We start from the raw sequence: 144179 nt of genomic DNA on the forward strand, positions 1-144179 counted from the left end.
TGAGGTACCAAAAGAAATAATTCTTTTGATTTTTGTTTTCATTAACGTCCCTGTAGTCAGCTACACATTCAATAATAGTTGTATAAAAGAAACCCAGCTTTTTTATCACGGCTTCTGCGCTGTCGAGTTTTACACTGCTCGCGTATTAATTCTTAATAACCAATCAGACAACACATAGATCTACTCCCATCAGCGTGCGAACGCGCGGACTGCCACATTAAAAATAATAGGACTTCGATCTCTATATAATTAATTATCTGTGAAGGTTTTACAGGTTTATCAAATCAACATTAAAGTTTCTATCAAACTGTTGAGATTAATACTAAATATTTGTCTGTGTGCCCTCACGCACTCTGTCTAAATAATGATTAGACTATCACGTTCTTTTCTTCCAAGGTACACCGATGACGTCACTACATGACCCCGTATTTGCTTTCTTTGGATACAGGAAATCAAACACAAAATGCTTTACTCCAATCGGAAGTGGAAAAGTCCGCTGTTTTAGTGCCCGAAATTATCTATGGCTGGTTTGAAATGAAAATTTGCCAAAGTACATGCTGCTTACGAATAAAAAAGAACACGATTGTGTCAAGAAATGAAGTTGTTGTCTTGAAGCTCTTCGGGTCCGGAAATTCCCTGTCAAGAAATATAAACTCCCCTGCGTTTTACATTGATACATATTAATTTTTTGATAAAAGGACTATTTCTGCGTAATGTATTTGAAAGTCCGAAAAATGGTCCAAGGGGTGATGAAGAAAACGAAGTGTGAAAGTGACAAAACCGTTTCTGAAATGTGTCATAACTGTTTTCGGTCTCATAATCAGAAAAAATTATTTGTAGTCTGGTTTTACGAATAACAAATAACAATGAACATAGGTTCCGTAGAGCTTTTGCATGACATAATTGCTTGTTTGATAACAGATTCAGCATTCTTCTGGGCATAGTCATATTACTACAATTCTGACATAAGAGGATACATTATGAAATGAAATATTATAATTATTATATAGATATTCATAGACCTTATATAATCTATACCAACGCAAACGGCTCATACACTACATATTCACTAGATTTGAAGGGTCAGTGTGAGTGCAGCGGCGATCAAGACGTCACAAACGTTGCAACGCCGAAGCCAACTGTGTGTCTGAATAAGGAAAACGTTAGGCAAACGTATCGCCGGCTTTTATCCAAATTTTCGACGGGAAATGATATCTTACATACTACAAAAGAAAAACATGGGCATTATAACTTTAAACCTGGACAATTTTAAATCTTTTTGAGATAGAATTTCGTCTATGAAAATAGTGTCGTCGTGTAGTCTTCAATGTTTTATTTATTCGATACGTATCGATATTATTTGTCTGTATAATTAAACAATTAAAGACTCTTTTGGTGGTAAACATGGCTCGATATGCTTCGCCTCGGTCAATATTGATATTTTTCTGGTGAATATAAGACCACATTCACTACCCAAGTCCATAATTGTATAATATCCAATGTCATACGTTATGAAAGACTTGGGTCAAAGTTGAATTTTTAGATAGGTCGGAAATTAATTCAAGGACCCACTTTTACATTCTGAAAGGTCTACCAGTAACAAAACATATGCTTATAATTGAAAAAATAAACAAATTTAAAAAAAAAAAAAAAGGAAAAAACTGTCAATCGGACAGCAGATTTTCTTTTGTGAGAACAGAACTGGTATTTCTGACATAAATAAACTTTCAATTCTAAAAACTACAGAAGGTGACTTTCTGACAATATTACTCTGTTATATGAATGAATTTTGCATAGAAGTGCCTAAAGTCAATTATAGGTATTTTCTGCATAAATAATAAAAAATTAAATTTTAGTATTATGCCTATCTTTGAAAAATGCATAATTGAACCTAAAAATAAAAACTTCCGTCCTAAAAATTGTAGGTTATCCGGACAAATAACGAATTCTTTAAACAATTTTTATCATAAAAATGACTAAGTTCAACAACTGGGATTTTTTTCATATATTATCAAAAATCAAAATCCAGGTACCATGCAAATCTCTGATATATGTATAATAGATTTGTATAATAAAAACTTTCTACATGTATCTTGAAAACTATAAGAGGAAAAATGTAATGTGAAGATAACGAATACTGATCATTCTCAAAAGTCCATTTAAACAAAACAAATACACAAATTATTAGCAGAGCTAACATGGGTCTCTGAAAACAGAGGTGGGATTAGGTGCCATGGAGAAGAAAGCATCCGCGTGCTCATTGTCATGATCGGGTAAAAGGAAAATCCGTAGTCAATGCAGTATGAAAATAACTTTATATGAAAGACTTCAGTCAATTTTCAATTAACCACGAATTATATTTGCAAAGATGGTAAATGCATCGACCATAGAATGTGCAAATTGTTGACGACTTTGAATAAAATTGTTGATATCCTTGTATCATCAACTTGCCTGGCAAAAGCCTGCTTCATTTTAGAAATGGTTCGTTGAAGTAATCACGTTTATCATAAAGTTAGATTAAATTCTAGTAAAACATCCATAGCTGAAAGAGACGTGCCATACTGTGAAGTGTCTTTTATTTCCATTCCAGTGGAATTCATCGAATTAACGTAGGATTGAAACTGAATATTGTTAATTAGTAAAACGTCTTCGATTTATCTGAATGTTGAATTGAAGGCCACAGGGAGAAACTTTATCTTTTCGTATAAACATATTTGAAGAAATTCTGCTTTCCAAGAATATAAAAGCAGGTCTACTAATAACGGGGCACAATTAGAACCTGTGGAAATTCCATCAGAAAGTTGGAAGACCTGTGGTCTCCGAAAACTACATAGATAATGTCAATGAGAAACTCAAGCTTCTTTGGTATATCAAATCTCAGAATACTTGTGTGTACAATCAGAATGTTTTCTAACAAAATAAGTTTGCAGGTGACCAATGATATGGTATGCAAGTTCCATTTCTTGAAGAAGCAGTTGTCTATGATATGAAAAAAGGCTGGTCTTTAATTTTTCGTGGGTAATGGTTATACAAGGTTTTTCACAATATATGATACACATCTAAAGGACAGAAAGAAAAATTACAGCAAAAGCTACATACGCATTTTATGTATCATTTTAATCAGCAGATATTCAACATTATTATTTTATGTCAGAAGTATCCAACGAATCAACTGAAATATAAACCCAGAATGCAGGAGATAAGGGTGTATTGCTGCATAAGTAAGGGATGTTGACGATTGAAAAGTATATATAAAACTTTCAACGGAACAGAGTAAAATTTGATGTGGATGTGATGCAGACCTTACTGTCTATTGATCTAAGAAGAAACGATTCAAAAGAGACATGTGTATATTAGTTTATGTAAGACAGATGTCCATGACTATGTATATTAGTTTATGTAAGACAGATGTCCATGACTACACTTACGTGAGTTTTGTTAAAAATCCCCATCACACTCACGATGCAACACAAATAGAAAAGCATTGCTTTTTTCCTAATTTTGAAGTTTTCCGAATTTTCCTAGTTTTGAAGTTCAGCCACTATAAGATAGTTGAGTCTTCGACACTATAAGATAGTTTAAGTTTTGACACTATAAGAGTTGAGTCTTAAACAATATAAGAGAATTGAGGCTTAGACTCTAAGATAGTTGAGGTTCGATTATTTCAGGATAGTTGAGTCTTATACACTATAAAATCTGAGTTTACACACTTAAAGATATTTAAGGTCTAGTCATTATAAGATAAGTTAGTTGAGGTCTAGTCACTTTAAGTGGTTGCGGTTTACGCTCAGAGATAGTTGTAGTTGTGTCTTAGTCATTAAAAAAGTTGTTGAGGGGAAAAAGTTGAAGTGATCAATCTCATAAATCCTATAAACAATAGAAATCGAAAAACGTGCAAAAACATTAGAGGCGGGATCCGGTGCCCAGGAGTAGTAAGCATCCCTTGTCAACCAGTCACCATTGCCGTGAGTCCTCCGTATTGATCAGGTAAACGGAGAATCTGAAGTCAGAATTGAAAAAAATGACAATTGATATAATACATGTCAGTCAAAGTTCGACCTGAAGCAAATACACATAATTATACATAGTCTTTTGAAAGACAATATTTTGAAAAAACAAGAACATATATTTAGAACTAATTATTGCTAAAACTCGGCTTTAGAACACTTAAATATTCATATAATACATTAAAAAAAATAAATGTTTGTATGTTATAGCGACATATACATGTAACGACCTCATGAGTGGTTGTTAATTATTAACAGCGATGACTGCTACAAGAGCGGATTCAGAAAGGGCGCACCCACATCTGAGAGAGAGAGAGTCGATGTTCCTCAGTTGGGGACAGAAAAATTAATCTTTCGAAATACAATTTTTCTCGAAATTGTTCGTAAATAGTTAAATCACACAAAGCCAATGTTATTTGCTTGCTGACATTCACTGATCTATCGGGGAAAAAACAAGTTTTATCTTTTGTTTTGTATTTCTTAAATACATGTACGAGCTTTAATTTCAAAAGAAGCGAGAGTTCAGTTTTCGTGCCATGTGGAATATAAAGATAAAGAATAGTAATCAAGCTCAAAAGTCAATGACAATGACAAAGCCAGTGAACATTTGTCAAAACAAAAAAGTACAACAATATGTAAACTGAAAACATTGGAGTGGTCAATGGCCTCGAGTGATAAACAAAAATCAAATATATATTTACAGCGAACCCTTGTCACTATTCGTGTCTGCTATATATTTTTTTTTTCAATATTAAGATAAAAATGTTTGAAGAGCATTATAGTAAAGTACCTATAATCGGAAAGGAAGTCGACTTTAATTTAATATTTTTAAACATAATTAACAGTGATTTATTGGTATTTTTCTCCAAAAACAAATACATTTATAAGTATATGTAAATATATTGAAATATTATTGCAATCTAATATAGGTTTTGTGAACATAAGTTTGATTAAGTAAGACCTCGCTTAGTTCGTTTTGTTACGACATAAGACATACTTCATACTTACGTGGTACTTAAGCAGGTCCTAAGACTGCACCTAAATCATACTTATAACTCTACTTAAATCAGGCAGAACTTAGGAGGCTTTCTGTTACGAGCCCCAGTTGTTTATGATTCAAAAAACCTGATTATTATCGCAAGGAATCGTTGTATAAAGGGTTGAAAAGGCATACGTTTCGATGCTGTCGATTTTGGAAAAAAAAAATGTTATTATTATTTTTGTTTAAAGTTCTTTGGGTTTTTTTTTTTAGAATTTATATCTGATTAATACCTTTTCTTTGCTGTAATCAGGTAATATAGTAAGTTTTAAATTTCGCCTTAACAGTGACTGCAGCCCGGAGGACCGGGCTGCTCTATACATGTAAGCTTAAGTTTTGGTGTATGGGATTGAGGCGGGAGAAGTTATTCAGAATTAAAGGTTAACTATACATTAAAAAGATTATAGACCAGAATGTTCTTTCCTTTTATAAATTATGAGATACACAATATATTTACTTCCATGAAGTACATCTTTAAAAATATACAAAGTTGCTTATCATTTACTATCGACAAAATGACAGGTCCCTTTTTTTAGAACAGTAAATTTTACTTGTCGCATAAAAACGTACGTCACACTGTTTTTTGTTTTATATTAATTAAGTCAAATATATTTCTGATTATAGGTGATACATGTGTCTGATTCTAATTTATATTTTATGCAGCCAACAGTAACTTGACGAAATGATAAAGTTTAAAACAGTATCTTTTTTGTTCGATTTTCATCCGATTAGAAGCTTTCCGTAAATCTTCTCGACTATAGTCTCGATCATTCAGACGTATGCCTTTATCACACAAATCGAAGCGGTTTGATGATCAAGATTTTAATTCATTTATTTCCCGGGCGACAATTGATGGCAACATCACTGTTTTCTTGTCAATATATTGTGATAACAAATAGGGCTTAATAGAACGTTTACTGGATCCCAGTGCTATTATTCAATATAATAGTGCTAAGGCTTAAGCACAATGTGATAGTTGAAGATTGGTAAATATCAGTTAATTAAGGCTTGAACGTCATATGATATTAAAGGATTAGTCGCCATAAGATAAGCAAAGGCTAACACACTTAAGATAGATAAAAATCACTATAAAACACATGTGGTTCAGTCTTCGACCCTGTAAGATACTTAGACCCAATAAAAAGGTTCAGGTTGAGGAGACATTATACAATAGTTGAGGACAAATCATCATAATACAGTTGAGGCTAGGTCAATATAGGATAACTAAGGCTTGGTCACTATGAGGAATTTTGAATTAAATCATTTTTCGATGTAGGTGATAGTCACTATAGAGAATTTGTCGCTATAAGGTAGTTTATAGGTTAAGTCACTGTATAGACTTAGTCACCATGGGATTGCTGAGACTTAGTCAATGTAAGATATTTAGTTTGACACTATAGAGACTTAGTCATTTCTGGATAACTGAGGCTTAGAGTAGTTTAAGTTACTAGAGGGACATAAATATGTCACTATAAGATAGTTTAGGTTCAGTCACTATAGAGATTTGGTCACTATGAGATAGCTTGGGCTTAGTCACTATAAGAGAGTTAAGGTTAAGTTACTATAGAGATTTGGTCACTATGGAATAGCTGAGACATAGTCACTATAAGAGAGTTAAGGTTAAGTTACTATAGAGATTTGGTCACTATGGAATAGCTGAGACCTAGTCATAAGAGAGTTAAGGTTAAGTTACTATAGAGAGTTGGTCACTATAGGATAGCTGAGACTTAGTCACTATAAGATTAGGTTAAGATACTATAATGACTTAATAGTGGCTAGCTAAGGCTTTTTTGCGTAGTTATCTATGTCAGACAACACCCCTTACTATGATAATTGACAATTTAGATTTTAATCAAACATCATCTTATGGTATATCCCTTACTAATTATAATGTGTTTATAGGATTGTTTACTTGAGGACTGTATTTATAGATCAAAAACATTTGCGATGGTTATAAATATCAAAGCACTTTTTTTATTCATCATGCAACATACAAAAATGGAAAAAAAAAATAAAAAGGAATTAAAAATTGACATAGGAAACAACGAAGAATAACAGTCTAGTATCGTAGCCAGGGTAACCATTGAGAGCAGTATTCTCCGGGACTCAGTCACGCTTTTTCTGATAAGTGACGTGGAAAGCAAGGTGTTCCTCTATGACGCGAGGATCTACGGCGGAACTGAACGCAATACCACACGTCTCGCACTTTCTCTCTGGTTTCCGCGATTTCCGGGACGTGATATCTTGATTAGGTGGGGAGCGCATCAAGGAAGTTAAGACGCGGTTCTTTGGTTCCTTTTCTTGAAGTGGACCTGTCTGTAATAGGAATTAAAGATTCTGTCAAAACAATTATGATGTAAAAAAAATATGTAGAGTTTCCAGGGATCATCACAAGTATTATTTAAGAAATGAATTTCATTTTTGAAAATTCATGAGGACATGAACTACGACGCTTCACGCCGGCATATTTCATGAAACGCGTTAGCGCTTCATGATAAATATGCTGGCGTGAAGCGTTGTAGTTCATGTACCTCATGAATTTTCAGAAATTAAATTCATTTCTTATATTTACATTATTTTTCTGATGATTTGCCACAAATAACACCATTCAACTCATTTTTAAAGCAAAACAGTTTGCACTATAGTTTTGAGGTCAAGCAAGGTATTATGACGTAACAATGGAGATATTCATGCTCATTCATGGTAGTTCATGAGAAAATGAACTGTATTCCATTTTGTAAAGAATCATAGGGGAAATTTATTGGAAATGTAAATAAATATAAATATATATATATATATATATATATATATATATATATATATATATATATATATATATATATATATATATATATATGTCACATCACATCAAGACGTACATTTTATCTGAGAAGAATACAAACATACAAACAACCCAGCACTGCCAAGATCAGTAAGGAATACTATTTGATTCCCTACTACAGGGTCACGGTACTGATAGAAATAGAAAGTCTTGTGGACCTTTTGGCATAAAAATTATCTAGTTCTGGTTCATAAACGTGTACTGGTAAAACATGTATAACGAGCAATTAAATTCTGATCCCCTCAGTGCAATATAAAAAACCAATAACGACCTCATAAACAATGGATTATATTAAATGCCACTCACTGTCAGTTTGCGTGCAAATTGGCGCCATTCATTAGTGAAACATTTGGCGCGGTCCTTCAGCAATGAGCGAATTCTCTGGGTGACCTCCACTAATTTTGTGTCCGTTTCCTCTTTCATCTGTGTAACCACCTATGACGGAGGAGAAAGCTCATTACTGACTTTGTCACACGCAAGGTATGTATATATGAAAGTAATTACTCACACAAAAGAAACTCTATATTGTGTTTGATCAAAAGCTAACTCCTTTACGGAGCCTACAAACGGACCTTTGTAAATGAACTTTTATTGAGAAAAAAATGTCTTTTAATGACAATTTGGGGTGAATATACAGGGAAACGTTCGCGAGGAATTTCACACCAGTAATTAAGCCTACTTGAAATTATTACACGCTTTAATTTCCCACCATTAGTTAAGAACTACTGGAAAGTATCGTACACGCTTTAATTTCATAGCAGTAATTAAGACCTACTGGAAAGTATCGTACATGCTTTAATTTCATCCCTTTGAATATTTCTGACCTAGTTTAAAGTATCATACACCCAGTTTAGACATACTTGAAATTATCTTCCCACTAGTAGTTGGGACCTTCTTGGAAGAATCACATATGCTTTAATTTTAAACCAGTTATTTAGAACAACTAGAAATTTTTAAATTCTAAATCAGTAATTAAGAACTTATGCAAAGTATCATACACGCTTTAACATTTTTTACCTTCAGATTTTTCTTGATATCGAGCATGCGCTGTGACTGGTTGGACATTCGATCCCTTTGTCTTATCACGGTGTTTGTCAGGGAGGTGATTGTGATGCTTTGCTTGTTGATTGTTTTGCGCATGCGCTCTTTAACAGACAGATGAAAGGTGACAAGAAGTTATGATTATTCTTTTCTTACACTTTTGTGGAAAAAGCACACATAATCAAAATATGACGTTAGTATATAGACAAGTTCTTACCCATTCGCTTGGGTATATACATTTTCCATTCCTCGTGGGAGCTGACGTCTTTGGTATCCTCGACCTTGATTTTCAATGTACGACCTATATAAAGTCAAAAATAAGATACTTTGATCTTGATAAAGTAGAAAAAAAAAATCAATTACAGATGATCATTTTCCAGTAATTCAAGATATGTTTTAACTTTTATGAAATGCCATTGTACATGTAGATTTAACATTTATTATTTTGCAATAGTTAATTAACTATCCAAATCTTTGTGGAAAGAATTCCAGCAGCGTCTGATAAATATATCATATTAAAAAAATATCATAACCTTAGGTAGAGACATTTTAAAAACATGTCAATAGAGAAATGATCTATGAATTTAATATATAGTAGAACAAAACCATTAATCTCCAACACCCCCTGGAATCCCTCTTTCAGGAGCTTTAGAACTTCCTGATCACGAGAGTTCTCCTCATCACGGCTAACCTGTAAGAGAAATAATTTTGGATGATTGAAATATATATATATAAATTATATATATATTAGGGATGTCAACGAGTACAACGGGTACTCGATCGAACGTCCGAGTATCGAATACTAAAAATGGTACTCGGTTACTCGGAGTGTATTTTTTTCTTATTTCAAAGTACATATTTTTATCAAAAACTTTTCAAAAAATAACTTAAATATGCACACGGTAATTAGCGTGTCGACATCTACACCCGTAAAACACCCGTTATCGCCTGTGGCTGTGTATATATAGTAATTAGTGATCAATCATTTGGTACACAGCTGTTCTCACCTATTGTGATCCTTAATTTTTCAGGTCTAGGCGGCCTCTGTTTTTGGAGGAAAGACTTTATCCTCTGAAAACAGAGGATAGCGGTCTTGCCACCTACCGGAATTTTCAAAACTAAGGGCAGATAACTCTTAACCAAACAAATAACAGCAACTCTTGCATTTATGAACCGTACGCTGATTTCGAAATCAGAACAAATAAAAGGTACAATTTCCTATGATGATGGATAAATCCAGATATTAAATCAATATATCTATATTTTTGTAATTGCCGTCAATCAGTTATTCGGTATACAGCTTGGAAAAAAAAGTATTGCTTTTACCTGCCTGCAACTCGGGTTAATTATAACCTCGCTGATTTTCCAGTACCGTAATTATGTGATAAGCAGTTTAGAAATTTTGATGAACAATTTTTTTTTGAAAAATTAAGTTTAATCATGTATTATTTTTTTCATTTGATAATTCTTTAGCACATCACTTTTAATATTTTATTTGTTTATGTATAAACATGGCTGTATGAATATATGTTAATTTCTTAGTAAACATGTCAAATTATTTATTTTATTTACTTATGCTATTCAAATTATTCATTTATTTTTATAATTATTCATTCAATCCATTTATACTTTTATTTACTTAAATTATAAGGCAGAGTATATTTTGCGTTTTAAATACACTTAAAAATGCGTTTCATTTTGTGTTTCCTTTTTCTGAATTAAAAGAAAATATAAAAGAAATATTAAAGTCCTCTTTTATTTGTATAAATAGAGAAAAATCATAAAAAATAAAACAAAATAACAAGAAATATTCAGTAATAATGGAGCGCAAAAAGTGCTAACTTTGAAAATAAATTGCAAAATATCTAGACATAGAATCTCAAATCGCCACATACAATCGATAGTTCAATGTTTGAACTTTTATTTGTATGTACTCTGGTGCTTGCACTTTTTGATTAAAGGTAGGCACGAGGTGTTTGAAAATTACCTGTGTTATCCTCTGAAATCGGAGGATAAACTATCCCACAATGCAACGGGGTTTCCATATATGGTAAAAATTTTGGCTGCCATATTGAATTTAGCTATCCTCCAAAAACGGAGGCCGCCCAGACCTGTTTTTAGATGGCTTCAATGATTGTTTTCAGTGAACATCGTTTAAGTATGGTCTATTACCTTCAAATCATTTAGTTAATATACGACAGTGAAATCGGACATTAATAACCCACTTCACAAGTGAAGAAATATTTAGAAATAATTAAAGATTTTAAAAAATGCTCAAAGTCAGTTTGCGTAGTAAGTTAGGTGTATACGGAGGAAACAACCAGCAGATGAAATAATATTAGACTAGCTATCCCAGCAATGTCCGTTCCTTCTCTTTCCCTAGTCTAATCATCACAAACCTGCGTAACAGCTTGTCCTCCTTTTGCGTTCATGAAATAGATCCTAAACAAGAACTGTAAACCATTTGTAATTTTTGATGCATTAATTGTCTTTTGTGTTTATTTGATAAATAAATTAAGTACCAAAAAATCATTTCCGTTGGACTCGATGTTTATATACATTTACAAACGTGATAAAAACAGCTTTGGGGTTTAGCAGAGCTTAACGGGGCTCAAGAAAATTAACACATTTCTATTTACATTTTTGTTACCGAGTACCCGGGTACTCGATAGGAAAAACGTCCGAGTAACCGATTACCAAAAATTGACAGATTTGACATCCTTTATATATATATATATATATATATATATATATATATATATATATATATATATATATATATATATATATATATAAAATAATAAAAAAAAATCGGTGGGATCATTGCATGGTCATTGTGGGTTTCAGATAAACATCATCTATCTGAATTTGATTGGTTAAAGAAGCCACAACTCTGTTGAATCTGACTGATGTCGCATTTAACATCTTTTACATGAGATTAATGGCGGCTTTAACGTAGAAATACCGAACACAATGCAATAATTTAAGATACATTCAAATAAGAGAGCTATCAATAAGAGAAAAAAAAAAGCCGTTGACTTTTACAAATCTGCGCCCAAATATTCCATTAAAACTCGTACAAAGAGGTAATTACTTTGTGTGTGTCATTAATCTGAAACTACAGTACCACTAAGAACATTTATTATGGTACGTTTTATTGACCTTTTCTTGAACACAAACAAGAAGTCTGAGGGAAAAAAATAATCAAAATTCTATATAGCACTCTGATACAGCATTATCTATTTAATTGTAGTAAGTACAGGTATCATGGTCAAAGATTTCACATTAATGGAGGATTTATTACTCTATGTACTTGTGTTGTACAGTATATGCAATTTATATTCAGCCACCACAGCTATGAAAGAAACTAAGGAACGGAAACTTAATAACACTAGGCCCATGGGCCAATCGCTCACCTGAGTACTTTGGCTAGGAAAAAGCACAAATCAGTTCAGTATTGAAAAATTTAAATGGGGGGGGGCAATCTTGAATTTACAGTACCTGAGGATGCTTCCATATCAATATTAATAATGGCCTTGCTGTTCTTGCGCAGAATTTTTTTTATATCTATTTCTATGTAAAACTTTGATCCCCCATTGTGGCCTCATCCTACCCAAGGGGGTCATGATTTGAACAAACTTGAATCTAAACTACCTGAGGATGCCTCAAATTCAATATGACTAATTATGGCTTTTTATTCTTGAGACAAAGATTTTTAAAGATTTTCCCTATATTTCTATGTAAAACTTTGTTTCCCCATTGTGGCCCCACCCTACTCCCGAGGTCATAATTTTAACAAACTTGAATCTACACTACCTGAGGATGTTTCCATATTAATATGACTAATCATGGTTTTGCTATTATTGAGAAGAAGATTTTTAAAGATTTTTTTTCCTACATATTCCTATATGAAACTTTGATCCCCTATTGTGGCCCCACCCTACCCCCGGAGGTTATGACTTAAACAAATTAAGATTTACACTATGTAAAGAACCTTTTCTTAAAGTTTCAACTTTTTGGCCCAATTGTTCTTGAGAAGATTTTTAAAAGAAGCCACCAATTTTTTACTTTTTCTAAATTATCTCCCCTTGAAAGAGGGTGTGGCCCTTCATTTGAACAAATTTGAATCCCGTTTATCCAAGGATGTTTTGTGGCAAGTTTAGTTGAAATTGGCTTAGTGGTTCTGGAGAATAGTCGAAAATGTGAAAAGCTTACAGACGGACGGACGGTCGGACAGACGAACTGCAGACAAAATGTGATTAGAAAAGCTCACTTGAGTTTTCAGCTCAGGTGAGCTAAAAAGATAAAGGTTAGATACTTGGCACATTAGGACTGGATTATAGGTCAAAACTGTCATACCTGTAAACGAAAATAACTTTTTTTAAAGAAGCCAATAGAGGAAAAAAATGACGTAGTTACTTCTAAGAATAAAAACCAAATTCAGACAACAACAAAAATCTTAGACACATTTTTGGGTCATAAGCTTCCATGTTACAATGAAAGTTATACAGTGCCCGCTACGTCTTTTATCCTTAAATTGTGCTTTTGTTGGCAAACATAAACATAAACAGAGTGAAAATGATTTCTAAATTATAGAAAGAGATCAAAGAGTAACGCGTAATGTTTATTTGTTTGTTGTTGAACGTCCCTCTCGAGAATTTTTCACTCATATGGAGACACCACCAATTGCAGATGGAGGGCTGCAATTTTTTTTATTGCCCCAGCAATATATAAGATTTTTTATTGCCCCAGCAATATATAAGATTCGATGGATGGCGCCAAGGTTGGGGAGCCCTGGATTCACCAAACATTCTGATCAAATGATTGTTCACTATATCATGAATACGTACATGTAACACATGGCACTATAATAAATAAACTACTACTACTAATATAAACACTGTATATTGGGCTGCAAATTTATACCTATACTCGGCACTTAGGACCATTGAGCAGTGAGGGGTCTTTTTCGTGCCAACACCTACTGCGACACGGGGCCTCGTTTTATACGGTCTCATCCGAAGGACCGGTCTCCACGTCCCGAAGTGGATTCGAACCCGCGACGTAAGGATCAGCTCCTTACTCCGTGACTCTAGAGCACAATCGAAACTTCTCGGGCCTTTCCAACAAGCGGAAAAACAACCTCGAATGTGCTACGTAGGCTTCCATGACAACCCCCCTTTTCATAAACTTTGAAATAAATGTAGGTAGACCTTTTATCTGTAGAGTATGGAGCTCAACTTTATTGAATGTAAAGATATTACCTAAAATATACTACAGGCGTGACTTCTAACTCTGTCTTTCCAATGCTTTAATAAATAGGAAGCGACTCCATCTTGTATAAATTTCTAACATCCGGTTATGTTAATACATTCGAGGTTGTTTTTCCGACCTCCGACGGAATGACCCGAGATGATGCGATTGGCTCTAACCACTGCGCCAAGCTGGCGCATCATGTAGAGCAATTCAAATACACAAAAGAAACTGGCAAAAAATAAATAAAACATAAAACCCAATGTACTTACAGGAGTAATAGTTCTGAAAATGACACAGTTGTAACAGTATATTAGTACTGAACAAAAGTTCTCTCAAAGATCAGCATTAAATTTAAGTGTTTTGTTACTAGCCCATTCCTATCCTCGGGAGAATTCCTTGCCGATATTTTCTACATGCAGTTACATACATGTACGTACATGTATACTTTTAATGGTGTCTCAATACGCCCCCCCCCCCCCTTTTCAGCCAAGTGTTTCTTGTCACCTTCTGAGTTATCTAATTAATTTAAGGTCATAGTCGCTGAAACCTTTGACCTTTATGTTTCCTACTTATTTACCTGATGATCTTTGACCTCTGCATTCTCCGCTCTCAGGCTCTCCATCTGAAACTCCATAGTCCTGATTTTTTCCTCCAGTTCCTGATTCTGGACAAACAGTTCCTCCAGGTGATACATGTTCTGACGGCCTGCCTCATACTCTGCCAGGGTCTTCTGAAGCCTTTGACGTAACTGTAGGTCCTACAGGCAGACAGACAGGTAAAGAGAGGGAAGGAGGGGGTATACTTCATACTATAGTTGTTAATCAAATCGTCATTTCTCTTTTGAAATGACCTGAATTGCTACAGAGAGAATTTCAGTACGAATTTACATCAACTGAATAGTTTCTCCTTTACTTCTTTCAGAAACACACTTCCTTTAACCAATTCATTAACTCAAAGTAGTTGGACCCGGTTTTTAAAGCCAACTGAGTATTGGGCTTTATAAGTTTTGCAGTGGCTGCAACCATTAATTCCCACATTTACAAACAAAAGAATCACTTTATTTTTTAAATAAAACAAACCTCTACCTCCTCTTTCAAGACTTTAATCTGCTCAGACATTTTTCTAATGCTTTTTTCACTTTTAGTGTGTTGCACTATTAAGTCCTGAATGAGAGATTTCCCCATGGCGCATGCGGCACACGACATGGAGTTCCGGCTTAGAACACTGAAGACGCTACGAGGACTTGGCAGAATGGCTAGCTTATGTTCATATGTTAACGGCAGACTTGGGTGCCAGGTGATGGAAAGGGGCTGAAAAACAAAATTTCATGGAATCAAGACTTAGATTCTCACTGAACATCTAAGTTTATTCAACAGAAAATATGTTTGGCAGTCTCGAACATTTTAGAGTTGAAAGCCGCATCTCTTTGCAAACCTTTTTGCTGATATCAAAAATGGGTTCTACTTCCGGGGATTGGGAAACTATCAAATCACCGTTCACCTTCTTAACGATGGATTTCTCCGACACAATTCGAAAGATATTCTGCCATTGGTCAGTGGAGAGCGAGACCAGCGTATCCGGGTCAGAAGTTCGAATCATGACTCGTTCCTTGGTTGACCGCCTCTTTTGAGGAGGTGGATCATTGTTTAACATTTCAAATGAATCCTCTAAACCTTAAAAAGTAAGGAAAATATACAGACATTTATAGATATTCTAGATCTTAATACAAAGGCATTATACTGAAATAAATGAAAAAGGAACCTAACAGATACCGGTATAACTAACATAAAAATCTTAAATTTTTATCGAGAACTTGACAATAAACATTTTCTTATTACAGCAAAAGGACCTTAAAGAAAACTCTTTTACGGAAAAGTGGTGAGACCTGTAATCTTGATTATGTTTCTTATAGGATTTTCTGAACCTGTACAATATATACATTGGGTGAGACTGATACAATGATACACAATCTTCTAACTGGAAAGTAGTCATAATTTGATAGGGAGGATGTCCCTCCTCGGATCCTGTCCACAAAAGGCCATAATAACTTTGTAACAAATATACAGAGTCCGATAAAAAAATGTCTAATTCTATATACATATAAATTCAACATTGCTCCGATTTTCAGTGAAATTTAAGCAAGTTTAAGATGTTTCGAAAATCAGATAGTTAGTCAAATTTTAGACATATAAGGACAAAATTTAGTTAAAGGTTCTGAACACTTGAAAACACAAAACTTCAGCTGCGTGAAATCTTTGTCAAAATAATAACTGAATTCCATGAATAGAGAACTTGGGTCATCAACATTGTAATATGGAATGTAGCTATCTAACTCCATTTCTCTGATTAACTTCATTACTCTAATTAGCTTCATTAACTACTAATAATTCATTACTCTGACCAAACATTTGTCCTCTGTTCTGTAATGTATCAAATACATGGCTCCTCAAGTTTAAAAAATCACTTTAAAACAAATTTAAATGATTTACAAAGAAACAGATAAACAGACAGACACTGACAAAACCTAAAGTTTAATATATCAACATTTGTTAAAAGATCATTCTTCTGATTAAAAAAAATTAAATCCTTTATAATTTATAATCAATAAGTTTTGAGTGATTTTTTCAATTCATTTGTTCAAAAAACATCCTATAGATGAATATTAGAATATAATTTGTCACCATAAAAATGATCATTGTGGACAGTTAACATGCATAAAAGGATTTTAGTATTAGTTTTAAAATTGGGTGGCGTTTTTCTACCTCTTTTTCTGTTTGGAATGAAATAGAACTGGTCATCACACTGATTATCACATTCAAATCCCGGCTCCATGGTTAGAAAGGTAAAGGATGAGTCTTCCTGTGCCCTCTTCTCAAGGCCGTCAAAGTGAAGGTCATCCTCATACCCAGGCAATGATTGAAACCGGAAGTTGTTGCTTACTCCGACAACGTGATTGTCCCTGGTGATGTACAGGAAACAAAAGTCGGTGTCTTCCTCCCGTACGTCCTGTCAAAACAAAGTTTTGTTGACCATTCAAACTTCATTGTAATTTAACTTTTTTAAGGTTTTAAATAAAATTATACAACTAGATTGAATATACAGTACAAAGCAGAATTATACAACTAGATTGTATATACACCACACAGCAGAAATACATGTATGTTACTTAATGCAACAAGGCAATGCCAGTGTTTTCGAGAGCATTATACATGAATTAATTCTTTGAACACTGAAAATTTTATATGATCGGTTCAAAAGCTCCCTACAGCCCATAGGACTTTAATTAATAGTTTTTGATAAAAAGTGAATCTACTTATTTAGAAAAAAAGATGTGTTTGTCAAACACGGATGCCCCTGTACGGCAGATCATGGCGAAGGATAAAGTTTCTTAAATGCAGGTCAATCTCCAAGGTCAAAGTCAAGAGATCAGAAATGGAGGTCTTGTCACAAGGAATACACCTGTGAAATACGAAAGCCCCAGCACAAACCGTTCAAAAGTTATGTCCAAGGATAAAGGTTTTTGAAAGTGGGTCAAACTTCAAAGTCAAGAGGTCAAATTTGTTGGTACCCAAAGAAAGGTCTTGTCACAAGGAAAACACATGTGAAATATGAGAACCATAGCTCAAACCAATCAGAAGCTATGGGCAAGGTTAAAGTTTTTACGGACAAACAGACAGACAGACATAGCAAAAACTATATGGCCCCGAATCTTCGATTACGGGGGCATAAAAAACAACAATTAAATTATGATAGCTAACAGAATGACGAAAGCTAGAAAGTGCTAATAATACATATTACAATGCTTGATGTGGAGCTTTTCATCTTGGACTCGTCATATACTACGAATGTTTGAGGAGTGAAATCAAAACTTTATTTTTTATAAATGAACAGTACGCCACACACAATACTGATTAATTAGGAATGTGTGTTCATCGGTAACCATATCAACACCCATTATGTCTGTCTCTAATGAAGTCTTATTAAATAGGATTATGACGATATTTTGTCGTAAATGAGATCCAAAAGATCCAAGAGAATAGATGGAAACCTAAACACTGACTTTTCTCTAATTAAGTTTTTTTATGATCAGCCTTCACTTCTGACGAAATCTAAATATCATATCCTTATTTTCCTCATCAGTGACAGAAAATATACCAACATTTTTAATTAATGAAAGTTGACCGTCGAAGTAAATATGCTTACTTTTAAGGTGAGATATCCCTCTGGTCTAAATTTCACCATTTTTTTTTTAAATTTCCAACATTGATTTCATCAACAACAATAGCATTAGATTCAATGGAAAATAGTTTGAAGTATGAAGCGTTGCTTACTTTTTCCGAAATGAATATTGTGTCTAGTCATGAAGAAAATTTGAGACGGTGAATAAAGAGATCAATATTTTTTTTATCACAACATAAAATTAAAAATTTGAGGTATACATGTATATGAAAATAATATTTACTGTCATACCTATTTAATTCATATTAGAAAACATAATGAAGCGTTGCTTTTTAAAGCAGAATATCACATCGTTTTCTGTGCTTGTAAAATAAAAATCCAACCATCTACAAGAGTTATCTATCCATCTACAGGAGTTATCTTTCTTCAAATTATTTTTAAAGAGAAAATATTTAATTATGAACATTCTGCATCTGATACATGATAAATTCCTGTAACAACTAAAAGAATTATATGATAAGAGATAGAAATATCTCGAATTTAACAGTTTAAAGGAACTGAGCACAAATGTTTTAGGTAAACTATTATAAGTATAAATAACAAAAATATTGGCAGTAGAAAATAGAAATCAATATTAGTAACATATTTCGGTTCTGATTGAATTGACTATAAAATGGTCCTCATTATTAAACTCTGGTAGGGCAAAACAGTGGCTAACCCGGAGCAATTTCCTTGGAAAGTTATCTCTCTTATCTCTCTTATCATTACATCTACAATTACATGTGTATTTGAATAAGACATAAATATGAATAGAGAGAGAGAGAAGAATCAATGACTATCAAAATAATCATATATATGCATTAATATATTATTAGATTGTAAAACACATTTTGTTCAAAGATCTTCTTTTTTTTTTTTTTTGGAGGGGGGGGGGTGGATCAATGAGGAACATCATGACTGAAGTTTGAGTTGTACCATACTTACGGCAAAACTGTGAAGTTTGAGTTGTACCATACTTACGGCAAAACTGGAAACCTGAAAAATGACAGATCTGCGCCTTCTGTGAACAGTGTTTAGGTTGTGAGGCAACATCGGGGCCCATCGATACTCCAAATAGTCCTTCACAGAACTCCATCCCGAATAAAACAAGCCCACCCAATCATTTGTGTGGGGGTGGAAATCCAAACCCAGATCATATGTAACCGGGAGAGTCTCAAGACCAGAGGTGATATCCTTGATGGAGCGGAAGACAACCAGGTCAAAAATAGGGTTGATGGTGTCCATCTCTTCAAAATCGGCCATTACTGATATGCATGTAGAAAGATTGTAGAGAAAAAATTAAGATATTCTTTAAAAAATCTTAACATTGTTGCGACATATAAAAATATTTTAAAATAAAAAGGCTAAGACAGAACATTTTACATGAAGGTTAAACGAATTATTTGCATGTAATCAGATACATGTATCGCGCCATCACCCCATCCCCTTCATCCCATAAAATACATGTAATTCCTTTGAAATTTTTGTCTAAAACCAGAGGCCTGTTCAACAGCGCGAACGTTCGCGAGCGCTCGCCAACATTTCTGTTGAAAGGATAAGGAATTTAGACGAGCGCTCGCGGACGTTCGCTCTGTTGAACAGGCCTCTGGTTCTATTCTACATGGCTTTTATTTTACATATACATGTACTCGACTCATCTTCAGAAAATAAGAAAGTATTTATGAATATATTGATTTATAGAAACGGTAGTTTAATTCAATAATCAGTAGATAATAAAGAAATGCATTTCAAATACATGTATACCTTTATCTGTAAAACAGCGAATCCCGACAATAACTAAGGTATGAATATCTAAAATGAAAGAAAAAAACTACATGTTTTAAGGTACATGTATCAAATCAACTGTTTACTGGTTAATATTCAAAACACTTCCATAAATGTATGATGTATAGTAGGGATTCACCAAACATGTGAAATTTCAGAAATTTACAATTTCAGAAATCCCAAATACGATAAATAAATCGCCAATAACAAAATTTTACATTTTTCAGTGACCCTTTTAGAGGCAAATTAAAAACAACGGAACATAAAAATTAATAAACGAGTAAATAATGCAATGTGAAAAATACAATGCTTTCAATCTAAATCTAGATTAACTATTTCTATGAAATGTAAACCAACTTACATGTATCGAATAATGTATGATTGTGACGTCATAATTGGAATGTACATGTATGTAACTGCTTCATATTAGATCCATTATGACGTCATAATTATCAAAACTTTTAAACATTTTCCCGTGCTACGTAGAAATGGGGGCATTTTCAAGGCATTTCTTGTTTGTCCAAGCTATCGTTATAAACCATCATTAAATAAATTCATTTCTCAAATTTAGAAACCTATAAAACTCTTTCATTTAGAAGATCCATACAGCAACAGTGTAATTTAATCACATTGTAAGAATTTCGAGTTATCATCACAATTTCGTGATTACACACACACACACACACACACACACACACACACACACATATATATATATATATATATATATATATATATATATATATATATATATATATATATATATATATATATATATATATATATATATATATATATATATATATTTCTAACAAAATTAAGCATCTATATATTTTTTTTAAATGTTCTTTTGTAAATGTACAGGAAAAAGTTTTTAAAGTAGCATATAAATTGATTACAAATGGATATAATGCCTTGTCCTTCATGGTTATTTACGAAGGTTTTCCTTAGTGCCTTGTGATGAGGTATCTGTGTTTTTTACTATCATTGTTTTTTTTCTTGATATCTAGGACTGAGTACAGACATCTGTGTTTTTTACTATCATTGGTTTTTTTTCTTGATATCTAGGACTGAGTATACAGAACTGTAAGTCGGACAGTAGAAAAACTTCTATCTGTCTTTAATATCAGTACAAAGTACCTTATCACATAACTTAGTAGACAATTATATATTCGTCACAGTTCAACAAATTTCATCATGTAGCTTAATTATGGTTAGTTTATTTTGCATTGATAAATCCTTTATTACATATAATGGAGTTTCTTTATATATTTGCTAACAAGTTCGCAGCACTTTTAAGGCGAACTATAAAGAAATCAACGGAATATAGACATGCACAAATACTCAGTAAATACCTTTTTAAACTGAATTTATTTGTATAGCAAGTATATTATCACATGAGTTTAATATTAATTGAAATAACATAGTGTATCCAACTCTGTATTGAATCTTATTTGGTAGTCACACGATGTGTACTGCATGGAGATCGTATACGTAAAACATTTCAATATCGGAAGGGCATACCCTAGTGCAAATTAAAAAGTTAAGTGATAAATTGCTTCTACATATCTTGAAGTTTCTGGAAAGTGTTGTTACTTTAAATAGAATTTGCAATTTATTAGTTCAGATTTCAAATAATTGGGCTAAAATTGAAATATGTGTAACCTTTGCCAAGTATTTTATGTATTTATTAACTAATGCTCATGATTTCAGGAAAGCAGCAGCACTTTTCAAGTTAAGGAATATTTCCTTTATTTACATTCAAAATATGGTCAAGATATATTTAGTGCATGCAAAAAAGTCGATTTAATGAGGTACCTCGCTGTTAAACATGCCAACCCTGTACACAAAAACACAGTGAAATTAAATCTATTACATTCTCTCGATATGTATTGAATAATGGCGTTAAACTAGGCTTCGCATATACAATATAGACAGCTGTAAATTGTTGTTTTTTCCCAAAGGAACTAGAAAATATACTTACCGTGTTATTGCTCATTTGCAAAATTATAAATTACATGTATTTTGTTGAAATACATTCTGATTGTACATTAAAGTACTCTGAAGTTGATAGTAAACAGATGCTTGAGATTCTGATTGAAATATCTAGTATGTAGTGATTGGAGACCAGGTCTTCCAACAATCCGTTGGAATTACCATAGGTACCAACTGCGCCCCGTTATTAGCAGACCTATTTTTATATTCATTTGAAGCAGGATTTTAATATTCAAAACTTCTACACGAGAAGAAAACGCTTGCGACATTTAGATATAATGACGACATATTATCAATTAACAATAGTTGCATCCATTCATATGTCGATTCGATATATCCCAGTGAGCTTGAAATAAAAGATACCGCAGAGTCTGACACATCTGTTTCATACTTGTATATTTTACTAGAAAAAGACGTGAATGGTAACCTAAGTTAACTAATAACAAAACTTTATGATAAACGTGATCACTTCAACTTGCAATTGTCTATCGTCAACTTCCCTTATCACCTGCATATGGAACTTATGTATCCCAGTTGAGGATGCTTCATGTACAATGCGAGACAATTTAGTATTTTTTTAATATTCCCGAAAAGCCAAATGAAAAACCCGAGGACACAGAACAAATTTTTGTATGAATTTATGGAGAATGACATGAAGGTAGACAATGAATTGACCAAAACAATCAGCTTTGAGAGGGTTCATAGATCAGGACCCGTTGATAAGAAAAATTATAGGAAAATTGTAGCAAAGTTTAGTTTTCATAAGGAGAAAGAAATTGTTCGATCCCATTCAAAAACTCTGAAGGGTACAAACTTCTTTGTCCAGGAACAGTTTCCTACGGAGATTCTTGAAACAAGAAAAAACTATATCCTTTATATAAAGAACCAGAAAAAATAATCAACGAGCAAATCTGGTGGTGAAAAAAATTTATGTAGACGGAAAAGAGACAAATCGCTAAACGACACAGCTTAGTACAGCAGAGAGGGTTCATGTCAACGTCATTTAAAGATATGTAGCTGGATTCAAAGGCAGATAAGTCACCAGGTTTTGATTTTATATTAAATACAGATTGTTATCCATCTGTTTGGTTTTGTTGAGATTTTATCAAAGTTAAATAACTTAGAAATTAGATTTTCACATATGGAACAAACCTGTCAACTTGCAGAGAAAGTAGATAAGTTTAAATCAAGCTCTGGTGCTTTGGAAGGCACTACAAACGCAATCAAAAGTGATTTAGCTAAAACAAAAGACGAAACTCTGGATCTGAAAATTAGAACAATGTAGACAAGAAATATAATGTTTAAAAAAAAAAAGTACAACACCTATATACATACCCCCCCCCCCCACTTCCACCCAATGCTAAATCCATGCATGTTTGCTATACGCGAGAAAAAAATTAAAATAATATAAGCGAAACTTTCGTGTTATAACGCAAAACTAATATAGATGTGGAACGTTTTTTTTAACAATGTATTTTTTGTTTGAAAGTGTCAGAATCTTTATTGTAACAACTTTTAAGTGTATTCAAAGTACACTCAAAATTTTATTAATTTATTTTACATTTAACAATCCGAAGTGAAGCCCCTATAATTGAGCTGTTCAGATGTCATATATAGCTTTGCAATTGTGAAATTGAAAACATTGTCGTAGCTTCAGTATGCCGACTGCGTCAGTAAATAAGTCTTACGCTCAAAGTTATTTCAAAGTAATTGTATAAATGAGATATAAATATCTTGACATCACTATAGCTGTAAGCAAGCAAATGCTATGGCATCTCTTTGCCAAAGTGTATTTTTTCTTTAAAGGATTTACGATTTTGTTTAAGCTTTAGAAAAAAAAATTCTAAATAGCCTGTGTTTGTTAGAATGACTGTGCATGTGTGCTGACGTCAATAATCAATAATAATTAACAAAAATGTAAAAAGCTTACCTTTCTTATTAGCTTTGTACTTGACGATATTAGGCAGATGATTATGACGTCATAGAAACAGGAGTGATAACTCTTATATTTCGGCCTCATTCTCCCTCACAGAGTTGACGTTCGTTCCTCTTTCAGACTCGTGAATGTATGAGCCGAAGGTTGATCTAGCCCACTACCCAAGGTCATCCTAGTGGAGGAACAAAAATTATCGACACATCTTCCCATATTGTCATTCATTGTATTTTAAGTAAAGTAAATGCGAATTTTTTATGGATTTTGATCGATGTACAACTTTGTATTTCTTAATGTTTTAATTGTTTTTAACTTCTATCCAACCTGATTTTTTTTTAAAATAATATGTTATTGATTATATCGATAAAACAATATTCTCTGCTTGATTCTACATTTTATATGAGGAGAAAACTTATACCAGCTAGTGGAAGACCAGTTTTTTTTTGTTTTTTTTTTGTTTTTTTTTTTTTAAGTGAAATATGCAATGAATGTTCATTCTGAACCTACAGTTTATACATATGGTGTTTTACGACATATCCAAACATATTTCTTTCTTTTTAGAATTTTTATTTGTGGAAAAAAAGCTGAATTTCATTTTCACAAGTTTTAATTAAGTAATAAAGTAAATTCATACCACAACTTTTGTTGTTTCACGTGTGTGTGTGTGTGTGTGAGGGGGGAGGGCGTTTACAGAGAAAATGTTAAATTCTTGATTTAATGATATTCTAATGTAAGAATTATAAGAATCAAGCTAGTGTTACATATGGTAAACATATAGTTGCTATTTAGGTACGATGACTGATCAATGATAAAGTATATGAAATGAAAAGTAATCCATATATATATATATATATATATATATATATATATATATATATATATATATATATATATATATATATATATATATATATATATATATAAAAGATACACTGCCAGTCCTTTTCTAAGAATACATACAAATATTAAAAATGTAGATAAATCATTTTTACTCAATAATACATCGTAAATTGACAAAGCTATTACTTCTTTAAATCAATCGGTACTTTAAAATTTTATGTCATTTAAAGGTTGATCTTAATGAATTTTATGACCCCCCCCCCCCCATCAAATTTAAATCTGTAGTAATTAATTAACTGACACTGTATTTGATTAAATTACTAACGAATTCTACTATTAAAATTAAAATATCAATAGCCAAAGTACTAAATATCTTGAAATATGCACGTTAAATAAAGGCGGTAATCGAGAGTTAGTTCATTATATAATTCTTCCAATTTTTTTTAACCTTTTCCAGGTCTCTGGGTCTCAAGAGTCCGAGTGAGAGTATGCAGTAAGGGAGACAACGCTTACTTTCATAACTTAGAAAAAATGTGAGAGAGAGATTTTTATCAGATTGCCTACTAGAGTATATATATTTAAAAATGATATTGATCTAAAAATATTCTAATGGATAATCATAAAAATATATCACTGTCTTAGAAAATATCACGCTTACGCACACGCCAACGTGTTATTTTTGATAAAGCCATCGTAGTCAATAGATTGCTATGACGGAAAATATACAGACATGGTGTTAAGAAACACTATTTTTTTTTTACCTTTGCGTCACGCAGTTCATAAAAACTACTTATTTCTAGCGTTTGGTTATCGAAACCCCCAAATTTTAAAGAATTTTTCACTGAAAGATTATAAGAATTCTCGACAAAGAGAGGACTAAGAGTTCATTGAAAAAAATCTCAAATTTCCTCCATTTTCATTGAAGAACTAATATAGAATATGTATATTATATTGTTTATTCACCAATCAATGACCCCAGGGGGCATTTACAATTATACCATGATTTAACAAAGTAAGTCTGATTTTGGCCGAGGAGACTTTGTTACATGAATGAAGAGAAATATCAGAAATCTTGACATGAAATAAACAATTCTATTGTTGTTACCATTTCATTATCACTGTAACATTGGTGTCTGCTCACCTGAAGAATGGTCCTAAAGACACTAATAGATCTAGATAAACAGGGCTATGATGCATGACCCTATAGACACAAACAAATTAACAGAGCTATGATGCATGACCCTATATCCACTCACAGATTAACAGGGCTATGATGCATGACCCTACAGACACTGATTAACAGAGCTATGTTGCATGACCCTATAGACCAAACAGATGAACAGGGCTATGATGCAGGATCCTAGAAGCACAAACAAACAGATGATCTTGGCTTTGATGCAGGATCCTAGACACACAAACAAACAGATGAACAGGGTTATGATGCAGGATCCTAGAGACACAAACACACAGATGAACAGGGCTATGATGCAGGATCCTAGAGACACAAACAAACAGATGAACAGGGTTATGATGCAGGATCCTAGAGACACAAACAAACAGATGATCTTGGCTTTGATGCAGGATCCTAGAGACATAAAAAAACAAACAGATGATCTTGGCTTTGATGCAGGATCCTAGAGACACAAACAAACAGATGAACAGGGCTATGATGCATGACCCTATAGCCACTCACAGATGAACAGGGCTATGATGCATGACCCTATAGACACAAACAGATTAACAGGGCTATGATGCGTGGTCCTACAGACACAAATAAACAAATGAACAGGGCGATGATGCATGGTCCTATAGACACAAACAAAGAGATGAACAGGGTTATGATGCAGGATCCTAGAGACACAAACAAATTGATGATCTTGGCTTTGATGCAGGATCCTAGAGACACAAACAAACAGATGAACAGGGCTATGATGCAGGATCCTAGAGACACAAACAAACAGATTAACAGAGCTATGATGCATGACCCTATAGACACAAACAGATTAACAGGGCTATGATGCATGACCCTATAGCCACTCACAGATGAACTGGGCTATGATGCATGACCCTATGGACACAAACAGATTAACAGGGCTATGATGCATGGTTCTACAGACACAAATAAATAAATGAACAGGGCGATGATGCATGGTCCTATAGACACAAACAAACAGATGAACAGGGCTATGATGTAGGATCCTAGAGACACAAACAAACAGATGAACAGGGTTATGATGTAGGATCCTAGAGACACAAACAAACAGATGAACAGGGTTATGATGCAGGATCCTAGAGACACAAACACACAGATGAACAGGGTTATGATGCAGGATCCTAGAGACACTCACAAACAGATGATCTTGGCTATGATGCAGGATCCTAGAGACACAAACAAACAGATGAACAGGGTTATGATGCATGACCCTATAGACACAAACAGATGAATAGGGCTATGATGCATGACCCTATAGCTACTCACAGATAGACGGGCTTTGATACATGAACTGCTTTTGAAAAGGAATTACATGTAGCTTTCAATATTCTAAAAATCCAATGGAACAATGGACTTTATATTCGGGTTCATCATTAATTATCCCCGATTAATGGAAAATATATATTTATTCATCTCTTTACAATTGATAAAAAACAATCTTTAAGTTTTTGACAAAATAACTCATCGCGTATTTTATTTCTATTTTGTTAACGAAGACAGATTTTCTCTTCAGTTAGAGAGTCAGTAAAGGGGGTCTAGTATCGCGTTCCTCCGCTGTCGCGATAAGTGGCACAAAATGAACGATAAACAAACGTGTATCTCTTATATTGATCACGGTGAATATACAGCATACATAGATTCACCTTCACCAGATTCATCAATCCCTATCATAGCGAGGTTATCAATGATCGTCCGTCCCCCGCCATTCAAAGGGAGGTGATAAGATAAGGCCGCACAAGCTACTGAGGAGGAATTAGATTTATCGAAATAACAAAGCAGGCTTTCTATTCAGAAAAATCATATTTTGCAAAAATTTCAATCAATTAGACCAGCTTTTGTGAAATGTGGATTTTTTTAACTGATGAACACATTTTCTGTACTTCTAGTACTTGAACATTTAATAATTGTTTTTTTTTTCCCATTTTTTTCACCTGAATTCTGTATGTGTTGGAAATGTAAGAGATTTCGAAGTATAGATCGATGTTACATATTTATAAAATCATATTGAAATTAATTTTGGGGGCGGGGGGGGGTATTTTTAAGAGGGTGCATAGTCATGACATTTTTCTACTATGTAAGCCTTCTGGAATAAAAAAGCGCTGTATAAAAATAGCATTAACTATTATAGCTGGAAGACGTGTTTTTGTTCACTAAATATTAGTTGCTAGAAAAATCATAATTCATATTTAGCTGGATCTGTTGGGCATATTGGTGACCACCCAACTTCCTTAAGGTAAATTAAAAAAAAAAGCATAGGGGGTCACATTTACATATAACATTTAATGTCAAATAATACAAGACAATATCTAGTTCAGTCATTTACTAGCATTTTGACAAAAGAACTTTTTCCTTCTTTTGCGTTGACCAGTTACATGCATATATATATATATATATATATATATATATATATATATATATATATATATATATATATATATATATATATATATATATATATATATATATATAATCAAACTAATTATTTAACAAGCAAATATTTTATAGAGTATTGTGTGTAATCATTCTCCGGAATGATGACGTAAATTTGTGCTTAGTCTCCATTAATTCCATATTTTAGTGTTTAATGGTGTCATGCCGATAGGTTTACCCTGCTGAGGCAGACTCAAGATGTGGTTTGGATTGCAACTAATAGCAAAACACAAAGATACACGCTTAGGGGTCTTTGTTAAGGCCTTAATAAAACGACGCTACTTTGAAATGTTCTGAAAACTGAGTGCTTGACAGACATTGGAATTTAAACGTAGCCTGGTAACTGTTTCATCTTATCTGTACAACGTATATACATACAGAATTAAAATTAAACATACTATCACAATCATCAGAGAGGCGGAGAAACCGACATCCCATGGGACGTTCATAGCTTTAGAGCGCGATAATTCTAAGGTTTACAAATAAAAGTCGAAGTAGATCGCCTTATCTAATTGCATGAAAATACGTACCGAAAACAAACAAACAAGCAAACAAATTCTGATGTGATCTCATTTTACTGCAAAAGCTGAGACCCTCAGAAAATTAGGGATTCCGTGGTTGTGTGTCAGTGTGATCAAATCGCTGTTTATTTCGGAAGTTTGGCCTTAAAAATCCCCGGACAGATATAGCGTATCATTGCACGTGTAGAAAATGCGTGTTTTATTTGCCGCAAGTTTTTATGTATACTTGTTGTGTGCATTAAATGTGCTTTTGGAGGCAAATTTAATTACAAAAGAGTCTGATGGAATTGCGTTTTTGGACTGGTACGAGACAGAGTTCTCAGAGGTGGAATACCGGTATTGGTCAACACAGTGGGAGTATTACACAAACATTACAGATTTCAATCAAAACAAAGCGGTAAGTTTTATTTGAACAATTTCTGTTAGGCTCATTTCATATAGAAATGATTTTCCTGATTAAATCCGCATATTTTCCAGTTCTCCAAAATTTTAAAACATATAACATTTTAAAAATGCATATAATGCAACAGGGACAGATATTCGGTGAAGTAAATTTCAAAGTACAACTAAAGAGCAAAGAAAAAAAAATTATCTTTGTGTAAATTATTCAGTACTTAGAGCAAAGACTTTCAAAGAATTCGGCTCTACTTTTCAAATGTTCACATTTTTTAATAATCGCGTTTATTTTTGAACAACGAATAGGAACTTTTTGGAGATAACGTCAAGAAAATTCAATCAATTCAGAGCTTTCAGTGACCTTATTACGTCAACCTATCTGGAGTTTCAGTGGAGGTGTTGATTTTTTCCAAATTTCTTTGCATTCCCCTTTGATTTTCAATTTCATTTAAAAATATATATATAGATCGGGTATAAACCTGACAATAGAAGCAGGCCCGTAGGAAGCAATTTTGGTTTGGGTAGGGAGCAGAACTAAAAAAATATTCCTTGACAGGGAAATAAAATCGATCAACAATAAATTTAGCACAGGTTTTTGATAAAACTTGCTCCACGATACAAATGTGAAATCAAAGATAGATCAAAGAATCATATAATATTCATATATAACAAATAATACGAGTACGGAATATATTAACAAATTACAGAAAGCAAGTTGAAAATAATTTTATTGTAAACAATTGAATTACAAAATATACTTAAGAAGAGAAAAATGCCATAAAAAATGATAAACATGTCACGATATTCTATGTTTATATTGTTTCAACATTGCATAAAAAGTGTGGAAACAATTCAAACAATATCTAATTTTCTATTTTGGTTTTTGTTTGTTTAGTTTTTATTTATTTATTGGGGGGGGGGGGTATTTGTTCTGTTTCGCATAGTTTTTGTAATGGTCAAGTCATTTGGCTAGCTATAGAGATGTTGCTTCTCCAATATCTCACCCATTTTATACGTCTAGACATTCGGCATAACCTTAAAATTCAACAATCATGCCGAATTGGGAAATTAAATATCGCATAAAATCGAGTAAATCATTTAATCTAGCTAAGGCATATATTTGACTTTTAAGAAAAAATTATTCTCCACCCAGAGTTCATGTATAAATGAAAATAATGCAGGTGGAGGCAGATGTCTGGAGATCAAAGTTCATTCAAGAAGCAGTAAAGAATGTCTCCCACTTTGACTGGAAAAACTTTCAAAACGAGACTGTCAAACGGATGTTCTGGAAGATAACTATAAATGTAGGACCGACAGCTCTTAGCGATCCGGAAAAAGTGAAGAAGGTATATAAAAAGACAATGTAGCTGATATCTAATAAATGAACAAAAGAAAATTCCTTGTCATTGCTGCAAAACACTATATATTTATATATATATATATATATATGTTCCAGTTAGGCAACGTTATAGCCGAGATGAAGAAGATATACAGCGAGGCAGATGTATGCAATGTCACTCAGGGCGACTGTTTAGACATGGAATTTGGTCAGTTTTAGAACATGGCTTACGAAAATACAAATTTGCAAAATTGAATCTTACTTTTAGCTCACATGAGCTTAAAGCTAAAGAGAGCTTTTTTGATCGAAAGTTTCCGGCTTCCGTCTGCTGTCTGTCAGTTTTCGTCTGTAAACTTTTCACATTTTCGACTTCTTCTAGGACTATACGGAGCCAATTTCAACCAAATTTGCCACAAACCATCCTTGGTTGAAGGGGATTCAAGTATGTTCAAATAAAGAGCCAGGGTCTCTTTCAAGGGAGGATAATTAGGAATTTGTAAAATTTCGGTGCAATCTTTTAATCTTCTCCCCAAGAACTAATTGTCCAGAAAGAAAATATAGATTTTCTGATAAAACTTATTGACAATTGTGTAGATTCAAGTTTGTTCAAATCATGACCTCTTTGGGTATATACGTAGGGTAGGGCCAAAATGGGAGAGCAAAATTTTACATTGGAATGTATATTTTTAAAAAAAAATCTTCTTTTCAAGGACAGCAGAGCCTTGATTAGTCATATAAATATGAAAGTATCCTTAGGTTGCACATTTAAGTTTGTTTAAGCATAGTCCCAGGGGGTGGTTTGGTCCACAATATGGGAAAAATAAAAGAACAGGGTCATGATAAGTGATATTAATATGTAATTTTGCAAGCCTCCTTAGAATGTGCTGATTCAAGTTTTATCATATCGACAGTATGGGAAACCCCGTCAACAGAAAGTATTCTAATGCATAGTATAAATAAACAGAGTAGCAAACTATAAAAAGTAATGTGTCGATATCGAAAGTACATCGTGTCTTGGACGTAACTTGGACATGTCCAAGACCGAATTTGATGTCGATATCGATAATATCGACAATGTCATATCGATCATGATCAGCATAATGAAATTGGAAATGCAGGTTATTATATGCAAGACTGAGTGCTATGTGGATATCATCGACGATATCGATAAAAGGGCAAACTAAGAAAACAGTAAGTATATACCCACAATATATCATAAAGAAATACAGGCACAAGGTCAAAAAAGACCATTTACTGACGAACATGATTCGATATTGATATGATATCATCGATATGACGATATCGACGGCAAAGCAACCATTTAAATATTATGTAAAGTATTTAAACATACACATAGGTACAAAATGGCATGGTAGGAAAAACGGTACTGACCAATGCCCGAGCAAACCTGATTCGATATCGGAGCGATATCGACGATATCCACAATCAGGGAAATGTCCTAATTATAAAGTAGGCGTATTCAATTACCTCACATACGAAAAAAAAGCAATGTTAAAGGTGATAACAATCAGTCATTGAACAATCATAATGCTATATATCAATACGATATGGGAAACCCCGTCCACAAAAAGTTTTCTAATGGATGGTATGAAGAAAGAGTAGCAAAAGCGTCAAAATACTGAAGTGTGTATACATAATATTACAGGACTGACTCCAATCATGGCGGATAACAGAAATTACGATACTTTACTGCGGGCCTGGAAGGGGTGGAGAGACGCCAGCGGGAAACGGATCAGGGACCTATACACGCAATACGTCAATCTGGCAAACGAGGGGGTCCGGGAAGCACCCGGGGGTAAGGTAGAACAAAGCTATTACAAAGCAAGATAACTCATTCTGATGAATTGATATAAAGAGCATTTATTTCTCTTTTAAAAAAAATAAATGCCTAATGATAACTTTGACGCTAATAAAAATCATTTCATTTAATAATGACAGTGATTTTAGGCAGACAAAATAATTATTACAAAGGCATATTACAAACCTTAAATTAGCTAACATTCTGATAACATAAATAGCTTCCAATCTTAGAAAAGTCAAGCATACATTCCAGATCTCTATATATTATTATGACACAGCTGCAGATTCACAAAATAAATCGGCATTTCCAAGTAGTAGTTACCGTATAAGTTTTTATTGGTTTTCTCTTGATACCCTATAGAGAGGTTAAAAGGTCACGAGAAGGCGCAGCCTTCGAGTGACCTTTTAACCTCTCTATAGGCTATCTAGAGAAAACCAATAAAAAAACTTATACGGTAAGTCACATGTACCATAGCACTCTCAGATTTCCTAATATGGCAGAGAGATGATGTATAAGTTACAAATAAATTTCCTAATATGGTTTGTCACCTGACATAATTATAATTTCACGCGCTATACACTGTGCATATATATTACATTTTATTGCACATTTTGTGCACTTGCAATCAAAAAGCGAAAATGGACAAACACAGAGCAATGAGCATTGATCTGGATTTTCTTGAACTTCCGCAAAATTTTGAATGGGACAATTTTATCGATGATCAAGCTCTCTCACAGATAGGCCAGATGATAGAGGACGAAGTAAACGTGTTTGATGGTATTGGGGATTTATCTCTTACTCAAACGGATTTTAATTTGACCCAGGAGATGGTTACACCTGAAAATGTTATACAGCAGTTGGACCATTCTGACGATCGATTTGGAAAGTTTAACGATGACGACGATATGGAAAAACATTGTAAAGTCTACCGAGAATAAATTAAAGATTTTGAATAAAATTTAATTGATTTTGTATGCAATTTAAGACATGCACCGCCTATAGGTTATGAAGGCTCCGCCCACGGGTTATGGTGTAGATAACCCATAGTTAAAACAAAAGAAAACATGGCGGCCTATGGTACATCTTTTAATGAATTATTGCAAATCTATATGATTCATTCAAAGCGCATTTTTATCGAAATTGTATGTTGATTACTTTTGGAGATTTATTGCGAACATGGTTGAAAGCAGCAAAAATCAGTATTCGTGTTTTTAGTCAGGTCAGCGTTGTTACACAGTATCAAAACTGGACAAATTCTTCTTCTAAATTTATTATTTTTTTCTTATCGTTAAAATCTGAAAACAATATTCAGAGATGTCTTGCGGATAGACAGACAGCCTCTTAGTAACTCTGAGGTCAGGGGTACGTTTTTCTGTTATAGATTACGCAGACATGGGGGAGTATTTGCGGGATTGGTACGAATCCTCCACGTTCCAGAGGGATGTGACGGAACTACTGAGACAGCTACAGCCCTTGTACTCCCAGCTCCACGCATACGTGAGGGCTCGTCTACAGGAGCAATATCCTCAGCACCGCTTTCCCAAGTCTGGCCATATACCAGCACATATCCTTGGTAAGGTTGTATGACATATTGAAGCGCGGTATAAACATAGCCTATGTAAGGTCATCTGACATACTGAGGCGTAGTATAAACATACCCTGTGTAAGGTCTTCTCACATACTGAGGCGTTGTATAAACATATCCTGTGTAAGGTCGTCTCACATACTGAGGCGTTGTATAAACATATCCTGTGTAAGGTCGCCTGACATACTGAGGCGTTGTATAAACATATCCTGTGTAAGATTGTCTGACATACTGAGTTGTAGAAACATATCCTGTGTAAGGTCATCTGACATATGAAGCGTTATATAAACATATCCCGTGTAAGGTCGTCTGATATACTGAAGCATTGTATAAACATATCCTGTGTAAGATTGTCTGACATACTGAGTTGTAGAAACATATCCTGTGTAAGGTCGTCTGACATATGAAGCGTTGTATAAACATATCCTGTGTAAGGTCGTCTGATATATGAAGCGTTGTATAAACATATCCTGTGTAAGGTCTTCTGACATATGAAGCGTTGTATAAACATATCCTGTGTAAGGTCTTCTGACATATGAAGCGTTGTATAAACATATCCTGTGTAAGGTCTTCTGACATATGAAGCGTTGTATAAACATATCCTGTGTAAGGTCGTCTGATATATGAAGCGTTGTATAAACATATCCTGTGTTAGGTCGTCTGACATATGAAGCGTTGTATAAACATATCCTGTCTAAGGTCGTCTCACATACTGAGGCGTTGTATAAACATATCCTGTCTAAGGTCGTCTGATATACTGAAGCATTGTATAAACATATCCTGTGTAAGATTGTCTGACATACTGAGTTGTAGAAACATATCCTGTGTAAGGTCGTCTGACATATGAAGCGTTGTATAAACATATCTTGTGTAAGGTCGTCTGATATATGAAGCGTTGTATAAACATATCCTGTGTAAGGTCTTCTGACATATGAAGCGTTGTATAAACATATCCTGTGTAAGGTCTTCTGACATATGAAGCGTTGTATAAACATATCCTGTGTAAGGTCTTCTGACATATGAAGCGTTGTATAAACATATCCTGTGTAAGGTCGTCTGATATATGAAGCGTTGTATAAACATATCCTGTGTTAGGTCGTCTGACATATGAAGCGTTGTATAAACATATCCTGTCTAAGGTCGTCTGACATATGAAGCGTTGTATAAACATATCCTTTGTAAGGTCGTCTGATATACTGAAGCGTTGTATAAACATATCCTTTGTAAGGTCGTCTGACATATGAAGTGTTGTATAAACATATCTTGTGTAAGGTCGTCTGATATACTGAAGAATCGTAGTGTAAAATAAACAGAGAGACCCAAAGCACAAAGGCACTAATTGTAGTCAATTTGTTATCGCTCAGTAGCTGCAAAAGTTGTTTTGCAAGAAAATTTAACATTTAATTTTGTGTTTTCAGGAAATATGTGGGCTCAAAACTGGGAGAATGTGTACCACATAGTTCAGCCTTACAAAGACAGACCGGAAATAGAGGTTACATCTTCACTCAAAAAACAGGTAATATATTCAGACCTGCTAGAGGAGATTAATAAAATCAGTACTGAACACGCATGCTAATAAGTAACGGAAGGTTAAATTGACGGATATATTGAAATAAACATTGCTTATAACCCAGGCCCTAAGGAAGCAATATCAGTTGGGGGGGGGGGGGCACAGCTATACATTTTCGGTTTTAAAAAAATGTCATTAGACGTTTGTATTGAGGGGGCACAAGCATATAGTAGCTATGTTTTCTATAGTAGTCTATATATCGGCAAAATTATTGGGGCATGGCCCCCTCGTGCCCCCCCCCCCCAAATTTTCAAGGTGCAAAAATATGAAATATTTCATAGTATATTGATATTGATATAATGCTAGTACTTAGTATAAGTCTGCTGTAACAAGCCCTGGCATAATCATTAATCTTTTTAAGACTGTTTGAACTTAACATTGTCTACTACTTCCGTTTTTCTGTTACAGCACTACAACGTGACGGACATATTTAGGACGGCAGAATATTTTTACACCAGTCTGGGGTTACCTTCTCTGCCAGAGAGCTTTTGGGAAAAGTCTATGTTGTCAAAACCAACAGACGGTCGCAAAGTCGTATGTCATCCATCTGCATGGGATTTCGGCAACGGCAAAGACTTTAGGTATCAATCAGTTACAAATCCCTCGCAGAATTCAATGTATATTTAAAGAGTTTGATCCGAGGAACAGGGTCTGTTTGATAGACGTGTGAAAACGTGACTGGAATCGTGCAAATACTAACACAGATCTCAGAGGTGTGAATAATTTGATATATATTGCAATATATTTGAAACGCCATTCATCTTAGTTTTAGTTGCTGTACAAGATAATTACATGATACAACACTTCAGAATCAGCTCTGATACTAAATTGACCTCATTATTGGTCGTATTAATAATTGATTGATTTTGTCTCCTCTTCGACAAAGGGACGAGTTTTTTATTCTAAATGTTTGTTCCTGGTTTTCTAACTAATGTGGTCGTGTTAAATTCATTTTTTAAATTAAAAAAATCTGGTGTATTTGTCATAACGATAAATCATTATAAGACGATATGTTGAGGAATCATGGCCCAGGTGCATGCCTTGACCTTTAGTTTTGTTCTTGGTCGTATTAAGTCTTATTAAATCTGTCCCGAAAAGATTCTTTCATATCCCAAATTTATGACATTTTAGATAAGACGTCATAACCTACGAATGTAATGGACCTCAGATTTAATATGTTTGGCAATAAATAGCTACTCAAGATCAGAACTATGTCTTATGTATCTTTAAATGAAAGCATATAATTTTTCTCTATGTCGCGAATTGTTTCAGACAGTAAAGGATGCATTTAATTGAATATTTCCTTTTATTGGCCTTACAAATTTCTATCGATGGTCCATTTTAGTGTGAAAGTAACATATTTTATATATGATTGTAGGATAAAGATGTGTACCGCCATCACGATGCCGGAGCTGATTGTTGTTCACCATGAGATGGGACACATTATGTATGACATGTTATATAAAAACCAGCACATTGTATTCAGGGAAGGCGCAAACCCGGGTAAACGGATGAATATAGTTTTCTTTCATTTTTTCATAACCCCTCCCCCTCCTCAGATTTGATTAAGGATTTATTCATTTAATTTCCTTTATCTTGTTCACAGTCAGATGTTCCTTTTTTCATTTTGGATGCAGTTGTATTTAGCATGTTTATTTACTTTTTTTAAGTTTCAAAGAAAACAATAAGATGTGATCAAGCTAATCCCTCCCTCCGCATGTAAAAACAAGAGGCCCATGGGCCACATCGCTCACCTGAGCACACTGGCTAGACTAAGGCACAAATCAGTTCAGTAATGAACGGGGGGGGGGGGGGGGGCTTGAATTTTAAACTACCTGATGATGCTTTCATGTCAATATAACAAATGAATTTGTTGTACTTGAGAAGATTTTAAAAAAATTTTCCCATTTATTCCTTTGTAAAAATTTGATCCCCCATTGTAGCTCCTCCCCATCTCAGGGGTCATCATTTGAACAAACTTGAATCTACATTACCCGAGGATGCTTCAATATCAATAAGACTAACATAGCTTTTCTGTTCTTGAGAAGAAATTTTTTTTTCTATATGTTCTTATGTAAAACTTTCGATCCCCCTTTGGGCCCCACCCTACCCCCGGGGGTCATCATTTGAACAAAATTGAATCTACACTACCTGAGGATGCTTCCATATAAATTTGACTCATCATGGCTTTGCTGTTCTTGAGAAGAAGATTTTTCCTATATATTTCTATGTAAAACTTTGATCCTTCATTGTGGCCCCGCCCTACCCCCGGGGGTCATCATTTGAACAAACATGAATCTACACTACCTGAGGATGCTTCCATATAAATATGACTCTTCATGGCTTCACTGTTCTTGAAAAGAAGATTTTTAAAGATTTTTCCTATATAATTCTAAGTAAAATTTGGATCCTCCATTGTGGCCCCGCCCTACCCCCAGGGGTCATCATTTGAACAAACTTGAATCTACACTACCTGAGGATGCTTCCGTATAAATATGACTCTTCATGGCTTTACTGTTCTTGAGAAGAAGATTTTTAAAGATTTTTCCTATATATTTCTATGTAAAATTTGGATCCTCCATTGTGGCCCCGCCCTACCCCCAGGGGTCATGATTTGAACAAAATTGAATCTACACTTCCTGAGGATGCTTCCATATAAATATGACTCTTCATGGCTTTACTGTTCTTGAGAAGAAGATTTTTAAAGATTTTTCCTATATATTTCTATGTAAAACTTTGATCCTCCATTGTGGCCCCGCCCTACCCCCGGGGGTCATCATTTGAACAAATTTGAATCTACACTTCCTGAGGATGCTTCCATATAAATATGACTCTTCATGGCTTTACTGTTCTTGAGAAGAAGATTTTTAAAGATTTTTCCTATATATTTCTATGTAAAACTTTGATCCTCCATTGTGGCCCCGCCCTACCCCCGGGGGTCATCATTTGAACAAATTTGAATCTACACTTCCTGAGGATGCTTCCATATAAATATGACTCTTCATGGCTTTACTGTTCTTGAGAAGAAGATTTTTAAAGATTTTTCCTATATATTTCTATGTAAAACTTTGATCCTCCATTGTGGCCCCGCCCTACCCCCGGGGGTCATGATTTGAACAAACTTGAATCTACACTACCTGAGGATGCTTCCATATAAATATGACTCTTCATGGCTTTACTGTTCTTGAGAAGAAGATTTTTAAAGATTTTTCCTATATATTTCTATGTAAAACTTTGATCCTCCATTGTGGCCCCGCCCTACCCCCGGGGGTCATGATTTGAACAAACTTGAATCTACACTACCTGGGGATGCTTCCATATAAATATGACTCTTCATGGCTTTACTGTTCTTGAGAAGAAGATTTTTAAAGATTTTTCCTATATATTTCTATGTAAAACTTTGATCCTCCATTGTGGCCCCGCCCTACCCCCGGGGGTCATGATTTGAACAAACTTGAATCTACACTACCTGGGGATGCTTCCATATGAGTTTCATCTTTCCTGGCCCTGTGGTTCTGGAGAAGAAGATTTTTTAAAGATGCTATTAATTTTTCACTAATTCTTAATTATCTCCCCTTGAAAGAAGGCGTGGCCCTTCATTTGAACAAACTTGAATCCCCTTCACCCAAGGATGCTTTGTGGCAAGTTTGGTTGAAATTGGCCCAGTGGTTCTGGAGAAGAAGTCGAAAATGTGAAAAGTTTACAGACAGACGGACAGACGGACAGACGGACTACAGACAAAATGTGATCAGAAAAGCTCACTTGAGCTTTCAGCTCAGGTGAGCTAAAAATGAAAAATAAAATAAGTCATTTATATATATAAAAAAAAAATCCTTGATATTGCTTGATCCCATTCACTTTGCAAATCTGCAGGCGTAAAAAAGAGTAGGTCTTCTTTTTTTTAAAAAAAAAAAATATTGCAGTTAAAGTGTGTCACTGGAATTTCGTTCAATGACAGTGATAGATAACATGAAACGAGGAAACGCAAAAATTCTGCAGATGTTACACTCCGATTTGCCTGATAAGTACACCTATGTAAACTTAATATGTTTAAACATTTAAAAAAAAAAAACGTGAACTTTAATGCTCAGTAATTTAAAAGTTTGAAGTAAATATTGTTGTCCTAAAAATCAACATCACCACACATACTTCTATAGCTGTTTCCCATTGATTTTATCGATATACATAAATAGTAACAGTGTATTTTAAAAAGTAATAGAAAATGAGAATGATAAAGTATTAGAAACATCAGGTTTTACCCTAACTAAACACAGCAGTGTTCCTTTAGATTCAAATTTCAATTTGACTATTTGCAATATACAATCGAAGGGGAGTTGTCAAATGTTCACAGTATTGGATCTGATAACCAAAACACAAATGATATTACTCCTTAATTTCAAAGTAATTTGAAACTTTAGATACATTTTTATAACGAAATCTTGTGTAACAGAGAATTGAGCATGGACACAATTACAAATCAGATATAAATCATTATAACCAATTAAGAGGGGGTATACATTATTATAAACAACCCAATGACTATATAGTGTATAAACAGAGCATGAAAATTGTTTTAGACTTATGGAGTATTTTACAGTTTGCCGAGGTCGTTGAGTTCATTTCAGAACTCAGATGTATTGCTCACTTTCTCTTCCAGTTATTAGAGAAGATTTATAAAATAATTTTTATTTATACCTTAAGGTTTTCATGAAGCCATTGGAGATTTGATGGCTCTGTCCGTGTCAACACCTTCTCATTTGAAGAAAATTGGACTGCTGGACCGTGTACAGAACGACACAGGTGACAAACACTAATTATACAATCCAGGAATCAAATATCTTCTGAATAAATATGCATAAATAAACAGGGGTTATACTAGAAGATATAAGGAAACCTTTGTTTGAATCAGTAGAAGTTTTTTTTTTGTATCAGTCAATCACATATTTTCTCATTCCATCCGTGGAAAGAAAATGCAAATTCTTCAACGTTACGTTTAACTATGAAAGAAAAAAGAATACATGTATGTAAAAATCTAAATCAAGATCAATGTTTTACAGAGAGTGAGCTAAACTTTCTGATGGCACAAGCTCTCCGGAAGATTACCTTCCTTCCATTTGGTTATCTGATTGACCAATGGCGATGGAGCGTATTTAGCGGGAATACTACGGATTCTAATTACAACAAACACTGGTGGGATCTAAGGTTAGAGTAACATAGCAAACTCATACATTACGGAAGAGTATATATGTCTCTTTAATAGGCTATGAACAATCGCATTCTAACCGAGCCATCTTGCAAATGTACCAATTAACGTGCGGTTTTCCTGCGACTTTTTTCATATTATTTAAAAAAAATGTGAGCAAACAGTTTAAACAAATTCTGCATTGTTCTGCAATGTTGAAACCTCTAAATCCCGTTTAACACAAGAAAGACTATTTTATTGTTAAAGCAACTTTTGTGATCGGTCTCGGCCGATCATGGTTGATGCAATGTGAAGCATACCATTAGCGCGCACATGACCCAACGGACTACTCTGTTAACTGTCCACTGCCAGATACATGTAAATCTGTCATAACATATGAAGTATTAAAGAGCTTTTTCAATGCATTTACTTTGAGGTTCAAACATTTTTACAGTTACATGTTGAATAAATTTACGTTTTCTTTATATGCGCAATAATTTCATTAACTTCTGAAACGGAAGTACACCCTTTTCCTTCAGAATAAAGTTAATTCGTTCATTGGTGGTTCGAGTAAATCTAACTCGTACGTTAGTTTATTAGTTAATTGACTGTTCTGTACATTATGTGCTATTGGCCGCTAATACTCATGTCGCAAGTCTGACATCTCAATATTAAACTTCCCGATCACTTCCCTTAAAAAAGGAAAACCTGTTTTACTCTTTCGTAAGTCTTACACGTATTGGCAAAAAGTCAACTTGTTAGAAAGTGTTTCGGGAAAAAATAAATCCTACACAAATCTAAGTTAATAAAAAGATCATTAAAAATGCCTGAAGATGTTAATGCACATGCCTGTTTATATATTCCGATCGTGTCTTCAACAAACTTGTTTTTCTTCAGTTGTTGAAAATGTTGATGGCTGGTTAAAATGAAGAATGTTGTCGATTGATATAAAATTGAAAAGGTAATTAGAATGAATTTTCGACGATAATGTTTAATTGTTTTAATCCGTACAGATATGCAATTAAAAACATTCTGTAAATAAAAACTTATCAGTTTTGTGGACTGGTATAACTCCCTTTTTTTTCTTATAATTTACAAAAATATCATTTTTTTGGGTCACCTGAGTCGCTCAGGTGACCAACTGCTATCTGTTTTTTTATCTGGTTATAAAAATAACAAGGGTGTCTCTTCCAAAATTGTGAAATATATGGCCTCAGGGGTCAGGGGTTCTGGTGGTGGTGGAGGGGGCTGTATTGATTGTATAGTGAAAATGCATTATTGCTTTGAAAATCTTCTTCTCTGTTCCTGGGTATTTGGCAGATAAACTGCAGTGCATAGTTGTGATGAGCAAGAGTGCTTCTTCCAAACTTGTGAAATCTGTGACCCAAGGGTCAGGGGTTCAGGTGTTGTGGGGGAGGGGGGGGGGGGCTCAATGATCATATAGCGAAACTGCATTATTTATTTGAAATGTGTTTTTCTTTGCTTCTGGGAATTAAGCAGGTAAATGTATGGTTATGATAAGCATGTGTGCCTCTTTCCAAAGTTTTGAATTTTGTGGCCCCTACATGTAGGTCAGGGGTTCTAGTTTAAGGGTGGGGATGTGTTGAATCCATTGTAAAAATGCATTACACTTTTTTTTTTTAATTTCTTCTCTGTTCCGGGGCATCTAGGGGGCAAACAGAGAACAAAGTTGTAGTGAGCAAAAGATATTTTTACCAGATTTCTTAAATTCTGGACGACTTGGTCAAGCGTTGGTGCTGGACATGGCTCTATTTTGTATTCTACAGAGAGAAGTTATTTCTCTCTGCTATTCACCTATGATAATTAAGCACTATAAATAATTTGATAGAAAAGGTCAATTGAATAAGAAAATTATTCAAGAATTTTTATTATATGTAATACAAAAAGTACTTTCATAGTTTTTAATGGTCAAGTAGACCTGTAAATGATAGATAAATAAAAATGATATAAAAATACCTTATCTTTGTACATTAAATGTTTTTCAAAGACCGAGAGAGGCCAATGAAAGAGAATGGGATGGGCTAACTAAAAGGGCTTATGCACTCTTTTTTTTTGTTGTTTAATTAGGCAAGTAAGTAGATCTATTTCAAGATTTGTTACTGAGTATTAAACTCATTATTTTGTTGATCCCTGATCATCCTATTCCTCTTACTTTTTGGCAACATTAGCTTCATTTATCAGTTTATTTTATTTCATACTTCTATGGATCTTTTACAGTATTGTATTATGGTCAGGTGACCGTTAAGACCTTAAGGCCTCTTGTTTTATTAATAGTGATACAATACAGACTCATTGTTTTAAGGTTTCTTATATGTTTCTTTTTATTTTTGTCAAATTTCTTTAATTAAGCTCTTCGACATTTAAAATTAACACTAAACTTTCTAGTTTTTTCTTCAGATGCCGGTATCAAGGAATTAACCCTCCTGTTGAGAGAAGCGAGGAGGATTTTGATCCTGGTGCTAAATATCATATCCCATCTGGTACCCCATATATCAGGTAATAATCACATCCCGTCTGGTACCCCGTATATCAGGTAATAATCATTTCCCATCTGATACCCCGTATATCGGGTAATAATCATATTCCATCTGGTACCCCGTATATCAGGTAATTATCCCATCTGGTACCCCGTATATCAGGTAATTATCCCATCTGGTACCCCGTATATCAGGTAATAATTATATCCCATCTGGTACCCCGTACATCAGGTAATAATCATATCCCATCTGGTACCCCGTATATCAGGTAGTAATATTTCGCAGGTTACCTCTTACAAGGGTAGTTAGAATAGATATTGTCTGCTACCGGTTATTCATCTATCCTTCCGTTTTCAGTAGATTGGAAGTGATGAAAGAATTAGAAAGAAAACATGAATAATATGATTTGGTTCCAGCTGACAAAGCTTGTAACAATAAAGTCTTTGTTTATAAGGCTCATTATTACCTGGTAATCCAATACAGTACTCAGAGTTTCATTTTAAAAAAAAAGAAATTCTTCATAGTCATCTTTCAGTTTAAGGAGGCTGGGGGGTCAACAAATTAACCACAAATTAACCACCAGATTTAACTTAATTTTTTAGATATGATATCTTAAGCTGTCAACTATCATTTGGCAAAGAAAAATTTCGGAAATTTTAGTTCTAAAATTTGATAATTTTCTATATCTTCATATGGAGCTCTTCTTCTAAAGGAGATCAATATAGTCTAAAAATGGCCACAACCCCCCAGCCTCTTTAAATACTTTTAACATTTCAGTCAATGGAAGCGTTTTATTTAGTGTACATATACTGGATTCCAAAACCTCATAAAAATCCTTACAAAGTTATACAGTGGGGTCCACTAAATGGTCAACCAAGCCCCTATCCTTACTCCTCACCAAAGTATCAACTGCCGTGAAGGAGAAACTCTAGATCTAGACGTATTGTGCAAATTTATATGCAAGAAGTGATGTAAATCAAATGTGTATTCTTAAAAAAAAAACTCCAAAGAAGTTTTGGAAAATTTAAGCTTTCAGAACTTTTTAAACGGCAGATCCTAGAAGAATCAAACCAGATTACTTTTCTACGCTTTATACAACCATTCCTCGAGAAAAATTAAACATAAGGGGTTTTTTGACATCATAGACAACTGTTTCTACAATAAAAAAAAAAATGGAACTTTGCAATATTCATATCTTGTGATATTAACAAAATTACTTTGTTAAAAATTATTCTTATTCTACATTTAAGTACTTAGAAGTAGATCATATTGAAAAGATGCTGGAGTTCCTCATTGACAATATCTATGTAGTCTTTGGAGACCAGTTTTTCCCAAAAGCTGTTCTAATTCCAGAGGGCACTATTTGTGCTTCTTTATTAGCCAAACTGTTTTTTTTATTCCTATGACTATGAAACTACATGAGGAAAAAAAACATTTGCTATATATGGCATTCAACTCGATATTTAGATAAATCGATGACTTATTATCAATAAACAATAGTTACTTTCATTCATATGTCGACGCGATATATCCCAGTGAACTAAATAAAAGACTACTGTGTCTGTCACATCTGTTTCATATTTGGATTTATTACTTACTAGAGACGATATGACGATATGACCAACTAATTTTTTGACAAACGGGATGACTTTAGCTTCTCCGTCGTCAACTTCCCTTATTAATGTAGCAGTATTCCAATATCATCTGCGTACTGTGTTTATGTCTCCCGACTGATTCGATACACAAGAGCATGCTTTGAGTACTATGAAATATGAAGATAACGTACAGTATTCAATCTCGAAAGTCCAATGAAACGATACAAATTTGGAGCAGAGCAAACACGGACCTCATAATTTAGAAATAGGATCAGATGCCATGGTGACATCCCCTGCCGACCCGTCACATCCGCCGTGTGCTCCTTGTCATGATCGGGAAAAAACCGCGAAAATCCGTAGACAGTTCAGTGTATAAATAGTGGCCTAACAATAGTATGAAAATCGTCAGTCAGCATTTCATTCAATGATAGGTTGTATTTGCTGACAAGGTCATTGTTTCGACCGTAAAACTTGCGAAAAGATGACTTCAAACGAAACTAGCTGTTGATATCCTTGTTTCATCAACTTGTTTGTGAATAGCTTGCCTCGTTTTAGAAATTGTTCATACGTAGAGCATTTCTTGCGTATTGAATCAACTGAGAGACATAAACCCCATATGCAGGTGATAAGGGTATATTGCTACACAAGTAAGGGAAGATGACGATTGAAAAGTTGAAGTCATCACGTTTATCATAAAGCTTTGTTGTTAGTTTACAATTAACGTCTTTTTCTAGTAAAATATCTAAACAGATTTGTCTGTGGTGTCTTTTATTTCAAGCTCACTAGGATATATCGATTCGACATATGAATGAAAGTAACTATTGTTCATTGATAATATGTCATCGGTATATCGAAATGCATCTTCGCTAGCCAAGGGTTTCCGATCCGAAATCTACTCTACAACCCTTGGCAGATTTGGCTGAAAATTTTAGAATTCGCGCAAACGAATTTGATTGGCTGCGAAGTCCCAGTCTACGCAAGGTTTTTACTAATCGACGATTTTCGGCTGAATTAAAGTCTGTTCGTGTTTTATGCAAAAGAAGAGTATTATTTACAAGGGATGAAAGTTAGGACGTGATATATGCTAAAAAAAACAAGGGAGTAATTAATTTGAATTTTTTTCTTTTGATTATATACGCTTTCAAGAATTATTGAAAGGACCACATAAGTCCGTGTTCCGCATTTTAGGTGCATCAATTTAAGCCAATCAAATGTCACGACTTATTGATAATAATTGATACGGAAACATGTAGAAAGTGTTGTCAAACTCTTGACAAAAAATCACGACGAACGATATTTTCTACCACTTTTGGGGTGTGCCAACAGCTGTATGAGGTTGCTGGGTTATATTCCACATCAAATTGCATGTAGGTCGCCATATTGTTTCAAACGTCATATTGATTTACGTATGTTACAGCTATTTTCATTGGACAAATATTAAAGAGCTTCAAGGGACTTAACTCAATTACGGCGATAGGTGGCGCAATTAAAGTTCCCGTTTGACAGGACTAAATCTGCCAAGGGTTGTAGAGTAGATTTCGGATCGGAAACCCTTGGCTAGCGAAGATGATCGAAATGTCGAATTGATCACAGCAAGTGTTTTCTTCTTCTCATGTAAAAGTTTTTGAATAAATTCTGCTTCGTATGAATTCAAAAACAGGTCTGATAATAAGGGGGCGCAATTGATACCCACGCAGCTATGTTAAGGCTTCCCGAAGCTTTAAAATGCGCTCAAAACACAATATGCCATTGCGAGGTCGGTTTTGGTTTTAATTTATAAGTATTGAACTTTAGTACTTCCAATTTATATAAAGGGTTTCCTCGGCTATATATTAGCATATCTGTTATGGTATCACATGACTTTGTTGATCACGTGACGGTCATTTATAATTTTTTGAAGTGTTTCATATAAATCGCTTCGGCGCAGCTGATTAACACAATTATTATTAACATTTTGTTATATAGATAAACTCATCGTATCCTTGTGTATCCGAAATGTGCTTGGGAAAACTCAAAGTGTTACTTGGGTACAAAATATTTCCTGAGAAATTCAACTTACCTACAAATTTTAGGGTATTTTCCACACAATATCGTAATCTGTATTAAAACAAAGCCAACATACATTTTTCCCAAGCAAGATTCAGTTAGAGAACAACCTCTTCTTACAGATTTCCACAAAAATTCTCAGATTAATCCTCATTAATCACCTGCCTGCGCCAGACTCTTTTATACACACAAAATAAATTTTACCTCCAACCACGGGTATAAAACAGAGTACGTTTCAAAAGTATATTTTTCATAAGCATTTTGAACATGATGAATTTCAATCAAGGGTAGGTAAGCGGTGTATTTTTAAAATATTCGGACATATAAGACTTAAAAAACCTTTAACGACCCGTGAATTTTGCAATAGCTATCTAGCATTTTACATGCAGTTTGAAATAAAGTGTAAAGTTCATGACACTCTCCCCGTCATAACACCTCAAGTTTGCAGTGACCTGACGTCATTTTCCATTATGACGTCATATTTTGGTAGTTCAGAGATGTGAAGGCACAGAGTGCACTGTCATATTCTACGGGAAGCCTTAACCTACCTGCGCATGGGTATTCCAACATATTGTTGGAAGACCTGATCTCAAAAAACTACATAGTTATTGTCAATCAGAGACTCAAGCATCTGTTAAATATCAACTGCAAAGTACCCGTGAATACAATCAGAGTGCTTTTTAACACACTAATTTTGTAAATGATCAATGACAAGGTAAGTATATTTATGAGTTCCATTTTTATTGAAAAAAGCAGTCTATGAAGTCAAAAAGCCTGGACTTCAATTTATCGTGGGAAATGGTTGTATAAAGTTTTGGAAAGTCGTACGTTTTGATGCTATTGATTTTAGTAAAATTTTGCGATATCAAATTTTCCAAAAGTTCTTTAAAATTTTTAAGTATCCACATCTGATTTACACGATTTCTCGAATATACTGTTGTACAACACTCCTGAAGTTTCTCCTTCATTACAGTAATATTTTAGAGAGGAGTAAAGAAAGAGGCTTGGTAGAACATTTACTGGAACCTGCTATGTATCTTTGTTTGTAAGGATTTTCATGAAATTTAGGAATCCAGTAAAGGTATGGTAATTCAAATTCATTTTGATTGTTGGGAATATTAAGGAGGTTCGATCCTGAGCTTTTGAGCAGATTTTGGTCTGGACCTTTATTTATAGAATTCTGCATCATTTTTAAGTTCAAACATTAAATCTAGATTCTACAATGCAAATTAAACTATATCCAATGATAAAACCGCGATTAAATTCCATTCAAATAGGATTAAGCCAGGAACTATATTTTGTGGCGGAAGGTTTTTAAGGAGAAAATGATCAATATTTCCCTTTTGAAATATATACAGTACTGTTAAGTTTAGATTCCTATTTTTCCATGCTGGTTGCACACAGAGCTGTTTTTTGCAGTGAAATGTTTTGTGCTGGTTCTGAAATATCTATTAAATTATTTCTTATGAATTCTTTCATTATATTGTGACAAATATAGTTAATATATTCTGAAAGTCCAGGGAAAAATTGAGCCAATTTTAACATAAAATTAACAATTTTTTAGTAATATCTGAAAATTTACATCATAGACTCCCACTTTTGTTTTTCTTTTCTTAATATATAAGATAACTTTAATCAATCTGCCTAAATTCAGCAAAAGTTTAAGACTTTAAAATAATTTTCTTGCTTGTTAAATTTTAATGCCAGGGAAATCACACTTTTTGAGTGCTGAAAGGTCAAATAATTGATTATGCGAAGCAATTTGAAACTTTTTCTTAGTAGACTAATAGTTTATTTTGTCCCATGATTTATTTGGATAAAAACATTAAAGGGGAAACATCGAAGATGTGATTTTTGATTAAGACACAAATTTCAGTACAAAAAGGTCATATTAAATGTACTGTAGCGCCAAATGAAGCATATTGACCCCCATTTTCTGTTTTGATTTTTAATTAAGCTATGTGTGAAGAAACTAAAAATATACTTGACAAAAAAAGTTTAAGACTTTAAATATCAGGATCCAACCTCGTTAAACATATCTAAAACGGACATATGATTTAGAAGAATTTCCTCCTAATAAAGGGAGCTTTGGGTGTAAGTTGGATTTTCACCTGTAGAATTAAATCCTAGTTCCTCTAAAATACAATTCAAATAATGAGGCTTACAAATAAAGACTATGTTGTTACCAGCATTGTCTACTGGGACAAGTACATACTGATGGTGTAATCTATCTAATTCCTTTTTCACTTCTGAATTATTAAAGACAGAAGGATAAATAGTTTTCATACAGACAAGCTACTGACAAATAAGTTGACATTTCAAGGATTTCAACAACCCCGTTTAAAGTCAGCTTTTCGGTAATTCTTCGGTCGTTTTAATGACCTTGCCTTTTAATACAACCTTCGTTGGGTCGTATTTTCTCGCATAATCACCAGTGTAAGATTGACTTGTCCGGTGTGAGACAGCAGTGTGAGATTTTTCTGTCTTACACTGTGTATTACTATGCCGCGAACGATAACGTAAACATTCCGTCTTTATATAAAGAAATTGTAACAATGTTAAAAAATATTACATATACTTAAAATGCTGTCATTTAACTTATTAAGATAAACTTATTTTCATTCAAAATATTGTCGTATTTTCACTTTTAAAATGGCACTATTTTTAGATCGCGGAAGGATTCTTCTTGAATGAATGTGTACGCTATCGGATAGAAAAGTTTTTTTATTCCCAGTTTTTATCTGTCTAATTAATTTACATGGATTGAAATTCATTTTATCAGTTTACACAATGTGTGAACCATTTTCAGGTACGCTCTCTCCGATGGTGTATTTAGATTTTTAATTAGATGGAAAATTAAAAGAATATATTTTTAGCCCTATCATGGCGACGTCATTGACAGGCCGTAATTTTGGATAAAATAATGCGAGAAAAATAATCATTCCTTACATACTCGTGTGGGAATAGTGAAATTCCACCCCGGGGCCAAGATTCACGGTCTAGGACTCGGCAAAGCCTCGTCCTAGACCGTGAATCTTGTCCCCTTGGTGGAATTTCACTATCCCACACTCGTAGTAATGAATGATTCTATTAGTCTGGCTTGTTTCATAAAATTTGTTTTGACATTACTTTATACTAAATTTGACTACGGAGTACTCCGTATACCTAATTAATACGTAGGTGTGACCTTTCAACAGGGGATGCTTACTTCTCCTAGGCATCTGATCCCACCTCTTGTGTTTCCAGGGGTCCGTTAACTGGATTTATGAGATTGATCAGTGTTTGTTATCTTCATCTTTTACACATTATTCCAGTTTGCACAATGTGTACTATAATTAGATAAAGATAAAAATAATCATAATTTGCTAGGAAATCCTTAATTTCGGTACATTTTAGAATAATTAATGTTTTCATTACATGAGATGATTATATTATGTGTGGTTTTATCAGGTATATATCAGGTAACACTAGGTGTGGCTCGTTTTCTGCCTTGTGTTGCGATAGTAAGCAATGTACTTTTATACGTCTCCGAGGATGACCTAAGGATGTTAGAATATTATTTCAATACCTATAAAAAATCTAGGGTAAGTCAGTGAGCAGTTAATTTTTATGTATTGTGAACTGGGAACACTGGGAATGTTAAAAAGATCCGACAGTTATAAACTTATACCTGCTCTGAATATAGGATTTTACATATGATAACTGCTTGGATTATATGTATAAAAGATGAATAAGGAAGACTTTTAATAGAGTTCTTATTTTGTTGATACTTGAACATGTAACATAATTAGCGAAAATTTACTGATATTTAAAGACAAAATATTCTTTCCATGTGTTCAATGTTTCCAAAAGCCAACATTACTCGTAACTCTGGAATAATCTTATAAACCAAGCATACAGAAGCCTAATGATGCTCAATAGATTAACCATTGAATCTAGTAGACTTCATACATGTAACACATTAAGCTCTCAAAGACTATGTCCGGTTAGTTGTTTTTAATCGTGGAACGTCCATTTACATAAATCTGATAAATATTTGTATAAAAAGTACTATTTTGTTAGTCCAGATTTAAATTATGAGTTTACTTTTTACTCGAAAGGTTACAGAGTTATCTAAGTATTTTATTTTTAAATGTAAAGCTACAGTTATGGGAAACACAATAATAATGTGTAATTTTCAACATATACATTTATCTAAGTATTAACCATGCAAAGTGCTTTACAATGGAATGTTTTGTTTTGTGTATTTTTGTATGTTGATGTAAAATGCATTTCTCCTGCGCATTATTTCTGGCTTAAACACTCCTTATTCTGTTATTATGTCATTAATTTGTAACCAGAAAAGCAATTTTTAAGGTATTATAAATAAACTAAAAATGAATCCTTATAATTACTTTGAATAATTACACTCCGTTTGATTCTCCTTAAATATGGTAACTTCTCCTTATTTAACTTCGTGATTATTAGTGTTACATCTAAAAAAAAAAAAAAAAAATAGAGCAGTTTTTAAGTAAAAATGCCCACATATTTGTCATTGGCAAATTAATGTGTCGAGACCCATATTATTTCTTCGAAGTTCATCATTATATATAGTTAATCAATAAAAATGGAACTCGTGAATTTACTTCTCTTGTCATTGTCATTTGCAAAAATGTTTTGTTAAAAAACTTTCTGATTGTACACGTGTACTCCGAAGTTGATATTAGAAAGAGTTGGAGTTTCTGATTGACAATATCTTTTGAAGTTCGTCTTCCAACAATCTGTTCCCATGGACATCAATTGCTCCCCTTTATTAGCAAACCTATTTTATATTCATATGAAGCAGAATTTACTCAAAAATGTCTGCATGAGAAGAAGACACTTGCTGTGGACTTCAACTCGACATTACATATATCGACGAGTATTATTTCCAATATTTACAATAGTTACTTTCATATGTGGGCTCGATATATACCAGTGAACTTGAATAAAAGATACCACAGAGTCCGACCCATCTGTTTCATATTTGGATATTTTACTAGAAAAAGACGTTAATGGTAACCTAAAAATAAAACTGGTAAACATGATAACTTCAAATTTCTATCTTCAATTTCCCTTACTTTTGTAGCAATATACCTTAATGACCTGCATATGGGTTTATTTCTCCCAGAAGATTCAATACGAAAGAGCATGCTCCACCTACGAACAATTTCTCACTGCTCAATCCTCCATGGCACCTGATCCCACCTTTGATGTTTTGGAGGTCCGTGTTTGCTCTGCTCCTTTTTGTAATGTTTTATGGACTTTTGAGCTCGAATACTGTTCGTTATCTCCATATATTTCATTCTAAAACGAAGCAAGCTTTTGACAAACGAGTTCATGAAACTAAGATATCAACAGTTTCAATAAAAGTCATCATTTAGCAAGTTCTATGGTCGATACAATGACCTTGTCAGTTAATACGATCTTTCATTAAGTCTAATGCTGACTGATTTTTTTCATATTAATTGTTAGGCCATTATTTAAACACTGAATTTTCCGTTTGCCCGATCATAACAATGAGCACACGGTTGGTGTGACCGGTCTACAAGGGATGCTTACTCCTTCCTGGCACCTGTTCCCACCTCTGATGCTTTTTGATGCCCATGTTTGCTCTTCTTCCGATCAGTATTGTTTCAATTTACAATTGAGCTTTTCGTTATCTTCATATTTTATAGAGGACTGTATCAAATCTCAAATACATTTTAAGGAAACCTGAATAAAAGCACCAATTATGTATTTTCTAATTGAAAATAAATCTTAAAGCATATTTTTTGATAAAAAAAAAAATCTATATGTTACTAGGTATTTGGGAAAAATACATGTTTTTTTTTATACTTATGCAGTAATTTAGTTTGGTTTGAACATATTTTGTGGAAATTTCTAATAAAAAATGGATCGGGAGTTGGAGTTCTAAAAACTTATTACGCCCTCTCCTTATAATTATTCTAGTTCTGTTAACTTCAATTGTTATATTAATTCATCATGTAAAAAGCATGTGATATCATTACAAGATATCACAAATCGCTATCAATTTCATTTCATGCCAATAAACATCGGTATTTAAGGCAAAATTAAAAAATTTCAAATGTTGGTACTTTTATGAAATGTAAATTTTTACTTTTTACAAGAACGTTTCTAAGACTTCAAACAACCTTGACTCACATTAAGATGCATAAAATGAAAATTGCTACAATCTGTCGTTAACTCGAATGTTGTCAACAGAATTTGATGTTCTTTTTTCCTCGTGTTATATTTTATAATCGCTGCTACCAAGCAGATAATCAATATCTTATATAAATAAAATATATAAACACATATAAAAATAGCCAATAATATAATTTCTTCTGTAAATTTAAGGTACTTCGTCAGCCATGTCCTCCAATTCCAGTTCCATAAGGCTCTATGTCGGGAGATGAATCACACTGGCCCACTGCACACTTGTGATATTTACAACTCTACTGCCGCAGGGAACAAACTCAAGTAAGAAATCCTAACATGGCAAGCTCAATCAACTTAGTCCAAAAAGTAATAAATCTAACTTTAATATTCATTAACAATGGTTATTTTCCCATTAATCAGATACCATTAAATTATGAGTAGATGACTTCACATTCAAAATATGTTTACCAAATTTGAAATTGTAGTTGTCAAGTGTAATTTTGATGATTCGAGATCTTTTAATAATAAACATTTGTGAAATGTTCGTTCACATGCTCATTTAATGCATAGTCAGTATGTATATATCGAAAATAATGTGGGTTTTTTTTTGTGAGAGTCGTTATAAAAAAATACATGAATATTTCTTTTTAACTTATATTGAATGTAAGTTGTTGGCAATAACTCAGAGTTGATATAAGTAACGAATATAGTATATATAAGATCGTATTAATTCTGAATGTCTCTTTTCATTCAGTTTAGACCTTTTTTTAAAAAAAAAAATATTTCATATAATAATCTTATAGGCAACAATAAAAGTTGTGTTAATTTCTACATATTAAAATTATCTAACAGACTTACTGAATAGTATGTGCAGGGAAAAGGTATTGTCTTTATCTCTGATTTGATTAGTGTAAGTGCATTTCTGTGGACGGCTGGTTCATGTATAGTTTTTCAATTATTCATCTCATAAATAATTTTAAAATATGCTGATTTGATCATTTATTTAAGCTTAAGAAAATTAATTTAGATCCGCTCTAAAGCTTGGCTCATCGAGACCATGGCCAGATGTTCTGAAGATCTTAACAGGGACTTCTAAAATGGATGTTGGACCTTTGATGGAATATTTTTCTCCTCTTATTGAATGGCTAAAGGACAGAAACAAACAAGAAGGAAATAACCCAGGCTGGGCCCCTTACGGATGTCCATCTCTTAAGTGAGTAAACGAGTTTAAAATGTTATAACAGTCTCGAGAATGGTCAATGAACTTTATCTATGGAGCAAGCTAGAAAATGCCGTCCAGTTGAAAGGACTGTAAGTAAGCAAAACTGGGATAATGAGTTTACATGCACTACTACTAAATAATTTGATTTTGAGTTCCATTTTAAAATGCAGTGCTTTTTTGTATTTTAGAACAGGGCGTGTTGGTGATGAAGAAGCAGCCCGACAGTTCGCCCAAGACTTCAATGATATGTCAGAGACTCAATACAGCAGGGATACCGAAGTAAACTGGCAATATAATACAAATATCACAGAGTATAATCAACGACAAGTGGTGAGTGTTACAGAAGTCAGGGATATAATACAAATAACACAGAGTACAATCAACAACCAGTGGTGAGTGTTACAGAAGTCAGGGATATAATACAAATAACACAGAGTACAATCAACAACCAGTGGTGAGTCTAACAGAAGTCAGGGATATAATACAAATAACACAGAGTACAATCAACAACCAGTGGTGAGTGTTACAGAAGTCAGGGATGAAATATATGGAGATAATGAACAGTATTCAAGCTCAAAAGTCCATTAAACAATACAAATATTGGAGCAGAGCAAACGGACCTCTAAAACATTAGAGGTGGGATCAGGTGCCATGGAGGAGTGAGCATCCCCTGCCGACCGGTCACACCCGGAGTGTGCTCCTTGTCATGATCGGGAAAAAACGGAAAAATCCGTCGAAAAATCCGTCGACTAATTTATCTATAGTCTGTTTCTGGGTTTCAAGCCATACTTCCCTAAATGCAAACAGATAACATATCACAATGGAGGGTGTGACATTGCCATAAAGAGGTCTCGACATTTTGCAAACAGTTGTAGATACACGTACAGTGATTACAAACAATTCATACATTCAGAGCTAGGTGACTCAAAACATGATGTCATGTACTAATGTCAGACAGGGTGCTGGATTTCATGAATTGGTTTAATTGTTTAAAATAAACCATGCAGGCTATCATAACTTAACAACCCTCGATTGGTACTGTTTATAGCAATGGCTTACCCACCATTTCAGTATACTTGGCATACTGAACGACCGGAGAGACCCCTTTTGTATAACCTAACATAAAGTAAACTTTTTTTGTAAGGGAACTAGACTTGGGAAAATAAAGGTTTGGTTACAGTGGTACAGTTACATGGGATTGTTTGTGTCACTGATGTCCTGTATATAGAATTTTGATGAATTTTCAAGTTAGAGACCCGCATCTTGTAATTTTCGCATCTTCGTGACATGCAAGTCTGTATAATATTTGGCTATTCATGTCATGACCAATTTGAAATGTCGATCTTTTATAATTTGGAGTAGCAGATAAATGTGTTGACCTTGCTGTGATGATCATTAGCAGGCCATGCAGTCAGTCGTATCCTTTCGTCACACGTAGGTCACAACTGGTAGCAGGCCTGTTTATATATTATATGAATTAGAAATTTTCAAATAATTATACATAAAAAGACTAAATTAAGTTTAGTATAATAGTACAATGGTATAAACGCATACACGGTGATATAACATCACATATAGTATAAAACATATACATGAATGATATTACGTCGCAAGTAGTACAAATATATTCATGGGCGATATAAAATAGTGTATAAAATATACACATTGGTGAAATAACATCAAACATACATAATAAATAAAGAAGACAAACACTGTATATCATGAGATACTACAGTGTAACTACGTGTTATACCCATTGATATAGGCCAATTGATTCGTCGTCAAACCATATATAATGGAAAAAGTATGTAAAATGTAACATGTTTAAATCGATCATGTTCGCATATTTTTCTTTTAATGTTTTTTTCCGAATAACATGACTACATTATTAAACCAAATTTTGTCTAAAACTTTTGTTTCAAATTGTATTAAGGTAAAATCTAGTGTGGAGTTGGCCGAGTTCAAGAAGGAAATGGCAGACTTAGCTACTCTGTATGACTGGCAACTATTTGAGGACGAAAATCTGAAAAGATTGTTCAGTAAAATCACCGACATAGGGACTTCAGTGCAGGAAGATACAGATAAACTAGCGAAGGTACTTGTTACTTGTTGTCTGAGTGTCCTGAGGAAAAATGGTCTTAAAATATCATTTTTTTTATATTAATTGACAATAATATACTTACATTTATTAAAGCGATATTACTTTTCCTTTACAGTTAGTAAACAGAGATTAGAATTGAATCACAAAAATCTGTTTCAATACAGTTAATATGTTTAAATGCTTTTGATCTGTAGTGACCTATTTATTGCAAATGGAAAGGTTTTGTTTTACTAAGTTTAATTCAATCATTTAACAGATGAACAAGGCGGGATCAGAGATGGAGTCTATCTACAGCACAACTAATGTTTGTCTGAGTGATGGATCATGTCATCAAATAGAACCTGGTGAGAGAGAGAGATAGATTTAGAGAAAGAGAGAGAGAGAATTTTATCAAATAGAACCTGGTGAGAGAGAGAGAGAGAATGATATCAAATAGAACCTAGTGATATTATCAGATTATTCGTCAGAGAGATGGATAGAGATCGAGAGATCATGTTCATCAATAAATAAAGTAATAAGATTTTTAAATTATCCATCAGAGAGAGAGAGAGAGAGAGAGAGAGAGAGATAATGTCATGAAGTAGAACTTGGTGATATTATCAGATTATCCATCAGAGAGATCGAGAGAGCATGTCTTGAAAAAAGAACATAATGAGATTTTCAAATTTACCATCAGAGAGAGGGGCTGGAGATCATGTCATCAAATAGAACCTGGTCAGATTTTCAAATTATCCCTAAGAGAGAGTGGGAATGAGAGAGACTTTCATCAGATAGAACCTGGTCAGATTATCAATTATCCTTCAGAGAAAGAGAGACAGACAGACGGAGATGAATAAAAGACATGAAAGTGAGCCTTTTATTAGATTACTGAATAGAGAGAAACTGCGAAAGAGAAGAATTGGGATTAGTGAGAAAAAGGGGAAATATGAGGAGTTCTAATACCCTTATAATTTTTGTTGCAGGTCTTACTCAGATATTAGCGACGTCTACGAACTACAGTCTCTTGACTGAAGCTTGGAAGCTTTGGCGAGATGTGACTGGAAAGAAAATGAAGCCAAAGTACAAAACACTTGTAGATTTAAGTAATGAAGCCATCAAATTAGCAAGTATGTTTCCAAAATATGTCCTACTTTTAATTATAGACTGTCGAAGAAAACTTGATGTAATTTAGTCAAGTATGTCGGCAGAAGTAAAACATAGCTTTAAAATCTATCTCAAATAAGCTCTATGAACGAGAAGCATATTTGTCATAACTTGTAAGTCTGTTTAAGCTGTCTGGCAGACTCGGTGTAAGATGCTGTGGGGCTTTCTTTGTTTTCGAGAATACATATGTTTTCTTCTTCTTTTGGCGAATTGATACATTATTCCAAATAATTTGTTTTTAGATTTCTCGGACATTGGAGCGTATTGGCGATCTTGGTACGAAACACCAACTTTTCAGAAAGATTTAGAAAAATTACTTGACCAGCTCAAACCCCTATATGAAAATTTGCATGCCTACGTCAGAAGGAAACTAAAAATAATTTACAAAAATGATGAGGATAAGTTTCCAAAGTCTGGTCACATTCCAGCTCATCTTCTAGGTAAATAAACATAAACAGAAAAACATGATGGCTAAAATTTCTACTTCTTAAGTGTCGGAAAGCTTCTCTTTGACTGTTTTGTCATATTCTATTTTAGTTTAGGCTTTTTTCAATGAAATAACACTAAATGAAGTGGTTTCTGTTGTACCGTTTGTCCTTAGGTAACATGTGGGCCCAACAATGGAATAATGTGGGTAAATTTGTCATGCCGTTCCCTGACAAACAAAGTATTGATGTCACACCAAAATTGAAAGAAAAGGTAATAACTTGACATCCAAACTCTGTAAAAGAGATATAGTTTTTAAGATTGCTGAGTACAGGGTAATTTTAATTTAAGGGATACAATGCCAAGCGACTGTTTGAAGTCTCCGAGGAGTTTTTCGAGTCACTGGGATTAATTATAATGCCAGACACATTCTGGAGGGACAGTATGATAACTAAACCCGCAAACAGAGAAGTGGTATGCCACGCCTCAGCATGGGACTTCTATAACAGAAAGGATTTTAGGTAAGAGGCTTTGTTGGAATGATTACACTAAAAAAAGCGATTTGCTGCCGTAGTGAAATTTTAAAACACAAAACATTTTAGGTAAAATGTTTTGTTGCCCTCAGCACAGGCCCTCTATCACAAAAACGGTTTTAAATTTTTGCTGTCATCAGCACGAAACTCCTCAAAGAAATTTGGTAAAACTCAACACAAAAGGAGTATTTATGTTTACGAGTTTCTAATAAGAGAAAAAAATTGCGTAAGGCACTTAAGGAGTTCTCATCTTGGACATCTACTAATGATAAACCTCTTCCGAAGATTCTTTTAACTGTAATTTTTAATGGACTTTTGAGCTCGAATTTCATTACAAAGGACATTAAGGTCAACTCTTTTCTTGCCTTTAACTGAAACTTAACATAAAATATCAATACTCTTCGTCCTCGGCATGCAGAATGGGCCCTAGAGATAAGAATCTTTTCAACTTTCCATTGCCAATACTAGTAGCTTTACCTTATCTTGGGAGTACTTTCATCTCCATTTGGACATTACGCGGGGCAACAATACGTGTTACTTGGAAACAAAATCGTTTAGTTGATTTTACAGATCTTGCAACAATGGAATTTTAATATGAAATACTCAAGCATAAATTTGCAATTTATTTCATTAAAGCATTTTATGTAAAACGAACATTAAAGCATTTTATGTGTACAATAATACATATACATGTGTACTTTGATTTTTAACATTATAGAATAAAAATGTGCACTGAGATAAATATGGAAGATTTGATTACAATTCACCATGAAATGGGACACATAGAATACTTCCTACAATACAAAGAGCAGCCTATATCCTACAGGGATGGTGCTAATCCAGGTAAAAATATCAGTATAGTTATAACGGTTACCCTATATAGTGATAATCTGAATCAAACTGTACAATCATGAATTATACAGATGCAATGCTTACACAGGTTAAATAAAAAGTAGTTTTTAAATTATCCTAATGAAAGGTTGCTCACACAGGTTAGACATATAACCTACAGAGGGGGAAGTGCACTAAGAGATGTCAAATATAAAAGTGTGTTTGTCAAACTAAAAAAACAAAATGGATAATTACCAGAGATAAAATACCGTATAACGGGTATTTTCTGCCGTTGTCCAATTTTTGCGGAATTTTGCGGATAGGACAAATCCGCAAAAATTACAATAGCAAAATATTTTTCAATATTTATTCAGATATTTCATACATGCAATTATGACAAGTGGTGCGTATGTCTGACAGGGTTCTCATTAACGCAAGAAACTGCGTTCCGGACGCAGAAAAAATATCTGGAACGCAAGGTTTTTAAAAAATTCGGGTGTCATCGAAATTCGATTTTTTGTGTCAGGATTTGTTCAAAATATATTGAATCGAAATCTTCCTGTACATAATATCAAACTCCGATAGCTGCAAACAACACATGGTAGCTTTCCTTTCTTAACACTTTATTCAATCTTGTGTGTTATCTTGAGACAATAATTACTGCTTGTATACACAATGCGGCTTGATTGTCTCGTGAATTTCACCCAATGCAGACGACTGACAAGATAAGTTACGCCTCAATGCACATGACACCTGTGATTGTTCACCGTCAAATTTAGGATACTTAATTATGGAACTGTTTGTTTTAGCTTAAAATACAAACACCAAATTCATTTTGATGGTAATTAACTTTAAGTGTATTTTAGAAGATGGCTTGGATGCATTTATTATCATTATCTATATATTTAAATATTTTAATAGATCGCATAAGACGTCTGTTAAATTAAAGCTTTTTATTCTTGTTTGGGGGGACTGATACTGCATTAATTCATTTCAATTGGGACTCGACATATTTTTACAAAGACTAATTAAAAGATAGTAGTCTAATTAAGCTTAATGCAGTTTTCATGCACCTTTGATCAATAAATGAATTTATAAAACGTAAACATGGCAGTGTTCTGATAATTCATAAAGTTTAGTGATCATACTCCGTAAATAAATTTTTGCGGTATAATGCAACCGCAGAAATTGAAAACGCAGAAATTAATTTGCTACCTTTTAGGGGTTAAATCGCAAAAATTTCCAACCGCAGAATATACCCTTTATACGGTATATATATGTGATACCACATCCTACAGAGAGACTGCTAACAAGAGTAAAGTATATACCGCTGCAGCCTTTGTCATACAGATACCTTGCTTACATGGGCTCAGTATTAAACAGCATTTAATTTTCTAGTCGAAGAGCTTCCCTTTTATTGTTAACATTATGCATTTAGATTCCATAGTGTATGATGCTTCAAATCAAAGAGATATCTTTCACACTGATATGTATTTCGTTAGTGTACATTCCTTATCTACCAAAAGGTTTCCACGAAGCAGTTGGTGACGTTATGGCTTTATCTGTCTCTACACCAGAACATCTTCATGAAATAGGTCTACTGGACAAACTAGAAAATGATACAGGTATTATCTTGTTGTATGAAGCCCAAATAATGTATTTTTGCAAGCATGTGGAATGGAAAAAAAACGTATTAATCATAGTTCTGTAGAATATCAATCTCAAAATCTATTACATTGTATTATATTTCATATTGTGTATTATTGGCCATGTAAGTCATTTTATATTTCTTAGAATTAAAAAAAAGGATATAAAAAATCTAAATAAAATTTACAACAGAGGTTGTCTTGCACAAATAAACATGGGATGGCATCCTCTTTACTTATCTATGTAAACATATATTGTCTAGAACCGTTTGATCTTGCGGAGCCATGAACAATAGTTTTTATTAGCTCACCTGAGCTGAAAGCTCAAGTGAGCTTTTCTGATCACCAGTTGTCCGTCGTCCGTCCGTCTGTCCGTCCGTCTATCCGTCCGTCAATCTGTAAACTTTTCACATTTTCAACTTCTTCTCAAGAACCACTGGACCAATTTTAACCAAACTTGGTACAAAGTATCCTTTGGTAAAGGGGAGTTTAAATTCTAAAAATAAAGGGCGAAGTCCCCTTACAAGGGGAGATAACCAAGAAAAAGACAATAATAGGATGGGGTCATTAAAAAATCTTCTTCTCAAGAACCACTGGGCCAAAAAAGCTGAAACTTATGTAGAAGCATACGCAAGTAGTGTAAATTCTAAATAGTTCAAATCATGACCCCCGGGGGTAGGGCAGAGACACAATAGGGAATCCAAGTTGTTTTACATTGAGAATATAGGAAAAATCTTTAAAAATCTTCTTCTCAAGAACCACTGGGCCAGAAAAGCTGCAACTTATGTGGAAGCATACTCAAGTAGTGTAGATTCTAAATTGTTCAAATCATGACCCCCGGGGGTAGGGCGGGGCCACTATAGGGAATCCAAGTTTTACATTGAAATATGTAGTAAAAATCTTTAAAAATCTTCTTCTCAAGAACAACTGGGCCAGAAAGAATGAAACTTATGTGGAAGCATACTCAAGTAGTGTAGATTCTAAATTATTCAAATCATGATCCCCGGGGGTAGGGCGGAGCCACAATAGGGAATCCAAGTTTTACATTGAAATATGTAGTAAAAATCTTTAAAAATCTTCTTCTCCAGAACCACTGGTCACCAGAAAAGCTGAAACTTATGTGGAAGCATCCTGGGGTAGTGTAGATTCTAAATTGTTCAAATCATGACCCCTTGGGGTAGAGCGGGGCCACAATAGGTATTACAAGGGGGAATCTGGTAAAGAACAGCATGGCCAAAGTTACTCAGGTGAGCGATGTGGCCCATGGGCCTCTTTTTTCAATTTCCTTCAGAAGTATGCTTCACCTAATGAGTAGAAAAGGAAGTTGTATTCTGTGCTTGTTTTCTCAGAGACTGATTTGAATTTCTTGATGTCGATGGCCCTTGAGAAGATTGCCTTTCTGCCGTTTGGGTATCTTATTGACCAGTGGCGCTGGAGTGTTTTTAGTGGGGAGACGTCCTACACAGACTACAATAAAAAGTGGTGGGAACTAAGGTATTGTCACTCCTAAATATCTAAGTCTTTCCAGGAATGGATAAAATAATTGTGTAGAAATTATTTAGATATTATATAAACATTTCTCAAAAAATATTAGTATTATTTGGTAGTAATAACATGATATACATGGTGCCATACATAATATATTCTCATAGATTTTGTACCATAAATTATAAATTCCGATTGTTTTCCAGATGCAAGCACCAAGGTATAGCTCCACCCGTACTGAGGTCGTCGGATGATTTTGACCCCGGCGCTAAATACCATGTACCAGCAAACGTCCCATATATCAGGTATACATGTACAAACTGTACCAGCATAGGTATACAGAAAGTACCTGTTCGTATTAAGCCGGTTTTTTTTTTTTAAATTTAACTAATCTGAAAATTCCATCAAATCATTAGAGAGTTGGTTTACCTTCTTTTCTTTTTTTTAGGTATTTTGTTAGCTTTGTTATTCAGTTCCAGTTCCACCAAGCTTTGTGTAAGGAAGCGGGCAAGACTTCGGTTCCTCTTCACAGATGCGACATTTACAGATCAAAGAAAGCAGGTCAAAAATTAAGGTATGTGCAGCACTTTTACCATACATGAGACAAAATTGCAAACGCAATACTCATTTTATTTTCAACTGTTTATAAAATCTTGTCAAATTGGTACAAATGAATTTAATAAGTCATTTTGCGCAATAAAGCCGACTTTGCGGATGTCTTGCAGTCAAAAGCTTCAAACGGTCTTTTTTTCTGCAAACCAATATCTCCAAGCTGATTGCGCACTGTTTGTGTACTAAAATAAAATTGATGGTCAGTGAGGTTGTAACAGTGGCGTTGCCTAAGTCTCTGAAATGATATGGAGGGATATGTCAATTATATAGCCTAGTAGTTGCCGAGTGCTTTGGCATCGGTACCCGGTCCACTACACTTCCGATTTCTACAAATTTGCGCTACAATATTGCAGTTGTTGCGTCGTGTCTAATGGATGTTGTGGCCACCTAAAGAAAACATTTTTACATTTGCTAATATAATCCTAGCTTTTTTTTCAGTAGAAGAAACAATTTTTTAATTGGATTTTTTTTTTACAAACCTCTCCATAGGAACACCCTGCAGACACCACCCTGACTGCCTTCCACGCTGTTCTGTGGCCAAACGCCACATGTGGTGTTAGTTTTTTCTGAGTTTTGTTTTTTTTTATGATTGCAAATATAAACATAAAGAAGAAAATAGAAATTTATTTCTTCAAAACGTGCTAGCAGAGCTTTCATGCATATCTGGAAATGATAACGCTTCAGTAAATGATGTATTTAATTATAAGTTTGGGCATTATAATGTCTTATATTACTATAGTTACATATTTATACACCAAGTAAAGCATAAACAAATTTTGGAAAGGTAAAATTTAATTTTCTATGGTAGTGCGTTAGCAATTTTGTCTAGTGTATTAACGATTTCGTTATTTCTTATATTTTGACAGAGAATTTGATATTGCTTGCACAGACTGTATATGTATGCTTGATTGCAAGTGTAAATATAGTGTTTAAAAGTATTTGTGTCTCACACTGTGAAAAGAAGAAAGTCATACACTGTACTTGAAATACTTCCACCATTGCAATAATGCGTAGTTGTATATACGTAAACTGTTTTTGTAGACAGGGCACGAGCTCTGTTAATGTTTACGTTTCACCGGGTGTGTTCAATTTGTTATACTTTGCACACATCAGTTAAACACATCACTGAGCAGGGACTGATAATACTGGTGAGTTGGTTTTTGCTTTCTCATATTTCTACTCTGAATTTTCTGGATTATAGTTTTAATATTTTTCATTAATACACAACAGAATTTCTACTTTTCTTTATTAAGGATAACGTCTACTTTGTGAAAGTGCAAGGATGGATTAATCAAACGCGTCCCGAAATTTGTAGTTTCAATAATTTCCAGATAAAATGAGTGTTTTAATCATATTTCCGTGTGAAATGCTATAGCAACGTATGTCATAATAGTATACAGAAAATTTGAGAAAATATTAACTTCAAATCTGTGTCTAGGCCTCGTTAACAGAAGTCAAATAAAGTTGATACTGCAATTTGCCTACGGATAATTCAGATGACAAACTACTTCGTTATTTCAGTGACATGCTGATATTAGGATCTTACTACTTCGTTATTTCAGTGTCATGCTGAAGTTAGGATCTTTCTGCTTCGTTATTTCAGTGACATGCTGAAGTTAGGATCTTTCTGCTTCGTTATTTCAGTGACATGATGAAGTTAGGATCTTTCTGCTTCGTTACTTCAGTGACATGATGAAGTTAGGATCTTACTACTACTTCGTTATTTCAGTGACATGCTGAAGTTAGGATCTTCCGTGTCCTGGCAAGAAGCGATGGAGAGAATTACTGGACAGCGTGAAATGAGTGCAGAACCACTGATGGAATACTTCAAGCCCTTGACAGACTGGCTAAAGAAACAGAACGAGGGGGAAGACCTAGGATGGACAGATACCTGTCCTGGGTCAGGACGGAGTGGACGCATTAATGAACCTTCAGGGTGGTTAAAGGAGTACAACAAGATGGCACAACAACAGCTTTATGAAGAGTCTGAAGTGGAGTGGAATTATGCGACAAATATCACAGACGAAAACTCCAAGAAACTGGTACATTATCGAAGTATTTTGCAATAGATGTTCAAAATGGGTACCGTATAAGATGAACATATTCATTTCTACTGATGCTTGTTGCTTTGAATATTCAAAGATTCTTTAATGATAATTTATGTTCCTGCAACACTTAATGTTTGCAGTATAGTATAATAAGGTTATTTGTCAAATTCTAGATAGATGTGATCAGTCTTTTTTTTTAACTAAAATAGAAATTGAATGAATGAAAAATGACAGTCATCTAGCTTTTTAAATAGAAAAATCGCTGATTTTTAGGTTGATGCAAGGTTAAAGAATGCTAAATTTGAAAAGGAGGCGGCTCACAATGCAACTCAGTTGTTGAAAGAATACAACTCGAGTCTTACTTCAATCGAGAGAAGGGAACTGAGGAAAATATCAATAATAGGAACAGATGCATTGAAAGACGAAACAAAACTAAAGCAGGTATATCGAATACGAAAACTTCAATGAATACTTAAAATCAGACTGCACATAAAAATTGTGAATTACTAAAGTTATTGTTAACTTAAGTAACTAACGAAGTAGTCATTTCTAGTTAAACACTCTACAATCGGAGATGGAAGGTATATACGGCAAAGCCAAAGTTTGTGTAGAAAAGGAGAGATGCCTGTCTCTTGAGCCAGGTAAATAGAAAAATACATCTTAATTTTGATTGTATTCCGATGTTTACTTCTATCAAACTAGATACTAGCAATTAGGTATTTGTGCTTGTTTCCATTGTTTTATAGCTCACATGAGCTGCAAGCTCAATGAGCTCTTTTTTATCAAGGTTTGTTCCCCACCTATCTACCTGTCTGTGCCTCTGTTAACTTTACATTTTTGACGTGTTCTCAAGAATAATCACTGGGCCTTTTCCAACCAAACATAGCATACAGTATTGCCAGATAAAGGAAATGAAATTTTATTCAGTGGAAGGGTCATACCCTCTTCCAGGGAGATATAAACACGGACTTGTAAAGACAGGATGGGATCATTTGAAAATCTTTTTCTTAAGAACCATTGGACGTATATGAAAGCCTTTTGAATTATAGATAAGATTCAAATTTGTACAGATATTGACCTTTGGATAACTAGGATTGGGCCATAGTAGGAGATACTTTTTTACATTAAAACATGCTTATAGTGATCACGCTGATAATGAAATCACGCTTACAGCGAAGTGATTTTCATTCTCCGTGGTCTTCATAACGGAATACATTTATTACGAAGCAAAATTGTCCGTCCCTGGTACTTCACTATCAGCTGTACAACAAAAACAATTGTGAAACTCAACATTTCAAGAAACACTTGGCCATGAGTAATAATATCAAAATACAAACATCTCATTGTTGTGTGGATTTATAAATCATGGGCCCTGTCCAAACAAAAAATACTGTAGTAAACTATAGTTTACACTAGTTATCACTAGTTTCCTATAGTATCAAAGTTTTCACTAATGTAAATCAAAGTTTTTACTGTAGTAAATGAAAGTATTTTTACTATGAATTTCAGATTATTATATTTTATTTTCTACAAACATAAGTTAAGAGGTTTTATACTGAATAAAAATATAACTCGTATATTCAAATATCATTTCAAAAATTTACATTATGGGAAAGGAATTTTAGAAATGTAAACTCTAACTCTCGAAAAAAAAATCTTGAGTAAAGTTCCATAGTAAATTAAAGTATCATATGAATGTATTTCTATAGTAAATTAAGTTAGCTGAAGTAAACTATAGTTAACTATAGCAAATTTTTGTAAGGGTGGTGCTAAAATAGGGATTCGAAGACTTATGTGAGTATTTCATTTAATTAACCCTATGGTTAGGATGGAGCTAAAATTGGGGATCAATTTAAACGCAATGTATATATACGGGCAATTTAAAAATCTTTTTAAAAATTTAGCAGAACAGTACTGGCATGTGATAGAATTCAGGTTCGGTTAACTCATGGCTCCTTGGGACATGAATTTGGACCACAAAATGGGGTCAAATTTTTTATAGGATGAAAAAGGTTGAAACTCTAAATATTTTGAAAAAAAAATGAGAATCAAAGTGACTCAGATGAGAATTAATCTCCTTGATCTTTTATACATATATTTTTTTATTTTCTAACAGACATCTATCATATTGTGGCTACCTCCCGGAATTACTCAGAACTTGAATTGGTGTGGAAAGGTTGGAGAGATGCCAGTGGGAGGAGAATGAAAGATAAATATGAAGAATTTGTGAACCTCAGTAACCAGGCCATAAGGGATTTAGATCAAGGTTTGTGGACCTCAGTAACCAGGCTATAAGGGATTTAGATCAAGGTTTGTGGACCTCAGTAACCAGGGTATAAGGGATTTAGATCAAGGTTTGTGGACCTTAGTAACCAGGCTATAAGGGATTTAGATCAAGGTGACTGATATGAATTTTATACCAAAATATCACAAGGTTATATTGACCCAGGCTAAGCAAGCTTACCATTATGGGATGTTCTCAGTAGTAATTTAACATTACGGAGATGTTTTTGAAAATTAAGATAACATTACAGAAATATTGTCATGAAGAACGTACCTTTTATGGAATGAATATTGGGTTGGTTGTTTGCTATACGTTTTGTACTGTTTGCTGTTTTCCCTTCGAGAATTTTTCACATAGGACGCCACCAATGAGAGTGAAATGTTGCAAAAATGTTGGAAATTTAGACCTGTACTCGGTACTTAGGGCCATTGAGCAGTGAGGGATCTTTTATATGCCAATACCTTCTGGGACACGGGACCAAGTTAGTCAATTTTGTCTCGCCCGAAGAACCTGTCTCAACGTCCCTCAGTTGGAGTGAGAAGAAAGGATTTAAGTTAAATATAGTTCATGGGAAATGAAAATATAGTTGATGGGATATGTAGTGAACAGTAACGCACCCTAAAAGCTAGTGATGGTTAATATATCAATAGGGGTATTAAAGCTTTACACGATTCGTAAAGGAAAGATTCATTGATCGATTCCAGTCTAGATATTTTTTTTAATACAATACCTCTTTGTTAATTTATAAAGAGAGTTCACTGGTTATTATATTAATATGACTTAAATTTACATGATTCGTAAAGGAAAGACTCATTGATCGATTCCAGTCTAGATATTTTTTTAATACAATACCTCTTTGTTAATTTGTAAAGAGAGTTCACTGGTTATTATATAAATATGACTTAAATCTACGCTGTTTGTTAATTTTGATTTCTATTTTTTATAAATAAAGATAAATTTGTGAAGTGTTATTGAAAGATCTTAAAAGAAAACTCTACACTTGATTGAAGGATTTCTGGATACTGGTGATTATTGGCGATCCTCCTACGAGAGTCCCACTTTTAAGGATGATTTAGTTAGCTTATTGGAGGAGCTGAAACCAATGTATCGGGAACTACACAGTTACGTCAGAAAGAAGCTCATCGAGCGATACGGAGCAGAAAAATTTCCTAAAACTGGGCATATCCCGGCGCATATTCTAGGTATGAATTGAAAACGGTAAATCTATATTTAGAGATTTCATTTGATTCTGATTACCATAAACCTGAGTAAGAATAGTAACGAAATTATATAAAGGATTTGGATAAAATGTTGTTTTTATGTCAATGAAATATATTCAGAATCTTATTTTCGCTACCAGGGCGATCTGATAGTGAGATTAATTATATATATATATATATATATTTTTTTTTTTTTTTTTTGATTTTGTCAAAATTCTATGGATACACACAAAAAGAGTTAAATTATAATATCACACATTAATACTTTCATTATTTTCTTAGGAAATATGTGGGCGCAGAAATGGTTCAATATCTATGATTTAGTTATTCCATTCAAAAATAAAACACGAGTGGATGTTACTCCGACAATGATTGCTAAGGTAACAATATCATGATTTAGTTATTCAATTCAAAAATAAAACACGTGTGAACGTTACTACGACAATGATTGCTTAGGTAACAATATCTGTGACTTAGTTATTCCATTCAAAAATAAAACGTGGACGTTACTCCAACAATGATCGCTAGGTATCAAAGTATTTGACTTAACTATGAAATGGTGCTTAATTAATTCATCTGGATGATTTTGTGAATATCTAGTTTTATATATAAATAAGAAGCAAAATATATTTGGTCGAAATGGTACGAATGCTTTATCAATGAATGGCGAATGTTTTAAAACATACTTGTTAGTATTTTAATACAAGATATAATTATCTGATAGCTTGAAGTTACATAGTTGAAATTGAAGCAGTTATTTTCTTTAGTAATTAAACTTCTTCAGTAATATAATTGCTTTATAGACCCCTTGTAGCAGCTGATACTTTCGCACTCAATTTTGTTATCGCTTTCAGAAAGTACGTTGTTGTTTATGCAAGTAATACAAGTATTCACCATTTGAATATCGTACCAAATACTTAAAATAAATGTATTGCAAGGCACACACTTTTTGATTCCCCTAAACATAAACCCACTATGTATAGCAACCACCCCAAAATGTATTAAAAATCTCATTTTGCAATGGGTCTTTTCCATCAACGTTTAACATCAAAACGATTTGGTCTTTTCATCATTGTAGGTCGTTCTATGTGAAGTTGGAATATGTAGAAAAAAGTACCTTCAAATCAACTGAATTATCTATCTATTGTTAGGAAAACATAATCGAGAATTTTCGAATACTGATTTTTGGACTTCGTTTCATCTTTACTCTATGATAGTTTTGTGATTCCAGTTAATCAGGAATAAAATAATTATCTGTTTGATTATAGCATTATAATGCTACTAAGATATTTCTCTCTACTCTATGACAGGTTTGCACATCTTGAGGATAATTATTCTGTTTGATTATAGCATTATAATGCTACTAAGATATTCCTCTCTACTCTATGACAGGTTTGCACATCTTGAGGATAATTATTCTGTTTGATTATAGCATTACAATGCTACTAAGATGTTCCGCATTTCGGAGGAGTTCTTTACTTCCCTTGGACTCAAGCCAATGCCTCAGACATTCTGGGACAAGTCAATGATAGTAAAACCGTATGGACGTGAGGTAATTTGTCACGCCTCAGCTTGGGACTTCTATAATCAGAAAGACTTCAGGTAAATCCCACCATCCCAGCCACTCAGTCTCTAACCTTCCTTTCTTTACATTGATATTGACACAAATGTGCAAACATTTGGCTATTTGATTAAAGTTGAAAATACAGTAAACGTTTAAAGAGAGTTTAGTTTTTGCTCTAAAATATTCATAAATTTCGACACATACACCGAGATATGTGTTACTCATTATTAAAGAACCTTGAATGACACTTGATAAAAAAGATGAAAGAAGCTGAACAGCCGCCATTTTGTGTTGCATGCAACCCGTTGCGGATTCTGTACATCTTTAATCATATTTTGTTTGTGCTCACATTATTATTTGTAGGTAGCTATGTTCATCTTATTTTAATTGACTTAATTTATTCCACGAGACCTGAGGTTATAGATATGGTAATAATAAGTATAGATTGATAATAGAATATAATGTTCATAGAATTAAGATGTGTACAGCTGTGAATATGGAGGATCTGATTACGATACACCATGAAATGGGACATGTACAGTATTACTTACAGTACAAAGACCAACCGGTCAAATTCAGAAGGGGAGCAAACTCTGGTGAGAGTAATTCATTGTGTTTGAATTAGCAAACTCGATGTGACAGGACAGACATCATATAACACCATACATGTTTTTAATAAAGAAGAAGCATATTAATAATCTTTCAATAATATTCGTTAAATTGTACACACGATAACGGCATTTTTTATATACTTAATTGCCTGAAGTTAATAAAAATATGCAAACCTGTGCTAAATTCCACCCACGGTTCTTGTAATTACAGGTTTTCATGAAGCCATTGGAGACACTATGGCCCTGTCTGTATCTACTCCTAAACACCTTCACAAAATCGGGCTACTGGATAAAATTCAAAACGACACAGGTTCTCAATTTATATTGACCTATAGAATGGCAACAGGGCCTCTTAGTGAATATAGCAATAGCACAATTTTTACCGATGTAAAATGAATGCGGTATAAAATGAATCTATGTTGACTGTGAGCTGTAGTAATCCTACAGATAGATTTCTCTGTAGCAAAAACATGAAGTAAAAACTATTTTTTTCTTAAGCTGCTCACTGGTTGCAAAAAGGCAATCTTTTCATTTGTTATGTCTAATAGAAGCTGATATTAATTTCTTGATGAAAATGGCATTGGAGAAGATTGCTTTTCTCCCCTTTGGGTACCTCATCGACCAGTGGAGATGGAGTGTTTTCAGTGGAGAGACCCCTAAAGACAAGTACAACCAAAAGTGGTGGGAGCTGAGGTACAGCAGAAGTGACCTTTCAAAATAATATTGATAAATTTCTCTCAAAAAATCAACCGTTATCCGGCGTTATTTACTTCTTCTCAAAAACCATTTGGCCAATTTTAACCAAAGTTGACACAGAGCCTTTGGCAAAGGTATTCTGAATTGTTGAAATGAAGGGCCAAGCCCTGTTTTAAGGGGAGAAGATGAAGAAAAAGGCAAAAATAGGGTGTGGTCAAAGTTTGGATCCAAGTTTAACATTTAAATATGTAGGAATTTATTTTAAATGATCTTAAAAAATACTAGAAAATATGAAAGTCATATGAAATATGAAAGCTTCCAGTAATAGTGTAGATTCTTAATGTTTCAAATCATGGACCTCGTGGATAAGGTGAGGCCACAATAGGGTATCAAAGTTTTACATCGTAAAATACAGAGAGAATTGGAATAGGTAAAAAATACTGGATCTGTCAGTGTCTTGTAAAATTAATTTTAGAAGACATTAATAATCAAACATGCACTTGGTTCTGACTATCTTTGGTTGTTATGTCTTTGTTTGCTTGATGTGTTTAATTTTCTCTATAGAAGTAAAGGGAAATATCTGTAAAAGTTTGGACGACACCTCACAAATAAAAATAATTCATTTTCTATTACTTAGATGTAAATATCAAGGAATATTTCCCCCAGTGGATCGGTCAGAAGAGGACTTTGACCCCGGTGCAAAATACCACATACCAGCTGATACACCGTACATTCGGTAGGTATATCAATCATAAGATTGGGCAGGGGTATGCCCCCCTTCTTTCTCCACCCTTCCTCTCCTCTCCGCTGTTCTCTTTCCATTGTCTCCCTCCTTTCTGTTATTTCTCCTTCCATCCACCCATCCTTTACCCATCTCTGTTTCTACCCTGCCTCTCTCTTGTCATCTGAAAAAAAATATCCTGACATTTACAAATGTTATTAATTTACAAATATAAATCATACAGGAAACATTAATTACTGAATGTTTATATAAACATTCCATTTAAATAATTATGTTTTGGGGTAAGACTTTACACCTATTTCAGTTTGCTTTCTTGTTTTAATAAAGGCATTTTTATTTCGTTGCAGATACTTCGTTAGCTTCGTGTTACAGTTCCAATTCCATAAAGCACTCTGTGAAGCTGCTGGACAGACTGGTCCCTTGCATCAGTGTGATATCTACCAGTCTAAAGCGGCAGGAAACAAACTAGGGTATTTACATTTTAAAAAATAACTCCAAAAGTTTACCTTTCCTTTTATTTCTTTCCATTTTTGCACTAAAATTACTCTTTCTAACCTTTGCTGCCAAGATAGGACAAAACGGCTTTGCAGAATTTTTCATTGTGAAGTGTCAATAATCATGCAACATATTTTCACACTGTAACATTATTGTTTTTCAACATGTTTCAGGGACATGCTAAAATTAGGTTCTTCTGTTCCATGGCAAGAGGCAATGCAACAGTTAACGGGACAAAGAAAAATGAGCGCAAGCGCAATCATTGAGTACTTCAAACCTCTAACTGATTGGCTGAAAAATCAAAATGGAAACAGTGGGAAAGGTTGGCAGGAGAAATGTCCGACATATCTATCTGACGGTGATAAAGCAGCGAAGCAGTGGTTAGAGGACTATAACAGGGCGGCACAGAAGGCTTACTACGAGGAGTCAGAGGTGGAGTGGACCTACGCCACCAACATCACTGACGAAAACGAGAAGAGGCAGATTACAGCCAGGCTAGATTTGGCTCAGTTAGAGAAAAAATGGTCTGGGAACGCTTCATCCATTTTACATGAACACAAAATATCAAAACTGACAGATAGCGGGAGACAGCTGTTCAGCATTTCTGATATAGGAACCAGTGCTCTTCGGAATCAAACAATGCTTGAAAATGTGAATACTTTTACTAAAAGAAAAACGAAGTATATTTCTGAAATTAATGCTTTCACCCAACTGCTGTATTAACTTAAAATTCTTGATTTAATTTACAGTTAAACAAACTTCAGTCAGAAATTGAAGGCCTCTATGGCAAGGCACAACTTTGTCTGAGCAATGAGAAATGTCTGTCCCTTGAGCCAGGTACATTGTATATTCGTTACAGATTTATTTTCTAAAATCATTTGCAGACCTGGGGTCAATTACTTTGAAATGTAATGCATTACATTGCAATTACTTTGGAATTTTTACCATTACATTACCATTACCATTACTCTCATTCAGAAAAGTAATTAATTAAATTACAATTACTTTGTTTAAGTAATAAATTACATTACACATAACATTTAATAAGGGAAAAAACCACAATTTTTTTACCACACAATTTATATCTATAAATTAACTTTCTCACACTTTGTGCTCGGTCAATATGCTTTCCCTCGGGTCTATAAGTCAGCGTGGTATTTGGTACTTTGGATTCAGTTATTGTGTTCATGTAGTTTACCAATCTACAGTTGACAAAGAAAGTGGATAGGAACACTTTCAATGTTGTAGTTATGTTCAGTCTCTGAAGTTAATTTTTTTTTTCAAATAAATGATACAGTTCATGCTATATGTTATGGTATTTAATTAACATATAATACACAATTGTAAAATGAGTATGTATTAATAATTTAATGAATTAATTAGCACTTGTAATTAGCTGGGTAGGCATAATAAATGAAGACATAAACACAATCAAAGCATTTAACACAAACAAAGGTGATAATTTCCAGAACCTATAGATATAGGGTTTGAAGTTAGAGGTGACTCTCAAGCTATCAAAAATGTGTTATGGGTAATTTATCGATATAAATTTACATTTGGCCTTGTTTTCTCTTTGTGTCTTTAAGTGGATCATACTGATCTTGTATCTTGCTAAGCAAGTCTATTTTCCCAGAATGAACTTTGTGAAAAGATAAAGAAAAAAAAGGTGAAAAATATAGTTTGTATCTTAATTGGTAGTCACAGTATACATTTATTAATGTCACTTGTTTTGTGGCTATCTTTGAAACTTTATGATTTCTTTAAATAATTTTTTTCTGGCTCTCTTCAATTAATTTTATTATAATTGTCTTTTCAGGAAGTTTTCTATTAGAACAATTATTTAGTATGTCTATCAATCACCATTGAATAAATATTTCTAAATAATGGTAATATATAAGTTTTTAATTTTACAACTTTCACATCATAATAAAAAAATAATAACCCCTCAGTGACCTTGATTTGTTTTAGATTCAATAATAAAATGAGATTTTAAATACAAAATGTAATTGAAATGTAATTGAAAAAGTAATGGTCATTACTAACATTTTTTTTTAAAATAATGCATTACACTACAATTACTTGTAATTGAAAGATGGATCCATTATACATTACATCCTATTACTTTGAAAAAATGTAATAATTACAATGCATTACCATTACCATTACCCCAGGTCTGATCATTTGTATTGCAAAATTTTAAGAGAGAAGCATTATGATTAAATATTGTGTGGTATGTGTTTGAAATCATATACATACTGAGTTTTTATTGCTGTCATTATCAGACATGTACAGAATAATGTCCACTTCGCGGAATTTTACGGAGCTACAAACAATCTGGAAAGGATGGAGAGATGTTAGTGGGAAGAAAATGAAACAAAAGTACACCGAATTTGTAGAACTGAGTAATCGGGGAATACAGGAATTAGGAATGGGTAAGATAAGTTATGTTCGTGTGAACGTAATTTTGGTATGTTGTGATGCCTATATATGCTTTGTGATTGTCTATCAAATAGTCAGGAACAAGTACCATTTTGTTTACTTATTTACTTGCTGCCCTTGACGCCTTTGGCGTATAGGGCAGTACCATTTCTTTTATGTGAGTTAAAGGTCTCTTTAATTTGAAAATGTTCACAATTTTTAAAATAAGACTTTGTTCTGATTTATTTTTCTGAATAAAGCATGTCATATAAAACATGTAGAAAGGCTAAATGTAGGTAAACCACTCAATATCTAAGAATTAATGGACTTTAGATTGAAATAAAAATTTAATGTCTGTGAAATTGATTTGAATATCTTTAGTTAATTGATTCTGTTGAGTTGATGAATAGAAACTTTTCAGGGAATATTTTTTTTATGAAATAGAATCTTGAGGACAAATTAAGAACCGGTTTTTACCCTTTTTATGTTATTTATGTGATTTCAACTTCTGTTATATATGTACGGAGGCTTCTTTTATAATAAAAATATCTTGAATCATATTACATTTTAAATTCATGCATATCCATCCTAGGTAGAGGATTTGCGATATAGGGTTTTTTTTTTATGATGATATGATTTACAGAATATGTCGATTTTAGTGTGATTTTAAGTAGATCAATTGTATATGTTACTTGGAGGTTAGGAAAGATAACTACACAGAAAACCTTGTCTGTACATGTTGCTCTGACATCTCATGACATTAACGAAGCATACGGATAATGTAAAGCACTGCATACATGTGTATCATGGCAAGATGATTCGATCAGTTATCTAAAAATGAAAATTTATTTTCAAATGTGTAATTGTTTATCAAGAATTTATGTATTTAGATTCATTTGTACATACTACATCAAAACTTTTTTGTACATAAATAGTCTTTGTAAGCAGATAATCATATTAACCTTTGGTTCCTGTGTAATTTAATTTGTGAACATTAATTTGTGTAATCAATTGTCATTAAGTAGAGGACCTTCTAAGTTTTAAGAACTTGTGTCCAATCCTTTTTTTTAATATCTTAACAATAAAATATATTCACACCAAACAAAACCATACATTTGTACCAATACGATTTTATAACTTAATTAAACCAGTCAATGTATTTTGTCACTAACTTTTAGGTTATAAAGACACTGGTGACTACTGGAGGTCCTCTTACGAAAGTGAGACATTTCAGGACGACCTCCGAGAGCTCCTGGAGCAACTTAAACCTCTGTATCAGGAACTACATACGTATGTCAGAAAGAGGCTACGTGATTACTACGGAGCAGACAATTTCCCCAACTCGGGACATATTCCAGCGCACTTACTGGGTACATCTGAATACATTATTTGCAACATGCAGATTATGCAAATTTTTTTCTTTCTTTTTTTCAAATTGCAATTATTTATATTTGCAACTTTTTTATATAAACTTAACTCAAAATAATGTATTTACGACTTCGATAATATACTTAAGTGCGAAATACGACCCTTTACAGTAAACTATTAACAATCCATGTACAGGTCTCACTACGTCTGCCCTACTGCCTGCTGGTCTTCTTTCGCTGTACTGATTGTCTATCGATACTGTTTTCATTAGGTTTATTTTATAGTAGGTATAAAAACATAAGATTATACAAACACTATCAGTGAATGTTATATTCAATTGTATATTGCTCTTTTTTAGGAAATATGTGGGCACAGGAATGGCAGAATATTTATGACCTTCTTATACCATTTAAAGGCAAAACAAACGTCGATATCACACCTACATTAAAAGCCAAGGTAGGTCAAATAAGATGCTGAATTTCTTTTTCAGTCGCCAAAAATTTCTTTTTACATTTATAGATATTAATTCCTGCAAATCTCAATTGCAGAATTACACAGCTCATCAGATGTTCAAAACAGCGGAAAGCTTCTTTAAGTCTCTGGGTTTGCAACCAATGCCAGAACCTTTCTGGAATAAGTCAATGATTGTTAAGCCTCCGGGACGAGATGTGATATGTCATGCGTCTGCTTGGGATTTCTATAATCAAAAGGACTTCAGGTGATATATAACGTAATTTTGACGTTTATTTATGAAGTAGATTAAGATATCGAACAGTTATCGATCTCAAAAAATGTATAAGCAATACAAATCTGTGAAGAGGGCATAAAACATGGATCCCGGGAAATTCCAGAGGTAGGATCAGGTGTCTAGGAGGAGTAAGCATACCCTGTCGACCGGTCACACCTGCCGTGAGCCCTTTCTATTGATCAAGTGGAGGGGAACATTCCTTAATAAAATTCATTATAAACACAAAGGCCTAACAATTGGTATAAAACAGGTCATCCAAATACACAATGATAGGTTGTATTTGCTAACAAGGTCATTATAACGACCAATGTATACAGTATTAAATATTTCTTCGATTCTTTCAATGTTTGTATCCTTAAGATATTATTTTAAGAATTAAGATGTGCACTGACATCACAATGGAAGATTTGATAACTATCCACCACGAGATGGGACATATACAGTATTATCTCCAGTATAAGAATTTGTCTGTTACCTACAGAAATGGTGCTAATCCAGGTATGCTTGACTTACTTATATCATTAGATTTTTAATATAGAATGGGAATTACCGTACCTTTTACCATATAAAGTCATTCTTAAACATAATACTGAATTGGTTAAAGATGAAGAAAACTGTTTTAGTGTTTCTCATTCGCGTGGTATTAATATGAAAATCAAATTAAATGCTAGTTTTGATTTAAAGAGGCATGGACACAGAATTGAAATTTAAATCCTTCAAAAATTTTGATAGAGTTTCATGACTTGTAAAAGCGTTACAGACCGATATATTGTAAAAACGTGTTTAGACACATTTTTTATTTGAAAATTATCAAATCTACGAATTTCGAGCATGTTTGATTTCATATTACATGGTTACATTTCCACAAACTAAGCTTTATCCTTAATACTTATGAAAAGTGGGAAGTCGGTGTTGTTTTGCTAAAAGACATTAAAAGTATAATTAAGAAAATCAGAATAGGAATTTCAGAAAGCAAAACCAACACACCAGCGTCGTCTATTCATGTTCAGTAATTTGTGTAATGTTAGCAAATCAAACACACCCGGTAAAATGTAAACAAAAACAATCACGGAGCTCGCACCATGTTAAAAAACAGGTGTTTATTGTAAGGCTATGAAGAATGTCATTGTCATTGAATATTATGACTTTTCTTTATTAAACTGAACTTATTTTTGAAATAAATAGGGAAATAGAAAATTGGAATGAAACTAGCAGTCCAACTGTCCATGCCCCCTTTAACTTCCCTTAAAGTTTAAATTACACAGCTTTTCACAGTTCTAAGTTTCCTTTCGTCAAAAGAATGAAAGGCAAAATTTGATTCATTCATATTCAAATGTCATTTTAGCTTTACTTGTCAGAGAACAGAAGAGCCTATGCGATAGTAAGGTGTCCTTTGTCCACAAAACGCTACTCCTCTTACAGTTTTGATCCACTTTCAATAGGAATTTGTACACAAGTACACTGTACTAAGATACACGATTCTCTTTATCGGTTTTTGATTTCGACAAGCGGTGTTGCCATGGTACTAATAATAGAAATATCTTTGAAATTCCTTCAAAATGCTCTCCTACTACAGTTTTAAGTCCAATTTCAATAAGACTAGGTACACAAGTACACTATACTAAGATACATAATTCTGTGAATCAGTGAATCGGTCTTTGATTTCGACAAACGCTGCTGCTATAGTTACTAGGAATAGAAATTTCTTTGAAATTCTTTCAAAATGCTCTCCTCTTACAGTCATTAAGACTTGGTACAAGTACACTTTACTAAGATACACCAATTACACATCAGTAGAGCTTCAGTCTCTTCAGAGACTTCTGGTTTTTAAATGAAATAAGCTACATAGCTAGGTACTTCTTTCAAAATACGAATGAAATACTACAAATACAATGACAATTATCATAGCTGTTGATCTTCAACGAACCCCGACATTCAGAGAAGCAAATATTACTAATATACATTCAATTTGAAGGATTCCATGAGGCTATAGGAGATACCATGGCCTTATCAGCATCAACACCGAAACATTTACACAAAATAGGACTTCTGGAGAACCTGCAGAGTGATCCAGGTATAGAAGCAGCTGTAATTTCTAATAAGATATTTACTGAATTCAAACATATACAGGAATATAAGTTACATAATTTAATTAAGAAAAAAAGTAACTCTACCTTGGAATTTATCTTTGTCAGAGACTGACTTGAACTACTTGATGAAGATGGCTTTGGAGAAGATCGCCTTTCTTCCTTTTGGCTATCTGATTGACCAATGGAGGTGGAGCGTGTTTAGTGGAGAGACAACTCCAGATTATTACAATGATAAATGGTGGTCACTGAGGTAAGAAAAACTGTTTAATAAAAAAAGATATCTATTTGCAATAGTTTTTGCAGTTTTACATTGATATATCGACTAGACATTTTATTGTCGATAAATCTGGCAACTTAACAATTCTGACAAATTTACATGAATATATATTTTTCTTGAAAAAAAAAATACACAAAAAATGAAGCTGGCATTTTTAATTTAGGGTGGTCAGATTTCTACATGGACATACATTAATAAACAAATTTTAATAATATTATTCAGCTCTTCTCAGTCTTTTTTATTTAAATATTTTGGATTTCCAACGTTTCGGTTTGATCATCAATGAAGAGACATAATTTGTCGAAATGCGCACCTGGTGCTTCAAAATTGGTACCGTATATGATTTACATAGTATACGTGATTAGTACTGTTTGGTAATCTATGTCGATTGTAGTGGCAGAGCATCCATTGAACAGTGAACCAAGTTTTATGAAAAATTACCTAAAAAGAAAGGTTTATTCTGTTGACCAATAAGAAACAATTTTCTTAGGATCCTATCGAACGGATAGTAGTCGAAATATGAAAAACATTTTTATAAATTTGTTCGCAAGTGAGTTTGCAGAATTGTAAACTGCATGTAAAGATAAATTATAGATTAAAAATTTCAGTTGAATAAGAGTTCTTGTTTGTGGTTGCAGATGCAAATATCAGGGAATCTCTCCACCAGTAAAAAGAACAGAAGATGATTTTGACCCAGGAGCCAAATACCACATTCCTTCCAATACACCGTATATAAGGTTGGTCCAGAGATATTCTTATTCATTATTCGTTGCCTTTTAACCACCAAAAGAGAAGAATTACAAAGACAACACTATACAGAATAATTTGGTATCCTTAATCCGCTTTGTTACAGGTACTTTGTCAGCTTTGTCATCCAGTTTCAGTTTCATAAAGCTTTATGTGATGAAGCGGGACAAACAGGTCCACTCTATCAGTGTGATATTTACCAATCAAAGACAGCCGGCAAGAAACTCGGGTATGACCGAACTTTCAACATGATTCCTTAAATGAATTTAATCAACCTATCAATCTGACCTTCTATGTGATCAACGGAAGAAACACTTTTCAATCCACTTTAGAAGAATAAAATACGTATAAACTTGTTTATTACTTTCAGTGACATGCTAAGGTTAGGGTCTGCTTATCCATGGCAACATGCAATGGAGAAATTAACAGGAAGCAGGAAGATGGATGTTGGTCCTTTGATCGAGTACTTTAGTCCCTTGTTAGATTGGCTGAAGCTTCAGAATGTAAATGAGACAGGTGGTTGGATGGAGGAATGTCCTGCTTTTCTCCAGAAAATAGATATTAACATGACTGAACAGTGGCTGAAAGAAAATGATGACCTCGCTCAGATAAAACTAAGTGAGGAGAGTGAAATAGAATGGACGTATGCCACAAACATAACCGACGAGAATGCACAAAAACAGGTCATTACTTGAAATATCAATTTAATGTACTATTTGATCTTAAAAATTACTGTAAGATTAATGGCATTTCAGGTATATATTGTTTCTATTACAGGTAGAAGCACGGGTCAAACTCGATAATTATTTAAAAGATTCTGCAAGGCAAGCGTCTTATTTACTACGTGCTCTTAACATCTCAAAAACTTCAAGAATTGGACGGGAGTTGTTCAAAGTGTCTGACATTGGAACAAGTGCCCTTAGGGATAAGTCAAAGCTGAAAAAGGTATATTCGCAAAGGATTTTTTTTTCATCTTTCTTGTTTAACTCTAAAAAAATTAGGATCTAATTGCCCATCGTCCAATACCTTATGTGTCTGTAAATAATTTAAAACACTACTTCAGCTACTGAAAGAATTAAATTTCAATCGAATTTCTTTTATCACTTCACTACAACAGGATATACAATGCATCAATTTTTGATTTGGAAGACATTATCGCCATGGATTCTTCTTAAAGATTTTGTCCTTTTCAATAACGCACGAAAATGCCATTCCTCTGCTGTTTGATTTGAATTTAGCTTAGAACGAATTGAGGAAAAGTTCTCAAACACTCTTTTTAAAAGCGTTTCCTATATATTTGATGTAAAAGAGGGAAAACTTCATTTCCTGAAGAAACAGAGTCATAAAATAATCTCTTACTTGTTCAAATATAATTATTAGTCATACCATTCTTACAAGCAAAGCAAGAGCCCCTTCAGATATGTCTGGGTTGTTTTTTTTTTTTCATTGAAATGCTGACATTTTATTATTTTAAGTTGAACGAACTTCAGTCAGAAATTGAAGGAATCTACGGAAAAGCTCATTTCTGTGTGAACAATGATACATGTTTATCTCTTGACCCAGGTAAGATTTTATAGAATAACTGAAACTCACCAACATTTTACCAAAATAGAAAATATTGAAGCATATTTGTCAAGTATGTAACTCAATTTTCTATCGGTAGATATGTATAGAATAATGTCGACATCCAGGAACTTCTCGGAACTAAAATTGATTTGGAAAGGATGGCGGGATGTCAGTGGAAAGAAAATGAAAAATAAATACGCTGATTTTGTAAAACTAAGTAATGAAGGCATCAAGGAACTTAATATGGGTAAATATGAGCTGATTTTGTAAAAGTAAGTAATGAAGGCATCAAGAATCTTAATATGGGTAAAAATGACAGTAGATAGTAGAATAGTTAGCATTGGATATGGGTTTTAGGTGATGTAGATATTAGTGAGAAATATGGGCATAATCAGGTCCATCAGGCATTACTAAGTCCTGGTTCCTTTAGTCGTTCTTTTATGTTTGAAGGATTTAAGGACACTGGAGAGTACTGGAGGTCAAAATATGAAAGTACAACATTCCAGGACGATCTTAAACAGCTGTTAGAACAGTTGAAACCATTGTATCAAGAGCTCCATACTTATGTTCGAAAGAAGCTGAGAGAGCAGTATGGGACAGAGAATTTTCCTGTGTCTGGCCATATTCCTGCTCATATACTAGGCAAGTTAATTACTAGTGTCATACTGTAAATTTGCAATTGATAGAAAGAGATTGTGGAATATTGTACAATAATCATTGTTTGTGGGGGACCCGTTGACCCCCAAGAATTAAAATGATTACACAGTATTTGGTAATTTGCTTTTGCAGGGAATATGTGGGCTCAAGAGTGGCAGAATATTTACGATTTGGTGATACCCTTTAAAAGTAAAACAAATATAGATATCACTCCTGTATTAAAAGAAAAGGTAAGCGAGTATACATGAATTAAAAAAAAAAATGAAATGCGTGTATTTAGTTGTTGTTATATTACACAGTACAAGATAGTAACGTTCTTGTAATGTGCAATATAACTTCTTGTTATCTTTTTTAATTTAAAATCCTTATATTTATTTGTTTACAGAATTTCACTGCACTACAAATGTTTAAAACAGCTGAGAATTTCTTTAAGTCCCTGGGTTTAAAGCCAATGCCTGACACTTTTTGGAACAAGTCAATGATCGTAAAACCAGAGAATCGAGAGGCTGTGTGTCATGCTTCTGCTTGGGATTTCTATAATCAAAAAGATTTTAGGTAGTTTTGCTTGAGTAAAGATGGTGATCCTTCTATGATTCAGTAGTAGACATCATAGGAAGTGGAAATATCTGCTTAAACATGATTTAAGTGAATATTTATAATTGTGTTAAGTAAAGAAAAAATTATTCTGAATTTTCCATTCCCCATGAAATGAAACGTAGCTTAATATTTTTAATGTCATATTTTAATTTTTTCTAAATCTCTGTCATTAAATAAAGTATTTAAGCAAAGGGAAACTTGTACACCTCTAACTTTCAAGATCTTAGTTTTCTAAACAAATTTTCATAATCATGATAATTAATATGTCAGATTACTGTCATAAGATATAAAGGTAATAACAACTTATCATTGGTCATTATCTCAATAGAATCAAAATGTGTACTGACGTCACAATGGAGGATCTGATAACCATTCATCATGAGATGGGACACATTCAGTATTATCTTCAATATAAGGACCTTCCAGTGGCCTTTCGGGATGGCGCAAACCCAGGTTATACAAATGCTTCATATGCTTATCTACTTCAGTTTGGAAATGCGGCAAAATGTTTATAGACAGGGCTTTATAAATGGATATTATGTACTTTTAGTATTGTGTGTATGTGAAAGTTGAGTCATTAGTGGCCAACATCCAGTATGTGTGATTGGTAATTAAAAAAACTTCACAGAGATATTTTAAATACCTTAGTTTTAAGTTGCCCACCCTATGTTAATTTCTATCTGTCTGGAAGAAAAAAATTTACATTAAGTTGGGATGAATACATTTGTTTATTTTAATGTAAACATGTTATTTCAGGTTTCCATGAAGCAATAGGCGATACTATGGCTCTCTCTGTAGCAACACCAAAACACTTACATAAAATAGGGCTTCTCAAAAATCTCATCAATGATAAAGGTCTGTTAATTATTGATTTATTTCATATTACACGTCCGATGTGAAAATGAATTATTGTGTTCTGTTCTCAATTTAGTGATATAAATGATGTGTTAATCTTGTTTCCGACTTTTTTTATCATTATGATAAATGTTATCCACGTACCTGTTAAAATTAATTCTTTTCTTTCTTTATTGTATTATGTAGAGACAGATTTAAATTTTTTAATGAAAATGGCATTAGAGAAAATCGCGTTTCTCCCCTTTGGGTACCTCATCGACCAGTGGAGATGGAGTGTTTTCAGTGGAGAGACCCCTAAAGACAAATACAACCAAAAGTGGTGGGAGCTGAGGTAATGAGAGAGAGAGAGAATATTACATACTAAAATCCATATCATATGTCAAATCAGCCCGAGTGGCCCCATATCAGCCCGAGGGCCGAAGGCCCTCGGGCTGATATGGGGCCCGAGGGCTGAAATGACATATGATATTGATTTCAGTATGTAGTATTCTATTTATCATATATTTAAAATACTTAATATACGAGTTCACATAAAATCATTGAAGAATTTTTCGTGTATGTTTATGACCTTTTTTCTTTAAAATCTAATAAAGCAAATTTTAGGTCTTTGAAAACAAATTAAGTCCACAGATGTTAGTAAAGAATTCTTTTACATGTATATTTAAAGAAAATCAAGTTAATTGACTTTTAAACTTTAAACAAACGTTACTTCCGGTTTGATATGGATTTTTGCCCGCCGGTCCGATACGTAATATGGATTTTCGGACCGGTCCTTGATATGGGGTATTATGACGTCACCCGTATCGCACAGTGCAGAATCGGTGTATTTACTACTAAGTATTTGATAAAGAAAAATAATAACCATAGCATGTACATGTTATAGTTAACAGGAGTTGGTCAGTGACAATTCTGTTCTACCTGCATATTAACAGGTGTCAGTATCAAGGTATCACTCCCCCTGTCGAGAGGTCAGAAGAGGACTTTGATCCTGGGGCAAAATATCACATCCCTTCAAATACCCCATACATCAGGTCTGTTTGCAATTTTCATTAGTCTTTGGAATTCAGAACTTTATCGTTTCTTAAATGAATCAAGTTTTCATTGTTAAGATGAATGGTAAAATAAATAATTCTAGGTACTTTGTGAGTTTTGTGATACAGTTCCAGTTTCATAAATCTCTGTGTAAAGCGGCAGGACAGACTGGTCCCCTATATCAGTGTGATATCTACCAGTCTAAAGAAGCAGGACAAAAATTAAGGTACCTCTGAGTTTCTGCCATGTATTTTGTACATGTATATGACAAGGGCACTTCATGTTGTTTTTCATTTTTGTCTTCTTTCCATCAGCTTCATTTTGTATTTCAAGATATTTTTTATCAAACTTCATACACAGAACCATGTTTGGTGAGACTAGATTAATGGTGTAAAAAGCTTTGACCTTGGCATTAAACTTGACACTGACATCCTCATTTTGTGTTTGCATGTTTCAAACAAAGTCTTCATGTTTTTTTTCTTTAAATTTCACTCAGATACACAGAGTAATTCAATGTTAAAGAGTATAACCTGGACATTCTACTTGGTTTTGACTCTTTATTTCTTGTTCTGTGTTTAGTTCAATTTTGAAGATTTTTTTTAAAGATATTAATTTTTTTAAAAAAAATTAATACAGAAATACATGTCACTTGATATGATCAGTTTACAAGTGTCAAAATTTTGAACACCGACTTCCCTTGAGACGTTGACCACTACTTTCCTCATTTTGTGTTGTGTCTGGCTTCAATGAACATTTTCTAAATATTTTCATACCGTGATAAAAATGTGCAAAATGTATCAGCTCTGTGTATAAAAAATTATACATAGAAATATTCTTTTTCATAATATATTACCTTATCAGATCATAGAAAGAGGCACATTTCTTTGCATGTTGCAATACAGATACGAGGGGTGATCAAAAAGTTCGCGAACTATCTCTGTATTTACAAAACCGTAATTAAGATCAAAATGAAATTTGGCACACATATAGTCATACACATGTTCTATAAATAACAGTTAGGTAATGATTTGCTCCATTTTTTTTTGACGTCACAATGTGAAAATGACGTCAATATGTAGGTGCCTTGTGACAAAAAAATGGTTGACTCAGTCGTACTCGCGCAATGAACGGCTGTAAAGTTTAATGTATATCTTGGAAATCCCTTTGCAGTAGCATATAATAATTAGTACAAGGTTTACGAAGATAAAGGACTTGCCAGACGTTCAATCGTTAATTGGATTGATTGTTTTAGTGAAGAAAGGGGGATGGTTAAAAATGATGTTTGTTCTGTTGTCCAGTGAAAGCAAGCTGGGGAAGAGATGTGTCCTTAGTTGAGCAATTTGTTATGAAAGATCGCCAAGTTACATTTAGAAAAATAGTTGAATATGTTAACAATAATATAATTATTAAATCCCTGAAATATCATTTACTTTAGACTTTAACCATAATAGATATAATAAAAAGAAGGCGGCCATACTTAATTCACATTGGATAAAAGAGGCTCCCAAGACAGAGGACTCGGGTTTTGATGGTCACCATGCTCATTCTAGGAACGGACATCCTTGTTTACCCATCCTATAGCCGAGATTTGGACATTTCTGACAAATGGACTGTTCTTGTTATGAAAAAATAACTTGAATGGTAAGAAATATAAGACTCGGAAGAATCTCTTAGCTTCTGTGAACAGAAGGCTACAGAGCATGTCACGTGACCGCCTGGATCATGATTCGCGCATGGGCAGAACGGTGGCAGATGTGCATTAATATCGGAGGGAACTACTTTACATAATAATGAACAATGAAACCTAATTTTATTTGTTTTATGGAAGTAATTCAATAAGTTCGCGAACTTTTTGATCACCCCTCGTAAATCTCTGTGCAGGATATTACATCTAATGGATATATTTAGCATTCTAGTTTAACTTATGTATATATGACCTCGCCACTTTGGTCTGAAAGCGTATGATGTATCTAAAATTTAAATAACAATGTTTTTCCCATTACATTTCAGAAACTTGCTAAAAGCGGGATCCTCTAAACCTTGGCCAGAGATAATGAAAGAATTGACAGGGCAATCAAAAATGGATGTCTCTGCTATTTTAGAGTACTTTGAACCTTTGCATGCATGGCTGAGGGAACAAAATAAAGGCGAAATGAAAGGTATTAAATAGACATGCAAAATAAAACAGTTTACGTCCGAAGCAGGTGGATATTTGATCATTACCTTTCATTAAGACACTAAGACGTTAGAATACTATAATTAAAATATACGACACCTTATCCCATCTCTGATGTCTCTAGGCGATTGGGTTTGCTATGCTATCAATTTATACTGTTTAAATGGACTTTTTATTGTTTTTTAAGGTTTTGTAAAGATAAGTAATGAATATTTTAATTGAAGGGTGGGAGAAGAACTGCAACACGTTCACCTATGGACAGCTGTTCAGCTACTGGTTGAAAAACTACGAGGACAGGGCTCAGACAGAGTTCCACAACAACATGAAAGCGATTTTTGAATATGAATCAAATATAACCAATTATAACGAAAGAAAAAAGGTAACCTTGACTTTTCTTGGAAACATGGTGATAAAAAATAGAAATGATATGTAACCTTGTTTGCAGGCAAATATGTATTTATAATAACTACATATATTGAGATGTGAGTGCCATATGTAAATATGTATTTCAGAGATGAATTTAATTTTTGAGAATTCATGTGGACATGAACTACGACGCTCTACGCTGGCATATTTCATGAAGCGCGTTAGAACTTCATGATAAATATGCAGGCTTGAAGCGTTGTAGTTCATGTACCTCATGAATTCTCAAAAAATTAAATTCATATCTTATATTTACATTATTTTTTTTATGACATGCCACATATTTTTGTCATTCAATGATCATTTTTGAAAAAAAAGTTTGCACTATTTTTTGACTAAAAAATTCAGTCACATCACAAAGGAAATATTCTTACTCATCCCACGGTAGTTCATGAGAACATGAACTTTTTCTAATTTGCAAAGAATCTTAAGGAAAAACATTTGGAAATGTAAATGTTTTTTTCAAACTGAGCATTTTTAGGAATAGTTGAAGACTCCTTTGTGAAATTCATCATAACATATATTTTAACAGATTGGAATAAATTGTTTTAATATTATTTAGAGAGAAGCTTCTTTGAGGTTTACAGACTTCAGAAAAGAAGCCTATGACTATGTCAAACATATCGACATCCCCAACATTAAGAATGAGCGACATCGAAGGCTATTTACAAAAATCAAAGATATAGGAACGGGAGCATTGAAAAGCAAACAAGGTTTAGGAAGGGTAAGTTGGAGTGTTAATGGTGTAATAGTAGAAAAGTTCACAAAGATGTGAAGAATTTCCTGTAGAATAAATCATTTGACTTGATAATCTGTTTAACATAAGTGGACAAACATGAGGAATACTACAAACAAGAACACAATACTAATTTTTCTCTCTCTTTATATAATTATATATGTATATATATAGAGAGAGAGAAAGAGAAAGACCGAGAGAGAATGAAAGATTTCATACAAAAAATGATCAATTTTCAGATGGAAGACTTAGGATCAGAAATGATAAATATATACAGCTCTGCTAAGGTTCCTGTAAATGGAGTTATGAAGGAACTAGAACCAGGTGAGATATAAGTGAAAAAAAAATCATCCAGTTAACATAAAGATTAAATTTTACATTAGCATATGACATATGATAAACTTAACTGTGCTTGAAACATTTTCCAACTAAATTACAGTATCATAACAATTTTAAATCTGTAGCAAATCGGTAAATTTTTCAGTTCTTACTTTAATACAAAACATACTCATACATAATACTGATATTCGAAAAAAAAATTCAAGCTGTTAATACAAGCTCTTTTAGCATTTATCTACAGTAGATGCTAAAAATATTAGGAGAATATGATAGTTTTGTTTCTTACTACAAGATGTTAATTTTTTAAATCTCATTTACAAAAGTATATTGTAATTAACATCTCTTTTAAAATCCTATTTAGGTCTATCAAAGATTTTAACTGAATCCTCGGATTATGATGAACTCCTTCAAGTGTGGAAAGGATTCCGAGACGCGGTAGGACCTGCAGTTAGACCCTTGTATGTAGAATTTGTTTATCTGGCTAACAAAGCTATCAGGGATCTTGGGTATAAAGACTTTGGGCAGTGGGAGAGACGCAGCTTTGACACAGAGACTTTGCCTCAGGATGTTGAAAAGATTTTGAATGGGATGATGCCTATGTATCGTAATCTCCATGCCTACGCAAGGAAAAAACTGATGACAGTATATGGTGCAGAAAAATTCCCTACAACCGGACACATTCCAGCCCATTTGCTAGGTAAAAAATGGCCTTTACAACAAAAACAATCGGAAACAAAAACCTTGTACAAATATAAATAATTTAATTCTGGTTGTAACACGTCTTTGATTGAATAAAAAATTAGTTTATTTCGTATAACCTGTGTTGTCTACGTCACAGTGACTTACATCAAAAATATATCAATCCGCTTGACGTTGCATATAAAACTTGAAAGAATTATAAGGCCTTTCGAAGGGAGAATTGTCTTTTTCTTTATGAAAATTCAATTATAAGGAATAAATTTAATAGCTACTCAAGTTATACTTGTATAACCTGGGTTGGAACAGTTTCCTCTTTATATAAACCGCTTCGCGGTTTATAAAGCGTAAACTGCCCCAAGCCAGGTTATACCGTATATCTTGGGTAGCTATTGAATACATTCCTTAAAGATTACGTTATTATTGAGTAGAATTTGAAAAAAACCCCTAATTTTTACAATCAAAATGATATTTTTCCGATAACATTTTGCCAAACATTAATAAATCAGGTCCATTTCTTAATTTAGTAAGATACCAAAAGATCTCTATAAATATATACACAAGTAACATTAAATACAGTATTTTCAAACATCTTCTTAAGAGAAAAGTGTTCGCTTAATGAATTAAATATAATCTATCAACAATTCGTAAAATACTACTGATGTACATTAACTTTTGTCGGTGGAATTAATCTCTTTGATAGTTCAACTTCCTATCTTAATGTTAATACGATTTTGCAGAAAAGAACTTCAAGATGTGGACAATAAAAAATGTGTCATTGATTACTTTCCTAGGCATTATATTTAATGTGAATTTCGATTCTTCAGGAAATATGTGGGCTCAAAAGTGGGACAATATTTACCGATTACTCCAGCCGTATAGGAACGCACAGTTGATTGATGTTACACAGGAGCTGGTCAAACAGAAATATACAGTAAATAAAATGTTCAAAACTGCAGAGGATTTCTTCAAGTCCTTAGGAATGGACAGAATGACGGATAAATTCTGGAACTTTTCTATGTTAAAAAAGCCCACCGACAGGAAGGTTCTGTGTCACGCCGGTGCCTATAATCTTTTCGCAGAAAAGGATTTTAGGTACGATTACAGTATCCTCGCCATCAAAATTATGTTGATGCTTTATACTTATTTATTTTTGTAGTCTTTTATATTTATGTCTGTGTGTATCTCTTTTTTTAATCTGTTAAAAATGTTTGAGTCAGGATAAAGATGTGTACTGTGAAAACTCATGAGAGTTTGATCGTCATACATCACGAGATGGGGCACATCCAGTACTTCATGCATTACGAAAACCAGCCTGTTAATTTTAGAGACGGGGCAAATCCAGGTGAGTCGGAGACCAGCCCCTTAAGTAAGGGTTAATGTAAGAGTAGTGCTTCATTCCTTAAAAGTAATGGAGTCGAGGCCCCGAAGGGGCCGAGGCCCATTGCTTTTAAGGAATGGAGCGCTTGTGTGTTCGAATCACGGCCGGGACTGATCTAAGTCGATAAAAAATAGGAAGCAAGCGTTCCTTCGCCAAGCGCTCGGCACTTTGAAGTGAAAGTTGCGGGTACTTCGGATGAGACATTTAAAAACCGAGGCCCCGTGTCACAGTAGGCGTTGGCACGATAAAGAACCCTCACTGCTCAATGGCCCTGAGTGCCGAGTAAAGGTCTAAATTTGAAGCCCTTCACCGGTATATGGTGACGTCTCTATATGAGTGAAAAATTCTCGAACGGGACGTAAAACAACATACAATCAATCAATCAATATTGAGTGCCGTTGTCCTTTTTGCACTTGGATGATGATTATTTCAATGCTTGCCATCTATAGTTATTTGTATACCCATCCAACTTCGACGTCCGTTTACAAATAGCTGTATATTGCTTTTAAATGTTCCAAAACACTACACCAAAATGGTGTTTCTTCATGGTATTCTTGTATTAACTGCATACTTAATCATATTGATATTAAACTTAGTGATGTTTTAGGTATGTCACTCACACAGTTTAAAATAAACTTGAAAAGAATATTACTTAACACATGTAAAATTACATGGGGAAAAAGACAGGAATTTACATAAAGATGGTAAATTATCTACCTTCACCTGCCTAAAGACTAAGTTTTGTTTTGAACCCTTTGTAAACATTTTAACAAACAAACAACGTAGATCAGTCATAACAAGGTTACGAATATCAGCTCAAAGGCTTAAAATTGAAATTGGACGATATCAAAAATTACCTCAAGATGAAGGGCTTTGTTCCCTTTGTGATCACAAGGAGATTCAGGATGAAATTCATTTTCTCCTTGTGTGTCCTCATTTTAGTGTACAGATTTGAACTCATGAATATTTGTAATAATAAATGTAAAAAATTTCAGTCTCTATCATATGATGTGGTATGTTCTGCGTACGAACTTTTTTAAAAACGGGGCAGCTATCGAAAAACGAGCGGATAACACGAGGATATCAACTGTCTCGTTTTAGTCAACATTTCGGAAATTCTTTGGTCAATAAAAAACCTTGTTAGGCCATTATTTCACACTGAGTTGCCTACGAATTTTTCCGTTTTGCCTGATCATGACAAGGAGCACTCGGCAGGTGTGACCGGTCGACAGGGGATGCTCACTCCTCCATGGGATTTGATCCCACTTCTAAATTTTGAAGTCCGTGTTTGCACTGCTCCAAATCTGCATCGTTTCATTGGACTTTCGAGATTGAATACTGTTCCTTATCTTCATATTTCATTTTAAAAATTAAGCCCCCAGTTATAAATTTCATTTACTTTAGAAAACTCCCAGAAACCTTTGATTGTGTACAAATGTTTACGAAATTCATTATTCTGTAGTAGCATATTATAAGATATTTTCACACGCCATTATTCCGTCAAAAAAATATAGTCCCTTCTAGATTTTCAACTCAGTTTACCATTTCCTTTTTAATTCATGCAATTTTTATTTTAAATCCTTTACATCTAAGTGTCGCCCGCGTGGCGCAGTGGTTAGAGCGTCTGCTCTAGAGTCGCGAAATAAGGAGTAGATCCTTACGTCGCGGGTTCGAATCCCACTGTGGGACGTGGAGACCGGTCCTTCGGATGAGACCGTATCGCAGTATGTGCTGGCTCGAAAAAGATCCCTCACTGCTCAATGGCCGTAAGTGCCGAGTATAGGTCAGAATTTGTAGCATTCCACCGGCCCTCCACCGGCAAGTGGTGGCGTCTCCATATGAGTGAAAAATTCTCGAGAAGGACGTTAAACAACAAACAATCAATCAATCAATCATTTACATCTAAATAAAGAAGACATTAAAACAAATAAACTTTGAATCTTTCATTTAGTCAGAAAGCAGACAAAAATGTATCCTTAAATTCGATTTTTGTTTATGATGATTGTAACTTTGTTCTTCTGCCAACATGATAAGTGTGACTTTGTTTCTCTACCAACATGATGAGTGTAACTTTGTTTCTCTGTTAACGTAAGTGTAACTTTGTTTCTCTGTCAACATAAAAAGTGTAACTTTGTCTCTCTGCCAACATGATAAGTGTAACTTTGTTTCTTTGCCATAATGATAAGCATAACTTTGTTTCTCTACCAACATGATAAGTGTAACTTTGTTTCTCTGTCAACATAACAAGTGTAACTTTGCCTCTCTGCCAACATGATAAGTGTAACTTTGTCTCTCTGTTAACATGATATGTGTAACTTTTTTTCTCTGTCAACATAATGTGTAACTTTATCTCTCTGCCAACATGATAAGCGTAACTTCATTATTGTAGGTTTCCATGAAGCTATTGGAGACACTATATCTCTGTCTGTACAGACCCCTAGTCACCTCCAAAAGATAAATCTGTTAAATATAACCAGAATGAACAATGGTACAGTTATATGTCTATTGTCTCCAGTAATACTCTTAAATATAGATATATTCAAGCAATTTTACTGTTATAATATCCCATCGTAAATGTTGACCAATACAAGTAATGGTAAAGCCATGCCTTTATCTTGTAATCTTGTTTTTTTATGTTCAACCATAATCAAAAATTAGGATCGGTGTTTTCTTAAATGTTGAATTATTCCAAACAATATATTTTTGCCTAGAAATCATCTTTGATAAGATTAAAATAATGATAAATGTTAAGTATACATTTAAATTGTATACTGATTTTATTTCTCAGAGTCAGATTTAAATTTTTTGATGAAAATGGCATTGGAAAAAATTGCATTCCTTCCATTTGCTTTTGTAATGGACAACTGGAGATGGGGTGTATTTAGCAGGGACGTCAGTCCTGATGATTTCAACACCAAATGGTGGCAACTCAGGTGAGTACATGCATGTAAGAAGGATCAAAGAGGGTCGTCGTTGACGTGTTCTTACTTTCAGAAAGATCCATATGTAGAGCTCACAGTTTTGAAGCAAATCTATCAACAAATTCACGTTATTTCATGTGTCATTTACCTGTTGCTTTCAAGTCTTTATGGCTATCATCTTTAAACTTATGTAAATCATAAACAATTTATTTCAATGTTGCCTAAAGTTAGAGAAAACGTCAGTCTTTTACATGAAAGTCACTAAACTTTAATGTAATATACGACTTTTAGGTTGTTATATTAGTTCAGTAGACTATAAATATGATTAAAACGTCGTGAGAATTTTGTTCATTGCTAAAACAAGCTCATATTGAAAGATTTTCTTTCTTAGGTGCAAATATCAAGGAATCTCCCCACCCGTCAGAAGAACAGAGAGTGACTTTGATCCGGGGGCAAAATATCACATTCCAGCTAATTATCAGTATATATCGTAAGTGCTACACTACAAAAACATACTGAACAAAACATAGACTGTGAAATTAGCCTCTTTTTTTTTACTAGGATTAAATAGTATTCAAAATCAGTATTAGCCTTTGCTTTTGTTTTTCTTTGATTTTGGGCAAGTATGTGATTAAAGTAATTTACTCAACACATAATATTCAAGGATCAGATCTATTTTTACTTTTCTTTAGGTATTTTATGAGTTATATCATGCAATTCCAATTCCACAAAGCTCTTTGCAATGCTTCTGGACATACGGGCCCTTTACATACCTGTGATATATATCACTCCAAAAAAGCAGGAAAGATATTAAGGTGAGCAGGTCCATCTATAAAGAGAAATGGCAGTTTAGCAATCAAACATTGAATACATTTCAGTATGTATCTTAAGAGTTCTTCACGTCATACAAAATAATTATTCCTTTTCAGTGATATGTTAAAACTAGGATCATCCGTACCCTGGCCTGATGCTATGGAGAAAATAACTGGCCAACGGAATGTAGACATTGGCCCACTTCTCGAGTACTTTCAGCCACTAAATGATTGGTTAGAAAAAGAGGTCAAGGACGAACGTAAAACCTGGAGCGACGAATGTCCAAACTTGCCTCCTCCTAAAGCTGCGACAGGGAGCAAAAATAATATAAATAGTGCTTTATCTATACATGCATCCATGTACACAATCATTGTGATGATAGCAACATTTTCATTATCGTTAGTAACTTGACATTGGAATTTTTTTATCATGTGAAATAATATTTCATCCAAGCTTTATCAAAGCTTTGTATATTTTCTTATAAAATCTTTTTCAAAAAGATACATAGTTTTATGTGTCTGATTTTCAATCGACATCTCGCATAAAAAGCCCCAAATAGAACAAAAGAATTGTTCTAAAGACTCATCGTTGCAGCCACGTTTTGGGGGGTTGGGGAGGGGTGTTCCACTCAGGGTTTGTAGAATGCTGGAGACAAAGGTTTGAATAAATTTAAAGCTTACTCAACAGTAAGAGCGGAGAATATTATGGTATACTGTATACAGTATATTCTCTGTCTCTATACATAATTTTTGCCCCCGTTTTCAGTACTCCCTCGTCGCAATTGGGCGAATTTTAAACGTAGCTAATTCAAAGAAAACGGCATTATAGTGTCTGGAAGAAGTCAAAACGGGGCAAAATGGTTTGTAGGTGTAAAAGGGTGAAAATAAGACGGGCGAAAATAACCCTGATTACAGTATTTCCGTCTCTCTGGTCCGAGTGTCTGCAGGTCCTTTTGCTTGTCATTCTGTCCCACTTAGTTTTTCCTGACTTTTCCCCAAGGCGCTTACAGATATTTACTTTCGATATGTAAGTCTATCTATTTGTCTTTCGCTTTGCCTCGAAGAGTTTTGACAGAATTATGGGACAGTGGGATGTTGATAGATTTACATTTTTCAGCATATTTTCTAGACAATTGACAAATGAGTTTACCTTGATAAGTAACAGATTAAAGTTTGGGTTTCGTTCCACTTTGATAATTTTAGACAGACTCGAAAGGAAAATAGCATAACAGTACTGTAGGCAGCCTGGATTGCCGGTGTTTTATAGAAAACCTTCCGCATAGCAAATCTTCTCCGGGAAATTTTGCTATATATTAAAGCTTCCCTCTTACAAAAATGACAATGTATCAAATCTTCCTCCGGAATATTCTAATTTATACTGTGAAATCATTAATTTTCATAGGGGTTTGATTTTCATGTTTCGTGGTATGAGGAGACCCATGAATTCATATTCCTCACAAAATGTTAAAATTCTATACAGCACTGCAGTATGATATTTACCCTTTAACCACGAACTCAGATCCCCTCGAACCAATAATTTGATCTCAAACCACGAGTTTGAGCACACGAAAATAAGTGACTTTACAGAAGTGAGTTTTCCCCCGGGAAAAGTTTACTATTTGGCAAAAATTCCACCGTACATAGAAAATCTTCCGCCCGGATATCTTACTATGTAGCAAACGCCCCCCCCCCCCCTTATTGCGGATAATTATTCATAATTCGGAATTCAGTACATTTATCGTTTTAATTTTATTGATCATATCAATGAAAATTAATTTGATGAATGTACAAGATTCCGATTCAACAAATTAATGTTGTCAAACTAGTCTTATGCAATCATCTTCATGTTCCCATAGTTTATAGATAAACTATCCAAACCATGCATTATAACTTGGTGGTACAAAATGAGTCTTGTTTTACATAGAAAATCTTCTTTCTAGAGTAAGAGGGCTGTGCAAGTTTTCAAACACTTGTAAGTGCTGTCATGCATTGTCAATTAAAGTTATGATGAAAACACAGGAGTACATGGGATCAGGTTCCTAGGAGGAGTAAGTATATATCCCTGTCGACCGGTCACACCCGCCGTGAGCCCCTTTTTGTATGTGCGACTGGGGCTTGCAATTGTTCCCATTCAGAACCATTTTATGCTCCAAGGATACGTATGTTATACTGATAAAATATTTTTAGGAAATAGTTTTTTACTTGACTGTATGTTCATTTCACCATGCATCGGACACTTTTTCGATCCATGGGTAATAACTTGCCTTTTCGAATAGAGATACTTGTACAATTCCCAAATGACAATTGTTTTTGCAAAAATAAAAAATAATATATCAATTCAACATATGCATATTGATAGAAGTTATCAATATATGACAACTAGAAGTGGGCTTTATTTATTTCTTTAAACTAGAAGATGATAACCCCGACAACAGGGCGCAAGTTGACATATTATTAGGCATTGCCAAGCCATGCCAAAGGTATATGTCAGTGTCATAGTATACAGTTGTTGACTGGGGTTAAGGGCAACAGTTGACTTGTCGAACCGATGTGCAAAATGTTGCCCAAAGCCGAAGGCAACTGTTAGAACACCTGTCTGACAGATCACTGTTGCCCGAGACCCCCTGTCAACAACTATTTTGTTATATCTTTATATCAATAATGTATACAGTATTAAATCAGGATCAGTAATTTTTACTGCGAGGACCCTAAATTACTAATGTTTTATCAGCTAATTATGACTGTTTTCAAGCTATATTAAACGATACAATGATAATAATATGTAGTAAGAATTCAAAACAATTAATAAAAAAAAATCAGAAACATGATAAAAACCCAGCGAGTCTACACATTCCTTCAATTTCCCGATCAAGACAAGGGGCTCTCGGTGGATGGGACGGGTCGAAAGGGGATGCTCACTACTTCATGGCACCTGATCACCTCAGATTTTTCAGAGGTTAGTGTACGTATTTTTTTCTGCTCACAATAAGCATCGTTTAACTGGATTTTGAGCATGAATACTGTTCATCATTTTCACATTTCCTTCTATGTTTATCGTAGTAAATAAGAAGTGGGAAGTATTGGGTCGTACTTTTGCCGAATTGTTTCATACCAATTGTTATGCCTTTGTTTTTTATACTGAATTTGACTACGGAATGTTCCGTCTACCTGACCAACTTAGGGCTCACGGCGGATGTTACCGGTCAACAGGGAATGCTTACTCTCCTAGGCACTTGATCCCACCTTTTCAATTCCCAGGGGTCTGTATTTTATGCCCTGTTCAGAGAATTTATTGTTTGTAGGTTTTTTGAGATTAATCATTGTTAGTTATTACCTTTTTCATTCTATCCGACATAGTGATTTCCATATAAACTCTTCCACCTAAACTTCGCACATTATTATAGGGAAGAAGTTATTTTAAATTAAAAATAAGACATGTTCTTCACCATCATTTCAATTGAGAAAGTTCATCGACTTCAAGCTGCATTTATCCCGAATTGCAAGTTTTCTATTTGTTACTTGAAACTCCAAACCTTTATGTTGCCCTTTAAAACACTTGGAACTTTCATTAGAAATTCCAACGATTAAGATGCACGTACGACTATCTTATTAGAAATCCTGACATTTATAATGCACCTTTATCTATTTCAAAAACTTTTTCAAAGGTGTGTTTTGCTATTAATGCACGACTCCAACATTATTAAGGTGTTTAACTGAGCTGGACAGGAGGCTTCAATTCTGACATACAGAGAGATTTAAGACCCGTTTGAGATTATTAAGCTCTTCAGGCTACAACAAAGGACACTTCTTACCTTCAGGTAAAATCATGCTGCAAAATCGAAATTATATTGAACTCTAAACAATGCTAAATGGAGGTCATAGTGCAGCTATACACAGATAAAAATTGAGACTGATGCAATATGTTTACATTTATTAAACAAAATAGTGTAAAAAATAATATACTTGTGTATATTCAACAAATAGCATAATAGTACAATTACTGCATATGAACACCTAAATATGCCATATGTAACAAGTTCAGAATTTACAGCAAGTTGAAGTTAAACAAAATGTTCATATAAATGTAAATATACAAAAAACATATTTACATATTCATTAAAAAAAAAAAAATAAACCCAATATGCAACCAAATTATTTCCGATTCATTTAAAAATCTACTATTCTGTCATCTACAATTTAAAACAGCAAATAACTAAAATCATAATCCTGAGAGCAATAGGCATCAAATTATACTAAAATGTAAATCTAGCCATGCTAGTTACATATTATGGCCATTTCAAAATTCATTCATTAAACATGTTGTTAATTCAAACATGGTTTCATATCACAGTCTGTTAGTGAAGCAGCAAAAATTGACTTAATTCCATGTAGACGTTTTATTTACTTCGCAGAGGGAGGCTCAGTTTAACAAGACAGTGTCTCCATGGCTTCATTTAAAGATCTGTGGGGGCCTCTGTTTACAAACTCCATTAAAGTAAGGATGATTGAGAGCCATCTTAGCAGATACCCTCTGACTTGGTTCATATTTAAGCATTTTCTGTCAACAAAGAAAATTACACATTCATTCAGGTACATATTGCAAACAAAAGCATTGATTTAAAAACATGTGCATTTGAAAAACAACATTTCCACATTTTAAATTTGAAACATAATTTAACAAAGATATACAAGCTTCAAGGGTGAAAGACAATTTCAAGTCATTATGTTCATACATCTCAGAAAATAGCAGATGTAAGAATTAACTGATAATAGTGGCTTATTGATAAAGCCTATTAGAATATTCTATCATTGTAAAATTTCTCATTTTTGTCTGAGTATAATTAACTCACCGCCATCAAATCAAGTCCATCTCCTGTCAGGTGAGGTACAATACTGCTGATTGATTGCTGGGGCCATTTAGGGAAGGAAGACTTATAATCAGGAAGCTGGGAAACTCCAGGCCATACACTCTCATCTGGAGTACCTGATATATAGAAATCAAAAAGTTCTGATTAATCTACATCCACACAAACTCTCATCTGGAGTACCTAATATAGAAATCAAAAAGTACTGATAAATCTACAGCCACACAAACTCCAGGCCGCACACCATCATCTGGAGTACCTAATATAGAAATCAACAAGTACTGATTAATCTACATCTACACAAACTCCAGGCCATACACTCTCATCTGGAGTACATGATATAGAAATCAACAAGTTCTGATAAATCTACACAAACTCCAGGTCAAAAACCCTCATCTGGAGTACCTGATATAGAAATCAAAAAGTACTGATAAATCCACATCTACACAAACTCCAGGCCATACACTCTCATCTGGAGTACCTGATATAGAAATCAAAAGTACTGATAAATCTTCAGCTACACAAACTCCAGGCCATACACTCTCATCTGGAGTACCTAATATAGAAATCAACAAGTACTGATTAATCTACAGCTAAACAAACTCCAGGCCATAATCCTCATCTGGAGTACCTAATATAAAAATCAAAAAGTACTGATAAATCTACAGCTACACAAACTCCAGGCCATAAACCCTCCTTTGAAGACCTAACATCTAAATTAACAAGAGGCTTAGGGGCCACATCGCTCACCTGAGCACTGTGGCTAGGAAAAAAAGCAAAAATCAGTTTAATACTGAAAAGCTTTTTCCTATGTATTCCATGTAAAACTTTGATCATCCACTGTGGCCCCACCCTACCCCTTGGGGGTCATGATTTGAACAAACTTGAATCTTCAGTACCTGACAATGATTCTTCATGAGTTTCATCTTTCCTGGCCCATTGGTTCTTGATAAGAAAATTTAAATGATGCCATTAATTTTTCACTATTTCGTAATTATCTCCCCTTGGAGGATTGCATGACCCTTCATTTGAACAAACTTGAATCCCCTTCACCCAAGGATACTCTGTGTCAAGTTTGTTTGAAATTGGCCCAGTAGTTCTGGAGAATGAAAATGTGAAAAGTTTACAACAACGACGCCAACGATGACAGACAACGGACAAATTTCGATCAGAAAAGCTCACGTGAGCCTTCTGCTCAGGTGAGCAGAAAAGTGGAGTACCTAAAATAGAAATCAAAACGTAGTGATAAATCTACAGCTACACAAACTCCAGGCCTTAAACCCTCATCTGGAGTACCTGATATAGAAATCAACAAGTACTGATAAATCTACAGCCACACAAACTCCAGGCCATAAACCCTCATCTGGAGTACCTGATATAGAAATCAAAAAGTACTGATAAATCTACAGCTACACAAACTCCAGGTCATAACCCTCATCTGGAGTACCTGATATAGAAATCAAAAAGTACTGATAAATCTACAGCTACACAAACTCCAGGCCATATGCTCTCATCTGGAGTACTTGATATAAAATGAAAGAGAACTGATAAATTTACATCTACACAATTTCCAGGTCATAAATCCTCATTTGGAGTACCTGATATAGAAATCAAAAGTACTGATAAATCCACATCTACAAAACTCCAGGCCTTAAACCCTCATCAGGAGTACTTGATATAGAAATCAAAAGTACTGATAAATCCACATTTGCACAAACTCCAGGCCATATGCTCTCATCCGGAGTACTAGATATAGAAATCAAACATAGGTAATCAAAGATTACAAAGCTCACCTCGACGAATGTTATCTACATGTAAGGCAAATTTCACATCATATTTTTTTTCTAGTTAGGGTACATCCCGAGATCAATATCCATGCAAGTTTGATTTAATTATAGACCTGCTCAAAAAACTTTTGACCTGTTTAGTAATCAAGAAAATTTTGGTCAGTTCCAACATCCAAAGCAAGTCTGGAAGTTTTCATCCTTAGATGCACCATCTATGCAAGTTTAATCATAATAGGCCATAATATTATATAGCTACTCCAAAAAATTACCCTGGTCACTCATCTGGAAAATGTACGTCAGATTCAGAATCCAAGGCAAGTCTGGAAGTGTCCATCCCTAGATACATCATCCATGCTAATTTGGTTAAAATATGGCTAAAATTCACTCATGTGGAAAATCTAGGTCAGATCCAGCATTCGAAGTAGGTTGGTTAGTGTACATCCCTAGATGCATCATCCATGAAAGTTTGGTCCAGGTAGGGCTTATAGTTACTTGGGAACAAGACTACTCCTAAATCTAAACCTGGTCTCACATGTGGAAAATCTAGGTCAGATCCAGCATCCAAAGCAAGTGTGGTAGTGTCCATCCCTGGATGCATCATCCATGCAAGTTTGGTCAGGGTAGGGCTTATAGTTACTTGGGAATGGACCTGCTCCAAAAACTTTAACCTGGTCACTCGTCTGGAAAATCTAGGTCAGATCCAGCATCCAAAGCAAGTGTGGTAGTGTCCATCCCTGGAAACATCATCCATGCAAGTTTGGTCCAGGAAGGGCTTATAGTTACTTGGGAATGGACCTGCTCCTAAAACTTTAACCTGGTCACTCATCTGGAAAATCTAGGTCAGATCCAGCATTCGAAGCAAGTGTGGCCATGTCCATCCCTAGATGCATCATCCATGCAAGTTTGGTCAAGGTAGGGCTTATAGTTACTTGGGAATGGACCTGCTCCTAAAACTTTAACCTGGTCACTCATCTGGAAAATCTAGGTCAGATCCAGCATCCGAAGCAAGTGTGGTAGTGTCCATCCCTAGATGCATCATCCATGCAAGTTTGGTCAAGGTAGGGCTTATAGTTACTTGGGAATGGACCTGCTCCTAAAACTTTAACCTGGTCACTCATCTGGAAAATCTAGGTCAGATCCAGCATCCGAAGCAAGTGTGGTAGTGTCCATCCCTAGATGCATCATCCATGCAAGTTTGGTCAAGGTAGGGCTTATAGTTACTTGGGAATGGACCTGCTCCTAAAACTTTAACCTGGTCACTCATCTGGAAAATCTAGGTCAGATCCAGCATCCGAAGCAAGTTTGGTAGTGTCCATCCCTAGATGCATCATCCATGCAAGTTTGGTCCAGGTAGGGCTTATAGTTACTTGGGAATGGGACTTGCTCCTAAAACTTTAACCTGGGACGCCGACGCTAACGCCGACACCGACGCCAGGGGTATAGCATAAGCTCATCTCGACTTCGGCGAGGTGAGCTAAAAAGTACTGGTAAACCTACACCTACCAAAACTATACATAGTAACCTAATAAATGCTTTATGTTCACAAAAAATGTAATCAGATTTTTTTTTCCAATAACATCTCTGTGGAAGGTTTTTAACCCTCCCTGAATACTCCTTGAATACCATTATGAAATAATCCCATTATAAAACAAAGAAGCACATTCTGACATCCTTGATTCACTACAGACTTGATCAGTATCTGAGCTTTACCTAGTGTCCTGAATATCCTGAACAGCTGATCAATTTCTGAATCTCCTTGGAACAAGGCACGTCTTGTCATCTGCAAAAATTTAAATAATTAAAACATTTATCCCAGTTCTTGTTTCATGAACTGTGTTACCACACCACTGGTGATTTTTCAATGAAATCCTGGCTTACGATTGGTTGAAGTACGTCACATGAAGGGAGTGTAATACATATACACGGTCACTTGAAAACCAATACACAGACAATACGGAGTTATCGTTCTTTTGTAACACTTGGAATTGAGTTCTAAGTTTTTTTTAATTAATTATCTTGTCTGTTGACAATTAAAAAAATATTTATGTCAGTCAAGAGCACTTTTTCCCTTTACTAAAATTCTTCAAAATTGTCTGTACATTATTACTGCACACAGCAATATTGTGTAGCACAACATGATGTCATAATAGGCACTATATTGGAGTGATGAAGCATAGAGTGGGGATGAACAATTTTACAAACCCTAACATTAGATGTGTCATCATTGGTGCTGTTACATGGTTTTTGTTGTGAGCAGGTACAAGATACCTGTTTAGTAAATTCACCTTGCCAGGTATAAAATTTATTAACCAGGTATCATCCCATATCTGGTCACTACAAAACTATGTACTGTATAGGGGGAAAATAACTCACGGTGTAAATATTTGCTATATTCACGGTGTTGATAAATCCGTGAATTCAAGAAACAGTGAATATGTTTTCAATAAACTTTTTTTGAATATGAGTTTAATAGACTTTTGAGCTCGAATACTGTTCATTATCTCCACATATTTCATATAGACTACAATAGGTATATTTATGTACAGTAGTCACTCAGTAATTATGAGTGGTACTTGTCATTCAATTATTTTGATTATTCCGCCTTACTTAACTTAAATCAGTAGATAATGACCTGCATTTATTGCTGAAAAGCTATTTTAATAGCCAACGCTCTATGTTTGATCAATCAAAGCATGTGGGTAATGGGTATCGATTACTGATTACCCGTGCGTAACTAACATTATCACCCATATTAGTTTTTTCCCAACATTTTGGTTAAAAAAAATATTTATTCAAATAACTCTCATACCTACTGTAGATATGGAAGGATATTATTTCGTCGACATACATTAACATAATTATGATCGTCGAGTGGTTTTCATTGCGATATCATCATTCCTTCGGAAAGAAAATCTTCGGGTGTACATGCACTCAACGTAATAGTATAGAGGAAAGTCCTTCAACGTTTATAGTCAAAGACGTTTAACGGCACTTGTTTTGTTTTATTGTAAATTAATTACCAAATCTAAACACTTGATTTAAACCTCCCCAAGTATTGTTTATGAAGTGTATACATAACGATGATGAATGTCGTTCTACAGCCAAGGGAGGTAACTTTTATTTAACACCAATTCTGCGAATTCATCAAAGCGCGATCATGTCAGAGGAGAGAAAAATGTGAAAATTACAACCCGTGAAATTAATCACCTATACAGTAACTAATAATACATGCAACTAAAGCTAAACTCCTAGCTGACAATTTTTTGAGAAAGATTTGTCTATGATTACATGAATTATCTTACCCCAGTAAAGCAATGAATGCAGCATATGTAAGGATTAAATTTTCAGTTGAAGCACTATATAAAGCCTTATAGATGTATGTCTCACCATTTCTGCAAAGATACAGCCAAGGGACCAGAGATCTACGGGCGTTGAATAGAATCTACTTCCCAGAAGGATTTCAGGAGCTCTGTACCACAGCGTCACAACCTGACAGCAAACAGAAGTGACTATAGATTGACTGACAGATTATGACAATTATCAAAACACCAGGGCTCCACATTAATGCTTGTCCAGTACCAGTGAAAAAATATTATGGACAAGTGTGTGTATGTTTGCAAAGCATTTTTAATGCCTTTTCATTTTCATTTTTTGTCATTTTCAACCATGTTAAATAGAACTATTACCGTAATATATGCTTTTACAAAACAAGAGGCCCAAGGGCCTTAACGGTCACCTGAGTATAATACAACAATTTAGAGGATCCCTAGAGTATAAAATGAACTGAAAGGTGAAACTTTGTTGCCCAAAAGCAAGAAATATAGGGTGATCGGGATCAACAAAATAATTAGTTTAGTATTCATAAACAGTTCTTAAATTAGGTTCAAATCTGTTCCCAATTTATCACTATCACCATACAGTATATTAACAAACTATCAGTGCTTCTGTACTATTTAATTCCTTGTGGAGATGTCTTACATTGGCCTCTCTTGGTCATTAATAAAACAAGTAATTTTTGTCTCATTTTTATTTATCTATTAATTACAAGTCTACCTGATCATTAAAATTATGAAAGTACTTTTTGTATTATACAATAAAAATTCTTGCATAATTCTCTTATTCTATTAACCTTTCAAATATTTTTTTTACAGTGATTAATCATCAAAAGTAAATGGCAAAGGAAAATAACTCCTTTCAGTAGAATACAAATTAAAAGAGCCCAGGCAAGGAGTAGAACACTTGACCAAATAGTCCAGATGTTCAAAAATCTGGTAAAAATACCCTTCCTTATTAAAACTTTTACTCTTTTTGCCTCTGATATGCCCAGGTGCAGAGAAGATTTTTGAAGAAATAATGCATTTTTACTACAGATTCACTATATTATCAATAGAGCCCCCCCCCCCCCCCCCAAAGAAATACCAGAGCCTCTGGCCATGGGACCAGAAGTTTGCTCATCATAAGTTATCACTTTGTTTATCTGCAACCAGCACATCTGACCCAGGGGTCATGCAATTCACTACTCTGGAAAAAGCACTCTTGCTCATCATAACTATTCACTTAGCTTCTTTGCTTTTTAACCAGAAGCAGAAAAGAATATTTTAAAAGAAATTTTGCTTTTTCACTACATAATCAATAGAGCCCCCCCTCCCTCTTTTCACCAGAACCCTTGACCCTGGGGCCATGAAATTCACAATTTTGGAAGAGGTATCCCTGCGTATCATAACAATGTACATAGTTTGTTTAAAAAATACCCAGGGGCAGAGAAGAAGATTTTCAAAGAAATAATTCACCTTTACTATAGGATCTATATAGCCCCACCCTAGCACCAGAATCCCTGTACCTGGGGGCTTGAATTTCACAATTTTGGAAGAGGCATCCTTGGTTATCATAACTATATACTTAGTTTGTTTAAATAATACCCAGGAGCAGAAAAAGAAGAATTAATGTATTTTCACTATATAATAAATAGAGCCCCGTCCTAGCACCAGAACCCCTGACTCTGGGGCCATGATATTTCACAGTTTTGGTAGAGTCACTCTTGCTTATCATAACTATGTATTTAATTTGTTTCAATAATACCCAGGAGTAGAGAAGAAGATTTTCAAAGAAATAATGCACTTTCACTAAATGATCTATATAGCCCCGTCCTAGCACCAGAACCCCTGACCCTGGGGCCTTGAATTTCATAATTTTGGTAGAATCACCCTTGCATATCATAACTATGTATTCAATTTGTCTCAATAATACCCAAGAGCAGAGAAGAAGATTTTCAAAGAAATAATGCACTTTCACTATATGATCTATATATCCCCGCCCTAGCACCAGAACCCCTGACCCTGGGGCCTTTAATTTCACAATTTTGGTAGAGTCACCCTTGCTTATCATAACTATGTATTCAATTTGTTTCAATAATAAATGATAACCATCATCCAATGAGTAACTCTTTAATTAACTAAGGATGACTGATACCTGAAACATATAGAAATAATATTACATTACATAAATGATTAGTTATCTCCTCCCCCGGGGACAAGTTTTTTAGGCATTAATAAAACTTAAAAGGTCTGTATAAATCAAATATCAAATTACGGAATGTTTCATATCACAACTGTACTTCAGTCACTAGTAATTAAAGATCAATTGAACTGTCCAATAATCAGTTATTCTCTGCAGAATCAATGGAATCCTGTCTAGTATTGCGGCGTGGTCTTCCAGGCGTCAACAACTCTTTCTTTCCAGGTGCATTGTGCGGCTGAAGACGAGCCAGAGCGCGGGGTAAACGTGTGACCTTCGGTTTGTCTTCATGTTCTGTCGGAGGAGCGACTTCGTCCTTGTCCGTCAATAGTCGTCTTGGCGATAAACGCGACTTAGCGGTTGATTTTGGGGTCACGACTGCAGGTGAGACCTCTCCAGATGTAGCAGGTGAACCATGGTTAACAGGTGGTGGAACAGAAGGGCCATCCACCCTGGGAGTCACATGCGAAGGTTGTGGTGTGCTACATTTCAATGGATTTAGAGTCAATGTTTTCTGAGTCGAGGATGAACCATCTGTAACAGTCTTTTCTGAAGGCTGTGGCATTCTCGGCATCGTTTCAATCGCACTGGGTGAATTGCTGTTAAACGGGGTGAATTTCCTCAGATGCTGGCGATTTCTTAGCGTAACCCTTCCTGTGCCATCTACACGTACCACATACTGGTGGTATTGGCGGACCTCAACAACAACTCCAGTGCGTTCCCATCTCCTTGGGTGGTTGCCCATTAAGTTTTGGATATACACATGGTCTCCAACCTGCAGTGGTGGTAGCTGATGGGTATGCTCATTCCATCTTTCATGCTCTCTTGAGTGGCGTTTGGCAAGAGCTAACTCTCTACTCGACATCAGTTCCTTCCATGTATCATGAGGCGAATATCTACCCATTACGATTGGTACGGCATCTCTGATCGGACGACCAAACAGGATCAAGGCTGGGGATGCCTTCGTCTCTGGATCAATGGAGTTCCTGTATATAAGTAAAGCCCTCTGAAACTTATCCACGTCTAAGGAACCATTGGCTGTGATGTTGTCCGCAAGCATACGTTTTACCATCTTCACTGCAACTTCAGCTCTGCAGTTGGCATGTGGATTTGCAACTGATGAGATTCTATGTCTGACTCCCCAGGCTTTCAGGAATTCCTGTGTCTTTCCAGCTGTATACTGAGGACCTCCATCTGATGTTAATTCCTCTGGGATACCAAATGTGACAAACGTCTCACGAAGGCGCTTCACCAGTCCATCCGCTCCAGACTCCGATCTGTATACCATGGGCCAGTTGGAGTACCTGTCCACAACGACAACATAATCCTTACTGTTGTAGGTGAAGTAGTCGCTGCAGATCTTCTGGAAAGGATATTCAGGAGGAACTATATCAGTAGGTGGCTGCATGGGGTTTGACTTAGCCATCTGGTGACAATGTCCACACTGGTCCCTCGTCCTGGCAATATCCACCGTGATATCTGGCCAATACACCGAGTCCATGGCTCTGGCACGCATCGACGAGACTCCTTGGTGTGCTGCATGAAGTGCATTGAGTACTGGTTTACGTAAGGCAGGTGGAATGACTATACCCTGTCCCAAGAGAACCACACCATCAACAGAGCATAGACTGCCAGAAAAACGATGAAATGGGCGCAACTCCAGTGGCAAATCCCTATAATCCTCTGGGAACCCTTCTTCTATCTGCTGAAGCAGGCTAATATACGTAGGATCTGATGCTGTGGCTTCACGTACCATATCCCAAGTTACAACCATGATGTTGGCATTTAATGCAGTTGTAGCGGCAGCAACTGTGGAGGTATCATCAGCTTGATCTCGATCCTCAGTAGATAGGCCGAAACTGGTGGGTGTATCACGACAACTGGCAGAGCAACTGTCAAGGGACTTGTCTACTGTGGCATCACCAGGTAATACCAGTCGATCTGGGGGGCAAGCTGGATGTCTGGAAGCTGCATCCGGACCAAGGTTCTTCTTCCCAGGTACATGAACCACCGTAAACTTGTATCCAAGGGTCTTTTCTTTCAGGTTAAGGAGACGCCTGTTATCTATTTCAGTGAGTGATCGGTCGTTCAATATCTGGAGTAGTGGTTTATGGTCAGTGGTGACAATGAGATCTTCGCATCCGAGCACATAGTATCTTGTCTGGTGGAGTGCGTACACAACAGCCAAGGCTTTGCCTTCGATTGGAGCGTATCTACTTTCTGCTGGGTGGGTGAATCTATTGCCGACCAAACAAAGCTTCCATCCGTCATTACAGCATGCTGGGGTCTTACTGGCACAGCTGCAATACTTCTGCATCATGAAGAAGCCAATACCATCAATGGACCAGTCTGTGGCTAGACAGGTCATGCGTGCTGGGTCAAACAGACGAACACCTTCCTTCATCTCCTGGATAATGACCTCTTTGGACTTTGTAAATAGTTCATCTAGCTCATCCGTCCAATGGAACGGTGTAGATGGTTTCAATAGAGCTCGGAACGGTTTCATCTGTTTAGTCATGGCAAACGCGTAGGCACCTTGGTTGACCAATCCAAACCATGCTCTTGCACCGGTAATGTCGGATGGTGTGGGAAAGTTGCTGATTGCATCTAGGAACTTTGTGCTTGGTCGTATATTTGTAGGAGTAATTGTGAGTCCAGCAAAATCTACAATATCTTGAGCAAACTGGAACTTCTTCGGGTTGAGGGTAATACCATTCCGAGCACAGAGGTCTAACCATTCGCACGTCTGGAAGAATGCTGCTTTAACAGAATCTGCCCACATACAAGTGTCATCCACGCATTTGACCTTGTTCTTGAAGTCCGTAATGACAGCATCAAATCGTTGGTTGTAAGCATCTCCGCTGGCCATAAATCCCTGTGGAGCTACCTTGTATCTGTACCGTCCCCATGGTGTGATAAAAGTGGTAAAGTGACGGTCCTCCTCTCGAATAGGTACAGAGTGGTATCCATTCCAAGCGTCAGTAACGGTCTTCTTCATACCTTGAGGTACCCTGTCTGCTAGATGAAACGGACTCGGTACATGATGGGTCTGGCGTACGGAGTGACGGTTTTGTGGTTGAAGATCTACCGTCCTTCTGGGCGTACCATCAGCTTTACCTGTAAATACCATCCTGGAACACCATGTTGTAGGGGTATTCTGGCTAACTTTCTCCAAGACTCCAATCCTTACGTCTCTCTCCAGGTCAGCATAGACTTTATCCTGCCAATGGATGGGTACCAGTGCTGGCTTGTGAACAGCAACTGGTCTGGCATCAGGATCTATGTGAAGCTTTAGGGGCTCACAGTTCATCAGCGGTAAAGGTTGATGTTCACATACGTTAAAAGTTGTAGCACTGTAGTAATCAAGTAGCCATTCCTTTAATGCATCCACATTTTCTTCAGTAGCGTCCAAGCCTGGTGGTAGTGTTGTTGGTAGTGGAGGTGGATTAGGCTGACGTCTGGGACAGGAGCAGGTAGTCTCATCTTCTACAGAAGCAAAACTCTCTGATGTGTCTACGGGATGGTTTGGGAAGTCTGCATGAATTATTCCAAGAGAAACCAGTGCCTCCCTGCAGATGAAAGCTTTTTCCATGACATCAGATACATAACATAATATGCGTGTAGATTTGGAACCATCTCTGACCCTCACATCAACTGCAACCGCTCCAATAACCCCAAGGTTTTCTTTGATGGCACCTCGCATAACGAGCTTTACTGGAATTAGGTCCTTTCTGGTAATTCCCAGGTTGTTGGCTGTCTGCAATGGGATTATCGTACTCTGGCATCCGGTGTCAGCCACCATGGTCAGTTGTATCGTTTTGAGCCTTGTAACATCTTTGATGGGATGTCCAAATGACGCATGGTCCTCGGCCAAAGGTGTCATATTAACCAGTAGCATCGGATGAGGTTTGGACGGCCTAGCTATCCATTTTCCTTCGAAGATGTGATGTTCAAGACGTGCTGTATTCTGATATTGTTCTGATGTGGTACATAGCTGGTCGTAGACATAACCAACCTTGTCGTCAGCATCTTTCGTCGGTTCCTGTGATGGTCCCTGATTGTGGAGTTTCTGTCCTCGTCCCTGTGTACAAGCCCTTGACGATGAATCACGATGTCCCCAGGCACCACACGTTGAACACTTGCTGCATGACTTGGTATAATGACCCTTAACTTTACACTTGGCACATGTAGATGTCCAGGCCTTGCAACTTCTTTGTCTGGCTCGACGATCGTTTCTTTGTCCGTGGGCAGGTCCACCACATGCCCAGCACTTGCCTCCAGGTCCTTGTACTGATTTTTGGCTATGGGTCGTTGTCGACATCGCACCGGCTGAATCTCCAACTGCACTCCGTGTAACTTTGCCTTGTTCCTTCTGTGCTATGAAGGAAACAGTCTCTTCCAAGGTTCTGTCTGTCTTAGGATCACCAAGCAGGTCAGACAAAATTTCAGGGTCTGCAATTCCTCTAACCAGATTGTCCTTTATGATCTCATCACTGTAGTCGTAAATGTGGTTACACCCTTCCTCCTTGCATGTGGCCTTGTACTGACAGAGAGACGCCTGACCTCGGAGACTGGCTAAAAACGTTCTGATGCTGGTACCAGGTGCTTGTGTCATCTTACTGAGCTTAATGCGTTGTACCAATGTGCTCTCATCCTTCACAGCAAGCCGTTTAATGACATTCATCAGGTCTGCCTCTGGCATGTCTGTGATGTTACCTCGTTGGTCACGCATGACGTCGGTCCGAAGGTCTGAGTCACAGCAGTAGAACAGAGCAGTGGGTATGACGTTTTGTGCAATGGCCATACCCACCTTGTACATCTCCCATTGTCGAGTGAACGCTGACCACTAGTCTGGGTCACATCCAGCAGCTATGGTGGGTGGGTCCAACTTCAGTTTGGGAGCTGCGGCAGCTGCTGGCTGGGCCTGTGGCTGGTGAACAGTTCTATCGTGGATCTGGAGGGCTGCCGTCATCGCTGCGGCAAAAGCTGCATCCAGGTCCTGAGACTGCCACTCACATCCAAATACAGGGCACTCTAACGTTGGCATGTTGGGGAGTATAGATCGTCTTTTGTACCAAAATTGTCAAATTGTGTAGAACTGGTATCAGTCATAAATGATAACCATCATCCAATGAGTAACTCTTTAATTAACTAAGGATGACTGATACCTGAAACATATAGAAATAATATTACATTACATAAATGATTAGTTAAATAATACCCAGGAGTAGAGAAGAAGATTTTCAAAAAAATAATGCACTTTCACTATATGATCTATATATCCCCACCCTAGCACTAGAACCCCTGACCCTGGGGTCATAAATTTCACGATTTTGGTAGAGTCACCCTTGCTTATCATAACTATGTATTCAATTTGTTTCAATAATATCCAGGAGTAGAGAAGAAGATTTTCAAAGAAATAATGCACTTTCACTATATGATCTATATAGCCCCGCCCTAACACCAGAACCCCTGACCCTGGGGCCTTGAATTTCACAATTTTGGTAGAGTCACCCTTGCTTATCATAACTATGTATTCAATTTGTCTCAATAATACCCAGGAGTAGAGAAGAAGATTTTCAAAGAAATAATGCACTTTCACTATATGATCTATATAGCCCCACCCTAGCTCCAGAACCCCTGACCCTGGGGCCATGAATTTCACAATTTTGGTAGAGGGCTTAATGCTTATTACAATCATGCCAACAGTTTTACTGCTTGATGTCCAGGAGTAAAGAAGAAGATTTTTAAAGAATGCATTAATTTTGGTGGTTTTAGCCCCACCCCTCAGGCCCCAGGGGGGCAGGGACTATGAAATTCATAATTTTTGTTCCCCTTCACCCATAGATGCTATATGCCAAAATTGGTTGAAATTGGTTGAGCGGTTTCAGAGAAGAAGCTGAATATGTTTAAATGTTAACGCACGACGCACGGTGGACGACGCACAAAAACGGATAGCAATAGGTCACCTGAGTGACTCAGGTGACCTAAAAATCCAAAAAAACCATACAAGAAGTGCTCCTAAAGTTGGAATGTGTAATGTATAAAAGCAACTCCATACAATAATAGCAGTACTTAAAATTGGTACTAAACTATGTTTTGAACTTGTAACAGATGCTAATGACAAAATGAACAATTTATTTTCACACTTCTTTTATTTTATTATGTTTATTGTGACATCCATCATCTGCAGACATCACTGGCATCATTACGTGACATATATATCCAGGGTATCATGATCAGCAGATGAAAAGTTTGTGGCCAATTTAATTCTTTACAACAACATATTTATATCTTGTAAATACAGAATGGGTTCTATAGCTTTCAATATTATTTCTTTACCTCGTGAGTATACGTTCTAACTGGTACACCAAATGCCCTCGCCAGTCCAAAATCTGCCAGTTTGATATTTCCCTCCACGTCAATCAGCAGATTTTGTGGCTTCAGATCTCTGTGCAGTACACGGTGTGAATGACAGTAGGCTATACCCTGTAGCAGCTGATGCATGTAACTCTGTAATCAAATCACCTTAAAACATAACATTTTAAACATTGGAAACTGACAGTTCTCCTGAGCTTCTCAGTAAATGCTTATATCAATTATATTCATTATTCAGTTAAATGTATAGAGGGTGTCTGAGCATCTCTACGTGGTCATGTATTTACCTGTAATAAGAAAAAGGGATAAAAATTCATACTTAAAATAGAGTAAAACATGGTTATAGCAAACACACTTAAAATAAATTTACGCTTACAGCAAAGTGATTTTCATTCCCCGTAGTTTTAAAACATGTGATCTGAATGAATTATGTTTAAAATGAATCAAAATTGTTGGTCCCTGGCACTTCTCTATAACTGTGTTCTACTGTATATACATTTGTCAAATCTATTTTATAAACATGCAAAGGGCAAATAACTTCATACCGGTATGAAGTTTTCTAAAGGTCATAAGTAATTCGAGTCCTAATAACATGGTACAATAATATCTACATGTAATGATACTACTTTCGTTAGTGCATTTCAATTTAGCCTATACAACCAGAAGTCTCTGAGGAGACTGTAGCTCTACTGGCTGTATTTATAAAGGAAGATAACTTGGACTTGAAACTTTGCAACAGCCACAGGGCTCGAAATAATTGATGGCCTGCTGGTCTGGGGCCAGTGAATTTTTAATCTGGGCTAGTACATTACAGAGGGCATGTGCCCTTTGGGTCAGCTTTTTTTTTATGCATAATAAAATTCATTCACAGTCGGGCTAGTTAACTTGACAGGGTTGTGTGTTCCAACTTCTGTTGTTTCTTGTTTTGTTAAGTTGTACTTCTAAGTATCACAATATAAAAAAAAATATTACTATTATTATTATGGTTTTGGGCCAGTCTTCTTAAAATCTACAGGCCCAGTGGGACAGTGAAAGTACTAAGCTGACCAGTAAAAATTTAAGGCGATAGCCCGAGTGACCAGTAAACAAAAATAATTATTTCTAGCCCTGCAGCAATAAATAGAATAATAATCCTTGGTTTAGACTCTTTTTGTGGCAAGATTTATCACAATCAGACTAAAACTGTAGGAGGAGTAGCCTTTTAAAATAATTTTACAGAAATTTCGATTTAAGTAACCATGGCTACATCATTCAACAAAATCAAAAAACAATAACAACAATTATGTATCTCAGTGTCGTCTACTTGTATGCAAAGTTAAACTGAAATCAGACAAAAAGTGTAGGAGGAGTAGCGTTTTGAAAGTATTTCAAGAAGTTTCTATTTTTAGTAGCCATGGCAACACTGTTCATTGAAATCCACAGAATTATGTTTTTTTTTATGTATCTTAGTATAGTCTACTTGTGTGCCAAGTTATACTGATATCAGACCAAAACTGTAGGAGGAGTAGTGTTTTGAATGTATTTCCCAGAAATCTCTATTTTTAGTAACCATGGCAACACCTTTCAGTGAAATCAAAAAACGATACACAGAATTATATGTCTTAGTGTAGTCTACTTGTGTGCTAAGTTATATTGAAATCAGACCAAAACTGTAGGAAGAGTAGCGTTTTGAAAAATTGTTTACAGCGGACAGACAGACAGACGGACGGATGACGGACATCTTACTATTGCATAAGCTCTTCTGGTCTCTGACCAGTAGAGCTAAAAATGATGTAAAACATATGTGATGCAAAACAACGATTGTTTTATTAAATCAAAAAAAAAAAAAAAAGAATTCATGTTTGTTTTTATCTATTCCTTTGGTAAATAAACATACAGAATAAACAACTACATCTTATGAACTTTCGAGTCAGCTGAAAATAGTAGTGTATAGTAGCTTATTTTGTCTGTAGGCCTTTAATCTTCATCCTTAACTCTGAATGGTAAGTGATAATTTTTTTTTCGACATCAACATTTTCTCAAATTAAATTTTTAAGTCTGCTGGAAAATAGCAATGCATACATGCCATAAACATTTAGGTTAACACACGACTTAGATTTTGACCATAACATTGTTTTGACAAGGTAAACAGTTGCCAGTGTCTCAGTTTCCACACAATGATGTACATGCATCACTGAAATCATTGAAATAATATTTCTAGTTAAATTTAATGAATTTATGACTTTTAATCTTGAATTTTAAGTAGCCTGGTGTCTGAACCATACATTTTCAAAATTCTTCCAAACTTTCTATAATCCAACACCATACCATGTTTCTTGTGCCTTTCCATCCATCAAATACTTTTTCTCACAGAAAGAAACATAGATAATCAAAGATTACGAAGCTCACCTCAATGAATGTTATCTATAAGTAAGGCAAATCTCACATCATATATTTTTTCTAGTTAGTGTGCATCCCGAGATCAATATCCATGCAAGTTTGGTTTAATTAGGACTTATAGTTACTTGGAAATGGATCTGCTCCAAAAACTTTAACCTGGTCAATTATCAAGAAAAGTTTGGTCAGTTCAAACATCTGGAGCAAGTCTGGAAGTGTCCATCCTAAGGTTCATCATCCATGCAAGTTTAATCATAACAGGCCATATAATTATACAGCTAGTCCAAAAACATTGTCCTGGTCACTCATCAGGAAAATGTATGTCAGACTCAGGATCCAAAGCTGGTCTGGAGGTGTACATCTGTAGATACACCATCCATGCTAATTTGGTTAAAGTATGGCTAAAATTCACTCATCTGGAAAAATAAAGGTCAGATCCAGCATCCGAAGCAAATCTGGTAGTGTCCATCCATGCAAGTTTGGTCCAGATACGGCTAAAAGTTACTTGGGAATGGACCTGCTTCAAAAAATTTAACCTGGTCATTCATCTGGAAAATGTAGGTCAAATCCAGCATTCGAAGCATGTTTGGTAGTATCCATCCCTAGATGCATCATCTGTGCAAGTTTGGTCCAGGAAGGGCTTATAGTTACTTGGGAATGGACTAGCTCCAAAAACTTTAACCAGGTCACTCATCTGGAAAATGTAGGTCAGATCCAGCATCCGAAGCAAGTTTGGTAGTCCATCCCTAGATGCATCATCCATGCAAGTTTGATCCAGGTAGGGTTTATAGTTACTTGGAAATGAATCTGCTCCTAAAACTTTAACCCGGACACCGACGCTAAAGCATAAGCTCATCTCGACTTCATCGAGGTGAGCTAAAAATGCCAGACAATAATCTGTTCATCATTACTGATCAAAATAGCCGTTTACAAATACTCGCTTCAAAACAGAACCATTCATTTAGCAAAGTGTAACCGCTTTCCAAGCCAATTCACTCCTTGTGCTGTTTCATCATAATCTATGATGGGTACTTAGTACAATATTAATATAACATTGTCCATCTCATATGTTATATGTAAGATATAAATACCAAGTTTAAAAACTTCACTGGGAATGAAGTGGGTTGGTACACAATCAAATCTTCTGAGAAACCCTTCAGGCTTCAAAGGACATGATCCTGTAACCAACCCACTTCATTTCACTGTGAAATTTTTAAAACTTGTAATTTATTTCTTACACATAAACAATCATGAAGGGGTGACAATCAAACTTAACATTAAATGCTTGCTAATGTATGCAGACTGACCTTAATAAGAGAAGATGGTATCCCCGAGGCTGGACAGCTGTCCATGTATTTCTTGAGATCTTGGTTCAGATACTCAAACACTAGGTAAAGCTTCTGCTCACTGTGGACCACATCTAGTAACCTACAAAACAAGGTTATCTATAGCAGACCAAACGTAGCATCCCATGACACAAACAGATTACATTTCATCTATTATTATGAACAACTTAAGTAACACATATATACATAAGATTTTCATATAATGGACACATATCCAATAATCTAATGACACAATAGAATTATCTAAAGAGAACTGAATTCTAAGGAACAAGATATATCTATCATGACACACTTCAAAAATACTTGAGATTTTCATAAAGTGGACATGGTGAACAACATCCCATAATTCAACATAAAAAAAAAGAATTTATTTTTAGTAATTAACCTACATACAAAGAGATATATCTCCATGCATCGGACACATACCTTGCTTCTGACAATTTTAAGCTATAATCTTGCATCCAACCTGAATGTCTCTGTGTTTTGGTTTACTTATGTCTTCAAGTCGAAGATTTAAACTTTTTATGATGCCGATTTTCATTATCATGTTGTGATATAAATACCACGATAACGACCTTGAAGTGACATCATATTTGACATCATCAAAGGGGAATAACCAGAACTTTATGATTTTGCAAATTTTTACAGTGTCTTTCCTCCATTAAACTTCAAGTGATCTTGGGTGAATTTTTTAATAATTGATAATTTTATAAAAAATTTCAAGAAATGCCATTTAAAAGTTTGTATTAATTTTCTTAATAGAGCTGTTTTTAATATGTTCATTGCACCATGGATAATGACTTTAATGTACAGAGATTCATGCATAAATACCAAATCTGACGACTGTTTTTGCAGAAATGAAAAATATAAACTCAGCATATTCAGAGAAAATACAAGTAGGCTCTCTTTATTTTTTCAGACTATAAGATCTATGATCCCCCGAAACCAAGGGGCTATTTGCTATATTACGAGGCTTGCATCCCTCCACATTTATGCATAGGCCTATATAGTCAATCAAATTAAAATAGAGAGTTAATTTTTAAATTAAGCATAACAATATTTTCATGTCACTAATTTATACGGCTCTAAATTCGCTCTTGAGTACATCTGGGAGGACAAATAAAGAATTCTATAGACACGTTTTTTTCTTAGATTTCTTTATGTGTATTTGAAGTTTTGACTCTAAATAGGACAAAAAAATGTCTGAACAGATAATCAAGTCAAAAATAAATATTTTATTAATGTTTGAAATATGTGTCATGTAACACATGACAGACATATAACGTAACATGACAGACGTATGATAAAACGTGACATGATTAAATTACATTTCTGATGCTTAGCAATACAAATAATCTGTAAAAAATAAAATTAAACAATTCCTTAAACAATGCAAAAAGTTTTTTCACTCTTACGTAGAAAATAAAGATTTTTAAGCTACTTTTGATGCACAAACTGATGATCGTAACACTGACAGACTCCTTTACTTAGCAGCCAAATAAACCATAAACTTTCATTATTTTATCAAAAAGATAATGTTGCCGTAAGAAATGGACATTATTCAAATTTTGATTCCTTATAGATTTTAAATTTGAATTTTTAAAAAATAAATCTCTGCTATACGCTTTGTAACATACAAAATTTCCACCATGTCTGTCATGTTACGATATTTCTTGAGCAATACCTGTTTGAAACAAGCCAATAAAATTTACCATTCAAAGCTTATCTTTTATTCTTGGAAATTATAATACACAAGACATTATTATTTATGAAAATACTAATGAAATTTAAAAAAATAAATTATTTCATATAGATCAAACCTGTATCGTAACATGTACGGATGCACGTAACCCTGACAGACTCGTTTTAAAAACTGCAAGAAAACAACTACAAAATTGTATTGTTTAAGTTATAAAGACAAATTTTGCCTTATGATACACTAATATTCTTAAATAAATATACTTTTTGGTTTAATTCACTGAACGTATAAATCTGAATGCACCCGTTTGATTCACGTAACATGAACAGACATTCGTTTTGTCCGTCACCGTTACGATAGTATTCAGGAAATGTCTGTCAATCGGTACGTTATGTAAGAAATGTCAAATTATAAGTGTTTATGTAGTGATGAAGAGCGTGAAGTTCATATTTAAAAAAAAAAAAATCCAAAATGCACCTACTAGTTGACAATATTTGATGATATGTGTTTAAAATCTAAGATAAAGACAACTTATATTTTCATGAACGTAACATACTTTGTGTAACGTAACACTTGACAGACAAACGTTCGTGGCTTCTCGGGCTCTCTCTGTAGATCTTCTTATCGAAATGTAAACACATTTGCATAGAACACTGGAGAAAATTTAAATATTCATAACCTTTAAGTCAAATGTATAGGAAGAAGCATCTCCGAGCTCCATTCTTAAAATACAACGTAACGCCCACTTGCCATGACAGACACAGGAAGCATCCCACAGATTTGTTAATTTCTAACCGCACGTGCTTTTCTGTTGAATCTGCGATCACTTAATTGATAAACAGGTAAATTTTCTATCAGTAGACAAGAAAGATAAAATAGTTTGCATAAACAATGGCCCATTTTATAACAAAGTACCCGGTGTATTGAGACTGACAGACGTTACATTCAAAATATGAGAAGAAATAAAATCCAATTTTTCTTTTATTTTAGACATAATGTGCATTAAAATACTTTTGTATGTTAATTTTATCCTTCCTGAACAGTAGTGAATGAAGATATTCCGTGTACAAGGTATTATCGCCGTATATTTGACTTTTATTTTGACATGGTTGAAAATGTCCCCCTACACATGCGTAATTCTAGTGGAATTATCAAATTCATTTCAAGAAAAAAAAAGTAAGTTGATGAAGAAATCTGCTTATTTTATCTTTTTTATATATTTGCAATATACTTTTCAATATAAAACATTTCTTATGTCAATTTTTTAAATAATTTATTTTATATTCCACTTGTTAAAATCATAGGTCAAGATGTACTCAAGAGCGAATTTAGAGCCATACGCATTTTAGGTAATTTAAAGGCCACTGTGATGGAGGTAGGAGTATGTTTTTTCTGTTCAATATACCGTTGTCCAATGCATGGTGAATACTGACCAATCCATCTGTCCATGGTGAAATCTGGCTCAATCAAAAAAATTTGTTTTTTTTTTTAAAATATTTTCTCAATAAATAGCATTTGATAATATTTGGTCGGTAGCGATATCTCTAGAACTTGTTCAAGTACGAGAGTGTCCGATCCATGGTGAACTCACTCTATATAATAACACAACATGATGACAGATTTTTCTATAAAAGGACTGAGGTTGATTCTCCTTTGACCTCTAGGCCTTTGCTTTTCAATTACAATTTACACCTTTTTACATCTTTTACTCAATGATCACACAGAGAACACAAACTTAGTCAACAATGTGCGACAAGTTTAAATTCAGCAAAATACCTGACAATACAGTTATGGTCGAGCTCCTTGAGGAGGGAAATCTCACGAATGGCTGTACTTGGAACTCCCTCGGATTCACTACAAATAATGTATACAAAAGTATAACTAAAATACTTGTAATAGAGTTGAATATGGTAAATTCTAAAGCTACTAGATAGGTCACATGTCAAGCAAGAATGGGGTCTCAATTAAAACAAAAAACATGTAGGCCCAACAATATCTTGTGATGATGCATGTACCGCATGTATGTTTGAATGGCACAATTATAACAGGTATGATTTAGCTATTTCTTTTGCATCTCATACCCATATACCAACATAGCATGATAAAAACAAAATAATGACGAAACCCGACACAAAACACACGCCATAAACACTGATAAACGATAAACTGCCCTGATTTCACGAGTGTTGCATGAAAAAAAATACACACGTGTCTAATCTGATTTTCTTCAAAGCTACAAGTTGTCCGGTGGTCTTATCTCGTGCTTTATACACCACACCATATGTTCCTTCACCAATCTTCTCTATTTTCTGAAAATTGTCCATGGAAATCAGTGTTTACTTTGATCACATCTGTTCCGGAAGCCGTCTGGTCTTTTGTGTACGTAATTTCCCGCGTTCATTTAGGGTTCATTGATTCAATTGGTCAAAATGAAATCCAAATCGAGGCTAGTAACAGGAAATAACAAACTCGGTGTTTTAAACATTTAATTATTACTTTTGTCTATTTGAGTAAGATAAACATTAATAATTAAAAATATATTCAGGACAGCATTTTATCTGTTTATCATTTTATATATATTCAAATGTAATGCCATGATATACACTTACATACACAAGTAACATGCATGGTCCCCCCCCCTTTTTTCCAGTAAACAAGTAAAATTATCTCAATTTTTATACCCGCACTTTCTAACAGTTTTAAAAGAAGTTCGGGTATATTGTTGCTATCCTCGCCTGTCCATCCGTCTGTCACACTTTTTTCTTCCTCAAACAACTTACAATTTAAGGTCTGACGATACGTTGCTCAAATATAGATCTGGACGTTTTTTTTTTTTTTTATCTCTTCTTAATATATAACAAATAAATCACATTTTTTTTTATATTGAGATATTTAAACTATAAAATGTACAAGTAGATAAAGACATCAAAAAATTGTGATATTGGCAGTGGTAGTTATATCTGAGAGGATTATTCTACATACAGCAAATAACATCCTCTGGTATCTTGCACAAATGCCTGGTGGGTAAGGTACCTTAATTTTTTGTGAGGAAACTTATCAAAGTAGCAATACTTCAATGACAAATTCTTGAAAAAAAATTATATATTATTGAGGAACGTGCAGGTACGTAGTATCGGGGGGCAGGGGGGGCTGCCCCCCTTTTTTTCCAGACATAAGTTTTTCTATATTGAAAGTCCGGTTGCCCCCCTCCCCCACTTTTGGTTGCAGTATTGTCAAATAAGGGTGATATAAGGGGAATGCAGTGTTCTATATAGTAAAAAGATTGGTACTAAAAGAAGTTGGAATCTAACACCCCCCCCCCCCCCACCACCACCACCACCACGAAATAGGATTTCCGAGTTTGCACAATTTCCCTTTTTTTTTTTTTTGGTTGAAATGTGCAAAAAGATGAAATTTTCATTTTTTCATGGGGCCAAATAGGGGTTAAAAAAAAGTGTTTTTATACAAAAACCTGGTTCCCTGAACTCCTCTTAAATTTTATGCAGTAATTATCTTTTGGAATATAATTGATGGCATGCGTGGTTCTGTATAGGGGGATGGGTGGGGTAGGGGTGACCGGAACCCCCCCCCCTTCCCGAATTTGCAGAGTTATTAAATGTGTATACTGAAGCACCACCACCACCACAAATATTAGACCTTTTCCCTTTTGGGAATGGACTTTAGGTTTTTTGTTTTGTTTGTTTGTTTGTTTTTTCGCTTGTCAAGAAATTTCTGTTTGGAAATTTTTTAACTGGGTTGGACCCCCCCCTCCCCCCATTGGAAAAAAATCTGGATCCGCGCCTGAATGGTGTACTATAGATGTACACGCAATATCATTTAAGGTTTCAGAACTGGTAGGCGATTGGGGTAAAAAAAAAAAATTCTACAAAAACCTGGTTCACTATTTCAACTTACATTTTTGCAGTCGCCAACTCATCTTTTGGAATATGATTGGTGGTGTCCTTGTAGATGTGCAACAAAGATTTGAATTTTCAGTTTCATCCTGGTTCTTGAACTAGTATCCCCTCACATTTTTTCGCAGTAGCCTATTCATATTTTGAAATATGATTGGGAGTGTCTTGTGGATGGGCTTCGGAATTTCTATTTTCGCCTTGGGCGATTAAGGGTTGAAAACTTTTTCTTTTTGTAAATTATACGTGCATGTAATTATTGTGTCATCTTCCCTAGATACCCAAATATGAAGGCAAGTACATTCAGAGGCAAACACCTAAGTGCGGGTATTACTGTCTTATGACAGCATCTAAGTTTTATCTGTTACAAAACGTGGGTAGTCCTGATTATGGAGAACGTGATTATATAATTTTTGGTAATAAATGTAGATTGATATTACATATATAACGACCCACCCAAATCATGCAAATGGCTGAATTAATTTGACCTTGATTACGTAAATATTAAGGTGGAATGCTACACGTACATCAAAATTTCATTTAATGGATGTTTAAGACATACATGTATATCTTTTGAAACAAGGTTTCAGCATGGAAAGATTTTTACTAGCTCTAAATTATTTTATACGATTTTTCAGTATTTTTTCAAAGAAAATTTAAAAATTGCTTTATTTGCAAATAAGATGCTTTAGAGTTTAAAATTTGCTGTTTATACATGCATAATATAAATATCAAATGAAACATGTCAAGAAGAGTCAGGGAGACTTTTGAAAATGTTTTAATAAAAAAAAAATTATGAATATAAAAATTATTATTTGTTAATATTTTTTTAATCCTGTGGATAAATTCTCCAAGAAATAAGTTACCTATAGAAAAGAAATATGACGCAACTATATTTCATAAAAAATTGAATCGAAATTGCGAAATTTGAGAAACATTGCTAATTTTCAAATTTACAGCAATCCCGATCAAAATTAAACCGATCCCAACCAGAATTATCAAAACTGGAACATTAACATTTCACAAGAATACTAGGTTCCTTTGGTGTAATATGGTTTATAAAATATAATTTATCAATCATGTGGATTTTTCAGTAGAAACTATTTGAGATGGACAATAAATTATTAGTAATAATGAATTTTGTATCGATTTTAATCGGGATCAGTTTAATTTTGATAGGGATTGGTTCAAATTTGAAAATTAGCCATTTTTCTTAAGTTTCACAATTTCATTCCAATTTCTTTTTAAAGTATGATCGAGTATCGTATCTTTCCATAGGTTTAAAAAATATTTACAAATAATGTGTTTCATTTTCATAAATAATTTTTTTATTAAAAAATTAAATTGCTTCACTGACTCTTCTTGGCATGTTTTATTAGATATTTACATTGTGCACTTATTAACTCTAAAGAATCTTATTGCAGATAATATGTTTTTACAATTTGAAAAAATACAAAAAAAAAAAAAAAGAAAAGAAAAAAAAAATCAAAATAGTTAAGAGTTAATATCAATCTTTCCATGCTGAAACCATATTTCAAGTGAGATGTCTTAGAGATCCATTAAATAAAATTTTGGTATAGCATTTCTCCTTAAAAACAAACAAACAAAACAACTAAAAAAATATCTTTGAAGATGTGATGATTATTAACCGATATATAATAGATCACAGTAAGATAATTTACTTACTTTTTTTTTTTTAGAAAGTGGTCCGTATAATTTTGCATATTTTTGACAATGGGATTGAAGTATATAGGCCTAACAGGCCATAGGAGGTATATAAAATAGGGCGCCCCCTATTTTAGTATACTATAGAAAATACAGCTACTTTTCTTGTGCTCTCTCAGTCTCAATAATAATGTCTGATATCTTTTTTTTTGCTTCTCAAGGCATTTTTGCTTGGTACGCCCCCCCCCCCCCCTGAAAATGTTTGGTTGTGCCCCCTTACAAATGAAATAACTTCCTATACGGTCCTGATGAATCATGTGATAATAAGAAAGCACAAAATATATGTTTATTGCGACAAATAGCACTTGACAAAAAAAAAATCCAGGAAATATGTATTACCTGCCGGTTATTTATTTTACATGTATTGAAAAGAAAAAGCTTCATAGTCCCTGATATTTTTTTTAAAAAGATTTCTTTACATTTTCTGTACATTACAAAACAATGCAATTTCTTTTCCACACGTTACCAACCATGTAAACTTTAATTTACAACATGATTCCGAAATTGAGTCAGCAATGGTTTTGTGCGCTACTTGGGGAGCTTCACAATTAATGATTTTATACCCAGTATGTTTTATTGACAAGGATTGGGACATCAAACTTAACTCGTCTACCAGGCACGGGTAGGTGATTTAGCTGCACATGCTGTCTGCTTAAATCATCTGAAATCCTATCTCCTTCTTTCCTTCTACCCTGCTGCTGTTCCCAGACTGATGACATGTCTGCGGGTTGTGACGTACAATAAGAGCTGTGTTCTGATTGGTGATCAAAAGCTGCAGTTGGGTCTGCTCTCTGTGAAGTAGTGTGGGAACTTAAAGAACTGTAATCCAGTTCAGCAGTAACACTCCAGCTCTTGAACAACTCTGTGATACTTTGGTGGAAGTTATTATCCGCTTCACTCCCTGACTGCGGGGCGCATATGTCAGCTACATAACTCTGTCCGACAGTCCCTTCGTATCCTATGACGCTGTGCACGATACCACCACGACTCTCGGTTTCTTCGGGTGGGAAAGGGCGAATTGAGGACATTTCATCAACCATTTTTGACAAATCTTCCGCACTGATATTCTGACTGGACGCAAAGTTAGCATACTGAAGCGAAGGATTCAGGGTGTTGAAGTATTGGATGGATGGATTAAACGATGTAGCAAACTGAATCGAAGGATTCAGAGAATTCTGCAAGGATGGCATCACTGAGTTGGAGAGAGGAAGGGACGGATTCAGGGACAAATTCGTGTGGAACTGAAGAGAACCAGTCGGGTTTTCTGACGTGTTGCTGCTCCCGACGTTTGGTAACAATGAGGTATTGTCCTCGTAGTGGGTGTCAGCAGATATCAGACTACTTCCGGCACTTCCCTGGAAAGCGTGAGGAGAAAAATTTGGAGTTTTCCCGAAAGGTTTTAGACTATTATCTCCTGTCATTTGTTGATGGTAATACAGGATGCTGCTCGGGAGGCTTGGTACTCCTCCACTGAAGTCACTTCCGTTTTGACTGACTCCTTCTGGCGTTTGATTTGCCGATGGAGCAAAATCGCTCTGCAGAGAGGACGGAGGACACGCTGGTTCAGGGTACGATATCATCAGGGAAGCTTCCGGTCCCGTGTCAATGTTTGAAGCGGTAAGACTTCCTGCAGATGACGACATTGGTGAGGACGGGTAGCTAGTGTATTGGGATAAGTTTGTGGTTGCTGCTGAGTTAAATTTAATGTTTGACGGTTCATCTAAACCACATTCCGTCGTTGGCGTATTGTAATGTGGATGGAAGGGCGAGCTCATTGTAAGTGATTTACCTTGCTTCATACAAGCACTGCAAGACTCTTCACTTTGTGTGGTATTTGTAGTTTGCAGGGAATGCATTGGAATGCTTTTCCCTAAAGAACTCACTTCTGATTCTTCATAAGAGGGCGGAGGTGCATGAATGTACGTCAAGTGATAAGGCGAGTACGGAGGATGAGCGCTAAGGTTGTATGATCTTGAGACGTTGGCAATGGAGGTTTCGCTTTCGTCAATAGGCGATAAGTGTTGGCGAAGGGTATTGTTGTTGAGGTCAGACCTCTGAAGTCGTGATTCTGGAGGACACAATCTCCAGTTGTCTTTGTCCCACACAAATGTGAATTTGTCAGCGTTCTGGTGTTGTAGGGCTGTAACGTGGACGTTCTCCATAACACTCGATCGAAGTGGCGTGGTAGACCTTGTGGATCCGCGTACAAAGTCTGAAGTATTCTTGCTGCTTCTTTTAAAACGCTTAGAAATTTTGTCATTGTCAGGAGTTTTCTCGGTAGAGTGGGATGTTCGTCTGCGATTGATCCACGTGTGCCAAAGCAAGCAGATTGTCACTGTTACCAGGAACACGACAATCAAGAGAACAGGAATGATAACTCCCCAACCGACCACAGCGCCATCCCCTGTATCGTCCTTTGGGGTGGGGGTTACTGAATTGTTCAGGAATGTCCACTTATCGATGTCCGGAAGTAAATGTAATAATTCAGCCAAAGTAATGTTCAGATCTGCAAATAAAGTAATTCACAAATTTATGAACAATTTTAAATTTTAACAGAGCAATTGATCATTCAAATGTAACCTCGCTAATCATTTTAATTAGTCTTGCTTTATTAGATTTTCGAATAGAAACCTCTGAGCGCTTTCGTGATGGCAATCTGGTCTTCTATAGCATTTCCGGTGATGTTGATACCAAGGCTCTCTATGTACACTGACTGACGGCCATTGGATGTCTGTGATAGCACGTGACTGGTAACGCTTAAAATCAGCAGCATCAGCTCAGGACACCCTGTTAGGAACACATCGATGCCTTGAATGTTTTAATAAATCAACGAAAATGCTTTGTAGCTACCATCTGTACAATGTCAGTGTTTTTGTCAGTGTCGGTGTGAAGAACGTAAACAATAAGTCTTGGTATTGTAAAGGGAACGACTTGACTTTACCGGTCCCCAGAAAAACGCGCTAAAATATAGTGTCGCCGTAGGCGACTTCAATATATATGAGATCGCGTGAGCGATCGAAAAAAATTTAAAATATGAGGTTTTAAGCCTTTTTGACCCCAAAATCGAATTCTACGGTTAAAAATTTAGTTTAAAACTTCGTTTTTAAACGAAGTTTTTAACCTCGTTCTCTGAAAAAAAAGTAATAACTATTGTTTATTCAGTGAAAAGCACTGTAGGAAAGCCGATGACCGTAATATAGTTTACGGTCATCAAAACATGTCGGTTGAGATAATCGGTTGAAAATTTTCGACGGCGATTATAAACATAATTCAATAAAAATGAATAATTTAAGGTAATGGTTAAACGAACATCGATGTTATCTCCACACCAGTAGTTGTTGTTTACCCAAACAAAAGAAAATGAAATGATAAAAGGCATTCGAAATTTTCCAGTATGATGACCGTAACAAACACATTCAAGCGAGAAGATGATGACCGTAAAACAGTTATATAGATGACCGTAATCTTTGTACAAAATCATGTTAGATGTTTTATTCTTATTTAACATCAATTCTACATGTTCCATAACACCCCTGTAAACAACTCTGATTCGATCAGCAATATACTGATAAAATCATTGAAGAAGAAAGTATCGTAGGGAGTAAGTTGAAGCAGTTTTGTATGTGCTGGAGTATAACCAGCTGTAAATAATGCTAGTAAATTTGTAAAATAATTTCTGTGCAAATGTTACGGATCAAATCGACAATGCTCCCAACATCGAATTTCCATGATTTGAGATAGTTTAGATTGTTATCATCTATCAACATTGAAGTCATTCTTAGAGGTATGAACTAAACATTTTTAAAATTAAAACTGTATACATTAGCATCAAAACAACTTTTAATTGGAAATTTTGCGAGGCGATCGTCAACGACATGTATCGTTTAAGCGATCGTATAATTGGGAAATAGCGATCGTAAATTAAACGCATGGAAAAAAATAGCACAAATCAGAGTAAATTCTGTTTAGGAAGTGTTATTTCGATGTATAATATATTATTAAATTCAAATAAGGCAATCGGTCATTGTGATATATCGTTTTTAACCATTAAAATTGACCTACATAACTATGTTAATCAAAGAGATACTACGAAAAACGAACTGGAGGGCTCGCAAAATTTTACCTAAAAATTATAGCAGTTATAGTATCTCATATAATATATTTCAACAGAATAGAATTTATTTGCAGGCACGTAGTATCGTTTTTTTAAAGGGGGGATGTAAAATTACCTTAGAAAGTTTGACAAGCAAAATAAAAAAGGAAAATTGTCCAAATTCGAAAAATCCTATATTGAATGTGTGTGTGTTGGGGGGGGGGTAGTTTGGTTTCAACTTCGTTCACAACCAAATTTTATTCACAAAGTACCAAAGTATCACTTTTTAACTATGCTGCAAAGAAAAAGGGGTGGGGGGGAACCAACCTTTCAATGAACATTTCAACTGTTACGGTAAAAAGTCATGTTTAAAAAAGTGGAAGGAAGCAGCCTCACTAAACCCCCCCCCCGTCACAATTTGTGATATCCCGATGAGTTGTACAACTCAGAGGCAATAAAGATTTGAATTTTTGAATTGAATTGAGTTTAATAGAGTAAGCTATCATTAATTGAACCACAGGAGTTGGAATATGGCCTTTCTGACATATTTTATTTCTTAAATAAAATTTGTAACATGACGACTTTTGTAAGAAAGCAATAAAATTTATTATACTTCTGTTATAATGTTTCCTATATAAAGTTAAGAAGGTAAAATAACTATTTTTCTATAGTCTGAAAATTTCACGTCTAACAAAGCTATACCCCGGGGTATAGTTTGTGCTATCCAGCCCTCGGAAAACTTTCATTCAATTTTTGCCGCCGATTTTGATTTCCTGCAATAGACTGATGATGGCATTATGACTTCACTAGCATTGTGACGTCATCAGCATTTCAGCTTATTCTTGCAGTGTTATCTTACGCCAAATACTTCCCCAAAATTCTTTTGAACTTTTCATATTTTGCCTATGACACTGTAGTATCAGGTAATCCAAACCTCAGAAATTATAATTTACATCAGTATAATAAAACGCTTATCCACTGGCTTTGAATGGGATAGCTCTTTCATCAAACCCTTGACAGGAACTATTCCCCTCGGGCAAGCCCTCGGGGAATAGTCCCTATCGCGGGTTTGATAAAAGAGCTATCCCACTCACAGCCAGTGGATAAGTGTATAATGTCAAAAAGGACACATACCTATCATTCCCCCGAAATTTTCCGTATCCCGTAAATAAAAGATATAAATACTATAATAATAAAAAATTTCAGTAAAATGATAACACTTGTAATTTTAGTTTAATTGATGGGTATCCAACTCCTGTAATTGTTATTTTTATAGTATAGTGTATTTTTTTTTTATTTACTGAAAATTTCGGTAAAATTTATAGGTATGATTATAGGCTGTGATTGAACAGCCATCCCATAGACAATAAAACCTGTTTTTCTATAATCCTGAAATTCGGTCCTGCCAATACTTTTTGTTAGTATCTGATTTATTTTAATCGAGTGCCAATAGACAATTAAAAGCAAGAAATCTGGATTTTTGATTTTGCTGTCTTAAAATGTGGACATTATCCAAGCAGAAGATTAGAAAATCTGTCAACCCCCCCCCCCCCCCTTTCTTAAAAATCAAATGTTCGGTGTCCTGTTCTGTTTCAGCCCATGTAAATCGATAATCTCTTACTATATTTCATTAAACTGTTAAGGGTATTTAATGAATTTCAAATTGCACGATCGCATGTTTATCATATTTTCTTAGTTGTATGATCGCACACAGAATCGTTGCCGATCGTAAAAACGTTTGGCACGTGTACACTTCAAATCTTTATTTTGACGCTTTCTGTTTGATATTACGGTCATCATAAATTTACGGTCATCCCACTTCACTGAATAAACCTCGATTACGGTCATCTTAATATTTTGTTACGGTCATCATTCTCAAAAACTTTGAGGTCGTGCTACAGCTTTATTTTCTTAAGTTCAAAGAAGCTATAATAACCAATAGCAAGTTTTCATTAGCATAAATTCAATTTTCAGCGGAATTTACACAGATATGCTAACAAATGTTTGATATCTTGAATGAAAAATTCTTACCGATCAGCTCGGCCGACATGTTTTGATGACCGTAAACTATATTACGGTCATCGGCTTTCCTACAGTGGAAAAGGAGACACAAAATTGTGAACGGAGCGCGTGCGGCGCATGCTTAGTGCCGTTTCTTTTGTACTTAGCCATTTTTTTCATGTAAACAAACCAACGAGATGTCGTTGAAGCTGAATTAAGATCTTGCAAAAAAATACAGATGCAACTGAATTTCTTAATTAATCTAAAAGAACAAGACACTAACCCTAATCTCTCAGATGGTATGCGAGGACTAACCCAAATCTCCCAGGCGGATGCTAGACTAACTCATGTGCGAGGACTAACCCTAATCTCTCGGATGGATGCGAGACTAACCCTAATCAGTTGAAAACTTATGGAAGGACTAACCCTAATCTTTCAGGTGGGTGCAAGACTAACCCTAACCAGTCGAAAAATGTGCAAAACCAACCCTTATCAGTTGAGTGACGTAAGTCTTACGTCATAGTGCAATGAGCACGCGGATCTTGCGGATCTGGGGACCGGTAAAGTGAAGTCTACCCGACAAATTCTGTGCAAAAGTGCCTTAAAAAGAATCCTAATTGACCTATTCATATGGACCATTCATATTTTCAAAGCTATGAATTTTTTAGTAACATGGGTGGAAAAACAGTTACAACTACCTGCTTTTATGATAAATAAAGATTTTTTTTACCTCCTTTTCAAGAATTCCAATTTGTACATATTTTAACATATTTTTGACAAAGGAGATGGGTGAACAAGGCGCACAGAATGCCTATAGCTTCTGATATATTAAAATCATACTAATCAATTTGTGAATTTAGTATTTTGAGTAAAGTTTTCGTTATTGAAATTTATGAAAGTATAATGAACAAAACTTTTCTCAGGAAAATTTATTTTGTTATTAAAAAAATAATGTCGTATTCGTGGGGTTCGAACCCTAGCAATAAAATTCCTGAGTACCATTTCCCTTTGAGACTAACATGCCAACCACTACGCAACACAGCTCCTGATGAATGGTGACTTTTAAATCATGTATGTGATATGACCCTTGACTAAATGGACTTCAGGTATTTCTCGGAAAGATGCGAATGTTGTGTCATAAAAGTGTATTTTTAAGATAAAGTGGGTCTTTACTCCATGTTTTTGTTAACCAAAAAAATGCATATTTTTATGCAAACTTTGAGGATAAAATTTTCAAAACTATGGAGCGAAGACCCACTCGTATAGAAAAATTATGTTATAGTATGAGAAAATGATCCTTTTTGTCCGCTTTAGTCAATTAGTGTGTGTATGCTATTTCATAGGCAAATAATTTCAATGTTTGTGAGATTTTTACTAATTGTGGAGATTTAACATAAAGTATATTTTAATTTTAGATGAAATATCAAAGAAAATTTTGTTATAATTGAGATTTAACATTTCACCTTCATGTTTGTCGCATTATATAGGCATTGTGCTCGCTTTGTTAACCCAACTTCTTTAGGACTTATTAAAAACTTCCATAGAGTTTCCAACAATAACTTTTAAACAAGTGACATGATTTGCTCAATTTTAAATTGATGTTTCAAAAGAGTTTATGGAATTACCGAGTATCTTTTCACAGGCATTAAAAATAAATCTCCAGCAAACACGAATACTTTGCTCAACTTGACAGAATTCAGTTTGTTTTCCCCCTTATTTTAACATATTTTGCAAATATTTTCACATGCAGACAAAAATCTATGAAAACAAAGAAGTTCAATATGTCTGAGTCATAGTGTTCCCAGAAATTATTAATTGAGAATTTTTTCGTGAATTTTTTTTTCAAGATATTTTACAAATAAAATATTTACAATTTGAAAAAAAAGAAAGATTTTTATCAAATGACAATACTTGCTACTATGCAGTTTTTATGAATGTCAACATTTTCTTTGTGTATTCCGGTTGATTGCTAATGTTCAAAATGAGTGCTTTTAAAAATAATAAAAGCGTATTGTAGATATCTATTATCAAAAATGGCAAAATTAGCGATATTTCTGAAACACTGAGTATTCCACTATCTATTGATTCAAGTGGGGCAAAATATTGAAACATAGGTAATCGGAGATTACAGAGCTCACCTCAACGAATGTTGTCTTTAAGTAAGGCAAAGTCCAACACTAAACTAATAATCTATAGCTAGTAGTGTGCATCCCTAGATTCAAAATATATGCAATTTTGGTCTGATAGGCTTGCAGTTACTTGGGAATGGACTTATTTAAAAACTTTAAACTAGTCACTCATCCAGAAAATGTAAGTCAAATCCAGCATCTGAAGCAAGTTTGAGAGTGTTCGTCCCTTGATGCATCATCCATGCAAATTTAGTTCAGATAGGCCTTATAGTTACTTGGAAATGAGACCTGCTCCAAAAACTTTAACCTGCTCCAAAAACTTTAACCTGGTCACTCATCCCGCAAATGTATGTCAAATCCAGCATCCGAAACAAGTCCAGTAGTGTGCAAGATGTATCATCCGTGCAAGTTTGGTCAACATAGGACTTATAGTTACTTGGAAACGAGATCTGCTCCAAAAACTTTAACTGCTCCAAAACATTAACCTGGTCATTCTTTAGCTGAAATTGCAGCATCTGAAACCTTGACTGGTACAATGAAACACACTAGAAGCATCCTCCATGCACCTCTGATTGATATAGGGCATAGAAGTACTTGAAAAGAAATCTGCTCCAAAAACTTTAACCTGGGACGCCGAGGGTATTACATAAGCTCCTCCAACTTTGTTGGGGTGAGCTAAAAATGAAAAGGAATTCGGCAGACGGAATGAGCTGGTAGAGCTAGGAATGAACCCCCCCCCCCCTTTTTTTTTTTAAATTTTTTTTTAAACTTGTGTTGTTTTACTGAATAAATATCCAAGCCTTCTTGATATGATATGTGAATGTTAGTTTACTAGACCTACAAACTGTTTTTCTTAACTGAATTCCTCTTATTTTTTTAACATTTTGTACCACACAATACAAGAAATAACGCAGAATTAACGTTTTACTAAAAAATCATACCCGCGGTATTATAAAATAGAGTATAATACCGCGGGTATGATTTTTTTTTTTTAGTAAAACGTTAATTCTGCGTTATTTTTTGGATTTTTCATATGGAATGCATTGTAAATATGTACTAAAAGAATAGTTTCTGAAAAAAGACAAAAATATTTTTGGACACGGGGGTATATTCGGGGGGGGGGGGGTCCTGTCCACAAGTATCTGTGGGGGGAAATACTCAGTGTTTTACAACTATCATCAGATTTAACAACCCCTTACTAATACATAGCTTGAATAGGCTTTCTATTTTCGCTAGCAGTAATTTTGAACATCAGCAGACAACAGGAAGTATATAATATAAATGGGAGGCTGTCCATGAAAACTGCATGTATCATCAGAAAGTAGGGGGTTTTACCATTAAATTGTGTTTTTCTGAACGCGCTGAACAATGAGCTTTTGCAAATGACCCTATCCAGACACCATACCTTTATTATATAGTATAGACTGCAAGTATATGTTGAGTACGAGAATTTTACGGTTTAGCAAACGAATCCAGATCTCCGGAAGTATTTTCACGAAACATTAGCATTTGAAAAGCGAGAATATCTTGTACATATCTTAATCTTTGTTATAAATTTAGAGCGTTAACATAATTGGAACCTGGAATCGTTTTCCTGTTTCTTGTATGACAAAAAATATAAAGAGTACCTTTTGGGGTCTTCATCTTTCCTTTGAATCCACTCAACAGAGTCCAGTTCTTTTGAAATGATCATCAGTGAGCAATCGAGCGAACTGTGTTCACCAGGTCGACATAGGGCGCTATACCTCTTCACGGTTCACTAACGATACCATCTATGTTTAGAACCGCTTTAATCTCCCCCAAACAATTGTATTTGTGGTAAACCACCTATACAAATATTTTTGTCTACAATAATAAAAATACCCTTGGTGAAATGCATAAACCTTGCTTATATACAAATACATCTTTACCCATACATGCAGTTAATATATATACACATATTCTGATTTTTGTTCGTAAACATCCTTGTACTTTAAAAAACGCAGCTCTGTAAAAAATAAAAATAAAAAAAAAAACTAGATGCTGTCATGAGACAGTAATACCCGCACTAAGGTGTTTGCCTCTAAATGCACACTCCTTCACATTGGGCTTACCAAGGAAAAAGTCCAAATAATTCTATAATTTACACAGTACATGTATTCGTCAAATCGAGCATAAAATGCTCAGGTGACCATGTGACCCATGAACCTCTTATACGCATTTCATATACTTAATTCATTACCAGTCTGAAATAACAGAATTTAATTAATGATGTAAATTAGGTTTTGATAAAAGGGGGGGGGGGTATAAATTTTTGGCCCATAATTGGAAGTTTTTAAATTTATTTTCTCAACAACAAATAATATTATTTTAGTACAAAGCGTTTTTGATGAATTTATCAAAATGTGCAAACTTTTTTTAGTATTTGATTAGGCAAAAACCTCCTTGAAAAGCCATACCCAATCAATTTTGTCACCCCCCCCCCCCCCCCCCAACACACACACACAATTTGCCTGTTTTTGGAAATAGGCCTAGATGGCAAAGTTATGTTAAAACATCGTTTGTTATGATAATTTAAAATTTGGTCCTGTACTGTACATGTATGTGAACACCTTTTTGAAAATTTCTACATCACATTGGGCTTGCGTCACCCTACCAGTACTAGTTTTACCATTATCATTTTTAGATTGCACATGCCATGTGACATGGTGCAGTGTTACATGTATATCAGTGGAAATTAATTCATTTTGTGTTTTAATTGGATTATATTTCATGAAGTTGACAGGACCTATGACAGTCGGTAAGTACAAGTTTAAGTATAGATTGGGGTAAAATAAACCGAAATGCAAATGGTTAGGTTAAAGATTAAAAAGGATCAAAGATCATCGGCAATCTCCCATGCAGAGTTGTCGTTCGTTTCTCTCTGACACTGAATGTATGAGCCGATGGTAGAGAGTGGATCATCGAATGCCACAATAGACGAATTTCACATTCTGAAGAGTTATCTCCCGTTGTCGACATTACATTCAGTTACAGGCACAGATCCGGGAATTTTTTTCCGGGGAGGGGGGGGGTCCACACCTCGGTCCAAAAAAATTCCAGCCCAGAATTTCCTGAGGAGCAAAAAAAAAAAAACAACAAAAAACAAACGAACAAAATAAAAACAATGATGGTGGGGTCCATGTTTTTAAAGGGGGAGGGCATCCAAAGTCATTTTTTATTTGCTTCTGTAAATCAGTATATAGTCCTTTTTAAATAACTCTGCAAATTCCAGGGGGGGGGGGGTCCAATCTCCCTAGCCGCTCCCTGTCCCTGAAATGACAAATGATCATGTGACTCCTAAATAGTAGAAAACTTTTCCATTTGACTATACATAATTTTGTTTCTTGTGTTATTATGTTATGTACATCTAATGGTTTAAGGTTATGAACCCCTGGAGGTCATCCCCACTCTCTTAATGAACTGGAAATGTTCATAATATGACTACATCAAATTAAATAAAAGTGCATCAATGAAAAGATTACTTGACATTTCATTCATGAATTTGGGTCAACCCATGTACCCTCCTAGAATTAGGAATGAAAATCATTCAAAGAGATGGACCATTAAACTATTTGTATATATTCACATTTTTTTTTATGTCAAACCAAAGTATTAGACTAGTTAGCATACATGAACAAACAGGGGTCTGGGAAGGGGAAGGGGCAAGGGGAAGGAGTTATCTCTTTATGTCTTAATTGTTGAAAATTCCTAAAATGAATGTTAACCTCAAATCCGACTTGTACGTCTTCATTATTTTTAAGTGGTGGTGTCTCTGTATGAGTGAAAAATTCCCAAGAGGGACATTTAACGACAAACAAACATTAATGACTTAAAAAACACAATATACATGTACATGTTTATTAGTCAACAGATATACTTCTGATCATATCTCTAGTTCTCCCTTGAATCAGAAATGATGATATAAATATTTTAAGAATGATTAAGAGTTTAAAAGGTTGTGCATTTTAAAATTCACTAAGCTCTAGGGCTGGGACGATACTGAACTTAGCCGATCCGATACATATCACGATACCTTAGGTGCGATACGATACATATCACGATACATTTAAAACCAAATAAAACTAGAATTTTTTTTAGAACATTTAATTTGGAACATAACAGTGTATGAAAATTAACTAATTCAACAAATAGGTAGCCCAAATGTGTCCCAGACACCCGACTTACTGCCATTGGGTTTCGTTAATTTTATATAATCCGGCGTGTCTGACGCCATTTTGACGCTTATATCTTGAATTCTGTATCAGCAAGACGTTTGTACTTTATTTGTGTTTGTTTAAACGTCTTGATGATACAGACTAAAGGACAAAAAAATTTCGAATTCTAAAGCCAGGACATTTTTGGAAATTAAAAAAAAAGTGCGGTCAGATATCGTGATACTAAATTAGATGAATCGATCTGTAGATCGTCAAAGTGAATACTGTGATGCATCGGTGCACCGGTGGATCGTCCCACTCCTACTAAGCTCTCTGGTTGAATTAGCTATACCAGTTTAGCTTATTTTGCTACTCAAAGCACCTTGATTAACTATTTTTAATCATACTGTTTTCTGAAATGTGAAATTTTTTCAACATGGATACAAGTCATACATTTTCAGCTTCTGAAAACAAAACTGCTTTTCAAATACTGTAACTCTTTCCAAGTACTTGTGATCATCAGTTTTTAGCTCACTTGAGTTTTTCTGGTTTTCTGATCACATTTTGTTTGTCATCCATCTGCCCGCCTGTAAACTTTTCACATTTTTGTCTTCTTCACTAGAACCGCTGGGCAATTTCAACCAACCCTGCCACAAAGCATCTTCGGGGAAAGGGGATTCAAGTTTGTTCAAGTGAAGGGTCACACCCTCTTTCAAGGGGGGATAATCAAGAATTAGTGAAAATTTGGTGGTATCATTTTAAAAAAAGTCTAATATCAAGAACCACTGACTGGGCCCAAAAAGTTGAAACTTTCTTTACATAGACTTAGTGTAGCTTCAAATTTGTTAAAATTATGACCCACTGGGGTAGGGTGGGGCCACATATGGGGATCCAATGATTTACATAGAAAAATGCAGGGGATTTTTTCCATCATAAATCTTCTTCTCATGAACAGCAAGGGCATTATTGTCATCTGTTTTCACAAAAGGGACCTAGGGGACATTAAATCTCATTTGTCTGTTAGTCTGTCCGTTTGTCAGTCTGTCCGTCTGTCACAATAAATTTAACCTTGGTCATACCTTCTGAATAATAAGAGATAGTGCTTTCATATTTCACATGTACATTACCTACAAGAACTTTCTAAACATACCATGATTTTTGAACCCAGGACCTTGACCTTGAAGTTTGACCTACTTTTCAAAAAATTTAACATTATTTTAAATGATCATTTTGAAAGAGAAAAGATAGGGCGTTCATATTATACATGTATATTACCTGTGACAAGACCTTTCTAAATATATCATGACTTTTGACTCTGTGACATTGACCTTGAAGTTTAACCTACTTTTGATTGAGAAGAGATAGGACTTTTATATTTGACATGTACATTACCTGTAACAAGATGTTTCCAAGCATGCTATGATTTTTTTTACCCCTTGACCTTGATGTTTTACCTAATTTTCAAAAACTTTAACTTTGGTGATTACTTTTGAATGACATATGATAAGGCCTGCATATTTGAAACAATATGTCATAAATAATGGCATCCCATCCACTAGGACACGGAAAGCAGGGGACCACAATTCTTTGAATTTGCTTGTTAGTCATTTTGATATGGAAACATCCTCATATAGTGTAGATTCAAGTTTTTTATGCCCTGCCATGAATATGGCCGAGGCATATAGTGTTTGTCATGTCCGACTTCAATAAAACGTCATATGCTGATACATATTGATGTAAGCTTTTCAACTGCATCAAAATTTTTGACCTTGACTTTTCCTTTGACCTTGACCTTACTTTTCTTAAATTAGTGTCTAGATCAGTTTTGAATAAACAATTCAAGATATATTTATCAAACTTCGTATGCTGATATATACTGCTGAGAGATATCAATTGCATCAACTTTTTTGACCTTGACTTTTCCTTTGACCTTGACCTCACTTTTTTAAATTAATGTTTATCTACGTTTTAAATAAACCATTTCTGATATTTTTATTGAACTTCTATGCTAATAGTAAATACATACTGATATAAGCTTTTCAACTGCATCAGCATTTTGACCTCAACCTTTCCTTTGACCTTGACCTCTCTTTTCTCAAATAAGTGTTAAGCTCAGTTTTAAATAAATCATTCAAGATATTTTTATCAAACCTAATATGCTGATATGTATTAGCGAGAGCTATACAACTGCATCAAAAACTTTTCACCTTGCACTTTCCTGTGACCTTGACCTCCCTTCTCTTTAATTTGTATTTTGCTTAGTTTTAAAGAAACAATCTAAGATATTTTTATGTAAGCATGCACTTATACATAATTTTGTGAGAATTTATCATCTATATCCATTTTTTTTTTAGATTTTAGTTTCAATTTTAAAGAAACTGTTCAAGATATTCTCATCAAACTTCATACACTCATACAAATTTTCATGTTGCATTAGTAATATACATTCGGCGGGGCATTTATGTCCTATGGACATATTTCTAGTTTTCAAATCATGACCTCCGAGGATAGGGTCAGGCCACAATAAGGGATCAAAGTTTTATAGAGATTTAAAAGGAAAAAAAATCTTCAAAATTCTTCTTTTTAAGAACAACAAAAGCATGATTAATATGGAAACATTCCCAAGAAGTGTAGATTCAAGTTTGTACAAATCATGACCCCATGGGTTAGGGAGGGGCCATTTTTTTCCTGCCCCTATTTGCTATCCACATGGAAATGCAAATTTTAAAACCATTTTACACATCCACAGGACAAAATCAATCATCTTCCAAATGATCATGATTTAAGGCTAGTGCATAAAATATAAGGGAAGTTCTGGGAACCAGGATGTTTAAACATGTTAAATATTTTTTTTAAAAAAATTGACCCCCATTTGACCCCCAGGGGGAAAATAAGAATTCCGAAACCTTACTGCACATCTATAGGACACCACCAACCATCTCCCAAAAGATGATTAGGCTACTGTGTAAAATGTAAGAGGAGTTCTGGGAACCAGGGGCTTTTTGCATAAAAAACATCATTTGTCGACCCCTATTTGACCCCATTGTGAAAATGAAAATTCCGAAACCTTACTGCACATCAACATGACACCACCAACCATCTCCCAAAAGACGTAATGCTACTGTGTAAAATGTAAGAGGAGTTCAGGGAACCAGGGGCTTTTTGCATAAAAAAAAGTCATTTTTCGACCCCCATTTGACCCCCAGGGTGAAAATGAAAATTCCGAAACCTTACTGCACATCTACAGGACAGCACTAACCATCTCCCAAAAGATGATTAGGCTACTGTGTAAAATGTAAGAGGAATTCAGGGAACCAGGGACTTTTTGCATAAAAAATGTCATTTTTCTACCCCCATTTGACCCCCAGGGTGAAAATGAAAATTCCGAAACCTTACTGCACATCTGCAGGACACCACTAACCATCCTCCAAAAGATGATTAGGCTACTGTGTAAAATGTAAGAGGAGTTCAGGGAACCAGGGGCTTTTTGCATAAAAAACGTCATTTTTCGACCCCCATTTGACCCCCAGGGTGAAAATGAAAATTCCGAAACCTTACTGCACATCTACATAACACCACCAACCATCTCCCAAAAGATGATTAGGCTACTGTGTAAAATGTAAGAGGAGTTCAGGGAACCAGGGGCTTTTTGCATAAAAAACGTCATTTTTCGACCCCCATTTGACCCCCAGGGTGAAAATGAAAATTCCGAAACCTTACTGCACATCTACAGGACAGCACTAACCATCTCCCAAAAGATGATTAGGCTACTGTGTAAAATGTAAGAGGAGTTCAGGGAACCAGGGGCTTTTTGCATAAAAAACGTCATTTTTCGACCCCCATTTGACCCCCTGGGTGAAAATGAAAATTCCGAAACTTTACTGCACATCTACATGACACCACCAAACATCCCCCAAAAGATGATTAGGCTACTGTGTAAAATGTAAGAGGAGTTTGAGAAATAAGAGTGTGACAGACGGACGGACGGACGGACGGACAGACATGAGTAACAACAATATACCCGAACTTTCTTTAGAAAGTGCGGGTATAATTAAAACTAGATGCTGTCATGAGACAGTAATACCCGCACTAAGGTGTTTGCCTCTAAATGCACACTCCTTCATATTGGGCTTACCAAGGAAAAAGTCCAAATAATTCTATAATTTACACAGTACATGTATTCGTCAAATCGAGCATAAAATGCTCAGGTACCATGTGACCCATGAACCTCTTATACGCATTTCATATACTTAATTCATTACCAGTCTGAAATATCAGAATTTAATTAATGTTGTAAATTAGATTTTAATAAAAAGGGGGGATATAAATTTTTGGCCCATAATTGGAACTTTTTAAATTTATCTTCTCAACAACAAATAATATTATTTTAGTACAAAGCGTTTTTGATGAATTTATCAAAATGTGCAAACTTTTTTTTGTATTTGATTAGGCAAAAACCTCCTTGAAAAGCCATACCCAATCAATTTATATGTGTCCCCCCCCCCCCCCCCCCCCAATACACACACACACAATTTGCCTGTTTTTGGAAATAGGCCTAGATGGCAAAGTTATGTTAAAACATCGTTTGTTATGATAATTTAAAATTTGTTCTTGTACTGTACATGTATGTGAACACCTTTTTGAAAATTTCTACATCACATTGGGCTTGCGTCACCCTACCAGTACTAGTACTAGTTTTACCATTATCATTTTTAGATTGCACATGCCATGTGACATGGTGCAGTGTTACATGTATATCAGTGGAAATTAATTCATTTTGTGTTTTAATTGGATTATATTTCATGAAGTTGACAGGACCTATGACAGTCGGTAAGTACAAGTTTAAGTATAGATTGGGGTAAAATAAACCGAAATGCAAATGGTTAGGTTAAAGTTTAAAAAGGATCAAAGATCATCGGCAATCTCCTATGCAGAGTTGTCGTTCGTTTCTCTCTCAGACACTGAATGTATGAGCCGATGGTAGAGAGTGGATCATCGATGCCACAATAGACGAATTTCACATTCTGAAGAGTTATCTCCCGTTGTCGACCTTACATTCAGTTACAGGCATAGATCCGGGAATTTTTTTCCGGGGGGGGGGGGGGGGGGGGGGGTCCACACCTCGATCCAAAAAAATTCCAGCCCAGAATTTCCTGAGGAGCAAAAAAAAAAAAAAAAGAAACAAAAACAAACAAACAAAATAAAAACAATGATGGTGGGGTCCATGTTTTTAAAGGGGGAGGGCATCCAAAGTCATTTTTTATTTGCTTCTGTAAATCAGTATATAGTATACACCTATTTACTGGCTATGAGGACAATAGCAAGTTTATCGTTCCCCAAGACAGCAACTATTTCCCGAGGCGCAGCCGAGGGAAATAGTTGCTGTCGAGGGGAACGATAAACTTGCTATTGTCCGAATAGTCAGTAAATAAGTGTTTTATTATACCGAAGCAGTCTTTACTTGTGTTACGTCACAATCTGTATAAAACCAGAAGAGTTCCGAGATGAAAAGCGAGGGAAACAGAATGCTGCCGGTGAATAGTTTAATGACTATTTCACCATGGGCAAATAGCACAAAAACTATTCCACGGTAGGGGCTGTTTGGAAAAAATAGCATGTTTATTCGTAATATTTTTATATAGAAAAAATTCACAGAGGTATAATAATCCTATTTAAATAACTCTGTAAATTCCAGGGGGGGGGGGGGGTTCCAATCTCCCTAGCCGCTCCCTGTCCCTGAAATGACAAATGATCATGCGACTCCTAAATAGTAGAAAATTTTTCCATTTGACTATACATAATTTTGTTTCTTGTGTTATTATGTTATGTACATCTAATGGTTTAAGGTTATGAACCCTTGAGGTCATCCCCACTCTCTTGTTCATAATATGACTACATCAAATTAAATAGAAGTGCATCAATGATAAGATTACTTGACATTTCATTCATGAATTTGGGTCAACCTAGAATTAGGAATGAAAATCATTCAAAGAGATGGACCATTAAACTATTTGTATGTATTCACATTTTTTTTATGTCAAACCAAAGTATTAGACTAGTTTGCATACATGAACAAACTGGGGTCTGGGAAGGGGAAGGGGCAAGGGGAAGGAGTTATCTCTTTACGTCTTAATTAATTGTTGAAAATTCCTAAAATGAATGTTAACCTCAAATCCGACTTGTACGTCTTCATTATTTTTGAGTGGTGGTGTCTCCGTATGAGTGAAAAATTCCCAAGAGGGACATTTAACGACAAACAAACATTAATGACTTAAAAAACACAATATACATGTACATGTTTATTAGTCAATGGATATACTTCTGATCATATCTCTAGTTCTCCCTTGAATCAGAAATGATGATATAAATATTTTAAGAATGATTAAGAGTTGAAAAGGTTGTGCATTTTAAAATTCACTAAGCTCTGTGGTTGAATTAGCTATACCAGTTTAGCTTATTTTGCTACTCAAAGCACCTTGATTAACTATTTTTAATCATACTGTTTTCTGAAATGTGAAATTTTTTCAACATGGATACAAGTCATACATTTTCAGCTTCTGAAAACAAAACTGCTTTTCAAATACTGTAACTCTTTCCAAGTACTTGTGATCATCAGTTTTTAGCTCACTTGAGTTTTTCTGGTTGTCTGATCACATTTTGTTTGTCATCCATCTGTCCGCCTGTAAACTTTTCACATTTTTGTCTTCTTCACTAGAACCGCTGGGCAATTTCAACCAACCCTGCCACAAAGCATCTTCGGGGAAAGGGGATTCAAGTTTGTTCAAGTGAAGGGTCACACCCTCTTTCAAGAGGGGATAATCAAGAATTAGTGAAAATTTGGTGGTATCATTTTAAAAAAAGTCTAATATCAAGAACCACTGACTGGGCCCAAAAAGTTGAAACTTTCTTTACATAGACTTAGTGTAGCTTCAAATTTGTTAAAATTATGACCCACTGGGGTAGGGTGGGGCCACATATGGGGATCCAATGATTTACATAGAAAAATGCAGGGGATTTTTTCCATCATAAATCTTCTTCTCATGAACAGCAAGGGCATTATTGTCATCTGTTTTCACAAAAGGGACCTAGGGGACATTAAATCTCATTTGTCTGTTAGTCTGTCCGTTTGTCAGTCTGTCCGTCTGTCACAATAAATTTAACCTTGGTCATAACTTCTGAATAATAAGAGATAGTGCTTTCATATTTCACATGTACATTACCTACAAGAACTTTCTAAACATACCATGATTTTTGAACCCATGACCTTGACCTTGAAGTTTGACCTACATTTCCAAAAATTTAACATTATTTTAAATGACCATTTTGAAAGAGAAAAGATAGGGCGTTCA

General features: G+C 34.7%; 5 protein-coding genes across 6 annotated transcripts in view; 1 reads left to right on the top strand and 4 right to left on the bottom strand.

Moving 5' to 3' along the window:
* The window catches only part of LOC133191353 (uncharacterized), a 14811-nt gene extending 14715 nt beyond the window's left edge, over nucleotides 1-96 (bottom strand). Inside the window, exon 1 of the mRNA XM_061327101.1 lies at nucleotides 1-96. This exon is cut by the window's left edge and continues 154 nt beyond it. The gene's annotated coding sequence lies outside the window, so the exon portion shown is untranslated.
* A 6901-nt stretch (nucleotides 97-6997) lies between these two features.
* Nucleotides 6998-20215, bottom strand: LOC133191352 (tax1-binding protein 1 homolog B-like). 2 transcript variants are annotated; one of them, XM_061327100.1, is made up of 11 exons: nucleotides 20168-20215; nucleotides 19385-19668; nucleotides 16948-17191; nucleotides 15620-15858; nucleotides 15271-15495; nucleotides 14763-14942; nucleotides 9536-9620; nucleotides 9147-9230; nucleotides 8906-9033; nucleotides 8195-8323; nucleotides 6998-7362 (listed from the first exon to the last, which is right to left on the bottom strand). In XM_061327100.1, exons 2-11 carry the CDS (start codon nucleotides 19664-19666, stop codon nucleotides 7153-7155), a joined length of 1806 nt encoding a protein of 601 aa, XP_061183084.1. In that variant the 5' UTR covers nucleotides 19667-19668; nucleotides 20168-20215; the 3' UTR covers nucleotides 6998-7152. The 2 variants fall into 2 exon arrangements, with proteins under 2 accessions (XP_061183084.1, XP_061183083.1); XM_061327099.1 differs by having other exon boundaries at nucleotides 15265-15495.
* A 10482-nt stretch (nucleotides 20216-30697) lies between these two features.
* LOC133191094 (uncharacterized) lies at nucleotides 30698-95290 on the top strand. Its single transcript, XM_061326782.1, has 71 exons — nucleotides 30698-30862; nucleotides 30973-31063; nucleotides 32522-32671; nucleotides 34059-34250; nucleotides 35681-35778; nucleotides 36241-36413; nucleotides 37211-37335; nucleotides 40534-40632; nucleotides 40890-41034; nucleotides 43433-43531; nucleotides 53532-53654; nucleotides 54361-54546; nucleotides 54744-54885; nucleotides 56489-56650; nucleotides 56913-57000; nucleotides 57619-57762; nucleotides 58042-58239; nucleotides 58401-58498; nucleotides 58577-58746; nucleotides 59477-59601; nucleotides 61116-61214; nucleotides 62585-62729; nucleotides 62927-63025; nucleotides 63169-63294; nucleotides 65062-65374; nucleotides 65654-65821; nucleotides 65934-66021; nucleotides 67497-67646; nucleotides 68675-68866; nucleotides 69167-69264; nucleotides 70317-70486; nucleotides 70920-71044; nucleotides 71271-71369; nucleotides 71608-71752; nucleotides 72393-72491; nucleotides 72845-72967; nucleotides 73166-73643; nucleotides 73742-73829; nucleotides 75275-75424; nucleotides 76589-76780; nucleotides 77137-77234; nucleotides 77327-77496; nucleotides 77900-78024; nucleotides 79502-79600; nucleotides 79722-79866; nucleotides 80532-80630; nucleotides 80747-80869; nucleotides 81011-81323; nucleotides 81418-81585; nucleotides 82116-82203; nucleotides 82304-82453; nucleotides 82657-82848; nucleotides 82996-83093; nucleotides 83249-83418; nucleotides 83789-83913; nucleotides 84217-84315; nucleotides 84502-84646; nucleotides 85248-85346; nucleotides 85451-85573; nucleotides 87358-87506; nucleotides 87748-87902; nucleotides 88509-88670; nucleotides 88922-89006; nucleotides 89383-89718; nucleotides 90545-90812; nucleotides 90938-91062; nucleotides 93488-93586; nucleotides 93887-94031; nucleotides 94411-94509; nucleotides 94712-94834; nucleotides 94949-95290. The coding sequence occupies exons 1-71, from the start codon at nucleotides 30797-30799 to the stop codon at nucleotides 95241-95243; spliced, it is 10491 nt and encodes a 3496-aa protein (XP_061182766.1). The 5' UTR covers nucleotides 30698-30796; the 3' UTR covers nucleotides 95244-95290.
* Nucleotides 95291-98747: 3457 nt separating this feature from the next.
* Nucleotides 98748-121235, bottom strand: LOC133191092 (cyclin-dependent kinase 2-like). The gene is made up of 8 exons (XM_061326779.1): nucleotides 121005-121235; nucleotides 120573-120650; nucleotides 117059-117179; nucleotides 113340-113510; nucleotides 104871-104972; nucleotides 103194-103263; nucleotides 99682-99815; nucleotides 98748-99389 (listed from the first exon to the last, which is right to left on the bottom strand). The coding sequence occupies exons 1-8, from the start codon at nucleotides 121118-121120 to the stop codon at nucleotides 99282-99284; spliced, it is 900 nt and encodes a 299-aa protein (XP_061182763.1). The 5' UTR covers nucleotides 121121-121235; the 3' UTR covers nucleotides 98748-99281.
* A 3512-nt stretch (nucleotides 121236-124747) lies between these two features.
* Nucleotides 124748-134367, bottom strand: LOC133191093 (uncharacterized). The gene is made up of 3 exons (XM_061326781.1): nucleotides 134284-134367; nucleotides 127064-127219; nucleotides 124748-126938 (listed from the first exon to the last, which is right to left on the bottom strand). Exons 1-3 carry the CDS (start codon nucleotides 134297-134299, stop codon nucleotides 124990-124992), a joined length of 2121 nt encoding a protein of 706 aa, XP_061182765.1. The 5' UTR covers nucleotides 134300-134367; the 3' UTR covers nucleotides 124748-124989.
* Nucleotides 134368-144179: the final 9812 nt, after the last annotated feature.

The sequence above is a fragment of the Saccostrea echinata genome, unplaced genomic scaffold (genome assembly GCF_033153115.1).
Source record: "Saccostrea echinata isolate AGI-Se365-2 ecotype Australia unplaced genomic scaffold, CSIRO_AGI_Sech_v1 ptg000023l, whole genome shotgun sequence".
NCBI classification, from domain to species: domain Eukaryota; kingdom Metazoa; phylum Mollusca; class Bivalvia; order Ostreida; family Ostreidae; genus Saccostrea; species Saccostrea echinata.

What these genes read in the sequence shown, in the direction of transcription:
- LOC133191352 (XM_061327099.1), bottom strand. Translation starts at nt 19,666, where the DNA reads ATGGCCGATTTTGAAGAGATGGACACCATCAACCCTATTTTTGACCTG. An exon ending in GGGGGTGTTGGAGATTAATG is followed by an intron (nt 9,231 to 9,535) that starts GTTTTGTTCTAC and finishes GACTTTATATAG; the next exon opens with GTCGTACATTGAAAATCAAG. An exon ending in ATATCAAGAAAAATCTGAAG is followed by an intron (nt 8,324 to 8,905) that starts GTAAAAAATGTT and finishes CCTCCGTCATAG; the next exon opens with GTGGTTACACAGATGAAAGA.
- LOC133191094 (XM_061326782.1), top strand. Translation starts at nt 30,797, where the DNA reads ATGTTCTGGAAGATAACTATAAATGTAGGACCGACAGCTCTTAGCGAT. An exon ending in ACCAAATGGTGGCAACTCAG is followed by an intron (nt 94,032 to 94,410) that starts GTGAGTACATGC and finishes TTTCTTTCTTAG; the next exon opens with GTGCAAATATCAAGGAATCT. An exon ending in AAAGCAGGAAAGATATTAAG is followed by an intron (nt 94,835 to 94,948) that starts GTGAGCAGGTCC and finishes ATTCCTTTTCAG; the next exon opens with TGATATGTTAAAACTAGGAT.
- LOC133191092 (XM_061326779.1), bottom strand. Translation starts at nt 121,120, where the DNA reads ATGGACAATTTTCAGAAAATAGAGAAGATTGGTGAAGGAACATATGGT. An exon ending in GACCATAACTGTATTGTCAG is followed by an intron (nt 117,180 to 120,572) that starts GTATTTTGCTGA and finishes CTTGTTTTGTAG; the next exon opens with GTTACTAGATGTGGTCCACA. An exon ending in TACCATCTTCTCTTATTAAG is followed by an intron (nt 113,511 to 117,058) that starts GTCAGTCTGCAT and finishes ATTTGATTACAG; the next exon opens with AGTTACATGCATCAGCTGCT.
- LOC133191093 (XM_061326781.1), bottom strand. An exon ending in CATCACGAAAGCGCTCAGAG is followed by an intron (nt 126,939 to 127,063) that starts GTTTCTATTCGA and finishes CTTTATTTGCAG; the next exon opens with ATCTGAACATTACTTTGGCT.